General features: G+C 37.2%; 1 protein-coding gene across 1 annotated transcript; it reads left to right on the top strand.

Annotated features, from left to right (window-relative positions):
* Positions 1-36,351: 36,351 nt before the first annotated feature.
* FGF10 (fibroblast growth factor 10) lies at positions 36,352-120,468 on the top strand. Its single transcript, XM_043598876.1, has 3 exons — positions 36,352-37,868; positions 113,388-113,491; positions 117,546-120,468. Exons 1-3 carry the CDS (start codon positions 37,502-37,504, stop codon positions 117,741-117,743), a joined length of 669 nt encoding a protein of 222 aa, XP_043454811.1. The 5' UTR covers positions 36,352-37,501; the 3' UTR covers positions 117,744-120,468.
* The last annotated feature ends 23,711 nt before the right edge of the window (positions 120,469-144,179 follow it).

Below are 144,179 nucleotides of genomic sequence, written 5' to 3' on the forward strand. Positions count from 1 at the left end.
ATATCTATGTACCATAATGAGAACTTAAAGTGGAATACGGTCTGTTGATTCCTAATATCTATTCAAATATAAGTTATTAACTCCATTATTTAGGGGCTGTTTCCAGTTTATGAATTATTTATTTCCTTTGTTTTGAAAAGGTTGTTATAGCTGTTAGGGCCAAGACAATATAAAAACTCCAGAACTTGATAATAATGCTCATGAGATATTTAAGCATAAGGGAGGCACTGATTACAAAAGCAAGTAACTTGTAATTGAATGAAGAGCCTAAATAAAATGCTTCAGAATTGCAAAGACTCATTCTATATGGATTACTGAACAACAGCATAAAATGAACCCTCCAAGAATCTCCATGTGGTTTTAGTTTGAAGTGAAATAAACTATGATTTTTTTTATAAACATCAAATCTTGAAGAGTTTGATATCAAGAAGTATAGCCACAATTTTTATTTGTTACCACTAGCAAACCAAACAAAAGTTCTAGCCATTGATTGGGCTTGACTGCCCTGAGCCTACTAAATTCTAGGATGATTTAAGTTTTTCCAAAGAGTATTCTGTTTGGTCCTTCCCAGGGCTTAAAATAGAACATATGCAATGGAGATAATAGGGTGTAACCCATTATACAACAGATAATTTTAAACTTGGTTCCAAAAAAATATTTTTAGAAGTTGAGAAACTCTTTTTCTGTCATCAAAAATAATGATCAAACCACTAATCGTAGCCACCACTAATTATCATTAAAATACAATTTGTCTCTTTATAGGTATAAGGCAGTGCTATGGGTAAATGTTACTAATAACAGGTACACTCTGACTCAGGGAACTTCTATATGCCTAAAGCCTCTGTGAACAATATTCAGGTAAAAGTCACCATTAATTCAGCTCTTTTGAACGGTGGAAGGTTTTCAGATAAATGGCAACTAATGGTCAAATACAGAATCTCTGAGATTTGTACCCACCAGATTTTATAATTTTTCATTAAGCCATTTTGTCAATGTCACCTCTGAGACCAATTAAAAATAAAGAGGGATTTAAAACATTCTTAACAAAAATGTTTTTTCTATTAGACAACAGAACCAACATATTCTTTACTGCAATACAATTCTACTACATGTAACTTATATAATAGATGGGGAGTAAACTAATAGCCAACACAATCCTATTTTGGGATGTTCAACATCTCCTCCATCATCATCAGAAAACCAAGATTTTTCTGGTACTTATTTCATTATGCTAAAGTTACTTTAAATTATCATGTAATTCTTTATACTTTCGGAAATTTCAACTGAGATATTTATTTGTGAGTGCTATAATGCTAATTTACTTCATAGAAATCACTCTTCACTGAAAAATAGTATAATGACAATAGGTTGTTCATGAGCTGGGAGGAAGAAGTCAAATTTTATTGCTGGACCAACTTAAGCCTAGAAAACATCTGTGACAATTGTTCAACAGAGTCTGAATTACTGATAAAGGGCTTAATTTTTCTAAATCTTTATTCTGACAATACTTCTTTTAAAGCTTATGGACTGAAACGAGATGGGTTTTGCCTCTTTTATAGTTCTATTATCTCAACAAAAGTAGATAAACAGTCAGATATTATTTTAAAAAATAACTTCAGCAATAAAATGTCAGTGATACATTGCCCAAATCAAACAATTCCCAAAGTTTTCTGAACATTGTTACTAGAGCATTTAAGTAAAAACAACAACAACAACAACAACAACAACAAAATCATTATGATTATAAAGCTAAAAACATTCTTTCCTCTCAAATTTCAGAATATGAACACAGGAATATTTTGAGGGGGAATTATAGATCCTTAAAATAACTTAGAGAAATCATAAATTAAGAAAATCATAAATTAATAAGATGTTTAAGTTTTAAGAAGAATGTACTATCATATATATTTCAAGATACCTAAACCATCATAGAATTATCTGTCTGTTCTTTGAACTCTGGAAGGGAAATAATATATTTTCATCATTCAGATTCTTCTTGAAGTCTTTGACTTTTGGAATGATGAGAATCAAAGTTTTCCTAAGCATTTCCCTTGCCTGGATTTGGACATGTTCCTCATGAACACCTACCGAAAGATGCACTTTCCAATCTTCTTGTCCTTATTCTCAATCCCTTCCCCTACAGTCTTAATGTGCACTTGATGATAATACTTTATGGTCTAGAATTCAGGGATTAGGAATTCAAAAGCCATCAGAGACACGGAAGGTAATGTTAATTTGTAAAGCCTTTATACCAAGGTATAAAGTAACAGAAAGAATCAGGACCAATGGTGAACTGAAAAAGAGATACCTAGTCCAAAGCGCTCAAACTTGCATTATTTTCTGAAAAATACAGGGGTAGCCCAGGAAGACAGGTTAACAGCTTGGCTTCAGCCCAACAATTGCTATGCACAACTTTTAATCTAGATCAGTGGTTTTCAAGACTAGTAGCACATTAGAGTCACTGCATGAATGAAAACAAAGCAGAACTATATATGCCCAGGTTCCTATTCCAGAATTTGAATCAGTTGGTCTGGGATGGTGCTCAGAATATGGTATCTTTTAACAAGTTTCCTAGATGATACTAATTAATGTCCACCAAAGCTGAGAACCTTGAGTATAAATAATACATTTTAGATCTAATAAATGGATTTTATTATATTACATGAAAACTATTATATTACATGAAAACCATGTTTTGCTGAGATGTTAATTCCTACAGTTCTGGAAGAGGCTGGTAATTTACAAATTTATAATAAAGTCAATTCACTGTTTTTCAAATGCTAGGCTTCTCTACACCATCTTCACTCACACATTAATTTGTTAGACAGCTGAGGTTAGAAATACAGACAGTTATCTCAGAACATAACCTTTGTAACTATGTGTATTAATTACACAAGATTCTCCAGGGAAATAGAATAAATAGGATGTTTGTGTATATGTGTGTATAAATTTGTATCTATAACACATATATATTATATATAATGTTTTTATGTATCTTAGGGATCTTTAAGTTACTAATTACATATTTAAAGCTATGAAATGTGCATTTCTTGGCAAGTTACACTAGTGATTTTATATTTATTCCAATTTCCAATAAAAGCTTAAGGAAACAGACAAAAATATAAAGGACAAGAAAAATAGGGGAACAGCCACAAAACAAAAAGATTCAGTGACAGGAAAAAGTCTTCACAGTCAGTGCCCATCAACATTTTAAAGTTATCCAAAGAGTGCAAATGCTCAATTCAAATCAATATCATGCACTAAACTATTAATACTTGTCCCTTGAAGTTGCAGACTAGAAAAGTAGCCCACCTCTGTCATATATACACACATTTATAGAGGGCAGGAGAAGGAGAGAGAGAGAGAGAGAGAGAGAGAGAGAGAAGGAAAAAAGATTCTGAGAATTGGTTTATGTAATTACAGAGACTGGCAAGTCCAAAATCTACAAGGTAGACCAGTAGGCTGGAGAGCTGGGGAAAAGTTGTTGTTGCAGCTCTAGTCTGAAGACAGGGTGGAAACAGAATTTCCTCTTCGCTGGGGACCTGTATGTTATTTTTCTTAAGCCTTCAACTGATTGGATGAAGCCCACCCACATTATGGAGCGTGATCTGCCTTACTCAAAGTCAATTGATTTAAATGTTAATCTCATCTAAAAAAAATCCCTTCAAAGAAACATTTAGAACAGTATTTGGTCAAATCCCTTGGTACAATGACTAGTTAGGTTGATGTATCAAATAACCATTACAACTTTACCAACTACAACACTTGGAACTACTTGCTTTTGATGAAACAGAATTGCATTCTCTCACTCACAAATTCAGTTTCTTGGTTACCTATGTGTTCTCACCAGCCAAAGTAAATAACTGAAAAAAACACGGTTTTATTTCTAGACCTATGCCCTTTTCTTTATATTTTGCTTCCTTTAGGAGATGTTACATTGAGAGAATCCTCTCAATTCACGGTTTCTGGCATTAAAGAACTTTTATTTTTAATTTTCCTCTTCATTTTTCCATTTACTGAACTAACATTCACCTGAAAATGATGTACTTAGGTTTTTTTTTTTTAAAGGGCTAGAAGTTAAAAACAACTTAAAAAACTATAGTGCTAGAAGTTAGATTTGGAAGTTCTTTTATACTAATGTGGCAGTTTGAAAAAAATGGTTACGATTTATCTGCAACTCCTATCTGGAGGTAAAATCTGTGTCCTCTTTCATTGAATTGGGGAAGCCTTGTGACTACTCGAACAAATATAGAATCAATGCTATGTAACTTCCAAGACAAGGTCATAAAAGGCCTTACAACTTCTGCCAGGCTTTCTTGAGATGGCCACCTTGGGAGAAGCCAGCCTTCATATAAGAAATCTATTGTGCATGTCTCAGATGCTGGAAAGGCTGCACAAAGGAATTAATGCAGACAGTCCTGCTGAGCACAGCAGTCCTAGCTATTACTGCCATGGTGGCAAACAAAGTGAATGAAGTCATCTTAGACTCTACAGACCAGCCTATTGGCTGAATATTATGTATATATAATATGTAATATTATATATCTGACTTTATTTGATACACTAAGGAGCAAAGAGTCAAATTCTGCCTGAATTCCTCACTCACAGAATCCATGTGATACAATAAAACAGCAGAAGTTTAAAGCTACTCAGTTTTCTGACAGTGGGTTACACAGAAATATAATGGAAACAATTAGTAATGGAGATAAAGGACTAGAACTAAGAGCTGAGACATCTATTTTTTCTCTTGAGTTAAATGTAAGAGCAAACTTAAATCGGCAGTTTCATACACACTACAGGCACCCATAAAGCTAAATATTCTCCGGATAAGCTGACACAGGGGTAATGATAACACTATTGTGTTCTGCTGGCTACTTAAATCTGCTTTGATGAAAGGGAGGCACTTCAGAAATTACATTTGATTTTCTGTCCCATACCTCACCCCATCCCCAATCATCCCATATCCACCGAGTGACACAACAAATTCAAAGTAACCCTAGACCTTCCCGCTCCCTTCTGTTACGGAACCAGGCTGGCACGCTGGCGGAAAAACCAAGCGGCACTCGGAGATCTTGGTGGATCGGAGATTTAGTTAACACCGGCAGGCTCAGAGGAGACCTGTTTCTCCAAAGATCTGAGCCCTGAGCACAAGCATGGGGGACAATTTATAGTCCGTTACTTCCACATTCTGCGTTAGTAGTAATTTGGCACACACAGCAAGCACGGCAGGAGGAAGAACCCAGAAGAGGGGTCTCTAAGCTAGAAACTAGCGCTTATGTTGGTCCCAAAGGCCATCTGCACCATAAGGTGCAGAACTTTACTTATTTTCCCAACACCATCAGTACAGTAAAACCTGTTGTGTCTCTACCTCTAAAATATTTTTCCAGTGCATCCACTTCTCTGCATCTCTACCATCACCACCTCAGGCCACCATCATTTCTTGTTTGGTTTATGGCTACAGCCTCCTAACTGCTTACTTAATTTTCAGATCTTTTTCACTGCTCTGTTTACTTATTTATGTATTTTCACTGCTCTGTTTAAGACTCTTATTTTATTTTCATTATCTTGGGAATAAAACTCAGGATCCTAAACTTACAATGAGTAAATAAGCCATTGATGCACTGCATAATTAATACAACAGACAACAATATTGTATTATAATCATCAAACTAGAACTTAATTATTCCCTAAATTAAAAAGGATAATTATGTAATATCATAGAGGAACTAATTATCACTTCAGTGGCAATCATATTACAATACAGAAATAAATCAAACAAACATGTTGTACACCTTGAGTTTACACAATGGTTCATCTCAGATATATTCAATAACACGTATACACAAAACAAAAACAAATAACTCAATACCTTCACCATGACCCATAATGTGTTGTTTGATCTAGCTCCTGTCAACACTGGCAATCTTATATCAAGCAATACCACTGTTTATATACCATTTTCCAGCCACATCAGCCTTTTCCAAGCTCCTTGAACTTCCCAAACTTTTTTGCCACAATATTTTCATGCTTGCTCTTCTCTTTGTCTAGAACACTCCTCATGTCTGATTCCTTCTCACTTTCACATTCCCTGATCCTCTCTACTAAAGATTCTTTTTGGCACATGCACCCCAATGTTTATAGCAGTGCTATCAACAGTAGTCAAATTATGGAAAGAGCCCAAATGTCCATCAACTGATGAATGGATGAAGAAGATGTGGTTTATATATTACAATGGAATGCTAGTCAGCAACAAAAAAGAACGAATTCTTGCCATTTGCAACAATGTGGATGGAACTGGAGGGTATTATGCTAAGTGAAATAAGTCGGTCAGAGAAAGACAGATATTATATGATTTCACTCACATGTGGAATTTGAGAAACTTAACAGATGAACATGGGGGAAGGGAAGAAAAAATAAGATAAAAATAAAGAGAGAGGCAAACCATACGAGACTCTTAAATATGGAGAACTGAGGGTTTTATAGGGGAGGTGGGCAGAGGGTGAAATGGGTGACAGGCATTAAAGAGGGCACTTTTCGGGATGAGCACTGGGTGCCATATGGAGGAGACAAATCCCTGGGTTCTACTCCTGAAGCCAAGACTATACTGTATGTTAACTAACCTGAAAAAAAAAGAGCCCTTTTTATTTCCCTCATAATACTACTTTCAACATTTATGATCTCTCTTATTAATTTTTATGCTATTTTTATGCTATGCTATAGCAGTGGCAAATAAGCCCCAGGCAGAGACAGAGGTCTCATTTGTCTTACTGATCCATGTTATCACCAGCGCCTACCATTGTGCCATAAACAGAAGATATGTTCAGTGAATATTTTTGAATACTTGAGTGATCGAACGAGTGCTTCAAGTTCTGACATTTCACTCCATCTGTAAGTAATAGAATAATCTGAATGCCTGGAATTAGCCAAAAGCATAGATTCTATTGCAGAGCACTGATCTACTTAACTAGAGCATTCTCAATAAATGTTTTCAGTTATCATCAACACAGCTCTCATGCATCTCTTGATTCACGCATTTGTTGAATGTCTGCTTTGTGCCTGATTACAGGATAGCATAATACAATGCAAAAGCGCCTCACCAATCTAGGACACATCTCAGGTCACATTAATATTAGTACTCAAATACTGCTCTTTCCAACTTCCTGTCTGCTTGTTCAGGAACTCAAATGCCTTAACCCTCTCCCCCACCTCAGCAACAAGAGGGTTTTCTATGCACTTCAACATCAGCTAAATCATAGCTCCCACTGTACTCTGCTACTCCAAGTTCACCTTTAATTACCACTGCTGGTCTGGTTATCCCATACAAGCTTCTGAGCCCACTAAGGTGTCTGTCCTTACCTTTTCATCTGCAACATTAATGCTCTCAGCTCTAACAGTACTGCATTATGTCAGTAGCCTTTGCAACATCCCATACCACTATATTAAGCTCAATTAGAAGAAGATAGGCTTCCATAGATGGATGGGTTGGACACCTGTACCAGTAAGAGTAAACTCACAATTATACCAAGTAGATTCAAAACTGTAAAAGCCTCAAAACAATATGGGGGTGTTTCTTTTTTTTTTTTTTAATGTTTATTTATTTTTGAGAGAGAGAGACAGAGCACGACCTGGGGAAGGGAAGAGAGAGAGGCAAACAGAATCTGAAGCAGGGTCCCGGCTCTGGGCTGTCAGCACTCGAAATCACAAACTGTGAGATCATGACCTGAGCTGAAGTCAGACATTTAACTGAGTGAGCCACTCAGGCGCCCCTAGAAGTATGTTTCTTGATCATGTGATAATACTGGGTGGGAGAACAGATTGGTGAGGCAGCCATCTCCCATATAGTCATTCAGAGACCTAGACTTATGAGGGTTCTGCCATCTTCTGCAAGTGGCTTCCAAAGTTCCCTGAGAGAGGTCTCAAATAGGTAGCAGGAAGGAGAAAGGAGAATGGAAGAGCACCACGTGTGATTTTTATGAGCCAGTCCTGGAAGTAGCACCTTCACCATCACTTCCTATCATACCCCACAGGATAGAACTCAGTCATGGTAATGACACATAATGACAACAAGAGCTGGGAAATGCGGTACCTACATGGGCAAATCACTTTTCAGTAACAGTTCATAAACTTTTGAAGGGTAGTAGTAGGCTATGCCTGCCACAGCCCATAGTGTTTCAGAACATAGCTTTTCAGTCCACACAGAGAACCCTTCATGTCCCCAAGATCTGCACATGTTTCTAAGATGGTTAGATTGGAACCGGTTTCAGGATTGGGCACTACACCATACCCAGACTTATCATTTCAGCAGAATCTTTAGTTGATGTGGCTAAACATAAGAACTTCAGCAAGGGTTCAAGGTTCTCCTTGTACTTTGGCTTTTGGAGCCTTCCATTGAACCATAAGTTACATCAAGTTTTAATATTTGGGACAAAATATGGTTTTCCACTTTCAAAAAACTCCTCAATCTCCAAAAGAAAATCACTAGGAGCAAATATATTTTTTCTGGTAATCGTGTTGCTTAAAACAATCTACCAGTCATATCTCATACCTCAAATTCAATCTTTTAAGATCTTTGTTAGGAATTTGAGATGAGCCTAAATATTGGCAGGAGTTTATATAGGAATAGAAACTAAAGAATTCTAGATGAGATGTAAGATTTGAACAACGACTGACAAGAATTCATTCATTCATCCATTAAATATAGCTCTGAAGCACAGAGACAGAAATTGACTTTCCAGTCTATAAACCAGAAATAATATTCTTTACATGGACCTATAAACTACCTTACGGTAGGTGCTATTTGTTATTCTTTTGGTAATTTTCACAAAATGTACCACAAAACCTATTTCACTAAAAATTTAAAAGCACAGCTTAGAGTTCCTGGAGTCTTTACACTATGATTTCATTGATGATCTTAAGGTCAGAAAATTAGAACAAATGCAAACAGATGATAGGTATTTTCAAGATAACTTTCGGAAACAAACAGCCAAAACTAAGGGTGAAAATAAGGGTAATATATTTTAGAATTGTAACCGTAGGCAAGAATCCAAGCTCACGAAGCTCAGTCTTCAGAACGTCGGTTAAACAATGACATTTGGGAAAGTCAGTATGCAGTAACTCTCCAATCTCCTCTGAAGGAAAGCCTGGACAGGCCTGCCTAGCTGGCTGGAATTTGAGGGGCCACCTCAGAAGGTAGAAAAGCTCTTGCCTGCATCTGTGGTGCACAGTGCCAGAATCCAAATACCACTTGTGTTCCAAGGAGAGATGCCAAGGGTCAGTTTGCAGAAATGAGTCCAAATGTGCTGTTGAACCAAAGAAGCTTAAGAGCCAAGCCAAGGGAGCCAAGAATCCAGGCAAGGCTATACCAAGAAACAATGGGTCAGAATTGGGAACTGGGAGGTAATGACCAGGATCTAATGATTTTGGCCATCCTTCTTCTAGGTGGGGTATAAAGTGGGACAAACCAGCAGATTTAAAGTATCTAGGACAGAGCAGACAATGAACAAATTGACTTTAAAAATTAGGATAAAAATCAATTCTACCAAAGAAGATTTCCAGGAATGTGACACAAATGGTAACAAATGTAACTTGATTTGAAAAACAGCCGATAGGTTTTGGCTTTTCCTAATCATATTCTTTATTGACTCATTTTCAAAGAGACTTTTGAAATTTAACCACTGAAGTCATTGGTGGAGAGTAATCAATTACTAAAAGTAGACTTACATAAAATCTGGGAACCCTAATGAAACACTAAGTCACATATCCGTATCCTCTTTTGTTGTCACCTAACAAAGCAGAGGCTCAAAGAGTGAAGGTTTGATCGTGACAGGGTGAGCATTTAATAGCAGTATTTTTTGAGTGTAACTTCCTTAGATTGGGTTTCTGTGAAATAGACACAATTACAGGAATTTACGTATAAGTGATTTATGAAGAAAGTGCTCCCAGGAAAAGCCAGTTAAAGAGCGGGAAAAGAAGGACAGGGAGGGGAAAAGCTAAATAGGAGTGCAACAACAAATCCCTCTGCTTCTGGAAAATAGCAGCACCTTGATTCCACCAGGCATCTCGATTGTAGGCTGCATCTAAGTTATCCTGTCCCTGAGCAAGAGGGCTTCCTTTCACACTCATCCCTTGCACTGGGCCAGCCTTAGCTAGGAATCCCCCTAAGCAGACATCAACACGAGGCACTTCTAACTGTCTTCACAGGCAAGCAAAGGTAGCTGTCTTTTGAAATGTCGTAAGTATAGGCTGTGGAAAGCCAAAGTGCAACACATCGAGAGTAGGGACTCTGTGAAGGATTAAAAGCATCTGGGGGGAATCGGGGCAAAAGACTGATAATTGTGGTGGTGTTACAGATGATCTCGGTTTATGTATGTAAACATGATTCCATTAACATTATTTTTATATGATACCATGATTAAATATTCTTTTATAAGAAAAAGCAATGTTTCTTGTCATATGTGAAAGCAACACAAGGATGTAAAAAGGGGGGAAATTGACATTTCCCACAAATTCTCTTCCCTTTCTATTCCTCTAAGTCACCAATGTTAAAATCATTGTTTATTCTTAACATCTTTACCCATATTTATGTAAGCATATGGACATGTAAGGTTTGTTTTTATTAAAAATGGTAGGGGCGCCTGGGTGGCTCAGTCGGTTAAGCGTCTGACTTCGGCTCAGGTCATGATCTCACGGTCCACGAGTTCGAGCCCCGCGTTGGGCTCTGTGCTGCCAGCTCAGACCCTGGAGCCTGTTTCAGATTCTGTGTCTCCCTCTCTCTGACCCTCCCCTGTTCATGCTCTGTCTCTCCCTGTCTCAAAAATAAATAAAGTGTTAAAAAAATAAAAAAATAAATGGTAATAGCATACACAATACTTTTTCCTTGCCCACATAAAATATTACATGGCCATCCTTTCAGATAAATACATATATACATATATATGTATATATGTATTTACATATATATATAATTCATTTTCAAATAAGAGAAAATATTCAATATGGATAACCCAAAATGTATTAAATCATTTCCCTCTAAATGGCAAACATCAAATATGATTCCTTTTCTATGTCACTATAAATAATGCTAAACTAAAAACTTGTGTACCTATGTCCTTATATGCAAGTATTTTATTTACATAGGATAGATACTAAAAGGTGGGATTTCTGGCTCAAAGAGTATGTAGGTCTCTAATTTTAAAAGGTAAAGAGAAACTCAGTTGATCACCTTGCTTCCTATTTCACTGAGAAAATAGAAATAATCAGAGGAGAACCTTCACAAACTGCCTCCAACAAATTTCCTTCCCACTGACCAGGATCTGCATCATATACCACGACCTCCCTCCCACCATAAACCATCGGTCCATTCTCCTCTCTAAACCCCATGTCTCTGTCCATATACTATCTCATTGCCTCCTTGCCTACTCAAGGACGCTGTTTCTCCAGCAATGCTCCCCTCTTCTGTTCTCCCACACTAACTAAATTCTTCCATTTGCTACAGTTTAATATACATTCAGGCTATAACCACTTCTCACCACATTTAATATCATAACCTTTGGTCCAAGCTGTCATTTTTTCCTGGATCATGGCTGTACCTGCCAAAATGGTCTCTCTGTTTCAACCTTTGTTCCTTTACAATCTATTCTTCACATGGTAGTCAGAGTGATTCTTAAGACAGATCAGGTCTCCAGAATGAAGATTCTCTAACAACCCTATTTAAAATTTTTAATCACCTCTCATGTCCCAATCCCTAAATTGTTCCCTTTCTTTTATAGCATTTATCACGTTTAAATAAAATCTGTAATTTACATATCCTAGATTATTTTGGATACTTCATAAGTTAATGCAAATCATGCTCAATTCTTATTATTGCATTTCTGTCTTTATATTTTCCAAGATTATGAAAAGCACTTAAAAAGTAGAAGGGATTTTTACAATAGATATCTAATACTTATCACCTGCATTTGACCATTAACATTTTGCTGTATTTGCTGTATCATGTTTCCTTCTCCTTCCTCATTCTATCCAGCCATGCAGCCATCTTATTTTTGATACATTTCACAGTAAATTGCAGAATCCAGTTTAACTCACTGATTTTTAACTCACATTTTCATGTTTAATGTCTACTCAAATATTTTGCTCATTTTTAATTGGGTTGTTATTTGCTTAGTGACTTATAGGGTTTCCTTCTATATCCTATATACCACTTCTTTGTCAGATGAATGCTTTGTGTATATTTTCCCCCCATCTGTGGCTTGCCGATTCATTTCCTTAATTGTGTATTTTGACAAGCATAAGTTTTAACTTTCAATAAAGTATAATTTATCAATTTTTATAGTTACTGCTTTCTGTAACCTTAGAAACTTTTGCTTATATACACAATGAAGAAATTCTCCTGGCTTTTTTTTCCCCCCTGAAAGTTTGATGATTTAAGCTTTTGCATTTAGGCTAATAACTCATCTTGAATTAAGTTTTATGTATCGTGAGGTAGAGTTAAGCTACTTCTTTTTTTTATAATATATTTTATTATATATTTATTTTTATATATACATAGATATATATGTATATACATACACACACACATTTAAAGTGCATTTTAATACATTTTATTTTTAGAGCAATTCAGGTTCACAGCAAAATTGAACAGACAGTAGAGAGAGCTCCTGTCAGCATACTGTGCACTACCTGTTGCCAATCTTAGGGCAGGACTACAAATACTTCTGTCCACTGAATCTTAATATTAGAGTCACCAAGGAAAACACAACACAGTTAAGCACTGGATGGAATAATACTTTACTTACATAAAGAGACAGAGAAAGATCAGCTTCAATACAGGGTGTGACCCATGGCCAACAGGTCTCTCCTGGCAGCCAATACAGGACAGTTTGCTTACTTACATCCTTCTCTAGCAATGGTTAAAAAAAAAAAAAATCCTGGGGCGCCTGGGTGGCGCAGTCGGTTAAGCGTCCGACTTCAGCCAGGTCACGATCTGGCGGTCCGTGGGTTCGAGCCCCGCGTCAGGCTCTGGTCTGATGGCTCAGAGCCTGGAGCCTGTTTCCGATTCTGTGTCTCCCTCTCTCTCTGCCCCTCCCCCGTTCATGCTCTGTCTCTCTCTGTCCCAAAAATAAATAAACGTTGAAAAAAAAAATTAAAAAAAAAAAAAAAAATCCTGACCCGCCCCCCCCCCCCCCCCCCCCCCCCGCCTTGTGGAGTCTAAAATACTCAAAGCTGGTGGACTCGCTGAGGGCCAACGACTTCCATGCTTAAGCAGAACAAAGGAACACGCACTGCTCCTGAAACAGGAGAAACAATTTCCCGCTACAAGGTGGTAAATCTAGCACAGGCTGTGCAGTTCTTTACCTGTTGGTAAGTTAGTGCTGCAGGCCCAAGGCTCGTGGTTTTACAGAAGAGTAGGGATCAAAAGACTGAATGTATGAGACTGCATTTCTCAATAATTCCCATAGACAATCTGTCCCCACACATGCATAACCTACCCCCACTATCAACATCCTGCACCAGAGTGGTATATTTGTTATAACTGACACATTGTTATCAGCCAGAGCTCATAGTTTACATTAGGATTCATTCTCTGTGCTGTACATTTTATGGGGTTTAACAAATGGATAATGACATGTATCCACCATTACAGTCTGCACACTAGTTTTACTAGCGTAAAAATCCTGTGCTCTGCCTGTTCATCTCTCTCTCTCCTACTCAAGACTGGTGACCACCGATTATTTTTACTGTCTCCATTGTTTTACTTTTTCTAGAATGTCATACAGTTGGAATCACAGTATGTAGCCATTTTGGATTGGCTTCATTCACTTGGTAATATGCATTTAAGTTTCCTCCATGTCTGTCATGGCTTGATATAACTCATTTCTTTTTAGTGCTGAATAATATTCCATTCTCTGGATGTATTTGAGTTTATTCACCCATTCACTAATAAAGTACATCTTGGTTGCTCCAAAGTTTTGGCAGTTTTATGAATAAAGCTGCTATAAACGTCTGTGTGAGGGTTTTTGTGTAAACATAAATTTTAAAATTCATTTGAGTAAATACCAAGAAATATGATTGTTGGGTCACATGGTAAGCATAGGGTTAGTTTTGTAAGAAGCTGCCTGTCTTCTAAAGTGACTGTACCACTTTGCACTCCCACCAGCAATGAATTGGAGTTCTTTTTTCCAAATCCTAGCCAGTATTTGGTGCTGTCCGTATCCTGAATTTTTACCATTCTAATAGGTGTATGGGATCTTTTTTGCTGTTGTTTTTAATGTTTGATTTAGTTTTGACAGAGAGAGAGAGAGAGAGACAGAGCATGAGCAGGGGAGGGTCAGAGAGAGAGGGAGACACAGAATCCGAAGCAGGCTCCAGGCTCTGAGCCATCAGCACAGAGCCCGATGCAGGGCTCGAACTCACAGACCGTGAGATCATGACATGAGCCAAAGTCAGACACTCAACCAACTGAGCCACCCAGGCGCCCCTCTTTTTTGCTGTTTTAATTTGGAATTCTCTAGTAACATGATGTCGATTAACTTTTCATGTACTTACTTGCTCTCTGTGTATTATTTTATTATTTATTTATTTATTTATTTATTTATTTATTTATGAGAGAGAGACAGAGACAGAGAGACAGAGAGAGAGAGAGCGTGAGTGGGGGAGGGACAGAGAGAGGGAAAGAGAGAGAATCCTAAGCAGGCTCCACACTGTCAGCATGGAGCCCAATGCAGGGCTCAAACTAACAAACCATGAGATCATGACCTGAGCTGAAGTCAGATACTTAACCAACTGAGCCACCCAGATGCCCCTGTATATCTTCTTCTGTGAGGTATCAAAGTAACCTGCCCAGTTTTAAATCAGGTTGTTCATTTTCTTTTTGAGTTTTAAACTTTCTTTATATATTTTGGATAACAGTCCTTAATTAGATATGTCTTTTGAAAAATATTTTCTCACAGTCTGTATTATCAACTTATTCTCTTGACACTCTCTTTTGCAGAGCATGTTTGTAATTGTTATGAAGCCCAGCTTCTCTATTCTTTCTTTCATGGATCTTGCCTTTGATGTTGTTTCTAAAAAGTCACTGCCATACCTAAGGCGTCTAACTTTTCTCCAAGGTTGTCTTCTGGGAGTTTTATAGTTTTGTGTTTTGCATTTAGACCTATGATCCATTTTTTAAGAAATTTTTTAATGTTTATTTATTTTTGACACAGAGAGAGAGAGAGAGAGACAGAGCATGAGCGGGGGAGGGGCAGAGAGAGAGGGAGACACAGAATCTGAAGCAGGTTCCAGGCTCTGTGCTGTCAGCACAGAGCCCCACGCGGGGCTCGAACTCACAGACCATGAGATCATGACCTGAGCTGAAGTTGGACACTCAACCAACTGAGTCACCCAGGCGCCTCCCTATGAGCCATTTTGAGTTAACTTTTGTGAAGGTGCAAGGTCTGTGTCTGGATTTATTTATTTTTATTTATTTTTTTGCATGTAGATGTCCACTTGCTCTGGCACCAAATATTGAAAAGACTATCTTTGCTCTATGTATTGTTTTTTTTTTTTGCTTGTCAAAGATAAGTTGACAGTATTTTTGTGGGTCTACCTTTGGGATCTCTATTCTGTTTCGCTGATATTATTTGTTGATCTTTTCACCAATACCATGCTGTCTCGATTACTGGTAGCTTTATAATAAGTCTTGAAGTCAGGTAGTATGAGTCCTCCAATTGTTCTTCTTGTTCATTATTGTGTTGACTATTCTGGGTCTTTTGCCTATGTGAACATTAGAACCAGCTTGTTAATATCTACAAAATAACTTGCTGAGATTTTAACTAGGAATTTATGGAATCTACAGATCAGGTTAAGGAAAACTGACAACTTGAAAATATTTATCCTTCTTATCCACGAATATGGAACACTTCTCCATTTATGACGTTCTTTGGTTTCATTCATCAGAGTTTTGTAGATTTTCTCATTTACATCTTGTGCATGTTTAGTTTTATAACTAAGTATTTCATTTGAGGGATGCTAATGTAAATGTGTTTTTAATTTCAAATTCCACTAATTACTGGCATACAGAAAAGCTGTTGACTTTTGTATGTTAATCTTGTATCTTGCAATATTACTATAAATGCTTAAGCTCCATGAAGTGTTTTTTTATTGATTTTTAAAAATTTCTACACAGACAATCATGTTATCTACTAAGAGTTTTATTTCTTTCTTCCTATTCTGTACACATTTTCTTTTCTTGGGTTATTGCATTAGTTAGGACTGATAGTACAATGTTGAAAAGCAGTGGGTAAGAGGGGACACCCTTTCCATGTTCCTGGCCTTGGTGGGAAAGCTTTGAGTTTCTCACCATTAACTATGATGTCAGCTGAAGGTGTTTTGTAGATGTTCTTATCAAGTTTTGGAAGTTTTCCTTCTATTCCCAGTTTGCTGAGTTTTTGCCATGAGTGGATATTGGATTTTGTCAAGTGCTTTTTACGCATCTATCTATACGATTATGTGATTTTTTTTTTCCTTCTACAGTCTGTTGATGTGATGGATTATATTGATTTTTGAGTGTTCAATTAGCCTTGCACACCTGGGATAAATCTCGCTTGCTTGTGGTATATGACTATTTTCATACATTGTTGGATTTGACTTGCTAATATTTTGTCAAATATTTTTGCATCGATGTTCATGGCAGACATTGATCTGTAGTTTCCTTTTCTTGTAATATCTTTGTCTGGTTTGGTATTAGGGTGTGCTGGCCTCATAAAATGAGTTAGGGAATATTCCCTCTGGTTCTAGCCTCTGAAGCACATTGTGGGGAATGTATTTAATCTATTGCTTTAATGTTTGCTAGACTTCACCAGTGAATCCATTTGGGCCTGGTGCTTTCTGTTTTGGGAGGTTATTAATTATTGACTCAACTTATTTAACAGATACAGGCCTACTCAGATTGTCTATTCCTGTGTTGGTTCTGGCAAATTATGACTTTCAAGAAGTTGATCCATTTTATCTAGATTATCAAATTTCGGGGCAGAGAGTTGTTCATAATATTCCTTTGTTATCCTTTATTATTCATCAGATCTATAGGAACGACTCTCCTTTTATTTCTCAATAATATCAATAATTCATGTCTGCTTTCGTATTTTTTAGTTAGTGTAGCTAGAGGGTTACCAATTTCATTGATCTTTTCAAAGAACTAGCTCTGATTTTGTTGATTTTCTCTATTATTTTCCATTTTCCATTTCATTTATTTTTCCAGTATATTATTTTTTTTATTTCTTTAAATTTAATCTGCTTTTTTTTAGCTTCCTAACATGGAAGCTTAGATCTTAGATCTTTCTTCTTTTCTAATATATGCATTCAATGCTATAAATTTCCCTCTAAGCAGTGCCTTTACTATATCCCACAAATTTTGATAAATTGTGTTTTCAATTAATTCAAAACATTTTTAAATTCCTCTTGATATTTCTTTTTTGAACCATGTTTTATTTAGAAGTCTATTGTTTAATCTCCAAGTATTTGGGGATTTTACAGATTTTTTATAGCTATTTTATTTGTTATTGATTTCTAATTTAATTTCACTTTAGCCTGAAAGTAGACATTGCATGATTTCTACTCTTCTAAATTTGTTAATGTGTTTTATCACCCAGAATATGATTCATTTTGGTGAATATTCCATGTGATCTTGAAAGGAGTATTTAGTCTGCTGTTGTGGGATGAAATAGTCTACACATGTCAATTTTATCCAGTTGAATGATGGTACTGCTGAGTTCAACTATCCTCACTGGTCTCCTATTTACTGGATCTGCCATTTCTGATAGAATATTTTTAAAATCTTCCAAATATAATAGTGGATTCATCTATTTCTCCTTGTAGTTCTATCAGTTTTTACCTCAAGTAGCTTGATGTTCTATTATTAGATGCATACACATTCAGGATTCTTATATCTTCTTGGTGTACTGACCCTTTTATCATTATGTAATGCCCCTCTTTATCTCTGATAACTCTCCCTGCTCTTAAGTCTACTCTTTCAAACATATAGCTACTCCAGCTTCATTTTGATTAATGTTACTATAGTAGAACTTTCTCCATTAATTTACTTTTAATCTACATGTGTCTTTATATTTAAAGTGGGTTTCGTGGGGCACCTGGGTGACTCAGTCAGTTAAGTGTCCAACTTCAGCTCAGGTCATGATCTCGCGGCTCATGAATTTGAGCCCCGCGTTGGGCGCTGTGCCAACAGCTCAGAGCCTGAAGCCTGCTTCAGATTCTGTGTCTCCCATCTCTCTCTTCCCCTCCCCTACTCGTGCTCTGCCCTTCTCTCTTTCTCTCTCTCTCTCTCTCTCTCAAAAATAAACGTTAAAAATAAATAAGGGAAGGGAAGCAAAAATAATATAAAAACAGGGAGGGGACAGGGGCGCCTGGGTGGCTCAGTCGGTTGAGCGACCGACTTCCACTCAGGTCATGATCTCACAGTTTGTGAGTTTGAGCCCTATGTTGGGCTCTGTGCTGACAGCTTGGAGCCTGGAGCTGCTTCAGATTCTGTGTCTCCCTCTCTCTCTGCCCCTAACCCATTCGCATTCTGTCTCTGCCTCTCTCAAAAATAAATAAACATTAAAAAAAAATTAAAAAAAATAGGGAGGGGACAAAACATAAGAGATCCTTAAATATAGAGAACAAAATAAGGGTTGCTGGAGGGATTGTGGGTAGGGGGATGGGCTAAATGGTCAAGAGGCATTAAGGAAGACACTTGTTGGGATGAGCACTGCGTGTTGTATGTAGGTGATCAATCAGTGGATTCTACTCCTGAAATCATTATTGCACTATATGCTAACTTGGATATAAAGTAAATATATATATATATATATATACATATATATATACACACATACACACACATACATATATACACACAAACACACAGATACACACACACACATATATATAAATAAATAAATAAATAAATAAATAAATGGTGGGGGTCAGTGCCTGGTGCTTGGGTGGCTCAGTCAGTTAAGCATCTGACTTCAGCTCAGGTCATGATCTTACAGTTCATGGGTTCAGGCCCCGCACTGGGGTCTGTGCTGACAGTTCAGAGCCTGGAGCCTATTTCAGATTCTGTGTCCCCCTCTCTCTTTACCCCTCCCCTGCTCATGCTCTGTCTCTGTCTCTCAAAAATGAATAAACATTAAAAACATTTTTAATAAAAAAATAAAGTGGGTTTCTTATAGACAACATATTGTTGGGTCTTGTTTTTAGATCCACTCACAATCTGTCTTTCAAACCATTGACATGTAAGGTGATTTTCATATAATAGAATTAATATGTACTATATTTGCTACTGTTTTTATTTGTTGCCCTATTCTTTGTTTCTGTTTTTGTCTTCCATACTTTCTCATATATTTTGTGGCACTAAGTATTTTGTATGATTCCATGTTTTCTTCTTAGCATATCAATCACTTTTTTTTTAGTGTTGTCCTTAATTCACAATATACATTGCAACTAATCTAAGTCCACTTTCAAATAACATTATGCCACTTCACAGGTAATACAAGTATCTTTTAATAACAAAATACTCCTAATTCCTCTCTCCTATCTCTTGTATCATTACTGTCATTCATTTTTCCTATAAATAAGCACACATTAGCATATATAAATATATGTGTGTGTGTGTGTGTATATATATATATATGTATATATATATATATGTATATATATATATATATATATATATATAATCAAATACATAGTAGCTATGATTTTGAACTGTTATATATCAATTAAGAATAAGAAACATAGGGGTGTCTGGGTGGCTGAGTTGGTTAAGCCTCCAACTTTGGCTCAGGTCATGATCTCAAGGTTTGTGAGTTTGAGTCTACATCCGGCTCTGTGCTGACTGATAGCTCGGAGCCCGGAGCCTGCTTCAGATTCTGCCCCTCCTCCACTCGCATTCTGTCTCTCTCTCAAAGATAAATATTAATTTTAAAAAAATAAACAATAAGAAAAATAAAAGATCTACCTTTATCACCTGATGTTCTTCTTCTTCTTTTTTTAATGTAGATCAGAGTTTTTGACCCACACCACTTCCCTTCTCTCTGAAGTGTTTCTTTTAATATTTCTTACTAAGCAGACTAGCAACAAATTCTCTCAGTTTCTGTGTGAAAAAAGTTTCTCCTTCACTTTTGAAGGGTCATTTTTCAGGGTACATAACTTTATGTTGGAAGCTTTTTTTCTCTTAACATTTAAAAATATTTCACTCCATTCTCTTCTTGCTTACATGGTTTCTGAGGTGTCAGATGTAATTTTTATCTTTTCCCCTATAGGTATTTTTTTTCTTCTGGCTTTTTCCAAAAGAAATTTTTTTAATCTTTGATTTTCTAAAGTTTAAACCAAACATGCTTAAATGTAGATTTTTTGGTATCTCCTGCTTAGTACACTTCGAGGCTCCTGAATCTGTGATTTAGTTTCCGACATTAATTGGGAAAATTTTCAGTCATTATTGCTTCTGTTCCTTCCTCTTTTTTTTTCCACTTCTAGTATTCCCAATATGTATATGCTATACCTTTTATAGTTATCCGACAGTTCTTGGATCTTTTTTTTAATCATTTTTTTCTCATTCTTTCTTTTCCCTTGCTTTTTAGTTTTAGAAGTTTCTATGGTCATATCCTCAAGCTCAGTGATTCTTTTCTCAGCCATGTCTGTCTACCAATGAGTCCATCAATGGCATTCTTCATTTCTATTACAGTTTTTTGTTATTGTTCTCTATCATTTATTTTTTATTTTCTTAGAATTTCCATCTTTCTGCTCACATTACCTCTATATTCTTATATGTTATCTATCATTTTCTAGCATATTAATATATGTTTTAAAAATTCCTTCTCCAATGAACACTATAGTCTTGCCTTATCTGACTCTGGTTTTGATGCTTGTTCAGCCTCTTCAAACAATATTTTTTGCCTTTTAATATGTCTTGTAATTTTGTGTTGAAAGGCAGACATGATGTATTTGGTAAAGGGGCTGTGGTAAATAGGCTTTTAGTAATGTAATGACAAGGTGTGGGGAAGAGAAGAAGCATTCTACAGTCCTAGGATTGCATCTGCCTTTTGGTGAATCTATGCCCCTGGACTATGAACTTCACCACTACTTCTCAGTATATCTTCCTGCTCTTAGGTGGAATAGTATGGCTAGAGGAGGCTAGAATTGGCTATTTCCCTTCCCCTGTATTTAAAGCTAGGGCTTACTGAAGTTGAATTAAAACTCAGAAGGCTACACTCTTATAAAATAGTTTTTCCTGAGAAAACACCTCATTATGAAGAACGGAATTTTCTGGTATATTTAAACATGGTTCCTATTCCTTCCGCCTGTTAAAGCCTGAGATTTTTCTCCAATATTCACTCTGAGGACCTGATAGAGCTCCTGGAAGTAAAGCTCACAGAAGTGTGGGAGGCCTCTTATGACCAGGTCCCCATAGTTTTTAACTCTCAGAGTTGTATACACATAGCCTCTAACACTTGTCAATTACTGTCATATTTCCCTGCCCTGGTACTGGTTCCGGTGGGGATACCTGCTCATGGATTTCTGTTCTGGTAAGTTCTGTTTCCTTGCCTCTCTGTCTCTCCAATATTTGGGGCAGTGGTTTTATCTGTGATCTCATTTCTCTAAAAGATCTAAGAAGAGCTGCTGATTTTTCAGTTTGTCTAGATTTTTGTTGTTAGGATAGCTGTAGTGACTTCTGAGCTGCTCACACGCTGGCCTACAAATCCTCAATCTCAATTAAATTTTTTTAAATTTTTAATCTGGATTCCCAGTTATTACAACATCATTTGTTGAAAATACTTTCCTCTACCACTGGATTGCTTATCTAATTTTGTTGAAAATAAAATCACCACACAAGTATAGATCTGTTTCTGAGATTTCTCTTCCATTTCATTGTCAATTTTTTTTTGTCTATCCCATGCTGTCTTTATGATACAGAATTACAGTCTTTTATTCTTCTTGAAAAGTGCTTTAAATATATTTTTAGATTGCAATATATATTTTAGAATCAGTTGTAGATTTTTACAAGTTAAGTCTGCTAAGACTATGATTAGGATTGCATTGAATCTACAGATTTTGAGAGAATTAATGTCTTAAAAATACTGAGTCTTTCAAATCATAAGGTATATCTCTCCATTTATGTAGGTCTTAATTTCTCTTAAAAACGTTTTGTTTTCCGTGTAGAGATATCATACATCTACTGTTTAATTTACTCTTAAGCACTGTATGTATTGTGACATGATTGCCAATGGAATTTTTTTATACTTTATTTCTCAATTGTTCCTGCTAGTTTGTAAAGAAAGGTACATAGGTTTTTTCCATATTGGCTTAGTGTCCTGCATCATAGTCAGATTTAATTTCTAGTATTTTTATAGATTCCTTAGGATTTTCTATATAAACAGTCATACCACCTGTGAATTAAAGGCAATTAAGATGTTTATTTTGGGGCGCCTGAGTGGCTCAGTCGGTTAAGCAGCCGACTTCGGCTCAGGTCTTGATCTGCGGTCCATGAGTTCGAGCCCCACATCGGGCTCTGTGCTGACAGCTCAGAGCCTAGAGCCTGCTTTGGATTCTGTCTCCCTCTCTCTCTGTCCCTCCCCCATTCGCATTCTGTCTCTCTCTGCCTTTCAAAAATGAATAAAATGTTAAAAAATATTTTAAAAAATAAGATGTTTATTTCCTGTCTTATTCCAACGAATACTGGGACTTCCAACGAATGTTAAATAAAAGTGGTGTCCATGTGTATTTTTGCCTTGTTTCCAACATCTAGGGGAAAATATTCAATATTTTATCGTGTATGATAGTAACTATATTTATATACGTCATTTATCATATTAAGGAAATCACCTTTTATTCTTTGCTTGAAATTTTTATCACATATGGGTGAATTTTCTCAAATTTTTTCTTTGCAGTTATTGAAATATTTTTCTCCTTTATTCTGTTAATACAGTGACTTACATATTTATATTAAATGTTTAAAAGGGGAATTCTTAAACCCTATTTAGGTCAAGATTTAATGTCTGATTTATAATTTTAAATGTTTATAAAAAGCATTTTTAAATCCTGCGTAGTAAAGGCTTAATGTTTTTTTGTGCTAAATTTGGTTGTGCTAATATTTTGTTCGTTGCCTATATTCCCAAGAAATACTGGTCTTTGGTTTCCTTTGTTTTTTCAATATCTTAGACTATTAGTTTCATAAAATAATTTGGGAGCAATTTGTCCTCTTTTTCATGAAATGTTTAGTGTAATATTGGGGCTTTTTCTCCATTAATGTTTCTTGGAATTCATTAGTGAAACCATCTGGGTCTGTAGTTTACTTTGCGGTAAAATCTTCTTTAATAATTTGATTTACTTAGGAGATATGGAGCTATTATTCATTTGAGTCTGGGAGTAAAATTACAGATTTATAGCTTCTGTAAATCTGTAACTTTGTGTCTTTCAGAACTCTAGCCACTATTTCTTCTCTTCTTCCCCCTCCTCCTCCTTCTTTTTGTCATATTTTCTCCTCTCTCCCCTTTGGCATACCAATTACACATATCTTAGAACTTATAATATTACGCTATAAGTCCCAGAGTCTCTGTTTACGGTTTTAAAATCTTTTCCTCTATATACTCCAGATCATTACCATTTTCCTAGTTAGCTTCACTGATTCTTTCCTTTGAAATTTCCATTCTATTATTAAGTGACATTTTTAGTAAGGATGTTGTGTTTTTCCTTTCAGCTTCAGAATTTCTATTTGCTTCTTTTTTTGAATGTTTTTTATCTCTCTGCTTTGATTTCCCACCTTTTAAGCCATTGTGGGTATATTTTCCTTTATCTTAATTTACCTCATTGAGTACAACTCTTTGCAGTCTTTCTACTACTTTCAACAGTTGGGTCACCCTTGCATTGGTATCTCCTGAGTGTCCTTTCTCTTGAGAAAGGATCACATATTTCTGATTCGTCACACATTAAGTGAACTTGGGTTAGATACTAGATACTGTGAATGATATGCTGAGGATCGTGTTATATTACTGATTACTTTAATTGGATTCAAGTTGGAGGCAAATTCTTTAGTAGCTCATATCCCAGCACAGTTATTTTATCTTCAGCTAGGGTTCTGTTCAGCAAACACAATGGTGTATTTATGTTTGACTTAGTGAGTTTACATGGACTTGGGGAGAAGGGTGGGTTCACCAAATAAATTAGAGACTATGTCACAAAGGGAAAAGCTGGTGATGATTCTTGGATAGGCAGTCAATAGTGTCTGCTACATAAAACTCTGAATTGCAAAATACCAGGAGATACTTTTCACACAGACTAACATAGGAATGATAGGTCCCAGAATTGTGCAACGTGGTGCTGTTAAAATTAATTACTAGATAATTTTATGAAAATAGTATTGGAAAATTTATAAAGTAAAAATTGATTTATTTTCATCCAACTGTATAGCCACTGAAATGGGAGTGTGATTAGTGTTGTTTAAGAATTCCAAGGTATGAACATTCTAAGCATGGATATACAAGGAACAGGGAGAGCACTCTAGCTGGGGAAGTATATGGACTGATATATAATCATATTGATAAAATATAAAGTTAAATGGATATCATTAGACTATGATTTTCTAAAAGGTCTAAGTTTTCTCAAAAGGTGGTAAGTTTTCTCAAAAAAAAAAACAACAAAAAACAAAGAAAGTATATTAAAAACAAGAAACACCCGGTATTATACAAGCAACCTTCTTTATTTAAAGAAGTACCCTAGAGGAGACATGACCAAAATAGTTAGGGATGAAGTCCAGTTAGTTCAAGAGTGAGAATGATATTAAAAATTAAGTCATCTTTCCACACAGATGAAAGGAAAGGCCAAGGATTATTTTCTTGGAATAAATTCCCAGAAATCACCTGATGAAAGATTGTATCATTGTCCTGCTCATTCATGCAGTTTTTTGACAATTTCTTTTCAAAACTTCCAATTGACCTAGAACTTTCAACTGCTGATCATTTCAGTGTCTTTTGGACCTCGAAAATATTATAGCGGCACCTGGGTGACTCAGTCAGTTAAGTGTCTGACTCTTGATTTCGGCTCAATGATCTCATGGTTCATGAGTTCGAGCCCTATGTTGGGCTCTGTTGAGCATGGACCCTGCTTGGGATTCTCTCTCTCCCTCTCTCTCTGCCCCTACCCCACTCACAAGTGCACACACTCTCTCAAAATAAATAAACTTAAAAAATGTTAAAGAAATAAAATAAAGTATTATAAATATATATCATCAAACACAGTGGTCTCATCAGGGATGCCTATGGTTAATCAAGTATCAGATAGTTGACTTCTAACCCCTTCTCATCCTAAAGTACCTGGATTTTTGCCAGTCTTTTTTATGCTTGCATAAGATCTTTAAAAATCTATTTAGTCAGAGTTCCCCTTAATCCACATTTACATTTACTCAGTATATTTCTCACTCTATTACTATCCTCCTAAAAAAAACAATTTTACCTTATTTTTGCTTTAAGAGATGAATATAGTGAGAAGAATATTGGGAAGTTCGGATACACAGCTTCTAAGGTTCTGTCAGTAATTACCTGGATAATATTGGTCAAGTAATTTTTCCTTTATGGACCATAGTTGCCTCATGTGCAATTATGGAGAAAAAAAATGAAAAGAGAGTTTGGTATTAGATGGGCATTTCAGTTCTGTTACTCCATGATTCCAGAAGATAACCTCAGCGACTAGATCACACTTCCAATGTTTAATATCATCCACAGTGCAGTACTGAAAAAATATTCTGGGCCTCATATGTTAGAGAATTTTAAAGCCAGAAGTTATTTATCCCTTTGCCTAAATATTAGCCCTAGGTCTCACAATTGTTGGTGTCAGAACCAGAAATATAATCTAGATTTCCTAACTTCTAGGTCTCATGCACATCCCTCTTTTTTCACCTGACAATGTTGAAATTACACACTATGTGAGTCTGACGAATATACTCAATTGTTCTTTTCTCCTCAGGTGAACATTGTAGAAGACACTATTAGAGGAGATAATTAAAACACAGGTTATCAATCACTTGTCATTCCACATTTTACTCCTATCTGGACAGACTCAGCATTCTCCAATAGGAATGAAAGCCTTGAAAGTAAAGGCTAAGAAACTAAATATCTTCCTGTAAGAAACAGCGCCGGGAAATACACCTTGGTCAGAAGATAAACCCAGAATAACATCCAACAGCAAATAGCATACACATCTCCTGAGTCAAAGGCTGAGTTGAGCTTCAAAATATTGCTCAATTTAAAAGACATCCCCTTTCCTTTCTATGCATGTTAAGACATTTTTAAATGAAAAATCATTAAAAATCTACTGGTTAAAGATGATCTGCCTCTCCAACAAAAACATGTTACTTTTTATTAGCTTTACTAGTCTCTGTACAGTAGTGCTGAAGATAAAACATTATAAGAAAATAGTGGTGATTTATGTAAAGGCTCTTAAAATGGTTCTCTTTGCAAAATGTAGGGCAGGGGGCAACCACTCCCATGGGTCCTGTCCCTGTCTAATCTTCCAGTTCCTTCCATAGGAACCTCACACGTTTAGAACTGAGGACAGTGCCTCACCTGCTTCTCTCTACTCAAGGGGAAAGCTCCCTGGGCTCCGGCTGTCAGTCTTACAGCTGCTTTGGTGAAAGATAGGGATCTAGATGGGATGCCCTCCATCTGCACACCAGCCTCCCTTCACTGCGCCCCTGTAGGAGACAGCCACTGTGACAAAACAGTTCACCTCAACCTCATCCCTCCCCACCTGGGATTTACTTCCAGCTTCTGCTCTTTCCTGACGGGAGCTGAGGGATACCCAGCTTTCTCTTTATCCTCCACCAACATAATGCCAGCCACAAATTTCTAATTTTCCCTAATAGCCACTTAGTGAGGTGGCTTTGAAAAATTCACTTGGTAATAAAGACAAGTCAGATAGGAAGGAACAAAAAAAAATTCCTTCCAAATGACAGAAGCAAATATTTTTAAGACAAAATATTATGTAAATGAAACTGGCTCCCAAACCTTTACACAATTCATTTCTTCCTAAAACATTCGTCTGCTGTCGTGTGGATACAGCCTTGTGCATTTTCAGTAGTCCTAAAAGGGTAGTGTTTATCAATAAAATGTTCCTAAGTACCAAAACTAATTATACTTTATATTGCTAAATCTGGAAGTTGCTTTATTTAAAAAAAATCTGAGGTTTTTATCTTTACCAAATATGTGGCTTCCTTGTTGTCTGTATTTCATTTCCCTTGCTTATTTACCAAAAGATAAACTAGTCACATTTCCCCCCTGGCTTTGCTTAGTTCTAATTTTTTTTAACCTCACGGACAATTTTCTTTTGAAGTTTGAGAATGGGAGATCCTGTCCTTAGGTTTACTGAGTTTGTTGTAATTTAAAATTTTACTCAATTTAAAAATGCACTAACAGAAATTCAACCAACAAACTTAAAATTCAAAAACAGAGTTGAAAACAGCAGCAGAGTTTGCTACCTAAATTCTAACTCATAAGCAATGAGTCCATAGGGATTTTTTTTCCCTCTCGCAGCCCCCATTGTTCTCTGAAAAAATGATTTGGCATCATCCCTCAGGCCTTCAGTGCTCAGATTGGGATCTGGTGTTAAGAATCCTCACTGAAAGACGCCCCAAGTGCTTACTGGGAATGTCCTCGAGTAGCTTAAAAAGGCTTTTTCTCCACTCATTATGTAGAATCTATCCGCTGCCATCCAGCCCTAGATTTCTAAGCAAAAAAACCAAATTGTATTTAATCTTGGCACAAAACTAGCTCAAGAGTCAGGTCTCTACCCCAAGCAAAAGAAAGGGAGGAGCAACTTGGCACATAGAGCAAGCCCTCAAGTTAGGGCAAAAGGCTGTCATTACTACTACTGTGGTAGTATTAATAATTAGATGGAAGAGGCAGTTATGCAGAACAAGTGTCTATGTTTAGGAAAGGAATAAAGAAGCAGAGGACATGCGTTTGAGTATGTATTTAGAACCCAGAACTTTCTGGAAGAATAAAATCAGGCACCTGAAAGAGAAAAATACAGGAACATCAATGTAAAGAACCACTGTCCTTACTCCTTAGATCCTTCCAACACAGATACCCCCAAACTTCGATACTGATATTTCTGAAGTTCAGAGTCCTCAGACTGGGTACCCAGAACTTTTCTATTCACAGGAGAGTGTCCGAAGAGGGGTCCTGGCTCTGCCACTGGAACAGGTTTCTTCACCTTCCTGGACTCCAACACATACATCTAAGGTCAATACTCCTTTCTGCTTCCCTCTGTTATTTGTCAAAGACGACGAACTCACATGTTTATTCTTGTACGGCACTTAAATTTCTTTGATAAATCAAATATCCAAAGTTGCCTTCCAATTACAATGGGCTGCTTTCCCAGTTGTACTAAGCAATTCTTTTACTGGGCTTATTTCTATCAATCTAGAAGCTGACCTCCAAACGAGAAAGAACCCAGCACCAATTCATATAAATAACATTAATCTGTTATAAGTAAATATTGAACTCGTGCAAAAGCTGTTCATGTATTTGGAGGAAGGTGGTCAAAAGGTACAAACTTCCTGTTGTAAACAGGTACTAGGGATGTAATGAACAACGTTAACGCTGCTATATGATAAGCAGGAAAGTTGTTAAAAGAACAGATCCTAGGAGTTCTCTCACAAGGAGAAATATTTTTTTCTTTTCTTTTTATTGTATCTATATGAGATGATGGATGTTACCTAAACCTACCGTGGTGAGCATTTCACAATATATGTAAGTCAAATCATCATGCTGCATACCTTAAACTTACACTGATGCATGTTAATTATTTCTCAATAAAACAGGGAAAAATGAAAATGGGCCATGTTAGCTCTTGGCCCTCTTCTTAATTCATGCTTTGCAGTTAAAAAAAAAAAAACCTATTTTTCAATCAATTCCAAATAATCTGACAGGCTCTGTATTTCAAAAAAAAAAAAAAGACCAGATGTCTAAGAAGAGGTGCTTGAAGACGAGTGTGCATTTGTGTATGTATGTTTAATAAATGAGTAAGGTAACTTCTCACAGTTCTACTTCTGATTGCAAAAAATACAAGAATAAACTACTTCTCATATACATTTCCCTATTTTTAAACATGGTGAAAATAGGTAAAACAGTAAAAATAATACCAGCTACGTAAATAAATCCAGGAAACATTGCTACCTAGTGCTATAAAGTAGGAAGAATATACCCTAATCTACCCACAAATGAGCATGACTTTGGTTAAAGGCAAAACAGTATTTCTTTCTCACAAGTTAGCCAAAAAGTTTTCTAAGTCCTTTCTCCCTTTGCCCATAAAATTTAAATACATCAAATCAAAATAGCCAAACCCCACTGACAACTGAAACAGGAATGAGAAAGCCAGAATGGTATAGGCAAGAAGGAGCCATTGTAGATACTTGAGCACAAATTAATTTTAAAATGACATACTTTTGAACTATTATCCTGAGGGCAGTCTCTTTATCCCTTAGCTAGAATTCAAGCAATTTATTGAAATGCTCTCCTAATTCACGGATAGTCTAGGATGTTCTCAACCACAAGGACGTGCTCTTCTAAAGGCACAAGTTGGAATAAACTCTGAGAATTTTCCAAAAAACCTGCTAAATGCCCCGAACATTAGGAAATGTTCTTCCTCCCTATCCCACAGCTTCAGCAGGGGCCACTGTTGTTCTTGCAAGTGTACTACATCTTTTAAGTATATGACGCTTTCTTGCAATTCACTAGTTTCTTGCAGGCGTAGTAGTTCATTACTACTAGCCCTGTCACCCTAGGCAGTTTGCTTCATCTTCCCAGGCCACCAGCCTCCAGCTGCTCTCCCTCCTTCTCCTCCTCCCACTCCTCCTTTTTGTTCTCTTTCTTCCTCCCACACCCCACCTGTGAAGCAAGGGCAGCAGAACTAAGAAATTTAACGTCTTTTCCAACTATAAAGGTTCACAATTTTATAACTGTTCATGCTGATAAGGGGAGATGATAGACAAAGGGGGGAAAAAGACAAAGGCTTGATCTGAGCTCCATAAATTCTGGGTTATGTTGATTTCTGTGAAAAGTTATTTGTGAAATTTATGGAATTGTCTAGGCAGTGATCAATCCACAAAATTATCTGTATATATAGTTTGTCTTGCAAGTTTTGGTACTGTACCCAGCTTTTATGCCTAACTGAAAAATTCAAGGCTAGCTGCGTACCCATTTTTAAAGACTTGTCTTTAGATAAAAACAAAGCAGGCTAGAAAATAATACTATTTACCTCCGTCCTTCTCTTCTAACTAAACTATAAGTAAAGTTCAATGAAACAAATTTACTCACACAAAAATAATGATTTTAAAGATTAGGAAACATTCAAATTTTTCATAGTTAACTGAAAAGAAAAAGGTAATTTTAATATGGAGCTCTTACTACAGCTTTCCACAATTGCATGCTATTTATGAACATAATTTCTACTTTACTGTATTCATTTTCTAGTTATTTGTGTGAAAGTATTTTATTGAACATTTAGCAATCAAAATGTTTTTAGACCTCAAAGTCATTCACTAAATTAAAAAAAAAAATCTCTGCAATAATCATTCAAAACTCAATACTAGATTACATATTTCTTGAGGTCAAGTGCCATGTGTTATTATCTTCTACATAGTTCAAAGATTATAGCATATCAAGCAAGCACTAGATGTTTCACAATGCACTTCGTATTAAATTACACTCCTCTGTTACCTTGCACACATATAAAACATATTCCTCACTGGTTACTTACTGCAGAAGATGTGCACTGTAGTCAGTGTCCTGACTATGACACAGAATTTATCCCAACTGACCCAGCAGAAGAGACTGGAACAAAGTTACCAGTCATGGAGGTGTAGGTAGGGGAAATTAACAAGCAAGGAATGATGATGGCAGACCAGTAACAGAGAGGAACTGTTACCACTCCTTGAACTTAAGGGGCAAGGGGAGGAAATAATATTGCAGGGACTCCAATGAAAGTTGGATCCCTGGAGGAGGGGTCATCCAGCAGGATATGTGGATCTGGAAGGACACAGCCAATGTCAGAAAAGTTACAGGCAATTGAAGAGGAGAAGGAGAGGAAGAAATACCCAGAGTTCTCTCTCCTGGGCTCTGATCTTCTGGAGATCCCATTCTCCCACCAAGAAAACTAACTGCAAGTTCACACTGGTGATGCACAGGCGTTAACACAGAGCTGAGCAGAGACGGGCAGGAAACGGATCTGAGAACCAATCTACGAAAAACCCAGAACTGTGAATATTGCCTCCTCCCAACACAATAATATTTCTAATAGTAATTAGTGGATAATCTTCTTTGTGGAAGTCTATATAACAGAGGCAAATTTTGTCAGATAGGGAGAATGAGTTTCAGGTCAAATTATATTTGGTAACATATATGTTTTAATAGGAGGCACACAGGACAGCATACAGATTAGGGAACCCTTACTGGGAAGGAATTAAAATAATGAGGTGGAAAACACAAAATATGCATACAGGAGTCTGAGAACAAAAGGCAAGGACAACAAGTCAGGTTGCATTGTTGGCAAAAAGGATGTAGCCCAGTTGCCCAGACTACAGAAGAAACTGTGAGGGATTGTGTCGGGGACACATCACAGGAAAAGATGGAACCCTGATCCTTCATGAAGCCAGAAAATAGAAGTCACACAGTTCCCTTCAGCTCTTTTTATAGGCAGTAGGACAACCAGAAAAAAAAAAATTCAGGGGCTATTTTCTCCTCCAAAATGTTTTCTGGGTCCTAAGATAACTTTACTTCATTTGTCATGAATAATAAAGCACCTAAAACCATTCATTCATTCATGCTTTTTACAAGGGATGCTGCTCTTAGTTATTTGCAAAATCCCTCACCATGCACGCCCAGCTGGCACATAGTAGGTATCAATAAACTTTAGTTAAATCAAAACCAGTTAAATGAATGCATGAAGAAAGACATGTATAAATGTCTGTTGTTGTTTTAAGACACTGCACCTTTAAAGAAAACGTGATGACGTACCAACTGAGTCACAAACATAAATTACTGATATCAGAGTGTTTAAAATTCTGATCAAGGATACAGGACTAAGAAACCTAGAGGGCATGAGGTGGAAGGAAGGACAGCGCTACAAAGGGACAGCTGGAAACACAGAAAACAAACAGAACTCTTCATACTTCACAGCTTTGTCAAGGGAAGGTTCTGTTTACCATCAGCTGGGAGGAGACAAACAGAAGCTTTGTGCAAATATGTTTGGTGTGTTTCGTGCCAATTGAGGCAGAGTGGAGTTTCCAAGAACTTTTGTGATTTAGTGTATAATTTAAACATTCTTATATAGTTGGTTTTGTTTTTTTTTTTTTCCCTTCAAAAGATCTTTGTCACTACCTGGGCCATTTTTCATTCTCCACAACAGATCATTAAGTCTGTCCGAAAGCTTGGGAATAGAACATTTAATTTAGTTTCAAATTTTGAAAAAAAATAGTTAAGCCAATACCTATGCTTTGAAATATCACACTGCTTTATGGAGATTTAGTCTTAGAAGAGAGAAGGCAGAATCAAATTATAAATCTGCTCTTTTTTTTGAAGATGCCATGGATTTCCTAGAGGAGAACTTATACATCCAGATTACATAGAAAAAAATCATTGAAAATACATGGCATCCATTACTTTCTAATTGTGTTCATTTCACGAGTTTTGATAAAAAAGCCCCCCTTTGCCAAATATATATCAATATTTATTTGGCTGATTAACTGGTACTCAATAATTCAACACAGAGCTATTTTATTACTTTTCTCTGCCTAATCTTTTCCAGCAAACATATATTGGTTTTGCGTAAGTAAAGCCTCCTAACCATTCTTATCATTTCCACTCTGCCATCTCTGACATATTAGAGTGATGAGTGGTCATTGATAAGGAGGAAAGGAGCAGGGAGGGGGGGAAAGAGAAAACAGACAAGGCAGGTGTTACCAAAAAAATTAGGACAGCAGCCTCTGATTGTTAACATTAGGACTCAGCCCCTGAGTTCTAAACTCTGTTCTATCACTGAGTGACTTGGGCATCTGTTCATTCAGCTATAAAATGAATGAGGTAGATTCGTCTGTTGCTAAAGTTCCCACTAGCTCTGAAGTATTGCACTGCTCTCTGTGGTTTAAGACCTCTTTCCCTTTCAATTGAAACCCCTTGTTAAAAAAATAAGATATCACTGTTTGATTTGTCCCAAATGTCACTGACTATACGCATCATCTCCAGCCTCATCCTGGAAAGACCAGAAGCTCCAACAATGCTTTAAAACTGGCCTCTTCCATATCGGAAAGGGAGTAAGAGCTGGGACACACAGCCCGGAAGACTACAACTGCAGACTTCAAAATAAGGCCTGCACATGTCTACTTTGTAGAACAGCCTGGCTGACTTTTGACCTGACTTATTATTATTTGAAGCAGCTTACTGACACTGTCAATTACATCACACATAATAGAACACACATCTTGTAATTGAGCCACAGATAGTGCCAAGCAACATAAAGAATCCAGGAAATACATACTTAAAATGTAAACTGCTCAAACAGAAGAGCTACCGAAGGATCTGGAAGTACATACACAAACTGCTTCTCTGAGGCTGAATAGCTACAGCTTAGGATTCTTCAGTGGCTGCTGCCATGGTCTTGCTTTTAAAAGCCTCAATAACTTCTCAAGGCATCACATTAAACAAAAGGCCACATCTATTTCCTCCAATAAAGACTTAATCTAATATTACTGGATATGTTTAGGACATAGAAATAAAGCATGCCTTCCAGAGGTTAGAAAAAAAAAGAAACACAGCCTTTGAGAATTAGTAGGTACCACTCTAATCTGAAGCTTGTACTGTCCTTTTCAATCGTTGCAGAGAAACAATTAATAAAGGAACCCATTAAGACCTGATTATTGCTGCTAAAAAAGGAAGGTAGAATTTCAGTCCTTTGAAGTAACTGAGAATGATTCAGGCCTCATTACAGAGATATAATCTACATTCATACATTTATGTTAGTGATTCAAATCTATTGGGAGAGATTGAATTCCGTTAAATAGTGCATCTTTCCTGTGGAACTTTTCTCAGGCTTTCTCGGGCTAACCTAAGAGGTGACCTAACAATGAAAAGCAGTGGAGTATTTAGGGATTCAACTGTGCTATAAAAGAAAGGCTGTACAGAAAAGAAAAAGAAGAATGAGATATAATCTAAAAAGCTATGTCAGCTTTTCCTTTGGGCTGTTTTGTAAATGCCCTTCCTGTCATCACGCTGTACAGAAGAACGGCGAGAGGACTCTAGAACTTTTAAACACTGCACCTGCTGCAACCAGATTTTAATATGGAAGTTTGACGATGTGTTTCCCCCCCCCCCCATTTCAAACAGAATAAAAACACAAAACTTCTCACAAAGATCTGAATAGCTTTTTCTGCTGGAGCAGAAAGTTGGAGTGTCTATTGTGAGCTTTAAAAAAAATTAAAAGGATCTCAAGCTGGCATCAATAGGGTTGATGCCCAGTGTAGAGAAACCTCAAAATAATAACTTCCTGTACTTTGTAACTTTTCACAGCAGAATCTTTACTGTATGGTTTCATCAAACATATTTTTAAAAACAACATGTAGTTTTAATTAGTTGTCAATTCAAACATTTGGATTCTGCTGAACAATTGGACTGAAACTCAAGTCCCTTAGAAACACTACACTCTTTCAGGCATTTGTTAGCTCAGGTATTAAACTGTGAGCTAGAAAATTAAAATTAGCACAGTGATTTCATTTTTAAACACCCATGCTTTAGTGAAAGAACAAAACTTTAAGCATACACATGACATATGCTCTTTATTTGTTTAACTTTCCAATTAATAGCCACAGAAATTAGAACTGATTATATTAAATTAAAAACCCTACTGTGGTGTTCACATTGTCAAAATCTTTTCAGTAAGCATTGCAATTGGTTACAAACAATGCAATTAAAATTCTGATTCTAGCATTACAGGGTTCTATTTCAAAGACCCTGAATGCATAGGAAAATGTAAGCGCATGCATATAAAGTCATTTTTTCAGGTCACTAAACATAATTGGGCAATCATTCCTAATGCCCATCTCTAAAGCTAGATTTTTTATTTCTTCGAATTTTGTTCGGTTCACAATGAAGACTAAGGTCAAACGCACACTATAGGGATTCTGGCTTGTAGTATATACACAAGCACTTCTGATTAGTTCTCTCCAGATTACAGTTGCAGAGGTCAAACTCCCAAGTTCACCTTGAAGCGATTCTCCATCTTAGAACAGCAGTCTAAAGATTAAGCTGAACCATACGAAATTGCCACTTGGGAAGGTCAAGAAATAGAAAATAGTGGCCATTTCATATGCTTCCACATAAGGCTAATGTCCAGCTGCCTTACAGAAGCTAAATATTTTACATTACATCTTCATTAACTCCCTCCAGTTAAGCCTTCCCTCCTTCACCGAAATTCTAGTAGTGAGCCTCTAGGAACTCTCTCTTACTCGTGTTGGAACCAATTCTGCTAGTAGTGTCCTCTCACGCCTCTTAATTCTTGGCAAGGCTTCCTAGCCAGGGATTTGGTTCTGTCTACACCTGGGTTGTGGGCACTGCTAGCAGTAAGGGTGTTTCGAGGTGGTGAGTGTGGAACCGAGAGGGAGACTGGTAGTTCACTTGCATTGCAAAACAAAGCTCTCTTAACATAGAAAGTAAAGATAGAAAAAAGAAAATGCCCCTATTATGACAGGGTGCAAAGGAAATCGCATAGAAAACAGCAGAATTCGGCCAAATCGCATGGTTAAATCTTCGCAATCTCAGTAAAGTGGGTTCGCTTTGAAGTGCACGCGTGGTTCAGTAACCGACTCATGCTAGCAATTAGAAATCGGTCTTTTCGGTCCCCGATTTCATTTGCGCCAAGAGAGAGGCGACTTTTAAGGGTGACGATAAATCTCCCTGAGCTTAAAAGGCAGAGAGGGCCAAAGTGTGAACTTTTTACTTCAGCAACGGAAGCGAGAAATCAGTGATTCATTAAAGCAGAGACCTCCTTGGAAGCTGGCAGAAGAGGAGGAAAAGAAGCTAATTATGGTCTCCCTTCTCTGGGCTCATTCCGACCAGTTTATAATCTGCTGCTTTGGAAGGTTTATCCTCAGCATCTTCTGCTTTCTCCCCCAGGCCTCCCCTCCTTCTGGGAGCCAGAGGGGGCGGGAGGGGGGAACAGTCAGCCGAGCACCAAGCTCCAGGTGGCTCTCAAGTACTGCACGGCCAAAAGAAGTGGGGGGGGGGGGGGATCCTACGCTGCAAAACAAGTGAGAAAGGGGCTCCCCAGAGGGGACTGGTTCAGGCTGGAAGACAGCAAACTTCGGAGAGCCTGAGGCTACAGCTCGCGCCGGCGGCCAGCGCAGCCAGCACACGGACACTTCACAGCAACTCCCCGCAGCTGGAGGCGCGGGCGGAGGCGGCGGCCGCGGGGCCACAAGGCAGGGACCCGGCAGCCCCCAGCTCCGCGCGGAGGCACCGCGCCCTCTCCTCCTTGCTCCCCTGCTCTCCCCCCCCCCTCCCAGCCCCCTCCCCCTCCCTCTCCTGGCTTTCCCAGCAGCCGAGGGTTTCAGATGTCCCACCGCCGTTTGACCCCCTCCCCGCCCCCCCGCTTCTCCACCCCTGCAAATGAGGTTTGACCAGCGGAGGCAGAGCCCACCTCGGGCTTGGAATCACTGACATTTGGACTCCTGGCTGCAACCTGTTTACAAGCGGGCTTTCCAGAGGAAGGGGGTGGGGAGGGAGGGAAGTAGGGCCAAACAAAACACCAACCGCCATCTCCCCCCAAACAAGAAGTGACTTTCTGGAGGCTTCAAATCAACAGGCACCACCAAAAAGAGAAAGCAGGAGGGGGGAAGCAAACAACGGCGACCGGCAGCCGCCTCCAGCCCTGACAACTCCGAAGGGACGCGCTTTTCGAAGGCGGCTAGCAGGCTGGGGCTCTGCGCAGAGGGACCAGAAGGTGCCAACCTCAGAGAGGCGCAGATATCTCCCCCAGCCTCTGTGGGTTTTGTTCACCGTGCTGTCATCTGTTTTTCAGACTTTTTTTTTTTTTTTTTTTTTTTTTTTTTTTTGCATCTAACATGGTGAAGAAAGGCGTGAAGAAGAGAACAAAGTAACTCCGGGTGGAGTGAAGATCGCTGGTGACCACCGCCACCGCCACCACCAGCTCCTGCTACTGCGGCCACCCACATCCACCATTCACCGGGAGACTCGAGAGGCTCACGGCAGCGGCAGCGGATCCGAGAAAGGAGCCAGGAGAGGCAGCCGGCCCTTCCGAGGAGTTATGGATGTTGGTGTATTCACTTCTGGCCAGATCCGCGCCCAGAGGGAGCTAACCAGCGGCCTCCACCTCCAGCTGTCTCCTTGCCTCGCACCAGGTCTTACCCTTCCAGTATGTTCCTTCTGATGAGACAATTTCCAGTGCCGAGAGTTCCAGTACAATGTGGAAATGGATACTGACACATTGTGCCTCAGCCTTTCCCCAGCTGCCCGGCTGCTGCTGCTGCTTCTTGTTGCTGTTCTTGGTGTCTTCAATCCCTGTCACCTGCCAAGCCCTTGGTCAGGACATGGTGTCACCAGAGGCCACCAACTCCTCTTCCTCCTCCTCCTCCTCCTCCTCCTCGTCCTCCTCCTCCTCCTCCTCGTCCTCCTTTTCCTCTCCTTCCAGTGCGGGGAGGCATGTGCGGAGCTACAATCACCTCCAAGGAGATGTCCGCTGGAGAAAGCTGTTCTCTTTTACCAAGTACTTTCTCAAGATTGAGAAGAACGGGAAGGTCAGCGGTACCAAGAAGGAGAACTGCCCGTACAGTAAGTTACAAATGCGCGCTCCCCTCCTTCCAATTATCCACCCCCCACCCCACAAGGGGGGGAAAATCTGTTCCAGATGTGGCCAGCTAAATATTTACGTCCCCAACCCCTGTAAAATGATGAAGTGGAATACTTTCACACTAAATCACCCCCCTACATTGTGCCGCCGCACCCCCTACCCTTGGCGCGGCTCCCTCCACACACACCCCACTCCTTGCCACCCTAGCTGCCCTGTCTCCGCTGCTTGTCATTACCTGGACCGCGCAGGGCGCTGGAGAGTAGTGCAGGCGCAGAGATTCATAGATGCCCCCCTCTCCGTCTCCGTCGCCCTTCCGCACCTCATCCCAAGGTCCCCTCTCCCTCCCTTCTGGAAACGGCTCAAGTAAACACATTTTGTTTCTTTTCGCTGGCAATCTTATTAAGAGTTTTGGGGCAGCTTCCTCAAGCTGAAAATAATTATCCGCTGTCAATTACAGGGGCTTTATGGGAGCCTTATTTAAGAAAAGAAAAGTCAATTCCACTAGCTCCCCACCCCCAACCCTTTACCCACTACCTATCTAGACAGGAGTGCAAACATTTCTCTGGTTTTGATTCTTTTTTTTTTTTTTTTCTTTTTCTTTTTGGCCCCTCATGTTGGTTTGAGTGATTGCAGTCCGTGAAGTTAGCTTTTCAGGCACCAGCGCCGCTATTTGTCTTCTGCCTGCCTTCTCTCTTGGTAACATGATGCTCATGTCTGCATTGTCAATGGCATATGCGCTGCTTTGTGGTGTCCTGTTGTACTCATTTCTTCTGAAACCTCTCATATTGCAGAGGCATACTACTACAGCATTGTAAACATCTGGGACTGGATTCACACAGACCTCACACAAATTTCATTGTCATTCTTTTATTTTCAAAGTAAAAGTCATAAGTCTGTTTCCATGGCTATAGTTTGTCCCACTGGATGAACTCTTCTGCTCTGTATACATAAATTATGACCCCCTCCCCAGCCCACCCCACCTCTGCATTTCTTTCCATTTTCCTTTCTCTCATTCTTTCCTTCTTTACCTCTTGCTCTTCTTTCTTTCTTGCAGGGCTGTGGGCTGGGTAGGGGGAGGGAGAACTGGAGGAGGAGGGGTGGATATTGTGTCTCTTCTTGAATCAGTCCAGCAAAGCCAGATTACTCTGTTGGCTTCTTTTCCTAGTTACTTTCAAGTGGTGAGACTTATTCACCCTCTATTGACTGCTATTTGAAAGGAGCCCGAGGCTATGTAATGGCACACTGAAGACAGTAGACAATGACATTTACACATCTTTAATGACTATTTAGCATTATCTCAATGGTTCTTCCAAGTCACTTCTTTAAGGGACCTTAAAGTATCAGTCATTTGGGAATTTCTTGCCAACTAACTTAAATACATGGGTCATACATTCCAAGACACCTTGGCCCAGAAAAGTATCTGGTACCAATGGGAAAGACAGTTAATCGGAATTTAGCATTTTCTTTTTAAATAAGGATTTGTAAGAATTAAAACTTGGTTTTCTTCTCTGGAGATCCACATACATTTGACATTAACTTCTGCTGCTGCTTCCACTTACTAAAATTAGCAATAAGTTTGTAAGTAATAAAAATACTTGTCAAAGTATTTTAACGTATCCATCTTACATTTAATACTAGAGCTGTTTCTGTTTCTGATTCATAGAAAGTGGCTGAAATAATGTCATTATGATTTCTTTGGGTTGAAAGTCATTTGTTGCCTGAATTCAGTAGGTATTATGTATAGACGTTATAATTGTTGGTTAAAAATTTAATACTTTTGTTCACTTCTAAAACAAAATAGTTATGGTGTCATCCAGGTAGGAAAATGGGGAAGAACTGAGCCAAACACTTGCTGAAGAGTGAGCTGAGAGTTAAAAAATAAAAAATAAAAAATAAAAAATAATAATCCCCATGGGCTGAAAATCTTCTGTGTATTTTTAGTTCATGGAGATAAATATAATAAATTTTCAGTTTTAAGCTCGAGCAAAATTCCTTTTTTTGGACACTAACTTAATTTTGCTATTGGTATATTTTTTAAGTATCTTTATGATTTACTACAAGGACCAATCTATATTAGTTTGTTTATACAACTGAAATGACTATTTTCTAAAATCATAATCATGTGTGATTATTTAATAAAGTGATTGCTAGGGGTATACAATGAATTATATTTTTAGAGTAAGAATTATCTGCAAAGAGAAAAGTATCTGATTTTTATTGCATAAAAACTAGTATGGAAAGTTTCCATCCCAATTGTCCAAAATAGAATAATATCCCTTCCATATGATAAAGCATACCAATAGTCCTTATTAAAATATAGTATCTTACGTAATAATGCAATCTTAATCAATGGTTGAAAATGAGAGGGGGTGGGGTTTAATCTGTTAAATAATGTTAAACCATAAATAACTTAGGCTTTCCAAGAATATCTGTATCAAGACATAGCAAGTGAAAAGTAAAGGTTGAAAAAGCCTTAATTTCACATGTGGCTGGGTAATCAGAACACTCCTACAATCTCCAGCTGGACTGATTCAGCTGAACTACATGGTATCATTAAGATATTGTCTAAATGTTGCATAATTACATGTGAACAAACTTTTGCCATGCCTACAGGGTAACCAGCCGGCCAGCCCACCAAATGGTAGCCTGTTAAATATTAGGATTTCTGAAGAGTGTCAGTTCCTTGTCCAAAAACCACTTTTCAGTAACATTTTCCTAAACAAGTTATTAATTATTTTCAATACACAAAGCTGTTCTTTTGAGGTTTGCTTATTTGAAGCTTAATTTTCTTTGTTACTTTTGACCCTAGTATTATTGCTGCTAAAATACAGTAACAGCTTATCTGAGAGGTGACATGTTTGGGATGTCCTGGGTAATTAAACAACTGTTTTACTGGCTTTTTGCCAGCAAAATACTAACAAAAGGGAAGTAAGGAAATCACCCATAAACATTGCAAAATCATTTTTAACTTCTACCTCCAAAGCTGGTTCCCAGAAATTGGATGATTCTAAAAATATTATATGTGCTTGGGGTGATTACAAACGTTTATGTGTGTGTGTGGAAGGGAGGGTGATTTTTTGTTTGCTTTTTTGTCATGACGTGAAAACAGAATAAAGAGAGCAGAGATGAATTATGTTTCTCCTGCTGGAAGTGTAAGAAAGCTTGAATAATTTAGAATAGCTGTGGTGTATCTGTCACTAGATATGCTTAGGCTCATTTAAGTTTGTTTTATCACTCTTTATATCTAGAGCTTTGCCCTTGAAACATTACCACTCAGCTCTATTTCTGGACTCCTGGAAAGGCTGGATACAGCTGTTGGGTACCCTTGCGACTGGGACTGGATGCGAGTGGGCTGTGGGCTTCTCCCATGGTTGTCACTGGTAGAAAAGGGGAGTCTAGTGGAAAGAAAATGTATCCCTAAACTTGAGACAGCCAAAAATGGATATTCTCAAAATGGAAAGCCACAGCACTTATGAGTCTTTGCAGGAAAGGCAATTAAGCTACAATAGAGAAATCAGGATGTACTGTGTAGTAAGTGCACTATTTCTTCAAATATATATTTCATTTGACACATAATAGTCCTATAATTTAGATATTAACTATCCATACTTTTTCAAAGATGAAAAATAAGCTGAAAACAGTTAATTACCCAAGGTCATTCAACTGGAAATTGGTAGAGTCAGGATTCAAGCCTACATCTAATTGATTACATTATTCCTTTTACATCCGTTACTGGCAACAATGATACCAATATATTAGAATTAGATATCTCAAAACTCTAAAAAACAAATTATCCGAAATCTTAATTGCTTCTTGCTATGAACACCAACAGTTCTTCAGGTTCACGCTGGAATAGTAGTAAATTGAGAGGGGAAGAGAAGTGAAATATGTTAAAGGTTATCATTGCAGGTGGCTATGCAGACATGGTATCAGACAATGTTAGTGCATTCTCTAGGTGAAATACCTCTTCTGATATTTTGTCTGGGAATATATTTGCTTACGGAAACGCAAAATACATGTACACGGATCTCACCTTCTTAACAGAGGGCATTAGGAATACATTTAAGAAAATCCATGAATGTCATTGTATATCGTAATTGTTTACAGCTGAGGGCAAAATGTTTAATTGTTCCCACATGTAATAAAATAATTTGGTTGTAAATACCGGTGTGAAAGTGGGCTGTTGCAGAAACTTCTGATATATGACTCTAAAAAGGGCAAAATCTTAGAGACCTAAAGCTATATACATGTTAAGAAGGCTTTAAAATGAGCCTGCAAATCAAAAAGGTACTTCACCACATATAAATGACAAATTACTGTCTGGGATTAAAGGTTTGCATTATTACTTTTAAATCAGGACTGGGGCTGATTGTAGGAAGTTACCTAAAGTGAGAAAGGAAGTGTTGAGGGAAATAGGGACTTGAATATCATCTCCTAATAAGTGATTTTATTTTGGATTTTTGAAAAGAAAACCTATATACAACTTATGGCTTCCACTGGTGTCTTATTTAAGTTGTGGTTGTTTCTAGAGTTTGGTTGCATAATTTATAACTGGCAGCATTTAATCATGCACATTGAGGATTTATGAAGGTGGAAGCACTGTATTTAATGTTTACATGACATTGTCCCGTTACCTTTACCGCATTCCTACCATATGGACCCTCCACTTTGATGGCTTTATCATAAATCCATTAAAAATGCACAATTACCCAGTTTCCTCTTCATAAACCTGATTTATAACCTTCTACTAGAAGAAACCCAAGAAAACAGTTGGCAGAAATCACATGCCAACAGTGGAGTATGAGAATTCAGAAACACCAATCTCTAGGTTAGTCTTGGGTATTTCAGGAATCTATGAGGCAAAGGTATGGACCACTCTTTAAAAACAGGTGTTTTCAAAATGATGTTGAGGCACAGAATTTAAAATAAAAATTGTCTTATTAAATGAGGGAAACCCCAATGCATGCATATTTTCTTCTATATTTTTACTGCCTGCTTTAGAGCAAAAAGGCTTATTCGAGTTCTTTTTTTTTTTTTTTTTAACTGTTTAATGAACTTATAGTGGAACATGAAGGAGCACTTTACACTCCTGTAGTTACCTTCCTGTGCAGAGGCAAACCCTACTTATTATTCAAACGCCTGACTTTCCACAAGCCAAAATGTTGGAAAAAAGTTGACAGCTCATTTGAAATGGAGCTAATGTTCCTCACATTTATGAGCTGCCTGGGAATATCTACATCTTTCCTAAGCCTTAAATGCCTGTATGCTTATCCAAAATTGTAGTACCAATGATATTTCCTTATTATGCTTCAGAAGGAAGAGTAACACATGTGTATTAGTTCAAAGTGATTTTAATCTATCTTAACATTAATTCTGTGAACTTTGCAACGGGGAGTAATTCAGATGACGTTTTTAGTATTACTGTTCCAACATTTGTTAGCATTAATAGTTGATATTTGCTTAATGTAAGTAAGTAAAATATTAGTATTTCCCTCCCAGAAATTAAAGTTCTCTTTTAATTTTCCAGCAAGATGGGACACAAGATTTATGTTTATGTAATTTTAATACAGCTTTATCACAGTTTAGAAAATAATGGACCTCATTTTGTCTCAAGTCCTCTATACAGAAATATCTTCATTTTTCATGGTATATTGCAATCACTGAAGATCATTTACACTTACCATTTGACCAATGGTATTTGTTACCTGTTTTTGCAGATTAAAAATATTTACTTTTCATAATTGGCACTCTTTTTTTTCACTGCCCGTTAACCTTTGCCTGTGCCAGTCAGTCAGTATAACAAGTAATAACCTAGACATAGGCCTTTAAAATTAGTGAAAGAAAATATACCTGCATCTTGGGAAGCTAGTGATACTCTGATCAAGAGCTAATGGATACAAAATGTTGATGCTTTATAGAATCAGTTTAAAAGCAAATATTTAATCAGTACAGATTTTACACAAATAGAAAGTTTCAAGATAAACTAAAAGGGAGCCAGGTCATCCACCAATGGCCTTAAAGGCCATCCAATAATGGCCTTAAAGGCTCCCTTGCCTTTAAATCCGGTCAGTTGTGTTCTTTCTTTGAACACTGTGTTCTAATTGGAACAATAAATCAAAGAAGACACTCAGAGTAGATTCCCATGTAAGGTGGACAACTGGACAGTGACTTTTTACTGCTGCTAACACGTGCATCCAATTACCATTTGAAAGATTCATAGTGCTGGCAGTAAAGCATTGCCTCGTTTTATAGTTCACCTAATAATTCTTCAGCCTAAATCTGTCCACCTTTACCTATATCTAATCTGTCAGTATGTGTGTTATCATTAATGAGGAATTTTCAAATGTTTGGCATGCTTCCTACAATGGATGGTGACATTGAGAGATTAATGAGCCATTTAATTAACCATAATAGAAGAGGTAAAGTATTGATTAGGTCAATATATACCCAACTTCGAGTAAACTGTCAACTAAACATAACCTAGTAATTCCACCACAACTATAACTTAATCATGGATCATGGATAGTATGGGTTAACAGCAACCCAACTCTATGTGGCAATGGTTAACTGCAAAATTGAGAACTTTTTTAAAAGGCATTTTCCTATAATCATTATTGTCTTTCAAGGACCTGGTGTTATCATGCTTTACTGATAAACATGTGTGTTAGTTCATCCTTAACCCTTTTCAAGGCATTGCCCCTGTCTGAGGATAACTTGACATGTTAATAGAGTCTTTACAATTCAAGGCTCATCAGTTTCTTTTTTTTTAATATTAAAAAAAAATTTTAGTGTTTATTTTTGAGAAAGAGACACAGTGTGAGCAGGGGAGGGGCAGAGAGAGAGAGAGAGAGAGAGAGAGAGAGACAGACAGAATCTGAAGCAGGTTCCAGGCTCTGCTAAGAGCACAGAGCCCAATGTGGGGCTTGAATCCGTGAATTGTAACATCATGACCTGAGCTGAAGTGGGATGCTTAACCAACTGAACCACCCAGGCGCCCCAAGGCTCATCAACTAGTAATAATTCTGTCTGGAGGCATTTATACATCTGGAACATAAGACATCTGCGACAGCCCTGCCTCTATGGCACTGTGAATCATGATACTTTTTTTGCCCCTTCACCACTCCGTTATTTTCTCCTCTTTTTCTTATTTTCTTTTTTTCCCTTTTCCCTGATGTTCAAACCCGTTACATGTCATGTAGGCCAGGGAAAGTCATCCATTATCATTGCTCAGCATGCCATGTTATATTTGGAGCCAGCAGCCTAGACCTTTTTGGATGTTCAGCATCCAAATGCTGAGGAGTCTCTTCTCATTTTGAATCTACACTGAATTCTCCCTTATCCCAGCACTCAGGCCAATTTCTTACAGCCTTGCCTTTAGTAAAACAGGCAAATCACAGATAAGCACCTTCTGCCAATGAATGCTGATTGTCTGGTTATTCTGCATTTTCCTCCAGATTAAATATTCTATCTCCAATAACTCTCTTTGCAGGTTCATTCTGCCTTTGTTTTAAATTATTTTAGTACATGTAACACTTACTAGCTACTTTGCCAATTTCCCTACGTTTTGCCTTTGTCTGTACTCCTATGAGAGAAAGTGAAGCTGAATTACGAAGTCCAATAACTACTGCTCTTCTATTTTAGTCATCATTTATTTCAAAGAAGATGAATGCTAATCATAAAGGTCTTTACCATTTCTAACTTCCATGATTTCCCTTAAAATACAGGGCTTCTCTGTATACCCCTGCCAAATGTAGCTTTGAAAAGTAAAACCTATTTTTCTCATTAATACTGGTGGTCAAGGGAGAAAAATATAAAATACACATGCATTTATACTACAGGGTGACCAAATATAGAAATGCACATATATTTTTAGAAAGATATTGAGATACCAACAGGAGTTAGAATTTGAATCAAGAGCATACGTCTCACTTATTTCTTTTAAAGAAGAACCTTTTTGTACTGATTGCTGAATTAAATTTATTTTTATGATATGTAGAATCTGACTATATAAGTTAGATTGGTCTGTTATAATAATTAAAAGTCAAGCTTCTTATAATTGGTTTCAAATTATATAGATACATATGATGTAAATAGATTTCCAAAGCCTAAATAGCTTTGACTTATTGATAGAATTATTAAAAGAAAAAATTGACATTTTGTAATATGGGCAAAATGATAACACATGATATGAATTTGTAAGCTATTTCTTATCTAAAGTGAAATAGCTTTACAATGCTATTAATAACAGTAAGTAAACCAGATTTCTAGGGCGTTTTTTGGAACATCTCTGTAGAAGGGTATGATTCCACAAATATGAAAAAGAAAAGTGCTAAGGATGTTGATAAGATTATGGTATAAAAACTAGATCAACGAAACTACCGAAGTGCTTTAAAGCAGAAGCAAGAGGGATGGTAAAGAACATATGATCAGAATGTTAGAAGCCAGAGGAAAAGCAGGAGAAGCCATTGAGCATTTCGACAGACCGTGGAAGGGAGGAAGAGATGCTGGGCTAGAGTGATGGAGACAAGGGTTCTGAACTCCCAGCAAAGAGATCAAGCTAATGAGCAGCTCTGCAAAAGGACGGACATGACAAGAAAGGTGTGAGGGAAATATAACCCAAGCCCTGGCATTTGACTGCATGTTAAATTAACTGAAATGAGAACCTGTGATCTAAAAGGAATCCCACAGAAGTAATCGCAGCCACGGTATCAAAGTAAGGAAGGCTAAATCCAGAATTCTTGCTAAGGAGGCAGCAGGATAGAGGGATTAAAAGTGTGGGCTTTGATGATGACAGGTATGGCCCTGGACTGAAAATGAACTTTGGAGACACAAAAGTGGGTGTATTGGAGGCTTTGACCTGCCAGGGTGTATGACTTGGCAACTTGCCATCAGTAAAACAACAACATTAACAATACCTTCCTTTTTCCTATACCATAAAGATTAAATGAGATTATTCATTCATTCAACAGAAATTGAGTGCCTGCTTTGTGTCAGATACTGTCTGACACATACATACATACAGTACTGAAAAAAGAGCCTGGTTTAGCTCTCAGAGAGCTTCACTCTAAAGACAGTGTCAAAAAAAAAAATAGCTATGTGATGAAAACTTGGGGTAAATGCTATGGAAGAAAGAAGGAGAGTACTCCAGAAGAAAATAATTGGAAACTATTCTAAATCTCATGGCTAAGAAGTCCTGGAAGGTGAGATGTGGGTGGAAGGAACAGCATGGGGAGGGTTTGGTACCTCCTCCAAGAAGGACAGAATAGGCACACTGAGCCTGGGGTTTGGGGAGAAGTTTGGAGAAGTCAGACGTAATGCACGGAATAGCTTAATGGTGCCTGGTGCATAACAAGTCCTCATCAAATGGGTATTTTATAAAGAAAAAGTAAAGAGGGGCGCCTCGGTGGCTTGGTCGATTAAGCGTCCGACTTCGGCTCAGGTCATGATCTCACGGTCCGTGGGTTCGAGCCCCGCGTCGGGCTCCGCGTCCAGCTCAGAGCCTGGAGCCTGTTTCAGATTCTGTGTCTCCCTCTCTCTCTGCCAGTCCCCTGTTCATGCTCTGTCTCTCTCTGTCTCAAAAATAAATAAACGTTTAAAAAAATTAAAAAAAAAAGAAAAAGTAAAGAGAATGCTTCCCTTTGTTGGAAGGGAAAGGGCTGGGAAACCAACTAGTTAGATTATTTGCTGAAGTTAGAATTTAAAATATTGGAATTAAAGAAAGAGGCAGGAATGAGGAATAAAATGACATTTTTAGAAAAGGAAATATTACAACATCTGAAATTATTTAAGGTTTGCAATTGTAGCATTCATAATGTTCTGAAGTGTGGGGGGGCAAAGAGTAAAGTTCTGGTTTATTAAGAGACTACCAGCAGATATTTAAAAACTGAAGACAATTTGAGGAAAGAGCGAGGAGCTGAAAATAAGTAGAAGGTAACAAATGAGTTCAGGACATATTAGAAAAGAACAAATGGGAAAAGTAGGAATGAAACAGGTAACTAGAGATCGGAAGAAGACAGATTACTGCACAAGAGGCAAAAAAAGAAGTGACTCGATGTTTACATATTTCAAGACAAACTATGTTCCAAGTTATGATATGGTTTTAAACCAGGGTTATCACAGATGCTTAGCTCTCAGTAAATTCTGTATCTAAGGTTCTTGTTTCTCATCCCACGACGGTGACCTGTTTGGCCCATAGCTTTAAAGGGTTCACAACGTAGAGACAGAGACAGGAGATCTTCCCAAGGAGTTGGAAGATAATATAAGACAGTTTATACTAACCGCCAAAGAAGCAGAGCAGAAATCTAGTGAAAGGTAACCCAAGGGATGCATGAATGACATGGGCAGTGTCGCACCAAGGATAAGGACTCCAGCTAGACACAGATAAAAAGAGAGGAGTAAGAACATCCTGAAAGAAGGCACAGAAGCATATGGGTGCAGAGCCTTACATGAAGTTTCCAGGTAATAACAGGCAGGCAAACAGCGTGGAACAGAGTTTACAGGCTGGGGGCTTACCTTATGAAACACAAAGTGAAATACACTGGAACATGTTGTCATGTGAGAGGGAGGAATGTAAACACCCTTATATTTGAGAACTTAACTTTTCTGCTAAAATATTACATTAACAGTTTTCATTTAATATTGGCCTTATTTTACTTTCTAAAGGAAAAAAAAACAAACAGAAAGCAGAGATATATTTTAAAAGAGTATATAAATTACAGTATAATAGACATAACCTACCCATATTGAAATTCTAGCTTGATCAGCAAAACAAACAAAAACCCAAAACTAATTTTATACTAGGGACACGGAGAAAGTAGTTCTTCTGACCGATACCAAGTGGCATCATCTTTAGCATTCATCATTATTTAAAAATTTAAAATAGTCCCTTTGCAGAAGTTCCTAAAATATGCATAGCACGGGGTGGGGTTTTGTCATTTCTCAGCAGATTCCCAAAGGCAACTACTGAGGCCTCAACATTACTTGCTCCATTGTATATTTTTTCTTGTCATTCCTAATTCTAAATTATCTCAGATTTACTTGGTTTAGGTGATTAGGAAAAGAAACAAAGTAGATACAGGTCCTTCTCTTGCTCCTTCTCTTCTCTTACATACTTTAAAAAAATTTTTTTAATGTTTATTTTTGAGAGAGAGAGAGAGAGAGAATATGAACGGGGGAGGGGCAGAGAGAGAGGGAGACAGAATTCAAAGCAGTCTCCAGGCTTTCTGCTGTGAGCACCGAGCCCAGTGTGGGGCTCGAACCCACCAACCATGAGATCATGACCTGAGCCAAAGTCAGACGCTTAGCCAACTGAGCCACCCAGGCACCCCAGTACTTATGTATTTTTAAAACAAACAAGGAGTAGGACACAGGCAGTACATACACAGTCACACCCATAATGAAGACCATCAGCTTTGGAGACAAACGTCTGGATGTAGAATCAGGGTTCTAAAAGTGTGTAGCTTTGTGGCCTTGGGCAAATTACTGGGTTGTGATCCTTGCAACTGTTAAGTAAAGATAATAATACCGCCCACCTCATCACTGTTGGAAGGATGAGCTTGTAAACTTGCAACTGAGATTATAAATGTGGAAGTCTCAATACCGGACACAGAGTCCGACATGGGGCTCCACATGACCTGAGCCAAAATCAAGAGTCAGACCCTTAACTGACTGAGCCACCCAGGTGTCCCTTAATTATCCCATATTCTGAAAGGATCCCTAAGCCATGGCCTAATATAAAATTGGACAGGAAATTGATATCATACTATTTTACTTCATTTTATAGTTTATGAAGTATTTTAATGTTTTCATGAATTGATTCTTGGAAAATTTCCATAAAATGGGTAAAATAGTCGTTGTAATTCCCAAACTATATTTAGGTGAGAAAATTGAGTCCAAAAGTTATGGTGCCAGGCTGAAGTTGGATAGTTAGCATAAGTGAGTCAGGATTCAAACTTAGGCCAGTCTTAGCAAAGGTGACCTTTATCTTCTAACTTGGTTTCCCAGGAACAGTCTCAGATGTGCCTCTTGCTCTGGCATATTATTAATAGCACCCTATTCACTCTCCAGGTCTCACATGACAAAATCACCCTTAACCAACTTGGTCTGTGTAAGGCACAAATCTACACAAGTCAGTTCCCTATTAAATACTTTAATTTCTTCCTAGTGTCCTTAGAACAAGATCCGTATTCCTCAGCATGTCATGTAAGGCCCTCAGTATTTGTTCCCTACTGACTACTCATCCCATTTCTTACTATTTCCCATTATAGATATACTGAGTTGATGTTAGTTCCAGAACACGCCTTGTGCCCTCATGTCCAGACCCTGCACACATTACTAGGTCTGACTGGAGTGATGTTTCTATCTTTGCTCCTCGTACTTCTTCCTTTCAACTTTCTATTGGATGTCATCTCTAGGAAGCCTTCCTGAACACTCCCCAAACACCTTGTCTCTAGTATTTTAACACAGTCTCACACTTGATTACTTTACCCATCTAGTTTCCTCATACACAGAAAACTTACTGAAGGGTAAGGACTATATACATCATATTGACCTTTGCATCCAAGCCCTTAATACAGAGCCTGGCCTATAATGGGTTCTTTCTATATTATTTACTAGGTAAATTGTTTTTAACTGCATATCCTTGATCCAAGTCACTTAGACTTTTTGGTTCAGTCCCTTGGCCTGGAAAGTATGATTAATATGCCACCTACCTAAAAAAAATGTGGTTGAAGTAAATTATCTTTTAAAACTACATTAGGTTCTAAGTTCCACAGTTCTGAGAACTTGAAAATGTTAGGGCCATCATTACTTAACTGAATGTTAAGAACTTAAAGTCATACCAACTTCTGAATGGAAATATTGTGTAATCCCTGAAATGGATTGTTTCCCATATTTCTCCAGTTTTCCTAAGATTACTATTGACTATGATCAGTGGATATAAGTGACGACTGCTCTCTTTTAAAATTGATGCTGGTTGTGACACAGTTTTGGTTTCAGAGTTATAGTTGGATTATGGAATAATTTAGTACCAATTAAGAAATAATCAATTCTTGGTAATTCATTTATAGAAGAAGAGTGTATACACTATGAACAGTGGCAGAACATATGGTTCATAGTCTTGGTCATGTCACAACATTTACTGTGCAACCTTAGGCATGCCATTTACTTTAACTTGACCTTGGACCCTAATCTGTGAAATGAGTGAATTGAACTAAGTTAGTACTAAAATATTTTTATTCAAGATACTCATTTCCTAGATTAAGGACCAAATTCCACAAGCGTACCTATATTAGGAGATATCAACTATTATATGCTGAATGATAGCCACCCAAAGGTATTAAGTCCTAATCCCTAGAGCCTGTGAATGTTACTTTTTATGACAAAGTTTCTGCAGGTAGATTAAGTTACGGGTTCGTAGATGAAGAGATCATCCTGCATTCTCCAGGTGGGCTTTCCACCCACCTGTTGTTATAACAACATTTGTCACTTGTTGTTATTATAAGATAGAGACAGAGGGAGTTTAGACACACATACAGAAGACAGTTTGGTGACAGAAGCAGAGAAAGAGAGACATGAAGATGTGATGCTTTGGTTTTGAAGACAATGAAGGAGCCACAAGCCAAGGAATGTCACTGTAGAAGTTGGAAGAGGAGAGAAACAGATTCTCCCCCAGAGCCTCTGGAAGAAGCTTGGCCATTCTGACACCTTCATTTGAGCCCAGTAAAATGGATATTGGGCCTCTGCTCTCCAGGACTATGAGAGAACCAATTTCTATTGCAGTAAGACACAACTTTGTGGCAATTTGTTACAGCAGCCAAAGAAAACAAATACAGATTTTGATACCTCAGCAAACGGTGGAAGGGACTTTGGAACTGGATTGTTATAGGCAGGAAGAATTTTGAGACACATGATGGAAAAAGCTTAGATGGTCTGAAACAGACTTCTGGTAGAAATACAATGAAAGCACTCTGGTGAGGGCTCAGAAGGAAGTAAAGAGTACAGAAGAGAAAGCCTATGTTATCTTAGAGAATGCATATATCCTCATAAAGAGGATACTGGTAGAAATACGAAGATTAAACTTGATTCTGGGGGCACCTGGGTGGCTCAGTCTGTTAAATGTCAGACTTCAGCTCGGGTCATGATTTCACGGTTTGTAAATTTGAGCCCTGCATGGGGCTCTGTGCTGACGATGTGGGGCCTGCTTGGGATTCTCCCTCTCTCTCTGCCCCTTCTGTGCTCTCTCTCTCTCTCTCTCTCTAAAAAAAATAAATAAATTTTAAAAAATAAATAAAAAATAAAAGTGATTCTTACGACAGCTAGAGGAAACAGGGAGCATGTTATTGGAGCCAGAGGAAAGAATGTCCCTGTTATATAGTGGCAGACACTTAGCTGAGCTGTGTTTAATAGTCGTGTGGGAAGCAGAACTTGTATGTGGTGAACTTGGAAATGTAACTGTGGGGAATTCCAAGAAAAATGTTGAAGGTGCAGCCTGATTTCTTCTTGCTGCTTTTAGTAAAATGTGAGAAGAAAGAAATAAAGTGAAGAAAGAACTGTTAAGCAAAACAGAACCAGCACTCAATGATCTGGGAAATTCTCAGCCTATCCAGATTGCAAAAGATGCTAAATTAGGAGGTACACTGCTAAGGAAGTGTGCTGTAAAGACAAAGCCAAGGGTGTGGCTGAATAGCTTTAATCTAGTGCCGGAGAGACGAGGCACTTGACTGATCGGTTCCTTCAGCCATCTCAACAGAAGCTAGGAATAGAGATTATAAAAGCAAGACCTGAGGAGGACCCTGTGACTACTGGCATGAATGCCTATGACATACACAGGAGACTCACAAAGTTCTTGAGAATGCCGCATCGGCAGAAACACTGCCAGCGTGGACTGAAAGAGAGCTGATAAATGAAGGAAAGCTGTCCGACTCCCACAATTGTACAGGCAGGAAACAGACAGATAAAACTATTCAGCTACAAATACATGCTAGCTTTAAAAAAAAAAAAAAAAAAAAAGCAGGATCACCAGGATCACCGTGAGGGAAGAGCCTTGGGCACAGAGGGTACAACCACAGGCCCAGAGCCAGGACCCTCAAGCCACAGAGGACTATTCCGAGGTGCTGAAAGCTACTGGCAGTTGTCCTGCTAGATTTTGAAACTGGTGGAGACTGTTGACGCTTTTCTTCCTTCCACGTTTGCTTTTTGGCAATGCAAATGTCTATAACTGGTGTACTATGCCTGTCCCAACTGTATTTTGGGAACAGGTATTTTCTAGTTTTACAGATTCAGAGGTATAGAGGAATTCTGCCCCAAGAAGGCTCATACCCAGAGTCTATTCACACCTGACTTAGATTATGTAGATGATGAGACTTGGGATTTCTTAAATGATGATATTTAAATGAGATTTTGGACTGGAGTTTATGTTGGGTGTGAACTTTGGGGCGTGTTGGGATAGGATGAATGTAGTTTATTTTACATAAGAGGTGCATGTGAATTTTGCAGGTCTAGAAGATGGACGATAGTATGCTGAATAATGGTCATCTAAAGATACTGGGTCCTAACCCTTGGAACCTCTGGATGTTATCAAATGTAGTAAAGTTTCACAGTTGTGGTTAAGTCAAGTGTTTTGAGATGAGGAGATTATCCTGAATTATTCAAGTAGGCCCTAAATACCATCACAAATGTCTTTATAAAATAGAGGCAGAGGGGGGCGCCTGGGTGGCTCAGTCGGTTAAGCGACCGACTTCAGCTCAGGTCACGATCTCGCAGTCCGTGAGTTCGAGCCCCGCGTCGGGCTCTGGGCTGATGGCTCAGAGCCTGGAGCCTGCTTCCCATTCTGTGTCTCCCTCTCTCTCTGCCCCTCCCCCGTTCATGCTCTGTCTCCCTCTGTCTCAAAAATAAATAAACGTTAAAAAAAAAAATTAAAAAAAAAAAATAGAGGCAGAGGGAGATTAGACATAAACCCAGAAGGCAGAGTGTGATCTAATGACTGAAGCAGAGAAGGGATTTCAAGATGCTATACTATTGGCTTTGAATCTGAAGGAAGGACCATGAGCCAAGGAACGTGGCTCAAGAATCTGGAAGTGACAATGAATAGTTTCTCTCCTAGAGAGCTTTCAGAGGAAATGTGGCCCTGCCAACATTTTTACTTCAGCCCAGTGACACTGATATTGGACTTCTGACCCCCGGAACTGTGAGAAAATAAATTTCTGTTGTTTTAAGCCACCAACTTTGGGGTAATTGTCACAGCATCCCTAAGAAACTAATACAGCCGCCTATGACAGTTCTATGTGACTCGCATTAAGGATAATTGGACAAAAATAATATTTTGCCATGGAAAGTACTAAGCATGGACTCAGATGTAAGTTCAAACACTTTGTCTACCTCCTGGGTGTCTGGATTCTTCGTCTGATCCGTGAAGATTAAAATAATTTCTGTAAAAATATCTAGCCAAGTATCAAGCTTATAATAGAACCTTAAATTTTAATTGAGTCTAAATTGATGCTGAGTTTCAATGACTATATATCTGTAAAACATTGTTTAAAAAATATAGTTTATTTGCACCTAGTACCTTCTTTGCTGGGCACTGCCAGAGCAAAGGAAGGGCTTTGATTCTCTGATGCAGAACCTGGCTGTACCCGTGGTCTGATTTTCCACCGGGTTGTAAATTCAATCCGGATCCAGAAGTATCTGTTCTCTTCCTCCTCACTGGTCCAGAAGCCACATTCCTGAACGTGCATGCTATACCCATATTTTTTCAACTGAAAGAGGCCCTTGTAGAGTTAAAGGTGATAGAAGATCTATTTAATAAATGGATAATTAATACGATTAAAATGTAAGCAAGTAGTACTTTCCAAAGTATTTCAATGTCTATGTTGAAGTTCCATTTGCTCTCTTTGAAACTATATCCCACATGCTCTATCCTCCGTCACTGCGGATAAAATTCACATAACACCCTAGTTTAAACTTTTCACTTTGCAAAATGTTTCCATAATGGTACAACTCTCCTAAAATCTATTATCACGGCTGTTTAGATCACCTAAAATTTTAAAGCCTGGGAAAAAAAGCATGAGTCTAAAACGGACATTTCCTCTTACAGAAAATTAGTTTCTCTCACAGCAACAGGGGCTATGGAGTTTTAGACAATAGATAAATGTTTTGTTGTCATGTCTTAGGGTAACGGGCTTTTATCCCAAGCTGAGGCGGACAGTGACATCTCCTAGGTTGGAGTGTTATGGGGCTCACTCCTTTTTCTCCTTTGCACTCACTGTTAACTGAGTGCTGGACCTATAATAATTTGAGAAGAGAGGTAATGGTGGTGATTTGGGGGAAAAGTGGGTGCAATTAGGAATAGGACTCTTCTGCAAGGGAACTGGATAAAAGATCTGATCCACGATTATCTTGAGCACAATGAGCATGCTAGTGGTCACGGTCAATCTTACCATCCTTGGTGCCATTCAAAGATTGTAACTTACAGTCTCTGAGACCAGGTAAATCGCACAGGTCCATGTAAATCCACACTTCTGAAACATTTTTAGCAATAGAATGGTTGTTTGTGAGTTATGGCTTGAGAGGCAGCCCCTACCTATTTCTCTTAAAAAATAAGATTCCTTCTAATAAGTATACAGAAAAGACATTTGGGGAAAAGAGAGAGAGAGAGAGAGAGAGAGAGAGAGAGAGAGAGAGGCCAGATTATAATAGCTAATAAGAATAGACAATGCCAAGTATTTCTCAGAGTTGGGCCCCTGGGCCACATGATCAGAATAAACTAGGGTGCTTGCTGCAAATACAAATGATAAGAGTCCTGTTTCAGAAGCGCTGCACAGGGGAAGAGGAGACTAATAAGAGGTATACACACAGGCATCTGAACTTTAATAAACACCTCAAGCAATTCTCAATGCCAACAAACCTCTGAGAAACAACGAAATTAAGGATGACGCTAAGGTAAGCGTGGAGGTGATGAGATGAAAGGCCAAAGGTGTTCTGAGCTTGGAATAATCCAAAAAACTTGGCAGAATGGATTTCATACACATACTCCATGTCTGCATATTTTCCATTTTTGCACATAATCTGGAAATGGGGAAAGTGCCAGTGTATTTTGCAAAGAGGAAGTAATTTTAAAAGTGAGTTAAAACATATGCTAAAGTGTAAATACTCTTTCACCGGTGGAAGATATTGATACATCTGAGATTAGGTCAGTTTACAGCTCCCTACTGTAAAGTGCATGGGTCGTGTATGCCAAATCTGGGGTGAGGGGAGCGGAGATGTGACCTCCCCGCCCCCCCCCCCCCCCCGCCGTCTACAGCTGCCTGTTTTCGCCCAATGTCAGGGTGCTCTGCGGCTGCTACTTATGAGGAAGAGCGGGGGGTGCACACCTCATGACAGTTGTGCAAAACAAACTTTTACAGATTCAGGGTTCCTTCCCACTTGTTTTGCTGTGATTGGTTAACCCACAGGAATCTGTGACTAAGCACCTCTATCCCAAGAGGGTTAGCAAGAACATAAACCTCAAAGTGATCCACTCCCAAAGCTAGAATCCTGAAAAAGGAATACAGATGACATTCTGTAGTTTCCCGGAAACAATCTTTCAAACTCCAGCAGCTCTTTAATGGTTTCGGCATTATTGAGAGGAATTCCTCTTTGTTGTGAGGTTCTCTTTCTTTCACTTGTTGAAATGATTTGAGCATCAGTTCCTGTATATGACCCTTTTTTCAGATGAATCAGACTGACAGACACTATGGTGAAGGCTGTGGAATGTCCACCTTGTGCTTCATGAATATGCAAATGATAGGCTCCCTTCTGGTTCAGTGACATGTCTTTATACCTACAAAAGACCAGATTTACAGCCCAAATAACTTATAGAATGTCTCCTGCGAAGTCACAGGGAATATGAATCTGAAAATGTTAATTTCAAAAAAAAAAGTCAACAATTAGCATACCCTCTGATGGATCTTATTTCCCATGTTTCTTTCTTCTTGTATTTTTTTTCTTTGTACTGTGAAGGCTTTGAAGGCATTTAATAAGATTAGTCAGAATATAGTCATCTGAGTTTAGCTATATGTAACCACTGACACCGGCTATAATTTATTAATCTGAGATGGTTATTGTACTGACCAACCCAAAGTAGTGTGGTTGGGTTTTTCACAATCCAAAAAAACTTCACAGGGTTTTAAATTATTTGTTATATCCTGATGTGCTATACGAAGTGCCTGGCCAAAGGTGTTTTTGCCCTAATGTCTTATGCTCCAAAGAAGGCATCAAATTTTTTCAACTTTTAAAAAAATCTCAAATTGAACACTGTTGATTTTATTCATCAGAAAAGTGCCACCCATAAGTTGTCATATTATTTTCCACTTTGATGACAAGGATTATAGAATAAAAGCATGTTGTTCGGGACCTTCCCACCATCCCATGGCCATATTCAGTGACTGACACTTTAATTGAAGTAAAAAGTTTTCAATTGCAGTAAAGTAATAGTGACATTTTGTGATGCAGCAAAACCGGAAAGATACTAGAAAAAGAAAAACGACTGAGGAAAAGTTGAATTCTTAAATTCACCCTTATTTTACCTTAAGCACAATAAACATTCAGTAATACTCCTATAATCTCTTAGATTAACTACGTAGAAAACCCTTGTTTTCCTGTGTTGATCATTGACAATGTTTGGAAGCAGTCAAGTTTTCATTAACATATGGGTTCCTCATGTCCTATTGATTGTTTGTTTTATCATTTTGGATATCAGCAGAATCCACTGAATAATCAGGGAAAGCTTTATTTAAAAAACAATATAATAAGGATTTTATTAGGCAACATTCAATGATGGATGCAAACCGGGCGAACAGTCTTAACTACTGATACCTAGCTCCACAGTTGGAGATACTGTTTCAGTTCTGTTTTTAGGATGGGATAAAATAATAACAGCCATTAAATGCTTCATTAGTCCTAAATACTTCACACGTGTACTCATTTCAACTTCAAACAACCCTAAGGTGTGGATACTAGTATCATCCCAATTACAGACGGCAAAATCTAAAGCTTCTAGGAGACGGAGTAATTTCACTAAGTTACCAAGAGGTGGAGGTGGGACTGGAACCCACGTAGAGAGGCTCCAGTGTACATGTACTTTATCAGTATGAAATTGTACCCTTCAATACGTTACAACATACAACAAGTCTAACCTAAAATCCTCTAGTCAAGCAGAGGCAAACTGGGCAGTATGGTGCATCAGCAAATTACATTTTATAGCGGGGGGAGCTCTATGCAGTATTCTATGCTTTCCTGACTTAACTTTGCCTACTCAAGACCAAAGAAGATCTCTTCTTGCTATCTATAAGTTTGTACCTGCAGCTCCAAAAGGTTGGCTCCTGATCACTTTTGTCTTGATATGATGACTAAAAAAAGAAACAGGTCAAAAAAATATATACGTACTTTTTCTTTTCCAGTGGTAAACATTTTAAAGAATGATAAACTGGAAATGTTTTAAAAATAAAGTTTTATAGTATGAATTTATTTTTCTATAATTCTTTCAGCTTGAAATTCTTTAGGTCATTTACTTAATATCAAAGATAATACTTTTGACCTAATCACATATGAGGAGAAAATATTTTGCTTTCTTGCAGTTTGGGAAATATTTGTCTTGAAGCCAAACTACCCAAAGATATATTCTTTTACTAAGAAAGCAAAATTTTAAGAGTTTACTTTTCCCTTTTATTTAATGTCCCCATAGTTCCCAAGTTCAAGACTTGAAGTATTCTCTTTATTAAAGAAAGTCACTCAGATTAACCCCTACATCTACATGTAGCCATTTCTAAATTCATAGAACTTAAAAATGATCCAAATATTGAATCAAATAAAAGACTTATTCCCCTATCTTAGCAAATGTCTTTCCTAATGAATTTTAACCAAACTAACCTAACTCAGCTTTTGGTATACCTATGCTAATGGTAGATTTGCTCTCTGCTTTTGAAGGTGAATTGATATTCACAAATCATAGGTCACAAGCCACTAAAAGTGTCAGAATCCCACAGCAGGCCCTTGGTGGCTTGTTAATCTCTCCTGTTTAAAGGAAACAGACTAATTCACTTAAATATAATGAAAGCCATGCCTGCTCCAGCCTAGTCCTTCAGAGTGTCAGCCCATGCAAAGTCCTGCCTTCTTTCTTCACCTCTTTCCTTCCTGGCTCTGACAATTAAACATGAAACGAAGACGCAATGATTTCCTTAATGTTACCATGTCTGAGTTATTTCAGATGTCACATATGCACAAAATATTGAATGCTTTTTTTTTTTTGCACTGAAAATACATACAAGAACGTATTCCTGCCCACCTTTCACCATTGTTCTCAACAAAGCATAAAAGATAAACCAGGATGCTAAATGGAGGGACCAGATGTATATATAACCTTTTGCCCTCATTATTCTAGTTGGCTTCCATTAGGGAAGACAAATAAAATAATACACAATAGGAAATAATTGATACAGAGGTGTGAGAATGAACTTTTATAGTGGATTGGCTAAAATCTGAAAATATGATCAGAAAGATGGAAGAGTGGTTTTCAAAAGTGCCAAATAATAAGTGATTGGTGTAATATTTATAGAAGAGAAAGAAAGAATTTATCTTAATTCTACACACATAGAAACTGTCCAACTGTGGTCAGTCATGTCCAAGCTACACTATTTTTAACATTTCTAGTTTTTACATTTTTTAATACTTTGAAAGAAGAGCCAGATGTTCTGTGATTCTTTTTACCCAAAGACACACAACCCACACTCTTTTGGCTAATTTTGACCGTAGTTCGCTACCCCCTAAAAGAGTGCATTACCCTCTTTTAATAGCATTATTTATTTATGGTTGTCCATGCTGTAATGAACTGCAACATATGGTAAGATGAGATTTTTCTATCAAGTACCTTAGTGACAAAGGAAGGGACCTAGGACTGGGATGAAAGCAGATCTTTACTTTTAACATATGTCTTAATCAAGCTTAAAGTACTAAGAGTGAAAATCTGGAGTTAGGACACTGAAAGAGAAAAACAATTTTCATTGCAAGCATACTGTACATGTTAGTCATGGCTCAGTGGAGTAAAAACTTTATGGAGCAAGAAGGGGGAGGTGCAAGAAGAAGGTTTTGAATTTCCTTCCAAGTGTGTTTTTAAAAAAGCATTACGGAATCAGGATTTATGAAAAAAGGAAGATAATAACTAAAAGAAAGCTTTTCCTTTGGCAAATTCTGAGAACTGGATTGACCACCAGTAAAGGGGCATGAAGAGACCAAACGAAGATAATTAATTGAAGAACTCCCAAACGTGGCAATGTCTGGAATCCTACACCCAACCTGCCAGAGCCTGCTGACAGCTAATCTTGGGGGATAGAGTCTGAGTGGAAGCTGTAGGAGGGGAAGGAGCTTTCAGAGGTCATTTAGATCACCTCCTCTCTCTCTCCACAAACCACACTCTTCTCATTTTAGCCAGCTCACACCCACACAGATATTTAAAAATCATCATAATTGGAGAATCTACAGTATTCATTGATGCCCAATTCTAGTTTTGAATATACTATCTGGAGATTATATATATATATATATATATATATATATATATATATAAAAAATATATATGTGTATTATATATAATATATTATTATATATGTGTAATATACATATATATGTGTGTAATATATATATTATATATATGTGTATTATTATATATATATGTGTATATATATTATTATGTGTATATATATTATTATATTATATATGTGTAATATACATATATATGTGTAATATATATATATTATATATGTGCATTATATATAATATATTATTTATATATATTAGTGTATTCTTAAGTATTTTATTGGTTTTGATGCTATTATTAATGAGTTTGTACTCTTTATTTCTTCTTCAGACGGTTGGTGGGTAGTGTGTAGAAACATGGCTGATTCTGTATGTTAATTTTGTATCCTCCAACTTTATATTTCCCACATGAAGAGCATCTACAGAGATTATACTGCCATATTTCTACCTTGACTTCCTTAAAGCAAAAGGACTCTTATACTCGTTGAGTTCATTTGGATATTTATTTGGTTTACAGGATACTTTCACATATGTGAGCTTATTTGATTTTCACAACAGCTCTTTCAATTAGGCAGGGTAGGTGGTAATATCTTCATTATATATATGAAAACACTAATCATATTGCACTTAACCTAGAATTCTCTTCCTCTGATTTCTAATTAATAATCTTTCTGCTGCACTATTCTGTTTCTCCTAGATCAGGCTTTCTCAGCCACAGCACATTTGATACTTTGGATCAAATAATGCTTTGTTGTGGGAGGCTGTCCTGTGCATTGCAGGGTGTTTAGCAGTGTCCATGGTCTCTATCCACTAGATGCCAGTAATATTCCTGTCCCAATTGTGACAACAAAAAATTGTCATTGTCACAGGCCATGGGTTGAGAGGCTGCCAAGCAGATCATATCTGGAGAATAACGGTGTTCAATTTCTATTAGTTATCCTGAAATTCCTTAAATGTAAGATGTGTATTCTTCCTATTAATATACATAGAATTGTTGAGTCGTCACCTTTTTGATAACAAGGGTGTCTATTCACTCACAGAGGATATAAATTACTACCTTCCCGTAATTCTTCTAAGGCCTTTAGTTTCCCATCATAAGGTAATTTTCCATCTTTCCTTTAGAAAGAGTCCAGTAAGAAATGTTCTTTTTTTCTTTTTCTCTTAGAAGTTTAAATGGCAAAAGAAGAAAATGTACCTTGGATAAGTTTGGAAATCTCTTAGCCACCTAGACCTTGGTCTATAGCCAAGATCTGAGCCCTGAAGTCTTATTTTTTATAGTATACTCTGAAGCTGAGAGCTACTGAAATATATAGTAAATTTTACAACGCCATTCAAATATGAAGAAATCATGTTTACTATCAATTAATTTGTTACTTCATTACCATGTGATCCAGGGCTATCTATCTTACTTGTATATTCAGGGGTACATGAAAGACTTGGAGAGACAAATTACGAAGGAAAAATTTATCTGGAGAAACCAAGAAAATAACTAATGAGAACCAAAAAAAATGATTGAGATTTCCTATAGATCAAAAGTATATGCAAAATTATGAGTGACTGCAAGTAGATATGTAAATAACCACTTTCTAATTTAATAAATTTCCTTATGACATAGAACATATACCAACTTGCCAAAAATTACTTTCTACAGGGGTGCATGGATGGCTCAGTCAGTTGAGTTCTGACTCTTTATTTCAGCTCAGGTCATGATCCCAGGGTTATGTGATCAAGCCCTGTGCCGGGCTCCATGTTGGGCATGGAGCCTACTGAAGATTCTCTCTTTTTCTCCCTCTGTCCCTCTCCTCCACTCGTGCTTTCTCTCTAAAATAAAAAATTACTTTCTGCATATTATAAAGAGGGTCTCATTAATTAGTGAAGGAAGATATTGTCAGTGACCTTACTGGAAAGTCACATTTAAACTGGACAAATCCTTCACACTCTCTTTTCACTTTTCAACAAACATATCTTCTTCGGTGCTTCTTGGGTGTCTAAGATAATTTGTGTCAAACCCCATATTCTGAAATTTGCTTGGTCCAAATTCTCACAGAAATTTACAGTAGGCAAGTTTTACTTGAAATGTCTTTAAACCTTACAATCTACATACTTTTAAATCGTTATTGATTCTGAGAATATCTAATGACTAAATCTTGCTGGTTCCCTAAGGAATAATTTTATTTCCTTAAGAAAGGTTAAATATTTACTTCACCACGACTATTTAAGTTTCCTGTTAACATTCACAATTGCCTATTAAAGGAGAATATGTTGAACTGAAATTCAAGAGTTATTCCAATGCAAGCTTTTACTTAAAGAGCCGAAAACTGAAAAGCCGAAAAGCTGAAAACTATATTAATTATGCATTAAATGACGGACATTTAGAGATATGAAGTGAAACAAATGACTTCATTAACATGCTAATTTTAGGTAAATTATATTCATCTCTTGCTTTTACCAAAACTGAACTCCAGGAAAATTGATACTGTTGTGAAACACTGGACAAGTTACAGAGCAAACATATTCAGGAGTATATTCACTATTCAACAAATACTGAGTGCCTACTGCATTCTAGGCCCTGTGAAATATTTGGGGGATAACAAAATTAGTCGTTGCTGTTTCCCACATGGAGCTCACAGTCTGGAACTAGAGACAGACAGACACACACACACACACACACACACACACAATTATATAGTACATGAAGTGCAAAAGAACAGGGCAGTGGAGGCACAAGAAAAGAGACGACTTAAACCTGCCTCAGTCTGAGTGTGAGTGTTTTGGGCAGGAACATGCAGAGATAAGTGATGGCAATTCAAGCTTCTCTAGGAAAGAATCTCTTCAGCAGAGAAGACAGGATATATGGAATATCTCCAAGAGGTTAGGGACATTGTGAATGGAAGGAGAGTAGCACATATAAGGCAAAGAGGAATACACTGCAGATTTATTCTCTAGCACACAGCATTCATTTTTACTCTAGGATATCTCTACGTGGGATGGAGAAAATGACAAAATGGATATAGGACCAGCTGCTGTGAGTGTTAATGTTGTCAAATATGAGGAAATGTAAGAATAGCTGGTTATGCTGTATGCCGGCTTATAGGAGCTTTACATATGTGCTGGTTAATTCTATCAAAAATAGTATGGAACAGATGGAGTGGGTTTTCTTTCCATTTTTCAGAAGAATTAAAGGATAATTTGTCACAGTTGACGAGGACAGTGAATAGCAAAGCCCTGATGCCAAGTTAGGTCTGCTTGGATCTAATCCTTATAGAATACTCTTCCTCTTCTGTGTGTGTTATCTGGCTCAGTAAGATTTTTTTTAGAGAGTACAGTCTCCTCCTTTGAGAAATGGAAGCAGAAGGCATAAAGGCACAGGATTTATTTGGACAAAATAAACATAGATCACCTTTCTGGTAAAGGGAGCAACTGAGAGAGTGGTAGGAGGTAGTTTTGTGTGTGTGTGTGTGTGTAGTTGAGAGGAAGCCTTTTTGCAAATGCAGATGTAAGTGAGTAAAAAATGGCATCTAGGTGCTCAGGAAATGGAAACTACGAAACTGCTGAGCAGACAAATTGAAATCAGTGAAAATTTTCAAGTAAACTCACAGAAAATATCCAATGTAGATTTATTAAGTGCAACATAGTAATGAGTTTGTGAGGCACAAAGAATCTGTAGAAGCCCGATATTTCTAAGTTTTGCCAGACTATGCAAGACAAACTTCTCTCTCCTCCCTGGCTCGGCTCCTAAACAGAGCTATTATCTGGAGAGATAATTCCAGATGCTCTGACCCCTTCCAAATTCTTATTTGATGATCAGTCATCTGGAGTGGAACTCTTACTCTCCAATGGGTTTTCAGAGTAATGCACCAAGCTTTGCTCTCCTAATTAACACTATGGGTCATCTCCATGCACCCAGTAGTTCTTGGAGACTGTCAGAATTCTCAAATCTATGACACTGCCCCTGGGAAGGAGAGGGATGGGTGGACCCCTTGAGTGGCCTTCAAATGCCTCTGCATTAAAATAGAAGTCTCTCATGAGTGTCTGAAAAATCTCAGCTGTTATTTCTCCAGCTTAAAAAATTTTTGAACTCAGAAAGCAATAAACTACAAACTAAGAAGGCCCAGAGAGCTTCTGTGGGACGGCAGAAGCCGTTTTTAGCTGAACTAGCAAACTCTGATTGTCGTCATTCAAGATTTCAACACTGGAGAATACTCTTAACACAGTTGCTCTGCCAGGCAACTCTTTCCATTTACAAATTTGTATTATTGCTTGTAAGTACAATACCTTTTAATACAAAAACTTCAGGGCACTTTGGTTTGTATTCTATACTGGGTCAATGAGAAAACTAAGAGGACGGTCATTCAGAAAAAGAAGTTTCAGCTCGGAAAATTAGCAATTCACCCATGTTTTCATCAGCATCTGACCTCTTTAGAAGATCCAAGTCTTGAAATATCATTTAGACAGAATATTTTCTAGACAAAGTCACGCCCTTACTATTCTTTGGCAATCAGTCAACTGGTAATGGGGTTGCTACAGGTGTCTTGCTACTTTCAGTGGTAGCGAAAATGGTTATCATCATGTGCTGCAAACACCGAGTTCCTGCAGGCATAACACAAAGTGACATAAGATTCCAGCCCCCGAGCTTAAGAGTCTTACAATCTAATTTAGGAAACAAGGTTGGTAGTATAATTATAAGAACATACACAATTTCCTAATTATTGAACACAAATAGAATGGTATGTAAAGTCAATACAAAGGCAGGCATGAAGAAGCCGTGCATCCTTGAAAGATGCTCTTTAAAGGAAGAATGCAATCTGGAACAGTGGCTGAGATGGCAAGGAACTCAAGGTGGTGGCCGTGGCTTATATTGGAACTATGGTTTGTATGTTCAGGGATCTAGGACCGGATGCTTTTGGCAGAATCAACGGCTGCCATAGGGCAGAGAACGTGAGATATTCGTAGGAAAAACTACACTGGCATATCAAAAGCTGTCAGAATATCTTAAATGTCAGAAGGAAAGTCCAATAGTACATTAAATGTCTTACCATTCAAAACTACTTTTATCAATACGGGATATTTTAAACAATGAAGTCTGTTTCAATTAAAGACGAGTCTTATGTGGTTAAGATAACGTCATTTTATAGTGGAGTAATGAATTGTTAACATTTGGGCTCCAAAATCCTCCAAATGTGTCTTGGCAAATGTCATCCTGGGAAATCACAATATGTCATTATGAGCCAATGTGTTGAATGAACACTGGTCAATACAAAGCCTTTTTGTGGTTTCTAGGACTGTGAGGATTTGGGATGATTTCAAGACTAACTCGAAGAGTTAATAAAAGGATACAGGTATCACAAAAAGATAATTCATTCCAGGGAGGTAGCATTTTCTAAACAATCACGGAGCTAAATATAGATCCCATTGTTCAAGTTGGAATTAGGTTTTCCAGTCCAGTCCAAACTAGCCTACCATCACCTAGCTAGCACAAGCTACCTTGGGAAGTAAGGGACAAAGTAAAATCAACCATTAAAGAATATTTGCCATATGCAAATGATTTACATGTGCCGTTGTATAGGTCCTTACTGAAATGTCCAATGTACAACACTCTCCTGATGCAGTCTGCATGACTGGCCCAAAGAAGGTGTGTCTAATCCAGACTTCTCCCTTCCCCAGTAAAGTGGAAGGTTTTGTAATTTCCCTGGAAAACTGCACAGTGACAAATGCTAAGTACAATAACTAAGGATTATTTTCTCTAGGATACCCAGAATGTCATATATCAGTGTCTTTGAATATGCATCTGATTTTTGCCATAGATACATCCAATGTGTGTCAATATAATTCTTTCCTTAAAAATTCCATTATGTAAAAATGTGAAAGTTCAGAGCTTATCCAACAACAGAAGGAAAACCCTGAGGACTTCACTAGCACAAAACTAAATATAAGCACTCTGCAATGTACTATGGATGATTCAAAAGAACTACAAGATGGTACCTGCCTTTATAAGACTTTGAATCTTGTTAGGGGACTCTCCCTGGGATATAAGACTACACATAATCATCTGCTGAAAGGCTTGAGCCTTTGTGCATAGTGAGGTTTGGAGGCTTGTTGGGCCTGTGTATGCTGCATCACACAGAGAGAAAATGTACCATAAAAACAGAGTCTTTCTTAGAGCATATCATTCTGAATATTTGGGGAAGCTAATCCTATTAATTATATAATTTCCATTTTTTCTTGGCTTTTGAAATAGATATATCAATTTAAGGTACAATGTACTAGCTTTTAGTGTTCTTATGGGTTGAGCATGTACCATTAAAACTGATGTGTGGAGATAATATGGACCACATGGTTTCTTACTGTCTATATGTCTGGCTTTAATCACAGATTCTTCATGAAATGTTGCAATCCTGGGGTGAGCTAGCTGTGAGATTCTTCTGGGGTACAGGCTGAGCTGTGGATTATAGGTGAAACTGCATTACGAGGCTACTGAGGTTAATTATGTCTGAAAGTTTCCAGCACAATCCACATCAGTTGACAGTCTGTGCGCACTACATAAACAATCTGGAGGGAGTCCTTTATTAGCAGAGCAAGAAAGCAGCTAGCTGTCTGTGTTCTATAATGTCCTCTTGGTTTTTAGAGACTTTGACTCAAATAGCCCTCTGTTTGCTTAATGTATGTTTATTCAAATCCATATTTATTCAGTCAAATAACAAGAGCCAAGAGGATCAAAATATTGAATATAAATTCTCAGTGTCAAAGAATAGTTTTTAATATAAGATCATGTGCTCCAGGACAGCAGTCCGGTGCACCACAGAGAAAGCATCCCAGTGTTCACCCAGAACTCCACAGTCCATGGTGCAGTGCTGGGAGCCTCCCTAACCTGCAGAAGTTTGATGAAGAAGTTAGCCAACAAGCATTTGTTAAAGGTCTCCTACCCTGAGGATGTTGTGTCTTATCTGTTGGATTTTCTGCCACGTAGAAGTCTCCCAATTCTCAATGAATCACAATCCTTTGTGATACTCTTTCAGTTGTTAAACAATAACAACAACAACAAAAAGGTGCGGGGAGCGGGTAGAAGAACACTGGGGGCCCGATAGTCTAGGCTGGCCTGGGAATGCTTTTGTTCTCCATCAAGTCTCCCAACTTTGACATCAGTCAGCCTCTGGACTACACCAGAGCCACGTTTCCTCATATGGGCTCTGCTTCGTCATCTTATCATCTGGTGGGTCTCACACATTCTGGAGGAGACAGAGGGAAATATAGAATTCCTACAGGTCTTCTGAATTACCTCTGTAGATGAAAAGGGCAGGAAGCTTGAGGGTCCTGAAGATCTTGTAAGTAAAAAGGTACTGTGCTCACAAAGAGAAACCTATATTCACTAAGATGTTGACAAAGTAGGAGAATTTTGCCCCAAATTGGCATCTTTGTCATTATAGTGCTTAAGCACCTTGCAGAGAGAGGAACAGGAGCCCAATGGCTAAGATCAGGACACAGGATCCATGTTGTTTGAATCCTGGCTTCACCACTTAACATATGACCTCAGGCAAGTTACCTAAGGTTCAGGTGCCTGTTATCTCTCAGTAAACTAGGATACTAACAGCATCTCACTCATAGGACTATTCGATGGTTAAATAACTTGATACGTGGTAAGCGTTCAAATTTCAACTGGAAATTATCGATTCCATCCATTTCTCTAATACCATTTTCTTCGTTAGCCATTTGTATATAGACAAAATTTTATATCTGTAAACTAATGGGAAAGTAAACACATGCACATTACAAGATACCTAAATTTTGTATCCCAGCACCAGTGAACTGTATGACTATGCAATTATCTGATCTTTTTGGGTTCGAGTTTCCTCAGCTGTAACATGAGGAGGTTGAAGTAGATTACTTCTATGGCTCTCTTCAGGTCTAACGTCTAATTACTCTAACCCTAGAGTTGTTGCCAAGCCAAAATAACTCATCATGTTTCCAAATTGCATTAGAGTATTTGTTTCTCACCAAATCTTAGGAAATTACAGGTAGTGTTAGTGATCTAAATAGCATCCCTCACCTACATACATACATACACACACACACACACACACACACACACTTTTTTTTCTTTGTAACAATCCTTCTAGAAGTTTTGGCAGTTGGAGCAGGAAGAAGTGAAACATTAGATTTTTGAAAGCAAAGTATATTGCAGGGAAAGGGTTATAAGGTCACCCGGTTAGTCTAAAGTGTGTAATTCTTTTCTCTCTCACCTCATTCTTGGTTTTTCAGAGTAGCCGTTGAGTAATATTGTATCAGTTTGATAAGGCTCTCGTGCCCTTCCTAACAACTAAAACCATCCTAGACACCTTTTCAGGGACACTCCCTCCATTAAAGCATCAGAGAACTTTAGAGCTGCTTTTTGAAAAACAGATAAATTAATGATTTTCTTAAGAAATAGTTCTCATGAGAAGAATCTGAGAAAGAATTGATGATGCCGTATAAGATCCTGACACCGAATAAAGACACGGAGCATTTCTGCCTCCTGAAACATGTTCAGGAAATATCCCTGGGACATTGATATTAGAAAAGGAACAGACACAAACTCCACTGCATTTGGCTGCCAGTAAAGAGCTCGTTTTGTTTACATTATTACTCTCCAAAGAAGACAAGATGAGATTGTCATTATCCAAATGTTATCCAGTGTTTTCCAACTCAGTTCCTGAGCTAAAGTAAAGAGATTGCCAAAAATCATATTTACAACATTGAATGCATTGTGTAATAAAGTGTTAGGTAGATCAGCTAATAAAATTACTTATTTTAGACTTAAATCGAAGTTGAATTTGGGTCTAATTCTCTTCCCCAAAGGGACAAGAGAGAGCTGATTTTCTGATAAACTGAAACATACCCAACTTTTTGTTGATAGTAAGGGGTGAGATCCTTTATTGAGATACCACCCATGGGAACCACTCTTTTCCAGTGGGAGAAATTGGCCAATCTTAACCGAATTGCTAATGGTCATCTTTCTAATTGATTTTGATTCTCAAATTTGTTAAAACAAAGTTGGCAAAGACTATTCTTTATTGTCCCTGTTGGCTGACCTATAGACTCTGAGCTGGAATGGAGTTGGTAAAAGTTTAGGAATGGAACTGAAATTAAATCCTTAGATCCCCATCATTAATTTCCTAGGGGAGACTGTAACAACTTCACCTCCCACCCTTTCCTGACACTGAGAGTTGTATGATCAGCATTCCCTTGTTAAGGCATTAGTGGATCAGGCCTCTTGGGAAAAGCAGTGCTGTGCTTTGAATATTTGACCCAAAGTACCACTCAGAATAATTCATCTCAATTTATTCTACTTATAAAATTCAGATTAGGAAAACTGAATCATAATGCTTTAAAATAAATGCAGCCTGCTCTTAAAGAGCCATGTGGAGTCATACATAAGTAGTCTTCTATACTATGTTGTACTTTTATTATTTTGTGGTTGCTCAAATATTTCAGAAAAACATGGGTCATTGAATTCTCCTTGTTTTCATACCTTTGTATACTAACACTTAATTAGTCATCCTTTGTTTTGAAGCCCATAAATCTGAGATGTTTATTAGTTCTCTATTTTCTTGGTAAAGAATACCATTATAATGTGGCTTGAAGCAGGATATATCCACACTTGGGAGTCTTCAACAAGCTTTCTGTGCTACTCAAGACTATTCATATCAGATCCTTGTAACCTGTTTGCTCTTCCTGTTCAGTCTTTTAACATGTCCACAACAAAGGCATTATCCCATGTAGATAGGGAGTATACTTGGACTTTTCTATAAATATGCCCGTTAGAAGATCATTTGTAGTATTAGATTGGGGCCACATATGTTAAGAGTGTTTTGGTGAGATGCTAAGAGTCCACGAGGCAATGACTACACTTCCTGAATCACTTCTCTTCTTACCTACCCCATTCTCCCAACATTACATACAAGTGAACTAAATGTTCTTATAAACCCTATTTTCCCTTTCATGCCATTTGGACCACAGTTCTGCAGTGCACGGACATATAATTGAGAGACTGGGTGGATGCAAAGAGGAGAAAGTCACCGTCTTTTTAAGATCCGGGTTTATATCAACACTGCCTAGCCAGAGAGAAAGCCTAATGAAGGAAAAGGGCACTAGTATTACAACAGTAGTGAATCATAAAACCTAATAAAACCAAGATCCAACCAAAGCCGCATCTGGGAGTAAGGTTTTAAGGAGCAGGCAGGAATGTGCACTAATTATCGGATTGTTAATATGTTACATGTGTTTTGGAGAAGAGATAGTGTGACTCAGGGCAGGCAGTAGCTGGACCAGTAGCTCTGGGTTTTATCCATCACAGATTTAGTATTAAAACACCAGCTGCATTATAACTTTCCTAATGGAACAAATGCCCATACGTCACCTGGTGTAACAAGTAAACATCCTGCCATTTTTAGAGATGTTGAATATGAAGACTGGGGTCTATTTGGACACCTTCTCAGCAGGAGAGGAAGTTTAGATATGTATGTTAGGTGATTAAAGCTTTGCCATGGCAAGAACAAAATTTGAGGGCTCTCAAGTTCTTCATAAGCAATTAGATTTAAGAGTAAAGTGGTTATTTGACTTAAAGCCAGTGTAATTGTCCTTTAATATAGGATAGTTGGAGAGTCAGGGAAGACTTATTTTAACTACTACACACACACACACACACACACACACACACACACATATATATATACACACGTATATATAATACAATATGTTACAGATTATATTTATGTGTAATAAACACTTCTAATATAATGAACACTTCTAATTAACCTTCCTCTTAATCAATATGAGAAATGCCATCAATTACAATACTAAGGCAACATGTCTGCTAGGCAAAACATTTTAGTAACAACTGAGAACATAGACATTTAACATGTCACCCACTCTCTAATTTCTATTTAAGAATTTAACTTGAAAAGGAGATTTAAATGTTACTACAACTGCAATTTCAGAATCTTATATATTCTTTGTTAAGCAGTTTGCATTCTCCTAAAAAAGGAACCTTTCCAACATTCAAAAGGTAAGGTATATCTAACATACTCTAATTTTCCTAAACTAAGAAAAGAATCCCAGAGAGTTATAGCTTCTTATTTACCACCTTACTCTGTGCTTTGCTTTATTACTTAGTTGTATTACTACCAGTAGAAATGACAAAAATACAGGGAAAAATCTTCAAATTATTTATGAAATAAGTGCATTTGTTACAAATTCATTTCATTTCAGCAATGGAAATACGTGGGGCACGTGAGTGGCTCAGTTGAGATTCTGACTTTGGTTCAGGTGATGATCTCACAGTTCTTGAGTTCGAGCCCCGCGTCGGGCTCTGTGCTGACAGCTCAGAACCTGGAGCCTACTTTGGATTCTGTGTCTCCCTGTCTGCCCCTTCCCTGCTCACACTCTATATCTCCCTGTCTCTCAAAAATAAATAAATGTTAAAAATAATTTTTAAAAAAAGAAATGGAAATACATGAGCTAGCAGGATAAATGAGAAGTACTCTTTCAAGCATAGCTGCTTTCTAGCAAGGAAAATAAGAGCCTTTTTCTTCATGATAAATGACTTTTCTTTCCCTAATCATGACTTACTTGTAAAGCTAATAGGAAGCAATTGTAAAGCCTTCACAAATTTCCTTACTTCCCAGTTTCTTTCACCGAAGTAAAGTTTTCCAGATATATCCAATTTTACTAACAGAATCTTACTATTTAGAAGGTATATAAAAGGGGCACCTGGGTGGCTCAGTCAGTTAAGCTTCTGACTCTTGGTTTCGGCTCAGGTCATTATCTCTTGGTTTTCTGAGTTCAGGCCCAGGGCTGGGCTCTAGGCCGGCAACATGCAGCCTGCTTGGGATTCTCTCTCTCCCTCTGCCCCTCCCCCACTTGCGCTGTCTCTGTCTCTCTAAAAATAAATAAATACACTTAAAGAAAATAGAAGGTATCTAAGAAACTCTTGTGACATTTGGAAAGTACCCTTGGGATTTCTCTTCTTTATTATTTCTACTTAATTACCAAAGGATCTGAAGCAATTAAAAAATACAAACGCTAGCGGCGCCTGGGTGGCTCAGTCGGTTGAGCGTCCAACTTCGGCTCAGGTCATGATCTCGCAGTCTGTGAGTTCGAGCCCCGCATCGGGCTCTGTGCTGACAGCTCAGAGCCTGGAGCCTGCTTCAGATTCTGTGTCTCCCTCTCTCTCTGCCCCTCCCCTGCTCATGCTCTCTCTCTGTCTCAAAAATAAATAAAACGTTAAAAAAAAATTAAAAAAAATACAAACGCAAGACACCACCACTGAAATAAGGAAATAAGAATAGGAATTATATAATAATTTTGTTGCAATAGTTTTATTAAAAACTATGCTAGAGGTTGCTCTTAAGCATAACATTTAGCTCTAAGCTTATTCTTGAATGTAAACCAAAAAATGGAACAATGCAATCGTTCTCAACAACAATAGAAAAGCAAGACAACGGGGAGGTTATCTGGACAGTCAGAAATAGATCTCGGCATTGGATTCTTTTGTGACTGCTGATGACAGAGAATGGCTGACAGAAATGGAAACTAATATTACTAAGCAGAGAATGTTGACCAGATGCTATTTTAGGTGCCTACATCATTTAATTCATGAACATTACAAGATCTCGGTGAAATGAGTAGTACTAACTCTGTGAGAAGGATGACCACACAGAGGCTGTGTGATTTAATTCTACCTACACATGGCCCTATGTCACATTAAGGGAAATGTTTTTACATTCCAAAACATGTTTTCAGAGTATCTCATCCATTCTTGTGACAAGTCTAGGATATAATAATAAGGAGACTGAAAGCTTATTTCTAATAGTAACAACACAACTTCTGTTAGCACCTGTGGAGCACACATCATACATCAACTCATTTAAGCCTCAGAAACCCCCTTGTGTTAGGTACTGTTAATATCTATTTGACTGATGAGGAAACTTTCCCAAGTTCTCAGAATTATAGAACCTAGAAGGTTCCCAGGATAATGTCTAAATCATGTACTCCTGGTGATCTAAATTAACACAAGTGTGCATCTTAGAATACTTTGATATTCTTGGGGTTTCAACTGCTGATCTCAAAAATCAGTTATCTCAAAGCTCTGACAGGAGCTGGGAAGGAGTCAGGAAAAGCTTCTGAAATGCAGTGGATATTTTGTTCCTAAAATCTAAGAGCCTGGTTTGGACCCTGGGCCAGAACAGGGTCATGCTGACTCTTCATTTTTCAACCCCAATGCTATGACCAGTGCTGAATGACAGTCACCCACTCATAACAATTTATGTGCTCATCTTTCATGGAATATGATTCTGATTGTTTTGGGCTCTTCTTAGCCTGAGATGGAATCACTAGTAATAGAATAATTGACCGATCCTACAAATATCCCCTAGCTTTTAAATTTTACCACTGAATTCAAATTAAAACACAGTTCTCAGTTGTTGGAAAATTTACAACTTATAGTACAAAATAATAAGTAAGACATAAATCAATAAATAATTTAACTCTAGAGTGTGTATCTGTGTGTGTGTGTGTGTGTGTGTGTCTTTAATTTGAAGAAAGGAACATGACCATTGTGCATCTTTTAGCACAAACTACTAGGTTGAATCATGTACTTTTAACTCTATTCCTCCAAATCTTAACTACGAAAAAATTGAAATTTACATGGTCCAATCCAGTACTTCCAAATAACAGACTATTATTATAAACAGCAAAGTAGCAATAGAAATGTTACTTAGCATAGTGGGGGTGCCTGGCTGACTCAGTTGAGCGTCTGACTCTTGATTTGGGCTCAGGTCATGATATCATGGAAATCAAGTCCTGCATCAGGCTCTGCACAGATAATGGGGATTCTGCTTGGGATTCTCACTCTTCCTCTCTCTCTGCCCCTCCACACTTGCTTTCTCTCTCTCAAAATAAATAAACATTAACAAAATAAAAAAGAAATGCTAGCATAGAAATTAGTCAGTGATGACATGGAAACCTTCCTTCCTTAAGAAGATGATTCCAGGGGCACCTGGATGTCTTAGTTGGTTGAGCATCGTACTTCAGCTCAGGCCATCATCACCCAGTTTGTGGGTTCGAGCCCAGCATCGGGCTCTATGCTGACAGCTCAGAGCCTGGAGCCTGCTTCGGATTCTGTGTTTCCCTCCCTCTATGCCCCTCCCCCACTCGTTCTCCCTCCCTCTTTCTCCCTCTCTCTCTCTCTCTCTCTCTCTCTCAAATAATGAATAAGCATTTTTTTAATTAAAAAAAAAGAAGATGATTCCAACAATGATCTGCCCTGAAAAACACCTACTTCTGGTTTTCAGAGATAGCATGCATTGTAGCATGTTTCTCTGTTTAATTAAGCAGGCACAGTGTTTGTAATAATCTGACTCGAGTTTTACTTATCGTTCTCAGATCCTCAGAGATTTTTCTGTTTTTAAATATTTGGAGACCCACGTAACTTTAAAAACAAAGTAGATTACATTAAATAAGACAAGTCAGAGAACATGACCTGGCTTTTATCAAGCATAACCTCTAAGCATAAATAATAAGACAATGAATCACTGACTCATTTTATCTATTATCTATCTGTTCATCTATCTAACATTGAATGATAAAGCACTTCTTTATGTAAGAAAATTGGAAGACACTGTCATGTCTTTAAATCATGCCTTGTGTGCTGATTAGTATATTTTGAATAAGATAAATAAGAAACTCATATCATGGATCATTATCTTCTCTCAAAAGAGAGAAAATAGGACTATTTAAAACCCAAGAGAATTTAAATTGGCTAAACTGAATTAGCTTATGTTTATCAACTTAACAATGCCAGAGAAAGCAAGTTGACCTGAGAAGATTAATTTTAACAAATGGATATTTACCTATTTTCTAAGTTCTTAGGTGCAATATAACACATATAAGTTTTCGTTGGGCATTATTTTCTAAGCTACTTAATGATGCAAATATAAGCAAGTTTTCTCAACATGTAAGTTACAAAAAAAAAAAATCAACATTCCTGAGGTGCCTGGGTGGCTCAGTCAGTTGAGGGACCAACTCTTCAGCTTGGGTCATGATGTCACAATTCATGGGTTCGAGCCCTGCATCAGGATCTGCGCTGACAGAGTGGAGATTGCTTGGGATTCTGTTTCTCCCTCTCTCTGCCCCTCCCCTGCTTTAAAGCAAACCTTAAAGTTTAAAGTAAACTTTAAAAACAATTAACATTCTCCTAAAAAAGTAACTGCACTGCCATCTGAAGCATGAATCAAAACTAAGAGTGACCATAGTGATTTTATAAGCTCTTTGCTAAATCCAAATACTGATTTTTCCATGTAACAGATATAATGAAAATATTCCTCATTTTAAAAAATGGGCATTCTTAGTGATCATTTTAAACTGAATATATTTCTTAAGTTATATATATAATACATATTACATAGTCACCTATATATCAAGTATGTGTATACGTTATCCAGATGTTTATGCATACACACATGATTTTCTCGTTGCTAACAGTATTGTGTGTCCAATGCTAGAAGTATGTGAGATAAAAGGTATTAAAATAATAATTATTCATAATTTCACTATCCAGTGGTGACTGCCATTATGTGGTCAATTTCCTTTTATTCTCTACTTTGTATCTGTGATTACGTAATTCTATATTATGTGGCTACTCCTAGTGGATATCATGCTGCACATAGTACATTTTATCTTGGTTATAGTTTTATTTTTCTAGTGGACACTTTCATATTGTTAAAAATATTTATAGACAGTAGTTTAAGACCTTTGTAAGATTCTAACTTGCAACTATAACATAATTTACTTAACCATTTATAACATATATTTATTTTACATACTTAGGAAACACATATACCTTGTTATTTAAAATACTCAAAATAATCACTTAGTTTAATATTCTTGTTATTCCAGTCTTTCAGACAAACAAACGAGACTTAGGTTTCCACAGCGGATAGATGGCAAAACTAGGATTGCTTGTATGACTCTAAACACTATGCTCTTAACCACTCAACTTCAGTGTCTTCAATTGATCTCCTAGAAGCCAACCTTTTAGGCTCAAAGAGTACTCAAATTTTTAAAGTTATTGACACATATTCCCAAATAGCTTTCCAATGTTTCCTAAAGATACTTAACCAGAGCAAAATTAGAATACTTACCTATTTTCAAAACCAAGCATGGGGGCGCCTAGGTGGCGCAGTCGGTTAAGCGTCCGACTTCAGCCAGGTCACGATCTCGCGGTCCGAGTTCGAGCCCCGCGTCAGGCTCTGGGTCGATGGCTCAGAGCCTGGAGCCTGTTTCCAATTCTGTGTCTCCCTCTCTCTCTGCCCCTCCCCTGTTCATGCTCTGTCTCTCTCTCTCCCAAAAAAACTAAATAAATGTTGAAAAAAAAAAAAAAACCAAGCATGAATCAAACTGATAATGACATGTACACCTAGACCAAGTCTAACTTGATTTCAAAACAGAGACTACATTCCAGCAAGGGAAATACCCGGACTTCACCAAAGGTAGTGAGATACAGAGAACACGTAAGCGCGCAAACACACACACACACACACACACACACACACACACGATTTTTCTTACGGAAGAATTGCCATTGTTAAAAAATTAAGGCCATGAAGACATGGTCTGTAAAGTGATGGTAAAAAAAAGACAAGATAGCTAACTGCCTTGCATGTGAAATGAATAGAAATCTGGCTGCTGGGGTAAAGTAGTAAGAGAAGAAATGAAGAGGTGAAACAAAATAGGAGGAAGTAAAAGATTATAGAGGTAAGTGGTGAGTGAGAAATTTGCTCAGAGTGGAAAGTAGGAGGAGGGCAAAGTGGGATGAAGTATCCTGGAAAATAAGCTCATCTTTCCTGAATCTTATTTACACTGTGAAGACCTGTATCCCCTCCCTAGCTGCAAATGTTAAGGGAAGCCCACTATATACATAATGGCTTGAATGAGTTCAGGGGGAAACATTTACAGAGAAGGAGCCCAGTTTCGCAATGCAATCAGTATGGAGCATAAGAAAGAGAAGATTCATGGAAAGTGAGATGGAAATTGACACCTAAGATTCAGGGTTTTAGTACAAGCAAAAATTTAGAACCAGAGGTGATGAAGAGAAGCAAAAGTCACCACCTCCCAGCACCCTCCCCAAGCAGGCTGCCGGATAAAATACAGTTAAATAAGAATTTTCCTTACACCTCAGAGGATAGGGCAAACTCTAATATGCATAGTGTCAGAATGTTAGCAAAATCTCAAGTGCCTGCTATACTCTGAATGTTTGCATCCTGTCAAGATTCATATGTTGAAATCTTAAATTCCAAAAGATGATGGTGTTAGTAGGTGGAACCTTTGGGAGGTGATTGGGTCTACAAGGTGGAGTCCTCACAAATGGGATTAGTGCTCTTTTATAAAAGAGATTCACAGAGCTCCCTTCTGCCCTGTGAGAACATTAGAAGTCTGTCACCCAGAAATGAGCTCTCACCCCCATCCCAGCACCCTAATCTCAGACTTTTAGCTTCCAGAACCACAAGCAGCAAATTTCTGTTTATAAGCCACCCAGTCTGGTATTTGGTTACAGCAGCCTGACCAGAACAAAACAGTACCCTGTTTCTGTCCCTAGCTCTGCTTCCATTATGACAGGACTATTCCATTAGCAAGTTTTATTAGTGTTAATAATAAATAGTATTAATAAATAGATTAATAAAATCTAAATAAATACAAAAAATATAAAATAAAAATACATTTATTAATTTGTAAATTCTAAAATTCTTGTTAATTAAAGTAATACTAAATTAAATTAAGTTCTTATTAAATTAATAAATTCTAATTAATAAATCAATAAAATTATTTAATTAATTGATGAAATTAATAAATTCCAAATAAATTAATAAATTCTAAATAAATTAATAAATAGTATTAATAGATAAAATTAATAGTTAATAATAGTGTGATACCTATACTTCATCCTACTTTGCCATCTTACTATTGGTTCATAAAAGAAAATTAGACTTTTAACAACTCACTGCTCACTCACCTCTAAATGCACAACTCTTTAGAATAGCTAAGACATTTCCTCAAAGAAAGGCTGCAGGAAAAAAAAAATTTAAAAATTTAAATAAAAAGGAAGAAAGGCTTCCGGGAATGGCTAACATCAACAATTCAGGCAACGACAGATGTTGGCAAGGATGCAGAGGAAGAGGATCTCTTTTGCATTGTTGGTGGCAATGCAAGCTGGTGCAGCCACTCTGGAAAACAGTATGGAGGTTCCTCAAAAAGTTAAAAAGAGAACTACCCTACGACCCAGCAATTGCACTACTAGGTATTTATACAAGGGATACAGGTATGCACCCCAATGTTTATAGCAGCACTACCAATAATAGCCAAAGTATGGAAAGAGCCCAAATGTCCATTGATAGATGAATGGATAAAGAAGATGTGGTATATATACATATACACACATACACACACACACACACACACACACACACACACACACACACTGGAGTATTACTCAGCAATCAAAAAGAATGAAATCTTGCCATTTGCAATTATATGGATGAAACTAGAGGGTATTATGCTAAGTGAAATTAGTCAGTCAGAGAAAGACAAATATCATATGACTTCACTCATATGAAGACTTTAAGATACAAAACAGATGAACATAAGGGAAGGGAAGCAAAAATAATATAAAACCAGGGAGGGGGACAAAACATAAGAGACTCTTAAATATGGAGAACAAACGGAGGGTTGCTGGAGGGTTTGTGGGAGGGGGGATGGGCTAAATGGGTAAGGGGCACTGAGGAATCTACTCCTGAAAGCACTGTTGCACTATATGCTAAATTGGATGTAAATTTAAAAATAATAAAAAAATAAAATAAATAAAAAATAAAGAAGAAAAAGGCTGCTGGCCTAGCAGCCATGATTCAGCCAGAAGGCAGGTAGAGCCCTTGGAATCTTCTATTAACCATTCTCATATTTGTGAAATATTTTCACTCAGGTTCTATTTACATTTTATACCAAATTATGACAGCCTTAAGAAAAGTGACATACTGCAGAATGGTGGTATTGAAGATTCCTATGTTTACCTTCTAAATTTAATAAAAATATGGCCCCAACATAAATAAAATCCTATTTCCAGACACTAAAACTAATTGTTCTATAGAAGTAAAATGCAAAGAAAAAAAATTCTTCTTTGATAGGAATAATAAGAGTCTTGAGCCAGAGCCATTAGGTTGCATCCACCAGTACTGTGGAATCCTACTATACGGGCATGAGCTGAGTTTAATTAACAATTACTGATGGAGCACTTACTATGTGTTACATACAGGACCTCTGCTCTGTGATAAGGTTACAACATAAGTCACTGTCCCTGAACCTAAGTACAATATATTCATATAGCAATAAAAGCATGGGTGAGATATGAAAGGTATACAAAAAAGGGAGTGATTCTCAGCAAGAGAAGGAATATCTGCCATGGGTGAATCATCATACAGAGCACACCTTCAGGTTTTTGAAGGATATATAAGGGTGTACTAAACATGAAAAGGAAGACTTGTTCAAACCAGACTGGGATGTGTGAACACTGCAAACACTTCAGTATTTCTTGAGTGTAAGATCGGAGGTAAGGAAGGCCAGCTGGGCAGAAGTCACCATATCATTAAGGGATTCTCATGACATCCATCAATGTGTTTTGAGCAGTAGTGTGTGACTTGAACACATATGTAACTCAAAAGGATCATTTAGACGGTGACATTAAGGGGACATTTAAGTGAGGCAGAAGTAGTCCTCAAGGGAAGATAAACCAGGGATTTTATGACACAGGCCTAACTTCAGCAAGACGCAGACTGAGGGATGGATTCATCATTCATTCATTTATCCATTTTTCCTTCATACATTTATCGCACCTGGGTCTAACTCCAAAGTCAACCCAATATCTCCTTACTGAATAGATGACAAGAAGTCACAAGAATATAGTTATATTACAAAGAGTGCCCAAAGAATAGGAGAAAAATGCAGACAGTGCGATATCTCAGAAGACAAGTGAGAAAACTGTTTCCAGAAGTATGGAAGAACAGTTACTTCAAATGCCGCTGCTGCAAAAGGCTTAGACAAGAAGGAACTACTGGATCTTGGCAACATGGAAATTATCGCTGCCTCATGAAAGGGTACCAAGTGGAACCCCAGTCTTATTGAGCTGAGGAAGAGAATAAAAAGTGAGAAAATGGAGGGGTGCCTGGGTGGCACGGTCGGTTAAGCGTCCGACTTCAGCCAGGTCACGATCTCGCGGTCCGTGAGTTCGAACCCCGCATCAGGCTCTGGGCTGATGGCTCAGAGCCTGGAGCCTGTTTCTGATTCTGTGTCTCCCTCTCTCTCTGCCCCTCCCCCGTTCATGCTCTGTCTCTCTCTGTCCCAAAAATAAATAAACGTTGAAAAAAAAATTTAATAAAAAAAAGTGAGAAAATGGGGATCTATAAACAACTTATGTTTTTCTGAGATAGGAAAAAAAATGGAGAGAAACTTGAGAAAAACTTGAGGTCAAAGGTAGGTTGTTTTTCTCACACCTGTCAGAATGACTAAAATCAAAAAGATGAAACAACAAGTGTTGGCAAGAAACAGGAACCCTTGTGTACTGTTGGTGCGAATGCATACTGGTGCAGCCGTTGTGATAAATAGTATGGTTCCTCAAAAAGTTAAAAATAGAACTGCCCCATGACCCAGTAATCACACTACTGGGTATTTAGCTAAAGAATTATAAAACCACTAATTCAGAAGGATACTATGCACCCTTATGTTTATTGCAGCATTATTTACAATACCCAAATTATGGAAGCAGCCTGAGTATCCACTGATAGATGAATGGATAAAGTGTGTGTGTGTGTGTGTGTGTGTGTGTGTGTACACACACACACACACACACATACATATATATATATCTTCCATACATACAATGGAGTATTATTCAGCCATAAGAAAGATTGGAATCTTGCCATTTGCAACAACACGGATGGAGCCTGAAAGTATAATGCTAAGCAAAAGAAGTCAGACAAAGATAAATACCATATAATTTCATTTATATGTGGAATTTAAGAAACAAAACAAATGAACAAAGTGGGGGGAAAAAAGAGACAAACCAAGAAAGAGGCTCTTAACTACAGAGAACAAACTGAGGCTTACCAGAGGGGAGGTGGGTGGGGGGTGGGGTAAATAAGTAATGGGGATTAAGGAGGGTACTTATCATGATGAGCACAGAGCAATATATAGGAATTGTTCAATCGCTATATTGTACACCCGAAGTTAGCATAACATTGTATGTTAACTCTACTGGAATTAAAACTAAAAGCAATAAAATTAAAAAAATACTTGATGTTAACTAACTTGGATTTAAATAAAATTTAAACAATTAAAAAAACTTGAAATCCAGGAAAAAAAAAAGGTAGGTTGTTTTTAAGATGAGAGATACTCAAACACATTGCAGAGAATGATCCTGTATTTGGGTTGAAATTGATAATGGTAATGGCCTTTTGCTTGAGCAAAGATGAATGGAATTTCAATAATAATGGAATTTTTAATGTATTAACATTTTTATAAACAATACAAATGTGGTTGAAATCTGAGATCTTGGGAAATACAATCTTAGTTCAGTTTTATTTTACTTATTTTTTCCCTAATGTACCTTCAAGTCAAATCTTCTCATTTTCTCATTCTATCGCTATTTTTCAAGAAAACAACCAATAGGCTGTCAGTAATGCTTAATCTTTTGCCATCTGAAGACCATTTTTTAGGTTAAGATATCTTGCAGACCTCCACGTGTAATCACTATAATTACATAATGATAAAAAAGCTAATAAGAATGCTTTAAAAAATTTTATCATTTTATCACTACAAAATATTCTACAAAATATCACTACAAAATATATTTGAAAAAGAGTCTATATGCTTGGGAATGATGTTTTTTCAGGTTATAGGTGATGTGTAATGTGACCACTGACCACAGTAACTGAAATCCTTAAGTTACCCAAGGCCACAGATTGGAGGTCCACATACAATACAAAAAAAAAAGGGGGGGAGCCAGCAAGTAATTGTAATTACTACTGTAGCCTGAATCAGGGAAGTTTCTAGGACTATACAAGTGCTTTTATCCAAATTCAAAAAGTTATTTTCAACTGAAATCCTTTGAAAGTCCGAACACTTCCTTTCCTTTACTGACCCCTAGAAACCATTGACCCAGTACATACCATAAAATCAGAACAATGCTGAAACTGTTATTATTAGCAAATGTTTCACAGAAAATCATCTTGAAGGAATACTTGTACTCTCTCAATCCCAATTACTGGAAATACAAAATATTTATCCCTGGAAACAGAAGTGGGTCAGGGAGTTGGTAGGGGAAAAAAAAAACTGAGAAAACCCTAATTTTGGTAAAAGGAAAAATTATTGCCCAATTAGAACTCAGCTTAAATCTGGCATTGTTATTGTGTTTAATTTAAATTTAGGGATGAAAACATTCATTGAATCTTTTTAAAATTTTCAAATGATATATCCTGTGGTTTTATAGCAACTTAGTGAAAACTACAGTTGGTCAAAATGCTATTTTGCTACCAGCTTGTCTTTACTCGAACATGGTACCCTCATCTGCCTGAAGGTATCGCCATGCAGGGATAAAGTCTGCTTGAGCCTCAACACTGGACTGTGACAATGGACTGCATTGAAGTGCTTGGACTGGGAAAGGAACTCTGCTCAGCCTTGGAGCAGATACCCTTACTGCCCTGTCATGCACACCCAACTCATTGTTCTCTCTGGATGTCCCTTTGTTTGCTCTCTGCCCAGATTTCTAACAGAAATCTCGTCCTCTTGGTCCCTATGTCTGGATACCTATCTGTCCACCTCTCTGGTTTCTTCATCATAGCTTTTCCCTGAAATGTTGACATGCAGGATTTTTTACTCTTCCAGAGTTACATGTGCAGACAACACTGAACTCTAAGGAGAAACACTTCCCAGTCTAAATTATTGAAATGTGTCAAAGTGTGTAACTGGCTTTTTTTGTTTTTAAATGTAGGTGTGCTTTAATGTGGTGGGCAAGGTTACAAAGAATTTTCATTTCCTTTATTCTAAGGGTCCCTTGCTCCCTCCTCCTACCTGTGTTTTCCTAGAGTGCTTGACCTAGAGCTGGCAGTCAGTAAATACTTTGAATAATGGATTCTGCTGTCTCCATAAAGCCTTCTGTAACTTTCCTAATCCAAAATCCTTGTTCCCTTCAACTTCTATTGAAGTTATTGCTTGTACTACTCATTTGGCAACATACATATTTATAGATGGATTTGTGACATCATTAACTAGTATTTGTTAACTTTTCACAAATTGTTTTGCCCCTTGACAGGATTTGCCTAATACGGTGTTCAGTGAATTTTAGTAACTGAACTAAGAACAAGGTCTAGATGCTAGAGTGTGACTTGTACTTCCTGCAGTAAATTATGCATATGGTACTTGACAAGGGGTCACTGATTTGTCTGTGATGCTTATGAAGTTCAAATTTAAAGCTAAAAGAATATGTTTTATGGAGGAGACAACTAAGGAATAAGTAGCAATAGGTGGTAAAGACTGAAAATATAAATCTACTAGCTTCTAAATGGTACTAAATTCACACATATCTAAGGAACAATGGAGTTATTAAGGGATACATACCTAGGTTTTAAAGCTTATGTTAGAAAAGACAGAGCAACCTTCCCAGCTTTGGCTCTATCATCACTAAATGGTATTTCTGCAAAGCCTACTGGATTAGTTACAATATAGAACTAAAAATAGCCATTATTTGTTGAACACTTTCCATGCATTGAATTATTTATTCCTTATATGAATCCTAGGAAGTAGGGTTGTTCAACATCACCTAAAATAATAAAAGGTAGAACTGGGCTCAGGTCTGTCTGATTTTAAATTCTATGATCAATCCACTATCCTATGATTTCTTCCCAGTCACTTCAGATCATTTACTGTGATGGGTCTGTTCTTACAATTGGGTCCTAAAATATATAGTGCTGAGTAATCCTGATAGTTCTCTAATTGATTTAGGTCTTCAAATAATGGGTGTGAAATCTCTTCTAAGACAATTCCCTTATCATGGGGGTGGTCTATAATGTGGACATTATAGAGCCTTTACTGTTTTGCTCAATGTCTTGAGTTGTAAAGTAACTTACCCACTTGTAAACTCATTTTATGGCCTTCCTTCCTTCCTTCCTTCCTTCCTTCCTTCCTTCCTTCCTCTTCCCCCGCCTCTATCTTACTTTCTTTCCTTCTTACTTTCTATGTAAAATAATGAAGCATATTATATTGGTCTTTCACTGTATTCGGTAAATCAGATCCATGACCTAATGAGGTAGAACTGAGTGATGTAGTTTTATTTTTTTTTTTAATTTTTTTTTCCAACTTTTTTTTTTATTTTATTTTTGGGACAGAGAGAGACAGAGCATGAACGGGGGAGGGGCAGAGAGAGAGGGAGACACAGAATCAGAAACAGGCTCCAGGCTCTGAGCCATCAGCCCAGAGCCCGACGCGGGGCTCGAACTCACGGACCGCGAGATCGTGACCTGGCTGAAGTCGGACGCTTAACCGACTGCGCCACCCAGGCGCCCCTGATGTAGTTTTATTTTAAATTGTTGCTCCTTTCTAAGAATTCCTTAAAAGCGAAATCTAACCAATTTTTACTTAGACCAGTATTTATTACATACATCAAATTCCAAGAAGACATTTTCAATGGTTTTGCATAATATAAATAGGAAAGAAGCAATTTCTGTTTTAAACCTTACACTATCATATTTTTAGATTTGTACACATTTATTACCATTTATTTCCTCAAGAATTCAGGTGCAAGCTTTCTCTCTGGAATGTAGATACCAGACAACCCCCAGAGTGGTGAAAAATAGGAACACATAAAGAACTGATTAGAGTAACTTCTCTTATTAGACAGACAGCGATACCCATCAGATCATCACACAAATCCACCCTAATTTAGGTGCTTCTCATGTTTATTTCTAGGACATTCATAAGGAAGTGGATTTTTTTCTTCCTGGGCTGATTCTACCTTTGACTTCATCTTTTTTTTTTTCCTTTTGGGTAAAAAAGAATACACAAAATCTTAATTCTCTTTTCTTCCTCTTTTGAATTTGCCCAAAGAGGTAGATTCTAAATCTTAGAAGAGGGGTGTGTATCAAAAACAGCTATTCCATCAGAGCCTAAATTCTCAAAGGGCACTCTCTTTCAAAATTTAATGTTTGCTGGGGCACCAGGGTGGCTCAGTTGGTTAAGTGTCCAACTTCTGTTCAGGTCATGGTCTCACAGTTCTGAGTTCAAGCCCCACATTGGGCTCTCCACTGTCAGCGCAGAGCCTGCTTTGGATCCTCTATATCCCTCTCTCTCTATCTCTACCCCTCCCCCCTCTCAAAAATAAATAAACATTTTTTTTAAAAAAAGAAAAGAAACATTTAATGTTTGCTACCACTCTTCAGTCATAAAGTGAGAGGTACGGGCTAGCAATCATTTATGCTAATATCCTCAGAATAATGAAAAGTTAAACTATCACACTGGCAAAAGACAATGCCTATTGCCATCATTATAAAGAAACAATTAACTGTGTCCTGGAATTAACTGCTTCTTAGAGCCTGCATATGGCCATGTTCTTAAACTTTCAAACTTTTATTATGTCTCATAATATTTTGTTACCAGGTCAGTGCTGTGTGTTTTTTTAATAGTTAAAGGAAAGTATCAAGAAGCTAAAAAAGATAGGCACTTTATGGGTACAAGGGTAGATTTCAAAGGTTTATGACTCTCACTCAAGTTTATAGCTCTTAGGCAATTATTGTAGGGATGGGGAGAGAAGCAAGCCCAAGGAATGTTATTCCTGTCCTTTGGGCTACTTTCATTCCACCTTCCAAATTCTGTGTCGATGCATACTCCCACTTTTTCCCTCCACCCGCTATTTCAGCTTTTATATATTCCTCTCTTCTTTACTGCTACTCCTCCTTAACGGTCTAAAGTAGCAAATGCATGTGAAGTGGAAGAATTCATGGTCACTTTGGCGATAGTGGCAACTGGTAAAGTTGGAACTTTGGTAAAGTGGCAACTGGTAAAGTGGAAAAAATAATGACTATATTCTAAAATTCTTCATTCCTAGTCTTCCATAAATTCCAGTTTCTTACCACTTGCTGTCCCATTAACCAAATAGTGAAGAAAGAAATTTAAAGTTAAGGGAAATGAATAAGGTTTCACTTGGCTTAAAGAGGTATCTAAGAATGGAGACCTAAGTCTTCAGAGGCAAGAGATGGGTGTTGATAGGAGCATAAAAAGAATGGGGACAGATGGCCTGGAATGGTAGTCCTTTGTTCAAGATAATAAAGAGCCTGAAGAAGGGGGAGAATTCAGTCAAACGTGAGAAGGTGAGAAGCTGAAGAGCAAAGAGCAGAAAGCAAGATGTTAAAAATAGGGGTCAAATGGCAAGAGGAAAACTTTAAGATAAGAGGACACCATTCAAAGGATCTCAAAGTGGAAAACGAAGAAGTAAGTGGAAATTTCTCAGCATGGGCCTAATAGGTCACTGGTTCTTATACGGTGTGTTGATAGGAGGTTATCACTGCATTTCAGATAATCAACAAATACACAACATGAGAAATTCTCTTGCTAGGACAGAACATAGCTCATTCATAAAAGAAGGATAATTTCTCTTACAGGATGCTTTCTACTACATTTTAATTTTTACTTTTTTTTTTTCTATTTTCTTCAACCCTACGTTTCTTTAATATATTTTAAGAATGGTATTATCATCTCCCCATTTAAAAGTTAAACATCAATTAGATTATGATATGTGTAACATGTTTGAGGTGTGGGTTAATTTACACTCGTTTGTGTTACTGAATTCTAAACCGATTTAACTATTCTGATCATCATGTTGCAACACTTAGAACCTAAGATGTACTGACTTCAGATAAAAATAGGTAAATAAAATTTTTAAATGTTCTTGGATTTAACCTCTCCTTTGAGACAGATTCAATATTTTAGAAATTTTCAAAAAATACCCTCTTTAAATCATATTCATTGTTTGCTTTGATCACTTTTAGAAAGGAAAACAATAAAAGGGAAGGCACTTTTTATAATTAAATATACTTGATGCTAAATGACCAGGAAATTCGATTCACTGATTTTGCTTTACATGAAGCTCTACCCACATTCTAACTGATATTTGTAACCCACCTTTTAAATTCATTATTAAGTAGCTGGTTAGATAATCTCAATCTCAAACTATAAAAATACAGTTTGCTATTCTAAATCAATTTTCCACCTCATGACATTCCTCACTGAAAAACAAGATGTCTTTATTATTTGTCTTTGATACTTCAAACAGAACACATATATCGCAAAGGCCCAGTGAAAATTAATAAGAGTACTTTAACTCAGCTGTTGGGACATTTCTGATAAAGTTGAAGATAAACTTTACCTTGGAAATCAAAACTAGGAGGAGCTTCTGTTACAATTTAGTCTCTTCATAATAAATGTTTCTTTGAACTTGTGCTGCAGTGAGGGAAGGCACGGGGAAGCTTTGCTGATCTTTTAAACACATGTAGAGAGCCAATCATGTTGGACAGGTGCTTTTGTCAACCTGGATGGTATCTGTGCCCATCTTCCTATGGAGATGTGGCACTGATCTTCTCTCAAAGGTGAACAGGAGCTCCATCACTTCAGGAACTCTAGAAGACCTACACAGAGCTTCAAAATTTCTATGTCTTCTAGCATCTCTCTGCTTTATTATTATGTCGTCTTTTCTGACAATTTTGCACTCAGAAGAAAAAAAAAACATTCAAAATACTGGGTGTGGAAAATACAGAAGATTAAACAGAAAAAGGAAAATCACCAATAAAGTGATCATTCAGAAATAATCACGATTATTTTAGATTATCTTCCTCCTTTCTGATAATTATATGTGATATATAAGATATATGCTGAATTGTAGCTTTTATAGGATGGCGATCATACAGCATCATACTGAAAGCTTATATTATTATCAAATCGTCCTATCACTAAATAATGTTACTTTAACATTTTTCTAACATGTTTTATATGATTGCCAGTGGAAATATAATAATATGACAATAATAATTTCATGTGTACATTTAGTTGGATATTTAGATTGTTTTCCATTTGTTGGTATTACATGTAATGATCTCAATTTACTTTTTAATATATAAATCTGTTTTTTCCATTCCTAACTTTTTTTTGCACAGATTTATAAAAGTGAAGTTATTTGGTTAAAGGGTTTAACAGTTTTTAAAAAAAAAAATTTTTTTTAATGTTTACTTATTTTTGAGACATACACAGAGAGAGACAGAGCACGAGCAGGGGAGGGGCAGAGACAGAGGGAGCCGCAGAATCCAAAGCAGTGCTGACAGCTCAGAGCCCGATGTGGGGCTCGAACTCACGAACCATGATATCATGACCTGGGCTGAAATTGAGAGTCAGACACTTCACTTACTCAGCCACCCAAGTGACCTCTTGCTGAATTTTAGTTCTTCTTTTTCATTGATTTATGTGAGCTCTTAATGGACTGGGGTTAGTTTCCTTGTCAGATTTGTGGTAGAAATGTTCTCTTTTATAACATTTTGGTTTATTATGTACTTTGATGTAGAGAATCATTAATTTTTTATATTCAAACATATCATTTTCACTTTGAGAGTATGTCCTTGTATTTTTTTTTTCTCATGCCCCAGACCACATTATTTCTCTATATTTTTATGTCTGATTACATGATGGCATTGTTTTTGAAAGTGAATGCTTTCATTAACTCAGAGAGTGTAATATTGATTTCAGGACGGGATCTAATCACTCCCCACCCCTCATTTTTTGCCCAGATAGGTAATTGCTCAGCATCCTATAATGAATCTTCTGATTTTTCATGCTACCTGAATCTTAAACTCTATTTGACATGCTAATCATTTATTATTTCTTTACATTGTGTTTAACTCTAAATTAAGAAAGCATGTAAAGAAAAGGATAAAACAAAGGTAAAATTAAGCAAAGAAAAAATAATAATTGAAATTGTATATGGAGTCAATAATAACACAAATTTTTTACCTTCCATCATAATTATTCAAGGAATGGGCCATAAATAGCATACCTTAGGCTTTTAAGCATCTAGTGAGAATAGACAAGTTTAGTGTGTTGCAGGATTCAAGACTCATAAGTATAAAAAACTAACGCTCTTAAAAATTACAAATTACCTGCTCAATGAAACTATAATGAGGAACACCAGAATGTGGTAAAATATATTCTTTGTTTTTGTAACAGACAGAGCAACATTTTTACTAACAGGCTATTTTCAAGCCCATGGCTTTGACTTTCTGGTAAGTTTGATTTCACTACAGTCTTAAAAATCGTAACTGTAAGAACAGAAACTATATCCTTCAACTATATCCTTTTCATACCACTCCACAATTTTTTAAAGATACTGTGCAGCCACAAATTCAGAAATATTCATGCTGAGAAGGTCCCTGAAGTGCCTCGAAGGCATGCAAACAGTTGGGGGCAGGAGGACGATGAGCAATTCGAAGAGTTAGGCTAGAAAGGACATCTGCATGAGCCAGCCGAGAAGTGATAAAAGGTCATGTCTTATGTCTAACAGAAGTCCACACTCCCTCTGCTTGAAGGAAATGTTTATATGTAGGATAACCAGTGTCCCAGCTGTCTATTCCACCCATCAGTCTTTGTGCCACTGTCGCATTGTTGAAATTCTTATACCTGTATAACACATTTTATGAGCAGGTAGAAAATGTGTGCCTCAAAATTATGTATTTTTAAAGGTGAAATTTTGCTATTCTTAACTATTTATTTTTCTCAATGAAAGATAAGATCCCTTTACCAAGTGAAAACATTAAAATTGAATCAAGCACATAATAAATGAAAAACTGAAATGCTTATAATATTCGTAATTCTTTATACTCCCCTTCTTTTATATCTCAACATTGCATAAGTTTTTCCCATAGGCCATGCGTATTTTGTTCATGATTATTTCTTATTTTTTATTTCTTATGATTTATAAAGGGATTTTTTAAAAGATTGTTTTAACGTTTTTATTTATTGTGGGAGAGACAGCAAGAGCACACATGTGAGCGAGGGAGGGGCAGAAAGAGAAGCGAGAGAGAGAGAATACAAGCAGGCCCTGTGCTGCCAGCACAGAGCCCAGTGCAGGGCTCGAACTCACAAACCATGAGATCATGACCTGAGCTGAGATCAAGAGTCGGGATGCTTAACTGACTGATCTACCCAGGTGTCCCACAGGGATTATTTCCAAATAGTAGTTAGCATATAGAAAAACTATTAATTTTAAATATCTTTGTATTGAACCAACTTAAAGAACTGTTAAGGTTTCCAGTAGATTATTTTGATGTTGTAGTTAGATAATCCTGTCACCCAAAGGTAATGATAGTATGGCTTCCTCTTTTCAATACTTATCCTTCTAATTTCTTTTTTTTTTTTAATTTTTTTTTCAACGTTTATTTATTTGTGGGACAGAGAGAGACAGAGCATGAACGGGGGAGGGGCAGAGAGAGAGGGAGACACAGAATCGGAAACAGGCTCCAGGCTCTGAGCCATCAGCCCAGAGCCTGACGCGGGGCTCGAACCCACAGACCGCGAGATCGTGACCTGGCTGAAGTCGGACGCTTAACCGACTGCGCCACCCAGGCGCCCCTCTAATTTCTATTTAATGTTGTATTTCATTGACCTGAGCTTCTTGGTTAATATTAAATACTGGTTGTGGCAGAGGGTGTAGTTACCTGGAATTAAACTATGTTTGAATTGCTGGATAAATCTCACTTGATCATAATGTCATCTTTCTATAGTGTATTAATGAATTTGATTAATTAGTATTTTATTTAAGATGCAACAGAGCTTTCTCTTTGTGTTATCTTTATCATATTTCAGGGTCAGTTGTATGCTTTTTCTTCTCAAAAGCAAAATGGGATCATTAATATAGCATGGGATTACCTAGTTTTGAAAATTAAATAACATTCATAATAATAACCATTAGATCCATTGTTAGGATTGGAGAAACTGTTATAATAGTAGAAGTAGTAAACATGGTATTCTATCTTAAAATAGATTCTTTTCTCACTTTGAGTCAGGTGATGAAGAACATAGGTTATAAGGATATTTGAAGGTCACCCCTGGTGTTCAAGTCATTATCATTATTAACATTCACTAATTATATTCTGATATTTTTAATATTCAAGAATATAAAGTTATAGGGGTTATTAAATTGGGTGTGCATATGTAATATAGTATATTCTACAGTTTGTTTACAGAATTATTTTTTCCATTTTTACAATCTGGATTTTTCCAACATGTACAGTTAACAAGGAGGAAAACAGTAAATTAAAGCTTGATATATAGGCAAAGTCTAGGCATATAGTTTAACTACTCTGTGAATCAGTACAAAGGATTTGTTTTCCATGATTAGCTTCCATGTATTAAAGAGTACATTGATTTCCATTAATGATGCTCAAGTTGTAAATCAGCATATAATTTAGCATGCCAAAAGTTGTATTTGGCATGTAGCTTTGGGATCATAAAATCTGAATGTTTCCACCCAGGAGAATTCCCAAGAAGACTTCTGTTTAAATTTTCTTTTGCTAAAGTGTACTTAATATGAAAGGTTTTTTATTATATACCAAGATATATACTAAGCAGAAAATTAGCTGTGAACACGACTGAAGGTACAGCCCAAACTGAAGATTTTCGATTATCAAAATTATCAACATTTCTTGATACAAAAAGAAATCTGGAGAGTTTTCCAATATATCAGTGTTTGCTTAAGGTAAGGTGGAGTAGGTCATTCTCATGATGATGCATGAGTGTCTCTTGGTAAGCAACCACTGTGGATGATCACTGTTTTTTTGTGACCCACATATTCCCGCCTGTAGGCATAAGTCCTTCTAACTGGTAGTTAGAAAAATACAATCTATTCCAATCTTTAACTTATTCTCTTGTTGTTATTCACCCTTCTTCATGTTGAAGCTAAAATCTGAGTCTGGCACCATGTAAAAACAGATTAGGCTACATGCAATAGCAGATCTTTAAAAAATCATATAACATTACCAGGGAAAACGTTCAAATGAGAATGACTAGGAAGAGAGAGACATTTTCTTACACTCAGTTATTTCCCCTCAGCATTTATGATCAATTTCCACTGAGCCTTCCTGAGGTTGATTCATGACCAGTAAATTTGTTTTCCAGATGATTGAACCTCTTAGACATCAGCTTTCTTGTTCTCCTGTCATTAACCATCTCAGGTAGAAGCTACTTTGCATAGCATCATTTTTCTAGAGCTAGTAGAAAGAACATTAGGTTGGGATTGAAAAAACATGGACTAACCACTACTGTATAAAGTGAGATAATTCCTTTAACTACTGTGTACATCTAATCTGTCCAATCCAAATTACTGATATTCTTTAATATTACCTCTATAAGCATTGCTACTGATAAGCTTCTAAGGCATTTCTGAATGTAGTTTTTGTGTGAAGTGACTATATTCCCCTTCGTAGCTGGGATGAGAATGTGGCAAGCATTTCTTTTCAGTGAATTGGGAGAAAATTTATGTTGGTATTGGGTTTCAAGAAATCTTTGCAGAAGATGCCTAGGAATCTTCAAAACACACTTAAGGAAAGGGCTAGAAGAAGCAGTATTTTTCAAAGGAATTCTCATTCTAGAGTGCAGGGATAATATGGCAAAATGGGAGAAGATAGAGAGCCTAGAATAATGGACATGATGATAGGGAGCTTGTATCCTCATTCAGAATCATGATATGGGGCATCACAAAGTTTCAAGACCAAGGCTTACTGGAAGCATAATGCTAGGAAGATAAATTTGGAGAAACACTTAGTGTGAGGGAGTGGTGCCGTTGCTAGCTGTAGGAGCAAAAGAAGTGATAATCACCTTTTTGTACCATGAGACCATTTGCTTCTGAAAAGAGAGTGAGGCCCAGAAGAGGTAGTGGAAGAGAATGAATGCTCTCCTGAAGGATAAGGAAGCCAGATCTAAAAACAGATGAGAGGGTCAGGCTCTGCCTTCTCTCCTCCTGCCAGCTCCTCCCTCTTCCTACAGTCAACTCCCCTCACATAAAATACAAATGTAGAGATAGTGGGATCCAGACACACATCATTTATTATTCGAACTGGCAGTCTCAGCATCATCTCCCTCCAATGCACTACAGAAGTGGTTACTGAGAATATGGAAACAAATCACACACAGGAAAAGGATTCACTTCATCTGTTAGTCAACTGGATTTAACATTTCGAAAACCAATGAAATGCAACATAATCTAGCAGTTAAGAGCCTACACATCTGATGTCTCATAAGAGATGGGATCTTAACTCTGAGCTTTTTCAACTTCAGCTTCCATATGCATATAATGGGGCCATCAAGGTGAGGACCACAGTGTGCTTAGCCTAGGGTCAAGTACATGGTGATATCCCATACACTGGAGTGATTATTAATCTCCTACAAGCTTCATTACACTTTATCATAGTTAATGTTAATTTTCTCTCTTCCCCTCTGTGAAATGACAAAATACCACTGTTGTCTTCCTTGGGTAGGTCTACACCCAGCACAGTGCTTTGAACAGATATAATGTTTTGCTGCTAAACTTAGACTGCTCTTCTGTCTGAAAAGAAATCCCACGATGCCAAGAGTTGAGTGCATCTGGACATATGTACTCATTGTTCCCATCAACACAGCTTCCTTCTGCAATAAATTACACAAATGTGGAGAATATTTTCTGTCTAGACTGATTCCAATGTGTTTGTCCATAATTATAGAATTGTTTTCTATATTTAGGTTCAATTAGTTCTAATTTTTTGGTAGGCCTGTTAATTAAAATTTACTAAAATACAATACAACATTAGACGGGCCCTAAGTCCTAATGCATATACTGTCACATGAAGCCTAGACTTAGAAACTTTCTAGAGATAGCCACTGAACGAGAGCAATGTGGCTTTGCCAAATGAGTCCTTTCAATCTGGTGCACTTATTTCCCTCTCCTGCTCCTTCTCCTGCTTCTCTTCTTATACTTCTCCCTCCTCCTCCTTTTTTTCTCCTTCCTTTTCATCTTTTACTAACTAGAAACTTATTTCTCAGCACATGCTGAATGGGTTTCTTTCCTTACTTGGACCAATTTTGTGCCAAAGAACACTAATCATTTAAACTCTTGCTGGTTCTAGGACCAGAAGCAATGCAATCACCTGGGAATTTGTAATGCAGAAGCTGAGACCCCCACCTCATGTGATTAGTTTGAGAAGCCTTACCTTAACCTATTTTGTGGGGGAATCTAGGGAAGATATGGTTTCACCCACTAGAGGGCAGTAGGACGTGTGCACCACTGAGCACCACATTTATTTCTCAAGTATGATTAAAAGTTCTTTTAAGAATCACCTGCAGTTGCCACAGGGATAGTATACTTAGTTCCTTTAAAGGAAAAAACCACAAAGTCAAACCAGGTTACATAGAGAAATTCAACATGTGAGATTAATGAAAAAAGCAGTTCCATGGCACTAGCATAGTATAAAGTCAGGTGCCAAATCCTAAATTGTATTTTTGGCTCTTGTTCGAAGATCACAGAATTATAAAGCTGGAAAAGACTTTGATAATCACCTCTGGGGCAACCTCTTTACTTTACAGATGATGAAGGAGACTCTGAGAGGTTAACTGGCTCTTCCAAATTCATATACTCACTATCTGCCAAGCCAAAGCTGGAACTACTATCAACAGACTCCCTACCAAGAGTAAAAAGTTTTTAACAAAACACTAAACATATCTCTGTAGTATTCCATGGTAAAATGGAGCTCATTTTTATGCTTTACACATATGGTGGGTTTAACACTATTAGTTCTTGTTTCTTAAGAGGGAAGACAGAAAGGGAAGCGTGTGTGTGTGTGTGTGTTTCCCTTCAGCTATTTACATGCAACCGCACTACCATCAGAAATAAAGTAGATGTCTGCAGCTCCAGACCCAAAGTGTCCACATGTAAATATCAACCAATCATTAGGTATTGAGTAACCATAATATTCATGGCACTGTTTCACATTCCTTTTAGCATGATGCTAGCATGGTTTCTGCTCTTGGTGGTCTTTGGTTTTGTGTGTTATAATAGCTTGGCTGGTAACTGTTTTTAATTTTCAGTCCCATATGGTTTTTTGCATGCAAAATGGGATCAACAACATTGTGTCAGACCCAAAGATACAGAAGATGATGAAAACTGAACTGGTAGATCCTCATTCATCTAAGAAGCTGGCGAGGCTTTACAGAGAAAGGAATCCTAATTGCACATACAACACCCTCAGTACAACTTGCTCACATGTCTTCAAAATGACCTTTTAAAGAATGTTTTAAATGTCAGTGCTTTTTTAGAAAACATTGAACCAAACATGGAAATCGCATGAGAAAAAATTCGGAGTCTCCAATTAAAGGAACAAAGCTACATTTTCAATTCCCTCTTCCCTTTTCTCTTATCAATGCAATTATTTAAGAAAAACTAAAGTTATGTAAAGTTAGCAGACACATTCCATTGGTTGCCTTTTAGTTTTGTTGATTGTTTCCTTTGCAGTGCAGAAGCTTTTTATCTTCATGAGGTCCCAATAGTTCATTTTTGCTTTTAATTCCTTGCCTTTGGAGATGTCTCAAAAAGAAATTGTTAAGGCTGAGGTCAGAGAGGTTTTTCCCTGTTTTCTCCTCTAGGGTTTTGATGGTTTCTTGTCTCACATTCGGGTCCTTCATCCATTTTGAATTTATTTTTGTGAATGGTGTAAGAAAGTGGTCTAGTTTCATTCTTCTGCATATTGCTGTCCAGTTCTCCCAGCACCATTTGTTAAAGAGGCTGTCTTTTTTCCATTGGATATTCTTTCCTGCTTTGTCAAAGATTAGTTGGCCATACTTTTGTGGGTCCAATTCTGGAGTCTCTATTCTATTCCATTGGTCTATATGTCTGTTTTTGTGCCAATACCATGCTGTCTTGATGATTACAGCTTTGTAGTAGAGGCTAAAGTCTGGGATTGTGATGCCTCCTGCTTTGGTCTTCTTCTTCAATACTACTTTGGCTATTACGGGTCTTTTGTGGTTCCATACAAATTTTAGGATTGCTTGTTCTAGCTTTGAGAAGAATGCTAGTGCAATTTTGATTGGGATTGCACTGAATGTGTAGATTGCTTTGGGTAGTATTGACATTTTACGACATATCAGACAAAGGGCTAGTATCCAAAATATATAAATAACTCACCAAACTCCACACCCAAAAAACAAATAATCCAGTGAAGAAATGGGCAGAAGACATGAATAGACACTTCTCTGAAGAAGACATCCAGATGGCCAATGGGCAATGAAAAGATGCTCAACATCACTCCTCATCAGGGAAATACAAATCAAAGCCACACTGAGATATCACCTCATGCCAGTCAGAGTGGCTAAAATGAACAAATCAGGAGACTATAGATGCTGGGAGGGATGTGGAGAAACGGGAACTCTCTTGCACTGTTGGTGGGAATGCAAACTGGTGCAGCCACTCTGGAAAACAGTGTGGAGGTTCCTCAAAACAGAGTTCCGCTCTGGAAAGCAGTGTGGAAGTTCCTCAAAAAATTAAAAATAGATCTACCCTATGACCCAGCAATAGCACCACTAGGAATTTACCCAAGGGATACAGGAGTGCTGATGCATAGGGGCACTTGTACCCCCAATGTTTATAGCAGCACTTTCAACAATAGCCAAATTATGGAAAGAGCCTAAATGTCCATCAACTGATGAATGGATAAAGAAGTTGTGGTTTATATATATAGAATGGACTACTACTTGGCAATGAGAAAGAATGAAATATGGCCTTTTGTAGCAACGTGAATGGAACTGGAGAGTGTTATGCTAAGTGAAATAAGTCATACAGAGAAAGACAGATACCATATGTTTTCACTCTTAGGTGCATCCTGAGAAACTTAACAGAAGACCATGGGGGAGAGGAAGGGAGAAAAAAAAGTTACAGAGAGGGAAGGAGGCAAACCATGAGAGACTCTTAAAAACTGAGAATAAACTAGGGGTGGAAAGGAGGGGAAAGTGGGTGATGGGTATTGAGGAGGGCACCTGTTGGGATGAGCACTGGGTGTTGTATGGAAACCAATTTGACAATAAATTTCATATTAAAAAAAAAGTTAGCAGACATAAGCATTTGGATATTGATGGCTATAATGCAAGCAGATTCCTAGAGTCTCAGTTATTGAGCAAACCTCCAAGATAAAAAAAAAATATGGTGAAACAACATCTGAGTGGGGAGACCCCAGCAACAAAGAAGCTCCAAAATTAGTGCATATGTTTCTTAAAGTAGTATCTAATCTTGCTTAATTTCTATGTTGACAAAAAATTTCAATCCAGCTCCCAAATAAATTTTTCCAAGTTACTTCCCATGTACCACCTCTCTTTTAACCTTTATCCTGTGCAAATGATGTCATAACCAATGGTAATAATTTTACCGGTTGTAACTGTTTATAGTGTTAGCCACAAAATCTTTTTTTTTAATTTTTTTTATTTTTAAGTTTATTTATTTGACAGAGACACCGAGAGAGAGACAGAGAGAACAAGTGAACACGGAGTGGCAGAGAGACAGAGGGAGAGAGAGAATCCCAAGCAGGCTCTGCACTGTCAGCACAGAGCCTGATGTAAGCCTCGAACTCATGAACCAAGAGATCATGACCTGAGCAGAAACCAACAGTCAGACACTTAACCGACTGAGTCACCCAGGCGCCCCACAAGATCATTTTTAATTATCAGAATATGAATGCGAAATATAACTGCTATGATTCAATCAGTCTGAATAAAAGATCCAAGTAGTTGTTTCTATTTTAAACTGAATAGGCAACAGTTTAGCAAAAAAATGACAATATCTAATCGAGCAAATAAACAATCCCTAACCTGTAAACAATTTAAATTGCTAACTACTTTTATAGGGTGTTTCCCCTACTATAAAAACAGTATGACCATAAAGAAAAACAGTAGCATTTAATAAACTTTATTTTTAGCATTTATATAAAAATGTATATGCAGTTATTTTAGGAGAATATTACCATTTGGAGTTACGCTATGTATTTCATCTGAGAATATTCTTTCTTTTTTTTCCCCACTATAATAAAAAGAATAGCTCTCAATTATTGCCAGTAATATTAGTGGCATATTTATGTTTATATCTGAAATATGCTTTTAATTTTCTGAAGCAGAGGCAAATTGCTGGTGATATCTTAATGTTTAGAGGTGGTTAATGCCAAAAGGCTTGGATCTGATCTTAAACTGAATATTTCCCAGATGTGTGGTAGGGTGAAAGGTGGAACAGCTAACAGAAACCAACTTCCTATCCATGTTAGACTTACTTAGGTGAGTTTTAAGTAAGGATTAATTAGACAATGAGACCTTATAAGCAGTCACCCTCACAGCTCCCACAGATAAAAGCTGAGGACCTGTTCAGTTGTAACATAAGCCATATGTTGAGAAAGAGCAGTTATCAACTACAACTGTCTCCTTGCACCTTGTTTATAATGCCTTTTTAGTCAACTTTCTTTTGAAAACCAAATACTTTTGGAAATGTTGAAAAGCTATTCACTGAAGGATTAAAGAACTTGCAGTTTTTGAGTACGTATCAGCTATTGAAGTAGCAAAAATATATGCAAAACATTTAATTCATACGGATGAGCTCATAAATATAAAAGGACAGCTTAAGAATGACAAGAGGAAACTGCTATTAATGTGGCTTATCCTAGACCAGCTTTGTACTAGCAGATACCCTGGGGACACTAAGGCTCTAAAAACTCTATGTCTCCGTGGGAAGCCAGGCTGCCTATTTCAGGAAGAGGAATTTGGCACAAATTCACAGTTGTTTGTCCAGATTCAGCAGAGGCTAAAGATGAATTGGAACAAGATCTTGCCAGTTAGCCATTCTGAAGGGCTGACAAGAGTTTGCCACCTACAACAGCTGTTTTCTGTTGGAGCCTAGAAGGTAATTTTGCCAGGACTACTTAGAAGGTCTGAGCCATCGATGTCAAAACAAATGTTTTTGATATTGAGTATATGCTCATTCCGTGGTATTTTTCACTTAAGTTATCGTGGCAATATGGGTGCTGGTTGAGGTTGGAGGTGTTGATGAAGAAGAGAGTGGTGTCAGGTTAAAAGCCTACTATCAAAATATGCCAAACTATTAGGACAAGATCTGCTTCAACAGACATCATAAAAACTAGATTTGGTGAAGTAAAAAAAAAAAAAAAATCAATGAAATGTACCTGTTTGCTAAAAGTAAGAGCAAAATCTTCATTTGTAATATCAACTCTTCAAATATATCATATATCAACAAGTTATTCTGGATAGGGATCTACATGAGATAATTTTCCTTATATAGTTTTCTCCTTAATCTTTTAAAAAGTATTTATGAACATAGGTAAGACTGTCAGGCTATGGTAAGAATTAAGGGACGTATGAAAAATCTGAGAAAGTATCTTGCAAAGAAAATAACTATATGTTTTTCTGCCTCTAATAAATTGGTCAAAAAATTCTGTTTACTTAAAGACTTAGTGTGTCAATACTTTGCTTCAATTTAAAAGTCAAAAATACCTCTGACTTTCCAACACGATTACCTTACACAGTAATTAGCGAGCAAGGGCAACTGAAAAAAGAAAACAATCAGATTCCAGTAGGTAGTACACTCCTCACTCTCTAGGGATGCCAGTATTTCTGGAAGAGCTGAATGAAGTTGAAAGGGAAAAAAAAATGAAAACAATGGTCAGGTACAGGCATTTCACAGGATGGTGTTCATATCCCTTGAAGTTTGTGAGTAGGCAGACAGCTAAGAAAATGTCTCAGAAGCTCTCTTTTTGGAAATCAAGTTTGTGTAACTGGACAAGACATGTGCCACAAGTCTGTGCAATTAGATCACATAGCCTAGTACCACAAACATAATTATTAGCGGCTGTTTTTGTTGAATGGCAGGTTAGAAAAACAGTAAAAAGAGGAGTTGATGATGATGAATGGGGAAGGGCGTGAAATGGCTGTGCTCTTCTAGGAGCTTTTAAGTCTCAACATAAAGAAAAGATTCTGTCATCCTCTCCGGACTTAAAGTGTTGACTGAGAAAGCAAAGAGGGATGAGAAGGCTGTTTGTAGGCTAGAGGAATAAAGATAGGATCTCCCACCACGTCAGAAAGTTGTTAAGCACTCAAGGTGAAAACACCCATTGGGGTTTCAGAGTCAACAAGTAATTGTTTGTATTTGGACACTGGCAGCAGACTTCATTACCTTAACATTCTTGACCAAGTTTCTGAGGCAAAGGACAGGCCTTTGGTGTGGACTGAGTCCACTGGAGTGGTGTGGACTGAGATACTAGACTTCAAGGTTAGGGGACTTTTTTTAAAGCTTTTCAAATAGGTTCTTATGACTGCACACCTATGTAAGGAGAAGGAATAAAGTGGTCTTTGACTTTTGTTGTGGAAGAACCGAGTAGAATTTAGGAGGAAAAGATTGAGCAGAATAATTCTGTACTTAGGTTTGGGACTTCATTTTACTCTTTCTCTTCCAATACCATGCGAGCTACGGTGGCTCTTTTCATGCTCGGTAGGTGGCTTTCACACACAGTAAACATCCAGTATTTTTTAATGTTTTCATAGGATTACATAAGGTAATCAGTCCCTCGAGGTAACGGCTCATAACTTTGAGTTGAATGTATATACCCAAGATTAATGTGAGGGATCAGTCTCTGGTCAGAGACCCAGTAGAAGAAAAATTGGGCCAGTGGAGGGGGACAATGTTGTGCTCCTCTACATTCCTATCTGCCACAGAAGGTGAACATGAACTGGCTTCTGATTTTACCCAAGTACCCAGGGTCGCTTGGCGCCCCAAATTAAGAAGGGATATCTGCCAATAGCTTTCTCTCTTTTCCTCTTTCCAGAGGAAAGTAAGTAGGCCGAAGTTGAAACAGGTACTTTGCACATTAATTTATTCAGATAAATTAATTTGTTCCATGATTCTATATTGGGCATCTGCTATGGGCAAGGTGCTGGTAGTACAGATGTGGCCCATACAACAAACAAAAGAGTCATGCTTTCAATAAACTAAGGGAAAATTGAGACTCTACCTCCAACCAAATTCATTCTCCTTGTTCTTCACTGTAGTTCTCACTTCTGCCAAATGATCCACGATCAGAGTTTTGAAAGAAGTTGCAATAGGCATACTGAACCATTTCTCCTTGATAAGAAAATTGGCCTAGTTCTTTTATCAGTGCCTCAAGAATTAAGTTCAGCTACAGAGTAGCTGTAACCTGTCCATAAATAAAAACTGCTTAATAGAGTTTTATTCCTCAGCCCCATTTCTATGGTCTGCCATAGTTTAATCAAGCTTTTTGAGCTTTCTCAGAGCATGTCTATTTTTATTTATTTATTTGCTTAGTTTTTTTTTAATTTTTATGATTGTATTTTAACCAGTTTGTTTGTATAAGACAGTCGTGCATGTTTCTATTCATATATCTATTTAATAACACTGACCAAAAATGTATACTGTATTATGGTCCTGGATTTCTGGGTCTGTTTTGGTAAAATACAGAGACTTTAAATATAGCTCCTCCTAAAATTAAATTATGACACTAGGTTTGACATCTCTTTGGACATCATTTGTAAAGATTCTTATACGAAAACAAACAGGGTTTACTTTGAATCTTACCCAAGAATAATCTCCACTGAAATATTTCAATGTTTGTACTAAATTAAATTATATTATAATCAGAGTTTTCTTTTGGCTATCTAGAATTAGTAGGAGAGGAGGAAACATTTGCAATAGAAATCAAATAGTATGAAACTATTGAATGCTACTTGATTTTTATAGATATTTCAATTAATTTACTAACCTGACTTGCTCAAAAGCCAACTACTTTGCCTAGAAATGTATTTTGCCATTTCAATGGCAGTTTGACAAATTATTTTCAAGTTTTTAGCTTCTGTTTTCCCTATCCCATATCTATACACTGAAATTTTAATCATCGTAAATTATTACAAATTATCATATTTCAGGTGAATTTAATCATTATTTGACAATACTATATACACTAGTCTGAATTGAGCAAGTGAATTCAAATTCCTTCTTACAATTGATTATATGAATTAAATAATATTAATTGAGTCTTCTGGGGGGGATGTTTTCAGAGTTTGATAAATAAACATAAATGGAAACATTTCTTCAAAATATAATATTGTGGCATTTCATCCAGCGTAACTAATGTATCCTACAAAGAAGTTAAGACAACTTTTCTCTGCATATAATTTTTCCCCCAAATTTTAAAGGTTTTCACAATTTTGGATAAAATTTTGAGTAAAGTGAAACATTTGCAGTTAGCATGATTTAGGTCAAGTCAGTGCATTCATTCTGTTTCTTGCAGTGTTTCTCCTCTATCAACTTTTCAGTTTTGGTTTTCTCTTCATCTCTTTTCTTCTATAATCCGGATCCCAGAAATATTTTATGTGTAAGAACTCAGGTACGTAGTAGTTGTAACCTACCTTCTAGTCTTAAATACTAAATTTTCAGCATGTTTTATTCAGACAAGTTGACTAAGACTTGCACTAAGATGAGTGTGAAATAACACTTGCCTAAAATGCTGATAAATAATTATTTCCTGACATAATTCAATAAGGTTAAATGGACAAAAAGCAATCTTTGGAGAGGGAAATAAAAAAGAAAAATTGTTGTATTATTAAATCTATTGATCTAGCACAGTGCCATGAAGAGACCTTAAATGACCACCTGCAAGTATTTGTTGACTGATGATCAATCGGGAACACTCCAGAGTCACATTTAATTTGCAGTTAAAAATGCAGCAGAAAATTATTCTTTAACACACTTTAACAATTAATTTATAATTGGGAGTATTGTCCCTAAAATTGTGTTGTTAGTTTCTGATACTTTTAACGGTAGGTCAATGACAATGGCTAAACTATAATATTGTTCAATTGAATATAGCCTTAAATTGAGAAATGATTTAGAATGTGCCACTGTGTTCATCAATAAGGCCAAGCTGATGACTACATTTGTCCTTGAAGCACCAGTTAAAAATGTCAAAAGGTCATTCTGGTCTTTAACAAATTAAGAAAAATATGTATCCTCTTATATAGAGAATTTTCTGCTAATGCGGGTCCTGTTTATGTCTGCAGTTCTAAATTCATGTCACGGTATCTCAAAGAACTGTGGATGATAGAGAAACTAAATCATTTCGGTTGCATTATGCTGAAAGGGCATCTGGAGTCTAAAATAGCACAGGGTGGCCCAGAACTAGGCTAATGATTAGCCCACTCTGGTGTCCTCTTTTTAAAAGTGGGGAGATCATTCCAGAGCAAGTATATGCCTTTAACTCTGGGTGGAGGATAACAGATCAAGTGACTCTCTACTGATTTGTAGCAATTTCTTGGCCATAAGCATAACAATAAAGGGGTCACATGGTCCCTTAATTTTTAGAATGGGGACACAAGTAGCCCTATGAGAATGCATGTAAAATACTTAAAGGAGTAACTGAAGGCACTTAAGATTCAACCAACATTTCCACACTCTTATTCAGGGTAAGAAAATGATGATTATGATAATCTTCTTGCAAATCTCTAAAAAAAAATTACCTATAGACAACGATATGGTAGATTTGTACACAAATACCAAGTCCACATGGCTACAGTCATGCAGATGTTGAGTCCCACACGTATCAAAAATACACAAAAGAGGGGTGCCTGGGTGGCTTAATTGGCTGAGTCTCAGACTCTGGATTCTGGCTCAGGACATGATTCCAGGGTCATGGGATCAAGCCCTGCATCTGGCTCCACGCTGAGGGTGGAGCCTGCTTAAGATTCTCTCTCCCTCTCTCTTTCTCTCTCTCTCTCTCTCTCTCTCTTTCTCTCTCTCTCAAAATAAATAAATAAACATTTTAAAAATACACAAAAGAAAAACCTCATACTTCTTTCCACATTCTTTAAAATTTTTTCACTGATGTTAGGCTGCTAACATTATGTGTGTCTATTCCTGTTTGTGGTTCTGTTTCTCTGTTTCTGTCGATGCTTTTTTTATGTCAAAAACCTGCTCCATTTCTGAATTGTAGTGTATAGAACAGTGTGTGGTCCTTGCACCAACAGATTCAGCCATTCCCTAGGAAATGGCTAGAAATTCAAATTCTCTGGCGCCTCCCCAGATCTAGTAAATTAAAAAGCCCAGCAATCTGTGTTTAAACAAACCTTCCAGATAATTCTGATGCATGCTTAAGTTTGAGAACAGCTGATATAAAAAAATGAGCCAGCTTCAGCAGATAGTAAATACCTATTCAATACCCACTTCTCCAGATTCCATGCAATCCTATGAACTGTATGCAATTAGTTCCAATTTGCAAATGAGGAAACCAAGACTCAGGAATTATAAATCACTTATTAAAAGCCATTTTGATGGCTAAGTAACAAAGCTGAGATGCTAAGCCAAGTTCTTCTGCTCTTTTAGAGCCATTTCCCTCTCATTTATACTTCTTCCATTAATTTCGTCACATAAAATATGACTTTGATGTTCCCTTTAAAATTTTGTGTGTATGTGTGTCTGAAATTGCTGGCTGCCTCATTGTGTGTGTGTGTGTGTGTGTGTGTGTGTGTGTGTGTGTGTGCGCGCGCGCATGATTGAGAGACAGACAGACAGATGGTGGAAGGTAGGGTGGAGAGAAATGAAATGGGAATATAAGTAGGCAATACAAAAAATAAAAGTACTATCACAAATGTTGCTGTCCAGTTACTCTCAATTTACAGCATTAGAAACATTTTGACATTCTTTCAAGTTAAGCTAGAGTCTAGATGCACTTTTTGATATTGTTGAATCAAGTAAATATGCAATTCCAAACAGGGCTACTTAAGCTAAGAGCCATACCCCTCAGCTATGTGCTCTCCTTTCCCAGTCTTCAAAAACACATTCTCTTCTTCCTTTTTGCATTCACCACTCATAGACTATTTTGCAGGGCATATGCTACCCATGAATTTGGTGACAGTTTTCTACTCATAATTTCTGTGAAACTTTTTGAGCTCATGTAATTGAAGCAAACAAACAGCATCAAATGCCGTTAAAGGTGATAAGACAGATTTTATTCAGACTACTGTAGTAAGGGAGAGAGATTACAAAATTAACTGAGCTCAATTCCAACTAAGCCAAAGATGAATGAGGTTCTAAGGGAGAACAAAGGATTATGAGACTGGAGGAGGTGAGAAAAAAGAGAAGAGTCTACATGGAAGTGAAAAATTGTAGAAGGGAATAAGTAGAGAATCACTGAAAATAGTCTGGGAAGGTAGGTTTGGACAATGTATGATTTGAAGCTGGATAGAATTGGGTTTTCTTAAGTAAAGACTCAGCATAGGACCTGAGGTCACCTTTAGGGATAGAGCCTATTGCAGGTGGAAGGCAGGCTTAAGTGTGGTCAAGTCTCTTTGCAAAGTGTTCAGGGAAGATCCTTTGTGCTCTGTGACAGCAGCAGTTACATAATGTGTTGAGGTTTCAATTAATTTAACTTTCACATTAAAGAGAAATGAAAACATTATTTGAAATATTTTTAATTATTACGATGGAAACTATTTAGCTTTGAAAACTGCTATGTATTTTTTCTGGACATAATCTTATGAGCCTAGAATCTATTGGACTTCCTAGATGTAAAGTAGCATTTCACTGTCAAAAACCATGAGTGGAATCATGTTTTCAAGAAATTAAAGAGTGTAAATGAACTACCAGCTGAAATAATAATTGCTGTATAATTTTTGCAACCTTGGTAATTATGAAGCAAAATTATACCCCATTAGATTGTTTGCAAATTATCACAATTTTTATAACATAAGAAAATTATATTTGTTTTATCATAAATATAAAAGATATAACTAACATAATTTGTTCTAAATATTATCATGTTTCCCCAGAATTTTGCACATTTGTGTAGAACTTCACTCTCTGGAATGTAAGAAAGAATGTATCAAAAAGAGATTCTAGGATTTCTACACAAAACCTCATATCCTGTACTCAGAAAAAAAAAAACACCATCAAAACCTGCTCATAATTTTGACTCAATTATAACCAGACCTCATATTAATTTATCAGCTTATTTTAATGGAAGTACTCATAAGCTCCTTAGAGCATCCTCCTTTCACAACAGAGAAAGTCATTAGAGATAATGTCATCAAGAAAAACATTAAATTTTGATTAGTAATCTCCATATATGAACAAAAAAGTGAATGAACTTGAAGATGAAGGTGCCAAATTATTTTTTACTAAAATCTAAAAAGCTATAAAACTTTAATTACCTAGAAAATCAATCTATATAAAAATTAATCTCTGTGTTAACTAATCAGTATGCGTCTCTAAAATACCTTTTGAAATCTAAAAATCAAGTGTCTGCTAGAATATGGAGAAAAGAATTCAAAACAGATAAAACAGTCTTTATCACTGCCTTTTTTATTTTGCTATTTTTAACTTTATTCAACAAAACCTGATTTAGTGGAAAGAGAATGGGCCTTGGATCCAAACATTGAACCCACCCTACCCCAGGTGAGTGTGTGTTCAGCAACTGATTGAATTTCTACAAGGCCCAATTTCAACATGTACAGAAAATAATGCTGATACGTTTTGTGAGACTGAGATATGAATATTAAAAGTATATGATACAAGACAGTCATTCTGTATTAGTTCTTGATTTTTATACTATTACTCTCTTCCAATTCAACTTACCCCAACCGGTGCTTTTCTTAACCAAGAAAGCTGCCTTGAGACCTCATGCTCTAGATAGCCTTTCTGATCCATGTCTGACACCCCTTTTCTCACAATTTTAATAATGAATAGTTGAAGAGCCATACACATATTAAGAAAGTTTAAAGGAGTTTCAGATTTGTAATAATTGCCTGTAAATAACAAATATTTATATTTTGCAATCCACTGACTTTTCCTTTGAAGTATACACATTTTGGCATTTCCTTTTACTTTCATTTTCATTTTATTTGGATGTAGAGTTATTAATTTATCTCAAGGATTTACAAATTTTACTATACTATCGAAAGAAAAAAATTCTGTATTTAATGAATGGTGAGTTTTCCTTTATTCAGCTAGTTGCTGGACTGCCCACTCATTGATTCATTATGATTCATTCAATAAAAATATATTGAGCTCATATTATGAACCATGTATGTATGCCCTGTTCTAATTTTTTTTAAAAAAATGAACATCACTGTGATTTCTATGGTTCTTTGAGAAAGATACACTACGGAGATACGACTCACAGGTGATTCTCAAGACCGCAGATGGAGCCATTTAGCCCTATACTCTAGGGTATGGCCACACAATCTCTGAGGTGTATAGGGTAAATGTGATAACAACTCCAGAAAGTTAGAGTCGGGAGTACAGGCCTTTTTATATTAGTATATAATTAGAAATTATAATTAGGATATATTATATTATATTATATTATATTATATTATATTATATTATTTGGGACACTTGACAACAATCATGAGAAAGAGATTTAGTTTAGAGAAGTTAGGATTTGTTTACTACACTATACTAATTATAATATGTTTCAGTACATTGTCTAAAACTATCAAACATTATAATTTTGAGTAAAATGTTCGGAGCGAATTAACAGATGTGACAGATTCTGGATTCGTGAGGCTCTGACATTTATGGAGCTGCTTCCAAGTTTCACAACAAAGTTTTTCAAAAGTACATTCTTCACCCAGGAGAGCACCACTGCAACTCAATAAAATACAATCTATACTTGTATCGAGAGTGGTCCCCACAAAGTACAATTGGTGGAGAGAGTCAACCATAGCTCAAATACACACTGAATCCCTCTCCCTCCCCCATGCCTTTCTTTACTCATTCACTTTTCTCCACACAGATTATTCTCCTCGACTTTTCAAATTCTTACCTACTAAAATCCTATCCCTGAAAGATTCACCCAAAACATCAACCATCTTCTTCAGGACAACATTTTATTATTTAAAATCATGACAATGTATTTTCTCTCTCATATGGCACTTAAAACATTCTCCTTGTATTGTAACTACTTTAATTATTTGTGTCCTTATTCTACCCAGGTTTAAAACTCCTTGATGGTAAAGATTGTGTCTTGTCTTTGCCTCCTCCATAGTAAGAGATAACATAAATCCTACACAGTGTTGCTTAATAGGTATTAGCCAAATTAATTTACTCAAATAATCTCTAGAATTCCTTTATATATTCACGTTCTCTTTATTTAGGAGAGAATAATGGAATTTTGCATTTATTTTTATATCTAGTTTTCCCCTTGTCTGTACCAATTTTATTAAAGTTTTACTTGCCTTTTACTTTCTCCTACTTTTTAAAGTTGCCTCTTACTTTAAAAAAAAATGTTTAAGGAGAAAGTTACCATGATGGCCAATAGCTTGTTTATTCTAATAGCCCCAAAAGAGAAGTATTCTTGGTCCAACCTGATTGCTGGGGAGAAAATCAGTCAGATGCTTCTCTTCTGGAGAAGGATGAAAAGCATAAACTGGAAGAGAAACTTGTGAATGGCCCTCCTCAGATTAACTACCCAATGATTCATCAAAACATAACTCATGCCTTGGCAAGTTAAAAGAAAAGATGATTTACATGAAAATTGTGACTTCTAGGTTATTTCCATTTGGACTTAATCAGTTTGCAAAATCCTCCCCATTACTATGGTGATGTTCCATTCTTTGGTAGAATCTGCTCATAAACAGGAGCTGATTTATGTCACAATCACTTGTAATGTCAATAATCAAACTTCATCATGTAGGATTTCAAGTATAATTCAAAATAAACTTTACAGATTGCTATTATTTACTTACATGAATTTGAATTTGCCAAATACTGGCTTTTTCTAATATGGTTTTTAAGTAATATATTTTTATATAAAATACTTCCTATTTTCCAGAATACAGCATGGTTGATACCTTGAGCCTTATTAACTCCCTAATCTCACTTCTTATGACTTTCTGCCTTGCTCCTTGTTCTCTAGTTGGTAAATCAAACTTATGATTTTTCTGGAAACACCATACTGTTTTCACCTTAATGCTTTTGTTCATGTCTTCCCACCTTTCCCCTGAATGCCTCTTGTGCAACCTTCAAAACTCAGTTCAAGTCTCATCTCCAAAGAGGAAGTCTGCCTTGGAGCCACAGCCAATATGAGCCACGTTTATTTTTGCCTCTTTTGTCTTCCATCTTAGCTCTCACTATCACTTAATATGTTTTATTGTAATTCTCTGTGTATTTGTCTTTTACTCCCAGTAGAGCACAGATTTTGATTGAGGAGGAGGGATTTTAGATTTTGATTGATTCATCTGACTTTATGTTCCCATTTCCTACAAGAGTGCCCTTCTCATAGGTCTCCCTATGTGTCTGAATTAAACTGTCCCGAAGCTCTTAAACAGATTTAGAAAACCACTTGGGATATTCATCTTTTAAGAGACATCAAAACTGATGTTGTTACAACAAATTTCACTACAAGAATATGTCCTTAAATTAAAAAAAACAGCTGACCTATATGAATGGGAAATATAATTTGTGTTCCCTTTCATTGATGATATAATTTTTAGGTGTTAGTTTCTTTGAGTAACAAAACAGTACTTTATAACTTTTGAGATAATTGTATGCTCATATAAGTTGTTAAGAAATACAGAAAAAATTGTATGTCTTTCACTTACTTTCCCTTAGGAGGTCATCCTTTAATTGGCATTGAATTTTGAACCAAAATACACTAAGTTATTAGTCTAACAACCATAAAGCAAAATTCTGGTTGTCCTTTGCAAAAATACTTTTTTTTTAAGTTTCTTTTTTTTTCTTTTTAGTGTTTATTTATTTTTGAGAGAGAGACAGAGAGACAGAGGATGAGCAGAGGAGGGGCACAGAGAGAGGGAGACACAGAATCCAAAGAAGGATCCAGGCCCTGAGCTGTCAGCACAGAGCCCAACACAGGGCTCAGACCCGTGAACCATGAGATCGTGACCTGAGCCAAAGTCTGATGCTTAACTGACTGAGCCACCCAGGCGCCCTGCAAAAATACTTTTTATTGGAGGACTTGATCATTCTCACCAAAGAACATAGAACACTGGAGAGCTTTTTTATGAAAAATGGACAAGTCCTCTAGACTTGAGCCCCTCAGAAAGTCACTTTCGTATTAACAGATGTTCATAGTAAAGACAGTCATTGTTCATTACCACAAAATTATCAGATTATAATTTGCTGGCATATGTTATACCATAAAAGTTCTTTTTCAGAATTTGAAAGACCCTTAAATCATCTAGTTCTTCCCACTTTGTATTTTGAAGCATAGTGAACCTTTTCACACTAGTCTTAACTGGTTACAGAGTGGGGAAAATGGTTCATTGACTGAATGGATTCTTTCAATATCGAGATTCTATTTTGTGCAAAGCAGAAAAACCCAAGGGTTTCCAAGCTAAATATGATATATCATGTGCAGTGCATGTTCAGAAGTGATTGGTCAAGGATTTGGTAACATTTGTCTCACGTTTCTCCTTTTGTCAACTCAGTCTGTTACTATAGATTAACCCCACTACATCTTGTTCACCTTCAAAAATCCTGCTTTACTCTTTGCTTCAATCTTTCATTCTAACAATTTCCAGTTACAAAAGCACACATAGGGAACACCTTGCAATTTACTGACAGTGCTTACTTGTTTCTTAGGCAAAGTAAATACTGGCCTAAATATTTTGCCCCAGAATTCAACCTCCTGCCTCACTCTGTATCTTCTGCTTGTGACATAAAGTATATTAGATTCCCTTCCCTGATACTTAGACATTTTCCTCTGTGGCATGCCTATTAAAGACTATTATCTTGATGAGTCATTTTGTCAGATGGTTTTCCAACAGGATTTCCAACAGGATTGAGACAATGGGAAAGAGAGGGGAGATATGATGGAGAGACAAGTAGTCAGAGATGGAGAGAAACAGTTTGAAAGCCAGAAGCTTAGGTATTGGAGCCATCATTACTGACCTGTGTCACCTCATCATCTTGTATCAGTTATATAATCTCATATCCTCTGGTTTTTTTCATCTGTAATTAAGAGCAATGCCCATCTTAGAGGACTGTTGTGAGAATTAAAGAAATAAACTATAAGAAAATATTTTAAAATATGCAAATAAGTGAGTGTATTTGTTTGTACCTTGAGGGCAACTAGCTGCATAAGGAAACAGGATACTAAAAACACAGATACGGTCTCCTTCACCCTTTGTAACCTATCCTTGGTTTGAGCTTGCCAACTGAGATTTATTTCACCCTATTATTGAGGGAGTGTGTTGTGTTAGGTCAGAGGCTTCCTACAAGATACATGGAAAGAATGATTCATTCATGGCACGTAGTCTAGCTCTCTGGTTTTGTCAACTTTGCAGTGGGGGAACTCAAACATTTCTATTGGTCTCCACATGGCTGGTCCACCTAGGACGGATGAGGAGGAAAGAAGGTATCCATGTCTTAAGAACAAGCCACTCTTTCCCTACGGGAAGGTATATGTATAAACACCCAATTTGTTGAGCACATTTAGAACGGCATTTCTTATGACAGTTGATACATAATAAATGATAACGTATAATCACCTTTCAGAGTTTATGGGCTAAGCCAATGGGAATTTGTATGTTCTGTCCAGGATTTACACAGTTTGGTGGAGGAGGAGTTCCAAAATCTATTAAGTGTAAGAGGAAATTTATTTTCTTTAATAATATTTAAGGAGGCACTAAAGCTCTAGCTGTAGGCAAGTTCTAATTATTTTATACGTACCAGCTCATTTATTCCTCACAACACGACTAGGAAGGAGGTACTATCGTGTTGCCCATTTTACAAATGAAATGTAAACACAAGCAGTTCAGTGACTTCTCCTGTGGTCATTCACCAGTAAATGTAAAGCCAGATTCAAACCCAGACACTCTGGATCCAGAAGCCTTTGCTATTCACCTGAGAAAGCTTTTCCGAGTTCTAGAATAAGAAGTAGTCTTAGCACCTGAGGGTTTCTTAACCTAAAATAGATTTGGCGTAAAATATCAAATGCTCTCCCTTTAGTTACCTACATACTTTTCAGAGAAAATTACCTTTAGATGCACCAACCAAAATATGTGTATGAGGACAAAAGTGCTCTTGTCTATCAGTTACAAAAACCTTCAGCGTTCCATTCTTTTTAGGGGGGAAAAAGCCTTTAAAAATGCTGATGAATATTGGATATTCTCCCAACTCAGAGTAGTGATTTTGCTATTTTACAGATAATGTGGATGTTGGGATCAGTCTTTCTGTATCTCAGAATGTCAACACATTTTCCCAAACTGAATTTATCAGTTAAATGTAGCCAAGAGATTTAGTTTATCTGAGTATCCTACAACGGAGAAATAGTTTACCACTGTTTTTACAGATTGAAGTAAATCTGACATATTATTGACATATGCTATGGATTTAATTTAATACCATAGTACAGATGTGTGTTCTGATAAGTTTTTTGTGAAATCTAGGCTACGATAGAGTTGTTTCAATATTTATGGGGTTGAAAATGTAGAGTTAGCAAAGGAAGTATTTTAATTAAAACAACATTTTTCCTTATATGCTCAGAATAAAAATAGGGGAATTCTTTTAAAGACTTACTATTTTTTCAATATAACTCCTTAGTTTTTAGGCACATTGAAAGAGGTTTGGGGTTTTTTTTCCCCAGTTTTTTAAATCTACTAATTTTAGAATGATCAGAAATTAAAACTCAGTAGGTCTTCTGATTTTCTTTCTTTCACCTAAATTTATGCGACTCTTTAAGTTTAGCTATTGTTGTTTTTTGTGTGTTTGTTTTTTCCATTGTATGGTTTAGGTATCCTGGAGATAACTTCAGTGGAAATCGGAGTTGTTGCCGTCAAAGCCATTAACAGCAACTATTATTTAGCCATGAACAAGAAGGGGAAACTCTATGGCTCAGTAAGTATTCTGCTTTAATTTTCCAAGTCCGCTGTAGTAAATCATTACCAGAGTTTTGGAATGTTGCCCTCAGACATTGAAGAGCTTTGTTATCATTCTATTGCTAGTAAATAGAGCCACAGTGGGCTGGTCACCAGAGTTTCAAGGGCTGGCAAAGCGGCTCTTGCAACTCTGTAATTTCCTCTGTTGTTCACCCATCAGTCTACCACACAAGCTGTTACTGGCATTCGTCAGTCTATGCTCTGAACTGTTAAAGGGTCAGACTCTCACGGAAGCATCTGGTCAGATTGGCACGGGTGCTGCAGACAACTTGGAGAAGAATCATTGAAAACAAAGATCTTAAATTAAGGAGGAAATCATATACTGTGTTTTAGAGCTGGTATTTTGTATTCTTTTAAAATATGAGATGGGGAGACAGATTAAGAAATTTACCATTTGTGTGCCGTTCAATCAACTCCATATTTTTATTTATGTGGGCGACAATCATTAATTCAATGATGGAGCTGGAATCCAGCCAATGCTTTGAGTACATATATCTCTGGTGTTTCATAGCAAGTTGTAAGGACTATCACTTCAAAATGTGTAAATAACCTTATTTTATTGGTTAGCATAAGGATGATGGTAGTGGCTGCGTAGAGCCAGCAGGTCCCAAACTTCAGTATGCATCACAATCACCGGGAAGATTAAATCACATTTCTAGATTTTTTGATACACTAAAGCTGTGGTAAGTTCTAGGAATTTGCATTTCTTTTTCTTTTCTTTCTTTCTTTTCTTTCCTTCCTTCCTTCCTTCCTTTCTTTTGAGAGAGAGAGAAAGAGAGACAGAGAGAGCACAAGCAGACAAGCAGAGGACGGGAAAAGGAAGAGGGATAGAGAGAGAATCTCAAGCAGATTCCACTCCCAGTGCAGAGCCTGATGCAGGGCTCACTCCCACAAACCGTGAGATCATGACCTAGCTGAAATCAAGAGTCAGACACTTAACCGACTGAACCACCCAGGCACCTCAAGAAATGGATAATTCTTAAATGAACAGTGTCATCAAAATATTTACTACTTCTCTCATTTCCCCACTTTTTTCTTCTGTCCCAACACAGCTCATGTACTGTGCCTATGATGCTTCTTGAACTCTGACATGTGTGAATTATCTTGTCCCATCTCTGTATCTAAAGTAGACGCCCACTTTCTAGCATAGCACCCCCTTTTACTTATCTGCAATAGGATTCATCAGAAAAATCTCTCATTACTGTGTTTAGTGTTTACTATCTTCCCCCAATTTATTGTAAACTTCAATTGGGCAGGGTCTGCCTTGTCTTGCACCATACCCTCAGCACGCAGTCCATCCAGAGCACAAAGTCATAAATGCATAAACCTAACCACCTCTCCTAGCAGCTCATCCCATCGTAGGCTGTCCCTCCACTTTCAGCCCATTTCAGAAAGAAGTCCATTTTCTAACCACAGTGCACTGGGTTTGCAATTTTGCATTACCACCAGGAAGAGTAAAATATGATGGCTTCAAATTAAATGAAAAATCTACTCAAACTGAATGTCCCTCTCAGGGTGGACTAGGACTAGGAATTTTGCACTGAAGGGTATGCCATCAAAATTCATGAGGACATACCTAATATAATTCTGTATATCAGTGGCAATGCTTATAAATACCTGTCATCTTTTTTCAGGTGATCTCCATTGATGCCAGAAACCTTCTTGAAAATATTAGGCCAACACTCAGAGTGATTAACTAAACCAGCTCTTTATTCTATTCTGTATTGAATATTTTCCTCTGTTCCTTTTGTGAAATGTACGTCTCTCTTATATTTTCATTATTCCTTCTCTGAATAATGCATCTATGGTATTCTTGGTTTCCACATGACTGACAGAATTAGGTTAACTAGAAAATGGTGTTTAAATAAAACAGGCTCTCATCCAGCCTGATTTAAGGACCAAAGAAATTTATGAGGCATCCTGAGGAAGTTTAAAACCTTTCTCTAAACTACCAAAACCCTACTTTTGAGATCTTGCTCTAGCCTATAGACTTTTTTTTTTTAACTTTAATACTGATGATTCGCCTAAATGCTGTAAACACATAGATTCCTAGGTCCCTCCTCCAGAGATTCTGATGTATTTGAGCTAAAGTGTAAATATCAAAAAACACTTGAGATTAGGAGTCTGCCACAGGTATACCTCACTTTAAGAGACATTGCTCTATAAATTTACATTGGGGAGACAAAATAACTACACATCCACTGCTCTTTTCTATATACAGCTCTGTTGCGAATATGAAGTCATCTCAGGGCACCTGGGTGGTTCAGTCAGCTAAGTGCACCCAACTCTTGATTTCGGCTCAGGTCATGATTTCGCGGCTTCATGGGTTTGAGCCCCACGTTGGGCTCTGCGATGATGGCATGAAGCCTGCTTCGGATTCTCTGTCTCTCCATCTCTCTCTGCCCCTCCCCGACTTGCACTGTCTCTGTCTCTCTCAAAAGGAATAAATAAACTTTAAAAAATAAAAATAAAAAAATAAAGTCATCCCAAAAACCTCAGCCCTCCCACAGTCTCTAAACTGCACCCCCTTTATTAGAATGAATATAACTATGTTAAAAAATCATCTCTGCTTTGAAAGTCACATAGCTTTAGACAAACTAAGATGAATAAATGGGAAAAAAAACATAGGAAGGCCTTAAATTCCTTTCTAATGCAGAATTTTTGTCACATTAAAATATTTACCTTAAATAATTTACCGATTTTCCTCTTACTTTCAACCAAATGAACCATTTGAATGTTACACTTCAATATCACGTTATAGAAGAGAAGCACATTGGATAAATAAATTCCAGGAAACAAAGCTTAAACTAGAAACATGAACATAATATATACCTGTTTGTGATGGTTCTGATAATGTTCAAAATTAGGATCTAGTTCACAGAAACCTGAATATTTAAACATACACACGTTCAGGAGTTGAGAATTTAGTAACTTTTTTTTTTAATCCCGAGGTGAGAAAAACTGTTTGAACTGCCCAGTAGAGGCCAGCGAAAGATGCCTATAATACCCTTGGCTTGGATTGGAAAAGGTAGAACCAGAAGAGCAAAAGCTCCAATTCTTGAGCTTCTTACCTGCTTTAGTGTGGGTGTAAGGGAAGAGGGACATTTCCAAAGCCAGAGTTTTGAGATTAGTGAGGTACCTCCTCTACATCAGTAACTCCAGAGTGAGACACTGGATCTATGGAATGAAGGAAAATCAATTCTTGTCCCAAAGACCCCTTAAAAACACATGGTCACCTGTAACAAAGCCAAAGGACTGTGACAACTGAGTGGAATTTCTGAGGGTCAAAGTCTCAGGTTTATACACTATACACAGTGATCAGTCACCATGTTTGTAATTTCTTTGATATGGTAATTCACAAAGCAAGGCATTTCATGTCCTAATTTTCAATCATTCCTAGAGCTCAGAGTAAAATCTGTTAAAATTCCAGGTTATGGAGAAATCTAGTATTGTCAAGAAAGGAAGGCATCCCTCCACCCCTCCCTGGCCTCTTGATTATCTAGAACTATTATGATTTTCCTATAAGATCTGTTTTCTTACCAACGTGGATGTATTTATTATGGATTTACAGGCAAAGTCTGCGAACTTGAGAAACACAGGTTTTTCTGTAATTCTATTTTTCCGATGAGACCCCATGGTCCTTACTCTGAAAACAGGACTGTAACACTATTGTTTGTCATTGGCTCTTCACAAATACCACCAGTAGAATCTTTGCTCTCCACAATCATTCTAGGCACTTAAACCATGTCATATTCAAAACACACTAGCTTTTTAAAGGGACCCTAATATGTTTACGATGGTCAATTGAAATGAATCATGAGCCTTCAAACACAGAATCTGCTTTGTGGTTGAGTTTTACTCTTCTGTTGTTGATAATGTGCCTTAGTGCACAACTTAGGTACAAATGGTAACAGCAAAGAAAGCTCTTGAACTGGAGTTCTCCGGATGGTTTGTGTCAAATGGAATGAAGTATCATCATCACAGAAATAAAAGATTCTATTTTTCACTTGCAGAAAGAATTTAACAATGACTGTAAGCTGAAGGAGAGGATAGAGGAAAACGGATACAATACGTATGCATCCTTTAACTGGCAGCACAATGGGAGGCAAATGTATGTGGCACTGAATGGAAAAGGAGCTCCCAGGAGAGGACAGAAAACACGAAGGAAAAACACCTCAGCTCATTTTCTTCCAATGGTGGTCCACTCATAGAGGAAGGAATGTTTGTGGACACAGCAGAACTAGAGGCCCTTTCGCCAGGACTAGTCGGTATTCTTCATGAAGACGGTAGCTCAAAAGGCAAAGACACATTGCAGATGTCTGCCTGCTTGCAAGAAAGGAAGTCTTTGAAGGTTTTGTACTCACTGCTGACATATGATGTTCTTTTAATTAGTTCTGTGTCATGCCTTATAATCGAGATAATAGGCAGATTAAATGGGATGGAAGTTATTCCTAAGTGAACAACACTGTGGCTGGGTTTTTGGTTACGTTTTTGTTTATGTTCTTGTTTTTGAACCTCTGAGATAGAACTTAAAGGACATGGAACAATCTGTTGAATGATCTTCGGGAAAGTTATTTATGGAATACGAACTCGTATCAAAAACTTTCATTGCTCATTCAAGCCTAGTGATTCAATGAGCAGTAGGACATGCAAGCATTTACTGGAAAGCACTTGGGTCATATCATATGCACAACCAAAGGAGCTTTGGGCGTGGCATCACGGAAGAATTGGATAAGATTTAAAAATGTAAACATGTTAGCGTAAAACTGTTCTAACAAAACAAATAGTATGGTATGCTTGTGCATTCTGCCTTCATCCCTTTCTATTTCTTTCTAAGTTATTTATTTAATAGGATGTTAAATATCTTTTGGGGTTTTAAAGAGTATCCACAGCAGCTGCCCTCTGATATACCTTTTCTTTTTCTTCAGCACACCCCATGCATGTTCATGACAAAGTGTTTTTAAAACTTGGCAAACACTTAAGACTAGGAGAGGAGCTAGGGAAGGAGGGTGAGAGCCCCGTGTAGTATCAGTTAACTTAATATCACTTCTGCAACAAGAAGAATCAACAGTAAATATGACAGTGCTGGGGCATGGCTTGATGAGACATATCTGCCATCATTTAGAAAGAGCTATCACTCCTAAGGCTTCCTTTCATAAAAAATAGACCAGAACGCCAAATTCTTTTCTCTCAGTATATCAATGGGTCTCCAATACAAAAAGAAGGAAAATTGTGAAGTAAATTTTAGTAGCCTAGCCTCATTATTTGCTAATGATTTTTTGCCATGTCTCACAGTAGTAAGTGATGAAGAGGCTGTCTGCATATATAAGAACCCTGTGTAAGTCCCACATAGCACATCTCCCCCAAAGGAATTTGAAGTGCAACCCTTCCAGGGGCTTAAACTGAGCAAATATATCCTGGTATATGTCTAATCACATACGGAAACCTGTTCCAGCTGTATGGCCTAGTCATTACAAAACCAAATAAAACTTACTTTCTGTAAATTTAAAGAGCTTTGGAAGATTCCATAATGTAACCATATCAAAATTCATTTTGTTAGAGCAGGCATAGAAAACAATACATAGGAATATACCAGTCATCGTCACATTGTATTCCACTAAATAAACACATAAGCCTTATTTGCAGTGTCTGTAGTGATTTTAAAAGAAAAGTGTAGAAAAATACTATTTGTTTTAAATACTTTAAATCATAACTATAAGATTATATTGATGCTGCGGTTTTATCTTCATATTTCTTGTTTTGAAAAGGTCTGTTTATTTTTATTGTTCAGACACAGTATTTTGGTACAAGGGAAAGACTCACTAAATGTCTTTTTACTAAAGTTTAACCTCTAGAAAGGCTGGTGTTTTGTGATCCTCTCTTATAACTTCATTGTGTCGATACTTAACCAGCACGTCCAGTTAATCTGTTACTTAAGAATTAGTTTTATGAAGACATTTTCCCATGAAGTTATTCCATTACAGGTCTTTATTTTTTTCATTCCTTAAAAAAGTTGGAATTTCAAAAGATATGCATTTGAGGCAGAGTGTTTTGGCTTATGGCTAAAGTTGCATTTCATAGCATTTGGCTTCCAACTTGCTTCTTGACAAATCAGATTCTAAAAATGTTTAATTTTTGTGGTTGGAATCTGTATGTGAAAATATAATTGGTAACTGAGTCTGAGAGTTGTAATGTAATGTATTGCTATCAGAACTAGATTATCTTTGTTCTTTTATTTTAAAATAATAATTGCACCTGACACATGAACACGGACCACCCAAAACCAAAATTAAACGTTTGGTAAGACAAATACAGTATTAGATGACTACACTAACAGCAAACAGGGCACAAACTGGATTCGTATTTCACATAGCCATTTAGATTACCAAGGAGACTATGTGTAAACAGGCATCACTATTGCACTCGAAACACTAAAACAGCTTCTAGCAAAATGTATCAAAGCTTGCAGAAGCCAAAAATAGAAAACATATCCCTCACCTCCCCCCCAACACACACACACACACACACACACACACACACACACACAGAGATAAGAACAGAAACAGTATGGTAAGGAGTAAGGAGATTCTCCTGCATTTAAAAATGGCATCTTTGCTTGATAATTGAGACAGAATTCTGGTCCCCTCTGCAGCTGGATTGTGCTACTGAAGAAAAAAGCAGTTCCAGTCTGGAATATTATATGTTAAAAAGAAATCATCATCATTTGGGGAGCTCAGCCTCTGTGGGAAGTGTGGCCCCTGGCCATGATGTCAAAGTGTGTCAGCCACAAATGTATGTCCCCATCTGAGTGTTGGTTCGGAGAAGACTCCTCATAAAGATATAGAAGCCCTTCCTCCTCCTACCTCCCAAAAGGCTGAACAGTGTATAGTATGTTACATTTAAGTAAATCAATAAAAATGCTGGGAAAAGAAAACAGAAATATTGTCCTTGTTTGTTTTATTAGCCTACACCTAACTATACCTGGGAATAGAAAGAGAGGCTCTAGTGTTCTATGCATGGCAGGATGTGGTTAAATGCCCCACAGTCCCAAACAACAACAAAAGAAAAACATCACTCAAACATTTGTAAGTTTTCTTTAATGTTTTACATGTGTGAGTCAGCTATCCTTACTCTAATAACAACCAAATGCTTTGGATTTTTCCTAAGTATTCAGGTCCACCTAATTTACACAGTGGATAAAGAAGGATGAATTGAAAACAAGGATGGCTTGTGAAACAATGAAAGACTTTTGGAGGAAAGCCAGGAGGCTGCAAAATCTGATTTCAAGGGGAGAGAATAGGCCAATGAATTTGATTTGAGAAGTAGAGACAGAAAAGCATATAATTATGCAAGGTGTGTCCAGGACCCAAGAAAAGTTATGGACACTATCTAAATTGGTCAGCATGAATACTGCACAGTTCCAATAATTTGGACATTGTTCATTCAGGATTTATGATTATTCAGCAAAAATAAAATTTACCCTTTCCTTATCAGTGAAGGCATTAGCTGTTCCAAACTTTGCTTAAAAAAGTTAACTGTAGGAAACCATGAAATACTCACAATACCTCGTGCATTAGAAGTAACCCATTTACATGCAGACAAATACCACGTTGAATAAGAACTCTTGTCTATTTCCCTTGACAGAACTTTTCCAACTTAAAGCAGTAAGGAAAAAAGAGGAGTATTTTGGAAGCGTACTGGAAAGAAAAGGACAAGTCTGAGTTCCACTGGAACTGGGATATGAGGCAACTAAGCTCTGCCTCCTCACAGGCACTCATTTCCTCTTACCTCAGACTGGCTTTTTTTGCTGGGCTACTTACTGCTTGTCACCGATTTCCATCCTTCCAACTCTGAAACCGCAAATCTCTTTTTCTCAAGATCTCCAAGTGCAAATATACTAGGTGTGACTGTTACTGGCCGGGTGTGGAGAGCATCACAACCTCTAGAGCAAACAGTCTGGCATGGGGACTGGCCAAGTGTCAAGCACATGACCACAGAGCTGCAAGGTGCAGCTTCTGCCCACAACTGGAAGTAATGAAGAACAGTGTACCAAGGAAAGGGCAGAGTGCTGGACAGGTGCAAAACCCAAAACGGTTCTTAGTTATATCAGTGAGACCACTGACCTAATCATGTATCTCTTTTTAAAACATAGATCTTTTAATCTTGTATTTTTCACTAATTCTAATTAGCCTTCACCTAATTTGTTCAAATCAGAGACATCTCAAGATTGTTTTTCTTTTATGCATCTTTTATAATGGAAAGATTGTATTTGTTTTGCTTTGTTCTAAAGCCAAGAGAAGGACCCTGAATGTAGCCAGGATCACTGTAATTCTGTAAACTTTATGGAATAATAACAGATGAACGAAAGTTTTCACTAAGTCAAAAGGTAATACGTCTACTCAATACCAGCCTCTATCATAATAACAAGAAAAGTTATTTAACTCAAGAGTATATCCCAGTATTTTCAAGTCTATCAACATGTAGAAAAAATTTGCAACTCAAATGCCATTCGTTATTTAAAATATGGAATAAAAAGGAGAGAAAAATAAAAAACAAACCTGCTTTATATCTTTTATTACGTCTTTTATACATTCACTATGAGCCAAAAGAAAACCTTATAACATGCATTTCTCTCTTTTGCTGATTAGAATAAAACACAGAATGTCCTTGCAAGGGGCTAATCTACTGAAAAACACCTTTACAAACACTATGTATTCATTAAAATGGAATAATCACGATCAAACTAATGAGATCAAAGGAATGGTCTCATTCCTAAGTGGCTATTAATGAATATTCCCATGTGGCTGCTCTGTGATAGCAGCTAAGGGCAACAATTCCATACTCAAAGAGAAAAGCCATATGTCAACCATATATGCATGTGGCACGTATTATCTTACACGTTTTTATTATCCCCCATAAAAGAGCCTATATTCATTTTTTTAATACAGGCCATTGCATCCTCTAGAGATGAGCACAGGCAAATGAAGAATCAAAACATCCCATGTTCCTCATTACAACTGTAAATTGAACATATGCCTTCGTACAACTTAGGCAGTGACCCCAGCTACAGAGTAACCAACTACAGTCAGGTCTTAACCCTCCTAAGGGTTTGTTTTTAATTACCTTATATACATCCTAAATGACTAAATAATCTTACAATTTTCTAAATTAGTTATCATTTCTGTGCTCAATTTAAGCTGCTGACAATGCAAAGATTCCTAGGTCTTTCAAGGAGCAGTAAATTAAAATCAGTGTTTCATAGGTATTATTTAAAAACAACAACAACAACAAATACTGCCCTTTATGGTTACAGCAGACATTCAGGTGAGAGGTCACTTATCAATTCAACATTAAAAATGTTTTAACATCTGCTATTTAAACACCAGACTTTTCAATATCCATTTTTTTCAGTGACATGATCAATATATTCAGACACTAATAGTATTTCAGCCAATATCTGTAAAACTGATATAAGAAAAAAATCTGTATTTAGGGAGCTTTGCAACTAACAAAACACTGAAAAATGGTATTGCAAATAAGCAAAGATGCAAATAATATCTTATTTACTTTCCTAATAAATTGATATTAAATGTAAAATGCATTGTATCCTCATGCAGGAAACAAATAAAATTTAATAATATTTAATAATATTTTTTAAGTCCGATTACATAATGTTCCTTCTCATCCTACCCCAGGGAAGTTTTGCATTCCATCCTCTAAAATCTCCTAAGAAACACTCAAATCCCCACATTTCAACTGCAACATTTTCTCTCTTTCCTCATTTTTAACTCCAGGTGATATCAAATAGCTATGTGAAATCGACTTCCTTATTAGACTCACAAGAAAAGACAGACTTTATACCCACACCTACCTTCAGCTGCTTCAAACAAGTAAAGACTCCACAATAATAATGTTAGTAGAGATTGTTGGAGGCCTCTAATATTGAGTGCTTGGAATTGTTACATTCTCCTTTCTGGTCATTATTATTCCTATTTCTCTCCATGGTTATAAATATTCCCTAGTGATAAAAATTAGCGGTTCCTAATCATTTAAATTACTCATCTCTACTTTTAAGAATAAAAGAAAAACAATTTAAACATAGGACCTACTAGGGGCTGTAGTCCTAACTGCCAGTATTTTAGGATATAGTCCTATTAAATAAATGGGTGGTGGGTACTAAGGAGGGCACCTGTGTTGAGCACTGGGTGTTATAGGTAAGTCATGAATCACTAAAACTAGAGTGGACCTCTAATCTAGCATGACTTGTGTCCTGATAAAAACAGGAAACTTGGACACAGACATGCACTCAGGGAGAACACCATACAAACGCAAAGACAGGGACTGGGTGATGAGTCTATAAGCCAGGCAACACCAACAATTGCCAGCAAACCACCAAAAGCTCTTCACTCTCACAGGCCTTAGAAGGAACCAACCTTCCCAATACCTTGATTTCAGACTTCTAGCATTCAGCCAAGTGAGACAATGAAATTCTGTTGTTTAATCCACCAATTCATAATACTTTGTTACGGTAGCTCTAGGAAACTAATACAGAGTCCATAACTTAAGACCCACAGAAATCAGTTAGGAGGATGTTTGACACATTGGGAATCATAATGCTTTCATGTCAGTACATAGAATTGTTTGACATCAACCGTCATATCAAACAACCTGTAACACACTCCTAAGCCTTGTCCCTGAGAAGTCCAATGTACAGTTTTGCTCAATAAATCTATACTTATGCCATAGATTTTTGGAGTGTCCCCACAATCATGTTATACTTTCCCCACAAATTTTGTGGTTTCTTAATGACCCCAAATATGATAGATTCAAAAACCTACACTTGACCCAAATCTCAAAATGGTAGTTAGATGAATTTGATGTAACCAGAAAATTTAGTGGGAAACAGACATACTTTGGGGAGTTCTATTTTTTTTTAAATCTTGACCTTCCTTGTTTACTAGAGGAACAACAAAAAACAATCAAATTAGTACGTACAAGTATAAATCTACATATGGTAGCCTCCACTAATTTCTGACAATTTTATGAATTAGCATCTCCATTATTTTATGCAAAATATTTACAATAGACTACAACGAAGACGTGACGATAACATAATGGAATTGGCTAATATATTAAAATGTATACGTCTAACAAATATTGCACACTTCAGAGAACATTAGGAGACCATATTTATAATATTCTTCATCCTAGAAATCAAATGTTCTCAGCTCCTACCTCCTTTTCAAAGCACTGATTTGATGCCGGGGACTTTCTGTTCCATCCCATCCATAGTAGTTCATACCAAAGATGGGCACCTGTGCTTACACTCATTTACAATCCTAGCTTTTATCTTTTTAGTCTTAATTTCCCCAGTAGAATTACACAATTAGCTTTTGAGTCCGAATACATTACTGAACTTGTTTCTATGATCCTACTGTTGTGCAACCATAAGATGGATGGCTAATAAGGGCCATCTTCAAAAACTTTAGTAAATCCATCCAGAACCAAAAATGTATAAAACAATGAAATGCTTGTGTTATGTACTCAAAAACTACAAGGATCTTCTGTAAATATAGTCGCATTTGCCAAACCGTTTCTCCTAATTTGTTTATTCCTCCTCCTTTGATCATTTCCCATCTGAACTTCCATCTTCTTTTGTACAACTGGTAATCAAATAAGCAAGAAGCTAGCAGGCCCTCAACAAAACAGACATCTGCTAGGCAAATAAAATAACTCCAGGATAATCCAATGCTGAGTCAGTGCTGCATTTAACCACAAGAAAACTCAACATTCAAAATATCACAGGTTGGTTCCGGGACACAACATAATACCATCACCAGAAGGTTTGTCCAAGATTTGTCTCCTATATCAAATGCAGTAAATTAGCTGAAAGGTTGAGCTCTGTCATTCGGCTCTTCCCCCTAATTCTATGAAGGATAAGACTGAGGTTCATTTTCCTTACCAGAGCTCCATGCTAGGTAATGAATGCAGGTCTCCTGATGCCAAAATCACTCTTCCTTCCATTAGATGAGAACTTTGCCAAACAAATAAATAAATAGAGAACCACACCATTTACAGTCCAAGGTTGTTGTTTTTTTTCAATGTACGTCTAAGGATAATGAAGGTGTTTCCTTTAGTGACACATCTCCTCTTATGGATGCTTTTTTGAGAGGAATAGTATATATACTTTGAATCAGAGAGATAGAATTTTTTTTAATGTTTATTTATTTTTGAGAGAGAGAGAGCGCATGCGCAAGTGAGCAAGCCTGAGTGGGGAAGGGACAGAGAGAGAGGGAGACACAGAATCTGAAGCAAGCTCCAGGCTCTGAGCTGTCAGCACAGAACCCGACGTGGGACTTGAACTCACGGATCGCAAGGTCATGACCTGAGCCAAAATCAGATGCTTAACTGACTGAGCCACCCAGGTGCTCCAGAGATACAATTTTTAATCTTAGCTCTGCCATTCTGTAGCAGTGTAAACTTAAAAAAGTTACCCCACTTAAGATAAAAATGAATGAACAAAAAAAAACTTGAATAATTCCTAATGTTGGGAAAGATCATATTTGTTAACTGTTTTGTGTAATGACTGGTAAGCAATAAGTACTCAATACATGTTGGTTTTTTGCCCTCTCGTTGGTCAATTGTTAATATTTATGAAACATGTCCCAATGTGCTAAAATAATGACTGGGTCAAAATCTCTACGTTACTCAGGAGGTTACTTCAACACACAGATTCCAGGTTTAACTTATGATTCTTCCTTTCTTCAAATCTTTTTCTGACCATTGAGTAGATCATCACTGTATATTAAAATCAGCTTCTCCAGCACTGTTGATGACTGGGCTCTGGGCCAGCTTGTGAGGAAGTACTGTGGTTTTGAAGTACGATTTTCTCACCTGAATAAAACGGGCTTTCTGAGGCACTGGAGCAAAGGAGGCACAGATAATATGAAAAGAACGTAAGCATGGACATGGCTTTCTTCAGATACAGAGGTGACACTGTCTGTGGAAAGTTTGGTTTGAGAACAAGAGGGATCGACGTTTTAAAATATTCACTTGGAAGGAAGAATAAACACTATGAGCGCAAGGGTTTCTAGAGAAATTATAGAGGTTTTCGTTTAGCAATGTTTTAGCAGTATTTCAGCTTCCCTCTCCCTCCCAACTAATACAAGCCTCACTTTCATAGAAAGTGAAAGTGACAACTATTCAGCCCACAGTAAATAGTAAATACAAAAAAACACAGCAAGATTATTTTTCATATTCTCCACTGTACGGCCATCTACCTTCTGTTACATTTTTAATCCTTTTGCAAATAGTTTGGGAAATGAGGGAAGGTATGCCTATCTACCACCTTTGTTTCCCAGCTTTCAGCATCCCGAATACTAATGGGAGGTACACTGCCCAAATGCTCTTTGCAGGACCGAGGCACTCATTCCCTGGGTGCTAAAGGCAAGTTGCATGCTCCCCCTGCCGCCTGCTGTGGCAGTCACATCAATGCAGGTATTAAAGCCTTGCCCCCTTGCTCAATTGGGAATAAAGCTCATCCCTTATTTGACGGGTCATCCCCGTGGGATCAGCTGAGACATCTCTTGTGACTTCATCTCAGATCAACTTTTTTCGCTCTGCCTACAGCTGTTTACTTCACCTCTCACAGGTGTTCGTTCCAAAAGCACTCCCCCATAAACTTCCTACATGCAAACCTCCGTCACAGAGTCCATTTCTCTTGGAACTAGATTGAAGACAGCCTGTAAGTGTAGTTTGCTTGTTTTTAAGGTAGGGACTATTTGACAAAACTGTAGCAAAATGACTACCCCTTCTTCTGAACGATGGTTGCCTCAGTTTTAACTTAAACAACATGTGAGTTTAATAAGTCCACCAGAGAAACCTAAGGATGCACAACACTTCCTAGGAATAAATTGATGCGGGAAGCAGCAATGTTTAGGACTAGCATGGAGAGAGCCAGTAGCATAAGAGATTGGGAATGGGTTTGCCAATCCAGTTGCAGGATATGAACTAGAGGTCAATGGGCAATAAGCTAAGTGCAAAACCATACAAGGGCAAAATGGCAATTGTCTAAAAGTCTTTCCTTTTTATTTTTTGACAGAACCCGCAGAGAGAAGTTATGGTAGATGCGGTTCTATTGTGGAAAGCCTAAGGATTAAAAAAGTATACTCAGGCATTTTAATCTTTTTTAAATGTTTATTTAGAGAGAGAGACAGACAGAACGTGAGCAGGGCAAGGGTGGGAGGAGAATAGAGAGAGAGACACAGAATCGGAAGCAGGCTCCAGGCTCTGAGCTGTCAGCACAGAGCCCCACGTGGGGCTTGAACCCACGAATCAGGAGATCATGACCTGAGCCGAAGTCAGATGCTTAACCGACTGAACTACCCGGTGCCCCAAAAGTATACTCAAGACATTTTAAAAGGAATATTCCCAAATGTTTCTTTACAGGAAAAAAAAGTCAGTATAAAATGAGACATGTGTAAGTATATCAACTTCACTGTAAGAGGGTTCATTTCAGTTTACCAGGAGTCCAGAAAGCCAAGGATGCTATTCTCAAAACTACGAAAAGTTCCAGAGCAGCCCCTCCAAACAGTTTCTGGAACCTAAGTATTTGTATTTTTCTAAAGAAAATCACTGATAACAATTTGCTATTATTTTTTTTTCCCAATGTGCTATGTTGAAATTCCATTACTGAGAGCCTCAGACATCATTATCCAGGACAATTCCCTATTATTATGTTGGAAATGGAACTTAATTTTAGGTTTTCAATTCCAAGTCCTAAGCGGGAACTAAATGTCACAGAACAAAATGTCACGCAATGAGATCGGATACTAAAATATGTGACAGTAACCAGATGTTTCCCTAACAATTACCACATAGCAAAGGCCAGTCAAAGAAATGAGGTACAGTGTTTCTCACAAGTCAGAGGGCCTCCACATTGTTATGTGACGCTGGTATTTGCCAGTTTATATTCTGGTGAGCATACTCTAGATGCCTCTGAAGAAACACAGAACACAAAACACGATTATTTCTATGAAAGAAATTACTTAAAGAATTCTCAAACAGGGCAGTATCAACAAGATCCAGGTTCTCATTAAAATATAAAGCAGACAGAAAAAGGTCCCTAATCACTCGACTAAATCCTTATCACCATCATCTCTGCCTTAACACCCTCCTGTTAACTACTTTACCATTTGTGAGGCATGACAAGAGGCAAAAAGAAATAGGATTTAGGAGACAGATGTTCAGCTCAGAGATGAAGAAGCAAAATGAGAGCGGACCAAAGAACAAGAACATGCTGCCTTCCACCTTGGATGCTATTTATGACCAGATCCCTGAGTCTCAGTCCTTGGACTGGTTCCTCAACATTAACCAAAACCTGCAAGTTTCAGGGAGCAAGTGATTTGTTTTTAGGACTGATATCGCTGTAGCCTCTTGATAAACAGTTTTAATACTGTGGTAAAATGGTGGCCAATAGTGAAACCAAAGATGAAAAGCAGAAACATTCTTCAAGCCCAATAGAGATAGATACCCAAACTTGCATGAGACAAGGGTAAATATTAATTTAGTGGATTTATTACTTTAATGGATTAAAAAATATTTCAAAAACTCAAGTCAGAAATGGAATATAGGGAATACACAGCCTTCTGATGTGAGAACAAACTTAGATTAAAACAAATTTTAGGGGCGCCTGGGTGGCGCAGTCGGTTGAGCGTCCGACTTCAGCCAGGTCACGATCTCGTGGTCCGCGAGTTCGAGCCCCGCGTCAGGCTCTGGGCTGATGGCTCAGAGCCTGGAGCCTGTTTCCGATTCTGTGTGTCCCTCTCTCTCTGCCCCTCCCCTGTTCATGCTCTGTCTCTCTCTGTCCCAAAAATAAAATAAAACGTTGAAAAAAAAAATTAAAAAAAAAAAAAACAAATTTTAGAGATAGTTATATGGTATAACAATTTGATCCAAGAAAACATAAAATATATTTAATTCACCTTACATGTGCAATGTTTCTTTTCTGGAGGTTCTAAAGTATTATATGAACTAGTATATTTGTATTAACACGTATAAGTTTAATGTAGGATAGGACAACAATTTGGGAGGTGTTTAAGTTCTAAAATGTATCCTTGAACCTTTTAAAAACTTCACTCCTCATTATATCTAAGATCTCCCTGGGCAGCTAAAACACAATATACAATATGTTGGGTTCTTAAAAAAATATTGAGTTTGTTAATAAATCTTAAAATATAAAGGTATATAGTATTCCTCTTTTTCCACTTTCACAAAAATAATGAGGTCTTTATGCTCATAATTGCTGTCTTCAGCAGACGTGGTTATGCAAAACACAAGAAAACAGGTGGCTCCATCAATCTGGAAAGAAACGCCAACATCCATCTCTCTATGATTTAGTTCAAGACTTAACTTGGCATATTTAATTGCTACATGGCATTCCATCTTAAGAAAATAACATTATTCATTTATTCATCTATCTTCAAATGGATACACATCTAGTTTGTTTCTAAATTTTTATAGCCAGCGATACAGTAAAACATCTCATGCAAGTCCCTTGGGGTACAAAGTCAAAAGGCCTCTTCAGTGTGTAATTAGAGATGGACTCTAGGGTTTTATCACCTTTGAACTTTCCCATATATTGTCAAGTTGCTCTCCAAAAGAAAAAAAAATTAATTTTAACATGGTTTGTGTTTTCATGTCATTTTAAAGAAATTCTTCCCCATCTTAATGTTATAAAATTTTTCTTATAAGATTTTTTCTAAAAGTTCTGAAGATTTCTTTCCTATTTTGATTTTCAATTCATGTGAAATTTATTTTTGTTATGTGTGGAATATGGATACAAGTTTATTCTTTTCAACATAGACAGCCAGTGGTTTCCCTGCTTACTTTTAGGTCCAACCTTAGCATATATATAGGATAACCATATATTTTTGTTCATAGAAAGCAAAATGCTTTTGAAATTAAAGGTGTGATTGTTAATAATTATGCTCAGACAAGCATAAGCAAAAATTGTCCCATGCAAACTGGGACATAGAGTCATTTCGCTCATAAATCAAATTCAAATATGTGTGTGGTTCTATTTTTTGACTATTTGGTTTCCTCTGTTAAAGCTTAGATGCCTGCAGCTGCAACACACAATTTTAGTGATGAGTTTATAATGCCAGATAGCGGGGCACCTGGGTGGCTCAGTCGGTTAAGTGTCCGACTTCGGTTCAGGTCATGATCTCACGGTTTGTGGGTTCAAGCCCTGTGTCGGGCTCTGTGCTGACAACTCAGAGCCCAGAGTCTCCTTCAGATTCTGTGTTTCCCTCTCTCTCTGTCCCTCCCCTGCTCACGATCTCTCTCTCAAAAATGAATAAATGTTAAAAAATTAAAAATATACATATAATGCCAGATAATTTCAGGCCAGTTTTAACAAAATTTTAAGAACCATGGGATCTTGCAGTAGAAAACTTTTTCATATAAAGTTCAGATGGGAAATAATATTTGCAGCTCATAACACTAAGAAAGATTAATATGCAGAACATATCGAGAACTACAAACCTCTACTAAAATAAAGAGATCACTTCACATCCATCAAATTAGGAAAAATTAGAAATTCTGACAACACTAAGTGCTGGAGAAGATTTGGTAAAATGGAAAATCGTAGGTACTGCAGGGGTCTTGTCAAACAGAGAGGGAAAAAGAAGAACAATCTACCCAGCTTCTTCGTCAAAAATGTTCCAAAATGCTCCACAGCCCTTTTGATTTTACATAAGTTTTCAAATCAACTCATCTTACTCCTCTGCAAATTGTTTTGCTTCATCTGAGTAGCTGTTCTGCTCTCAGCTGGCCACATCACAGCCCGCTTGCCTAGGAGAGTACCAGTGAATTTAAATTATCGATAATGTTGCTCTTTTGCACCAAGGGATACATGTGCTTTAATACACTAAGGGATAAACATGCCATAGACTGTAGAGTGCCAAGACAGCCTTAGTAGAAAAATGCCAGAGGAACTGTGATGTGAGTGAGAGAGTTCAGTTGCCTCAAGTTGCCCTCTAGCATCATGATGGTCATTATTTTTTAAACTCTTATACTTGGATATGCTTACAGATTTGACATACCGTTGTAAAAAAATAATAGATCAAGATTCTGAATCCTTTAGCTAATTCCCCTCAATGGTAACATCTTGTGAAACTACTACAGTAGCACAACCAGGATATTGGGAGGAAGATCAACATATTGAACATTTTTTTAAGTTTACGTATTTACTTTGAGAGAGAGTGCAAGCTTGAGCCACTGAGGAGTGGGAGAGAGAGAGGGAGAGAAAATTCCAAGCAGGCTCCGCATTGTCAGCCTAGAGCCCGACATGGGGCTCGAACTCATGAACTGCGAGATCATGACCTGAGCTGAGATTAAGAGTCAGACGCTTATCCAACACTGCCACCCAGACGCCCCCATATAGAACATTTTCATTACCACGAGCACCCCTTATATTGCCCTTTTATAGCCGCACCTACTTCCCTCTCACTCCCTTGCTCTTAACATCTGGCAACCATTAATCTGTTTTCTATTTCTACAGTTTTGTCATTTCGAGAATGTTATATAATGAAATCATAAAGCATGTAACCTTTTGAAAGTAAAAGCAAGACGAGGGGAGGGAAGGAAAAGAGAAAAAGGAGGCATCATTTTGGGATTCTGCCTGAATTGTTAAAAATGCATAGTCTAATTAGGGGAATTTTTTTTTCCCTCTCAATTATCTGCTTCTCTTGTTTCAGCAAGCTTTCCACCTCTTCTTGTGTATTTAGGTTTCCTCCTTTTTCATTGCATCCCTGCCAATGTTCTGACAAATCTGGCAAAGGGAAGAGTCTGAAATTCTAAACTCATGTGGCAGAGCCCTTCCAGCGGCACTACGAATTTATGGTAGAACAGCAACCGTGTCAATGAATGAACCTGCTTATTACTGGTTCTTTCACATGCCAGCCTGTGCTCCAGACTCAGTAACTGGGGAGTTCTTTCTTGCTAACACTCTGAACATGCCTTTTACTATTTTCCTCCACGTTCACTCACCTCCAACACACTGTTCTCACTGCTTCTCAAATACACAGGTATGAGGGCACCTCAGGAGCTTTGTGCTTGCTGGTCCTCCTTTGTGAGACTCTTCCCCCACGGCACCTAATGGCTTCCTCGCCCATTTCAATCAGGTCTCTGCCTAAAGATCACTTTTCATAAAGGCCTTTCCTAACTATTCTACATAAAATATTTTTGTACATGGATTCATTTTTATGCATGGCACTTAATACAATCCAACGTACTGAGTATTGGTGTATTCTCCGCTGGCATTTAAGGTCTGAAAGAACTGATTCTTTCTGTTCACTATTATATCCCCAGAACTTAGACTATTTCCTGACAGGTAGTTAGCAAGGAAATATTTGTTGAGCAAATGAATAAGTAAATGATAGAAGGAATTTTCACCCCCTTAGGATGCTTGTACATCCCTAGTGATCAAGCATGGGGAGATCTTACTGCTGCATATTTTTTAAGGTAGGAATTCAGAGAACAAGTTTGAAGACAATCACAGAATTATTGGCAAAACAAAGAATAGAACCCAAGCTTCAGGATCCAAAGTTTGAATCAATCTCTTCCATGAATTCTGACAATTCTCTACTTCTACATTATTATCTAAATTTTATTATCTGAAATTCTTCCATCTGTTCAACCCACTAGAAATTTCATACACAGAAGTTTTTTAATGCAAAATTTATAGCGGAAGTTGGCTTCCTCAAATCAGGTCTAAATTACCCCAGGAATAAGCCTTTCCCCAAAGTACTTTGGCATTTCCTCTCCTGGCTGCAGTCAGATTCCAGAAGCCAAAAGGTGTTCTAAAGTGAAAAGTAACAGGAAGGAAAAATTAACCAAACTCTTGAAGCTTCCAAAACTATTGGCGTCAAGTTGCATTTGCATTTTGATGTGGATCAATCATGAAAGAAGGGGAAGGGTTATTATTCAGTCTGATCACTCAAGTTTGAGATAAATTTTTGGTTAAGCTCTACTTGGGAGTTTCTTTGTTTAAATCCCTCCTGTTTCTTGCTGACAGTTCACTTTTAACTAGGTTCTCCTTCATGTATATTTAGATAATTTTCTTAACGGGAGCCAGAACACATTTAACATAATCAGGATGGACCTAATTAAATGGGGGACAGATGTCGATCTTTCCATAATACGTGGAAGAGTTGTAAGATTTCTTTTTAATTGAGCATGAAATATGCAACAGATTTGTTGTCACCTATGCAGAATTACAGGTTCAATAAATATATATGATAGTGTACACATTCATACACAACAGTTTTCAAAGATAGAGGAAAATAAAAAATAAACACTTGTAGAAAATATTTTACATGTAGTTGTTATGCAGTTTAGCCTAAAACCAAACTTACCAAGTTTGAGAAAGAACTACCTTCCACTCCCTTCAGTAATATGAAAGTATACTGTACCATGATGATAATCATTAGCATTTCTTGCCCCTTCTCATTATTGCCCCCCTACATGCCCAAGGTAAAATAACAACACATTTTGTCATAAACCATTTCATAGGCTTGTTAAAGAACTAGCCTCAACAATCTTAGTATGGTGGAGAGAATATTAATATTGGTGTCTGACAGGGGCACCTGGGTGGCTCAGTTGGTTAAGCGTATGACTTTGGCTCAGGTTATGATCTCACGGTTGGTGGGTTCGAGCCCTGCGTCAGGCTCTGTGCTGACAGCTCAGAGCCTGGAGCCTGCTTCGGATTCTGTGTCTCCCTCTCTCTTTGTCCCTCCCCTGCTTGTACTCTCTCTCTCTCTCAAAAATAAATAATGAACGTTTTTTAAAAAAATGTTGGAGTCTGACACAACCTGCATTCAAATTCTGGCTTACTCATTTAGCCGAATTTAAAGGAACTTTACTTACGATAAAATAGGGATTAGAATTCTCCCCTCAAAGGTTAGTATAAAAACCTGCAACAGTGCATGCAGAGCTCCTAGGGCAGCTCCTGGGTTACAGAAAATGTTCAATAAATGCAAAACCAATTGAATTCTAAGAAGAAAGCCTTAAAGATTCTTACTGATATTTGTTTCAAATAAAAAACTGACTTGCCTCCTAAATTTTTCAGATACCTGATATAACATTAGTATTGGAAGGGACTTAGAGATCAACCAGTTCAACCCACTCATTTCGGAGATGATGAAACAGAGACCCCAAGAAGTTAAGCGATGGAAGAGACAAGACTTCAGGTAGCCTGGCTTCAGAGTGATGACCAAAAACATCACTAAAAAAATGAAATTCACAATTCCATGACTGATCACTTCAATTTTCCTGTTGTTTTTCCTCCCATCTCTTTCCATATGGATATTTCTTCTCATGTGCTGGAATTACAGCCTAAATACAATTTTATAGCTTTTTTTTTTAAGCTTATGATTTAAAAAGTAAAGGAAGAAGGAGAGTTGAAGAAACACAGAAAAAGAATATCCCATTTGGGGAATTACTGTTATTTGATGGTCTCAAATTCTGGATGGCCAATTGTCTTCACACCTATACTCACTCGGTTAGAATTTTCTTTTTCTCCCTATCCAAGTAAATGACCACTGTGACTTAATACCATGGTCCTCAACCAGGGATACAGTGGAGAGGAAAATCATATGTATGCAATGACAGTGTAAAAGCTTCTTTGTTAATTCTTCATCTCTTCATGCTGCATCGATAATCAATAGATTATTAATTCATAGGATTTCAAAAGTGGAATGAAGAAGCCACAAAATTATCTGTGTCCTACATGAAAATTTTTCTTGTATAGTTTAAGTGAAAAAGTAAAACAGAAACTATACTCTCTTCAAGTCTAACAGATGCATGGACACTGTTGACCTCCTGTGGTCCTTTTGTCCAAGAGCCACGATCACTCACTAGGTGAGATGTCCTAAGGGAAGAGGAAGAGGGACAGAGAGGCCCTCAAGATTTGTTTGCTTTTGGCAGGTTAGCGTATAAGGGAATTGACGTGTGGCCAGCAAAGCAGATTTATTAGGTTATGCGAGCCAGGTTTTTTAAATTTTATTTTTGTTTTTGTTTGTTTGAGAAAGCACAAGAGCAGAGGAGATGCAGAACGAGAGGGAGGCAGAGAGTCCACAGTGGGCTCTGCACTGACAGCAGAACACCGACGTGGGGCTCAAACTCACAGACTGAGATCGTGACCTGAGATGATGTCAGACGCTTAACCGACTGAGCCATCCAGGCGCCCCTGTAAGAGCCAGTTTTTTGGGGGTTTTTTGGGGTTTTTTTTTCAACGTTTATTTATTTTTGGGACAGAGAGAGACAGAGCATGAACGGGGGAGGGGCAGAGAGAGAGGGAGACACAAAATCGGAAACAGGCTCCCGGCCCTGAGCCATCAGCCCAGAGCCTGACATAGGGCTCGAACTCACGGACCACGAGATCATGACCTGAGCCGAAGTCGGACGCTTAACCCACTGAGCCACCCAGGCGCCCCTGTAAGAGCCAGTTTTAATTCAACTGGCCCTAACAAGATAATGAGATGGACAACTGTTTTATGTTTTAAATGACTTTAAAACATTTCTATAAATATTCAGAATAAAGATAACATTAATAGAAGCACAAGAAAACAACTGTAATACAATAGAATTGGCACTTCTATTCCAAGAAGCTTTAGCTTCATCACAAAGTTCAAAACAGTAACTGAGTGGGGCGCCTGGGTGGCTCAGTCGGTTAAGCGGCCGACTTCGGCTCAGGTCATGATCTGGCAGTCCGTGGGTTCAAGCCCTGCGTCAGGTTCTGTGCTGACAGCTCAGAGCCTGGAGCCTGTTTCAGATTCTGTGTCTCCCTCTTTCTCTGACCCTCCCCTGTTCATGCTCTCTCTCTCTGTCTCAAAAATAAATAAACGTTAAAAAAAAAAAAACAGTAACTGAGCAACCCCATCTGATACAGCAATACTGCATGTAGTTGTTGAAAATATAAACGATCTATTTCTCCTAAGTAAAATTTTATCAATGAGCTTGAAAGTAAAGCTTTTCTAAAAAATACACACTCTTATGTGGTAAGAGTAATTTGAAAATAAAGGCTTGGAAATATTTCTATCGTTATGATTTTATATTGAAAATTATATATATTACCTAAAAAAATCTCAAATATCTGTGCCTATGCACAAACATGTGCATACATATACAGACCCACACACTGTGAATTATTTTTCCTAATTCCATTTTCATAGCTTTGCCCCTAAAACAATCCTCCTCTTTATATTTTGTTTAAAATTTGAAGATACAGTGCTCGCTTCGGCAGCACATATACTAAAATGTGAAGATACAGAGCAAACAAAGTGTTCTTCCTTTACATAACCTCATTATAAGGCTTTAAGGGTTTTATAATAAAGTGAATTTCAGTTAAAATACAATTCTATTAAAAAAATGTGAGTACTTGTACATATTCTAGGCACTTTGCTAAAGGCTGTGAGGTTGTAAAAAATCAAGGACTAATTATCTCTATCTGCGATGGCAGCAACATAAAAGGAATCATGGACAAGTAGATAAATAATCTCGCACAAAATATAATGTGATAATATAATAAATACATATTATAGAAAAGACTGGGTAAATGCTGGGTCATGGAGAAAAAGTATTCAAATTTGGCCGTTCAAAACAGGGTAAGATTTTAACAGGTGATTTTAGGTGGAGAGAAAGAGGAGAAGCACAAAGCCAAATGAATAGTACCATTAAGGCGAGGAGAAGGGAACCAAGGGAAAAGGGTGTTGGGATAATCAATATCTGCTTTTTCATCATAGCTTTATCACATATGGATATACTACTAAGCAACTTACTATTTAGTTTAACTTACTTTTGAACTTCATGTGAAAGAAACCAACTGTATGTATTTTGTTATTTTTTTAAATTTTTTTTAACGTTTATTTATTTTTGAGACAGAGAGAGAGCATGAATGAGAGAGGGTCAGAGAGAGGGAGACACAGAATCTGAAACAGGCTCCAGGCTCTGAGCTGTAAGCACAGAGCCCAACGCGGGGCTCGAACTCACGGACCGCGAGATCATGACCTGAGCCGAAGTCGGCCGCTTAACCGACTGAGCCACCCAGGCGCCCCTGTATTTTGTTATTTTACCCAAATTTGGGTTTGAGACTCATCCATGTTGAAAAACTGGCTGTAGTTAGTTCATATTTTTTTGCCATTTTATAAAGATGTAACTATTCTAGTATTAAAGAATCTAGGTTTTGTTTGATTATTTTTTTTAGTTTTTGCTGGTGTAACACGTCTTCAAGGATGTGCACACACCTAGTAGCAAAATTGCTGGTATGTGCGCATTTATTACTTTACACGGTAATATGAAATGGTTTTTCACAGCAATGGTAATAGTTACACTTCCATGACGTTCCCATCCCAACAATTCCTTACCAACACATTGTATTTTTAGAACTTTAAAAAAATAGTTTAGTGACCTGGTGGTGTGAAATGGTAACTCACTGCTACCATTAATAATCATGAAAATAAAAGTTATCAATAAAGATGAGTATTTCATATGTTTATAGGTCATTCTTGGCATAAGGTATGTCCCCAGTAATGGTTTCTTAAATTAATGAAGAATAATAATCAAACAGCACCACGTGAATTCTATCAAATCATGAATAGTGGCATAGTAAGATCCTACTGTTTTTATGAGGGTACCAAGGATTTTGAAAACAAAACCAATGGTATTTGGAAAATGTCGCTACATATCTTTTAGAGTTGTGGTCGGTTCTGTAGAAACAAAGCAGAATGGTATGTTTCTTATTTAACTCTAATTTTTCTTATCATTTGCACTGGATCTACAAGAATATTTGCTTCTAATTAGAGTAATGCTCAGATAACATTGGCTTGCCCTTTAATTTCCCAAACTGTTTGATAGGCAGTTTAAAATTAGATTTACTAACCATTATTTAACAGATCTGTAGTTACAGATCACAGGAATATTTAAAAATCATGACCACAAATCAGTTGTAATTGCTGGCTCAATATCCACTATAGAAGTGCCCCTAATGTTTTGTTAAGTTAAACATAGGTTCCAGCCATGGAGAACTTACTTCAGGTTTCTGAATGTGCCTGACCTTTGTGCCTCAAGGTTTTTAAATGTGCAGTTCTTTCTGTTATTAATTCTTCCATCAGTTTCTGGGTCCACGGTTTCCTTAGACTCTATGTATCAAAAATTTATATTTTCAATATTGACATTAACCCACTGTGGCAGATGCTTACAATCATTTCCTCCTTCCCTTTTTTACACAATTATATTTTACTTTATCACCTTTCCTCATTATTCTTTGAACAGAGAAAAATCATGTAGAAAGCTATTATTTTAAAGTAATATTTTTCAAATAATCTTTATATATTTTTATAATATCCACACAGTCCAAGAACCTAATGGATATTTTTCTTATTAAAGACATATGTTACAATAAAATTAATGGTACAGTCTTGGAATCTTTTGTTTGTTCTTACACCTTTAACATTTGTGAGTGGTTGTATTTTTGCCACTATAAATTTTATATATATTTTTTGGATGGCTATTTTTATAAATATATGTTAACTATTTGAGTTAATCCCATCTGGGATTTTCTGCCACACTTAATATATATAGTTTAAATAAGAAAGAAAGAATGTTTAATTCACCATTCCAATAAAGGTAATAAAAATAAATAATTTCCAGAAAAGAAATAAAAGAATCAAGTCAACAGAATCATGTAGACACCAAATTAAGTATTTTTACTTATGCAAGTATGATCATATCATTCTATATAAGAAAATGAAGCTTCCCTTCTGAGGCCAGAGGTGAGCCCTTCCCCTCCATAAAATGCAGAGCGTAAGGTTATTTCTTAGAACTTCCCGTTTTGTTTTGGTTTTCTATTTGCTTCCTCTTGAAATGGTGTGCCATTTCCCAGGTTTTAGACATTATTATACATTTATGACTATAGCATTTAATATTAGAAATACACTATTTTGGAAGGGTTTGTATGTACATTTTTTTTCAACTTTATTCTCTAAGCATTTTTCTAGACAGTAAAGATCAGTTCTGCACACTGGAGACAAAAATGTTTCAATTTCCATCCTCTTACTCTCAACATTCAAATTCTTCCCCTAGATCATAAGGAAGGCTAGAAAACATCTGGGTTCTTTATCGCCTGCCCTCCTTTTGCAGAGATCTTCCTGTTACTTCCAGGAATTATTGAGGTTGCTCTCTCTAAGACACTAGTCATTCCATATAAGGAGGTGAACTAGCATTTCATTTCTGTTTCAAGAACATCAAGGTTTACCCTCAGCCCCCACACCCGCCGCCAAGCTCCTTCCATGGTGAATAACTTAGGTGTTTTCAAAACACGGTATGTTATCCCAGGAGTAAAGAGACATTAGAAGGAAACAGAGAGTAGATATATAGCTCTCCCTTGCCTGGAGTACTTAATGTGAGGTGGGGATGTATTGCATTGAAGGTTCTGCAAATTGACCATCCTCATATCCTCTTTTCAAAATACTAGTCTATTTGATATCTTCCTTATGTTAAATATAATAAAACAATCTTTTTAGTCTGATTCCAGCCAAGTTTTTCATTTTTTAATGTTTTATATTTCACCCGAAATTACTAAATATTACTAATTAAAGTTAGATATGGATTTATTGATTTTATTTAACACAATGCGTACAGATACTGAAGAAGAAACAATATCCTTTGTAGTTTCTCATGTTAGGTCAATACATCTTGTTAAAGAAAGTGTTTTGTTACTTCATCATGTGACCTTCCTTTGTGTGCGTGTGAATTAAAGCAACTTGCACACACATGCATACGGAAGCAAATCCTATTAGTTGGAGAAACCTAATCTTCTGCATGTTCTATAATAATTCCTGCTGAAGTAATTTAATTACTTTTAAATATTTCTTGGATTTTTAAGATTTTATTATGCTGGTGTTTTTCCAATTCTGTAAGGAATTATGAATTTTATTATTTCAAGTTACCAAAAAACTCTGGTGGTTAGCAAATAATTTTGTGTTTTTGTGTTTGTATTGGACAGCACTCTCAGCACAGATGAGTGGTCTATAAATGAATTCAGAAACCTAACTATAAGCCATCCCGTTATAACTTGGGCGTGCGAATCCCAGGGGAAAAAATGATTCAGCTGCATCTCAATAGCTTATAGAATAATTAGGACCCTTAGGTGTGGAATTTCACCTCATCAATTCCATTCACTAGTTAGAATTCCAACATGTTATTTTTCTTGTGACCTGTCTCACGCTGTGCTATGCGGTGAATACAGTACAGTGCACCTCTGACCAATAATTAAGACAACTTGCTATTGGGGGAAGTGTCAATGGAGCCCCTACTGTGGATTTGACAGTAAGCATTTTTGTCTGATGATTAAGCACTTCTCTTTTAAGAGTTTCTCCAACCATTCCTATTTAGGAATATGCCTAAGTAACCCATTTCTATTTCCTGAAATTGATCTAAGTGACACAAAGATTGGTAGGACTGAGAGCAGCAAATTGAGAACCTACGGTCTCATCCAAGCCACTAGTTTTTGTTTTGTTTTGCTTTTTAGACATTTAACCCTAGCAAGGGTAATGCCATGAAAGAAGTGCATGACAATTTTTTTTAAGTTTATTTATTTATTTTGAGAGCGAGTCGGGGAGGAGCAGAGGGAGAGAGAGAATCCCAAGCAGGCTTCGCACTGTCAGCACAGAGCTCAGTGTGGGGCTCCAACTCACAAACCATGAGATCATGACCTGAGCCTAAGTCGACCCTTAACCAACTGAGTCACCGAGTGCCCTGACAATTTATTTAAATGGAACTATCGGTCTTGCTGGGAACAAAAGGAAGGGAGACAAAATTTATACACGTGAAACGGAAAATTAAAAAGTGAATCAGGTCTCAGCCTAATGTTGACATCCCAACTAGAATGTAAATGACATTGGCAACAGGGACCTTGGCTGTCTTATTTAGCTCCATCCTCAGGGTCTAAGACACTGCCTGGTACACAGTAACAATGAACTTTATAGTCTGGACTGTTTCTGACCATCATCTTGATCGTGAATGTGACAGCACGCGAAAAAAGGAGAGTTCATTAGAGTTGGCACACACGAAAAGCACTTCCTCCTCGGAGCAAACAGGATCTCAACAATCAAGTGCATCTTTAGTTCTTACAGAGTTGTTAACTAAGAACTAATGAACATCTGTCGTGATTGATAAAGAACTCGCCTCGTCGTGATTGATAAAGAACTCGCCTCGACCATATTTCACTGACTTTGAAATCCTTCACCACATTTGAAAACCATTTCTTTTTCTACCAGCAGTACTCCTACTGTTGTGCTATCAATAATGCTTAGGTAACTTTTAACATGCTTATTCTTGAAATATTTCCCCTCATGGACTTCCTATACACAAAAATTCAACTGTTTCCATTTAATATTTTTGAATTCCATTATCACAGTATAAATATGAATGAGACACAGTTCATTCCTCAAGGACTTCAAAATCCAGTATGCTTAAAATAGAAATCCCATTCTGAATAATAAATGCAACACTAGGAAGCAGAGAAACCAGATATTATTGGGGACCAACTGTGTTCTAAGCTTAGGATCAGGCAATATTCTTTGGCTTTCCACGATCTTGCAAGTTAGGTTATATAATATGTAATGTTTAATGCTATATCTGAGGATTCTATGTTCATGGACATAGAATATCTTCCAAACCAAACCAAGAACTTGTACTCCTGGGATCCACACTTCATTGAGCTGAATACACTGTACTACAACTTGTACTTCTGAAATCCAAACTCCACCCTACTGATTACCCCATAGTGTGTTGCTTCTTCCATTTGTCTCTTTGCTATTCCTCCTCCTCTGATTCCCTGGCATATCCTCTGGCACGAGGTGAAAGATATTAATAATTACCCAAGCTTACATCTTCTTTTTTTTAATTTTTTAACATTTATTTATTATTGAGAGACAGAGAGACACAGAGCGTGAGCAGGGGAGGGCCAGAGAGAGGGAGACACAGAATCGGAAGCAGGCTCCAGTCTCTGAGTTGTCACCACAGAGCCCAATGTGGGGCTCGAACTCACAAACTGTGAGATCATGACCTGAGCTGAAGTCGGTCGCCCAACCAACTGAGCCACCCAGGAGCCCTTGAGCTTACATATTCTTTGGTAAGATGTTTCTAACGTCCTAAAATTTCTTCTCAGTATCAATGAAACCATATAATTTGATATAGTGACCTCATATTGTGTGTTTTAATAAATGCAAAATTGGTATTGTGTTATGGGAAATCTAAGGCACAACTCGAGAGGATTCAAACGCTGTTTTACTAAAGATGTAAAGAACTCAACAAGAATATCTTCCCATGGCTATCACAAGGCTTTGGGGGGTTTAGATACATTCCCTTTGGCCAAATAAGACCTTTCAGTCTAAAGTCTAGTATCAAAGTGATATTTTCATTTAAATCTGCTAAATGGTTCAAATACTTAAATTCATCTGTAAAAACACATAAGGACTTACATATATTTCTATTGGTTTTATCTGAATCGGGATCACCAGATTGCAGGTTTTTAATAAGGCACTCTGCTAACTAGACCCCCAAACTTAAATTGTGAGTTCAAAACAAACTTGTAAAAACTAATAGATGCCATTTATGTGCCCTAAGTCTTGCCTCCGATTTTATAAAGTTCTTTTTCCAATGGCATCATTCATATAAAAGAAGTATGTTTGTTTTAAGTTTTTCCCTCTCCTCTCCACATTTGTGGTAACATTTCACTCTTAGTTATTAATATTAGAATACAGAAAGTGTTCTCTGAGCAATGGTGTGGCTACTGTGGCTGGAAAAACAGGAGAATCTGCTTACAAAGAATTAGCCACCAAAGCAAATAAACTGGTTTTGAACTATACAAGCTGCCCACAAAATGTTTCTGGGCGTTTTGACCCTGTTTTTTCCTTTGAGTAAACAGAATTCAAGGACATGAACACCAACCATTGCTGACAAAAAGTTCTTAAACTTCACTTACTGAATTCTCACTTTCTCTTGTTTCTGAAATGATGCTACCCCTCTGGAGGGCAACCGCCTTTAAAATCAATCTCACTTTCTTCCAGCTCAAGTACATTTTAAAGTTATTTTGACAGGACAGCAGGAAGTAACATATCCTTTAATCTTCTTGGCAACATTTCATATTTTAAAAGCTTTACATATTTAATTTGGCATTCTTATCTGAAAGAAAAAAGTGGGGAAAAAAATTGTGCATGACATTCAAAGCCATAGAACGGTGACAGGCCATGCGACACTGTCTTCTGTATAGGTACCCTCTCAGACAGCAGATTGAAAAGGTAAGCTTACTTGTGTGTACAGAGAACTAATTGGAGTATTTTACTGCCTCTGACTGAAGATTTTATTTCTCTGGGCTGACTAGTTCTTAGAAATAATTCCATATAATCTTATATCACTTTGCTTCCTATGCAGCTAAGCATCTTGGTTCAGTGTCTAACATGCACTAGCTTTGAAGAATATATGAGACAAATATTTGAACAAATGAATAATGTATATAGAGAAATATTTAGGGAAAACTAAAAATCATATCATTATGGAATATATAATGGCCCTCTAAAATAACT

This window comes from Prionailurus bengalensis, chromosome A1 (genome assembly GCF_016509475.1).
Source record: "Prionailurus bengalensis isolate Pbe53 chromosome A1, Fcat_Pben_1.1_paternal_pri, whole genome shotgun sequence".
NCBI classification, from domain to species: domain Eukaryota; kingdom Metazoa; phylum Chordata; class Mammalia; order Carnivora; family Felidae; genus Prionailurus; species Prionailurus bengalensis.

Excerpts from the sequence above, each read along its gene's own strand:
- FGF10 (XM_043598876.1), top strand. The coding sequence starts at position 37,502 with ATGTGGAAATGGATACTGACACATTGTGCCTCAGCCTTTCCCCAGCTG. Across the intron at positions 37,869-113,387 it reads GAAGGAGAACTGCCCGTACA|GTATCCTGGAGATAACTTCA; the intron begins GTAAGTTACAAA and ends TGTATGGTTTAG. Across the intron at positions 113,492-117,545 it reads AGGGGAAACTCTATGGCTCA|AAAGAATTTAACAATGACTG; the intron begins GTAAGTATTCTG and ends TTTCACTTGCAG.